The following is a 144,179-nucleotide window of genomic DNA, read 5'->3' as shown; positions in this document are numbered from 1 at the left end:
ATTCTGCTGCTCTCCTTTCTTCCTTGTGTTAGGATCCTGAACTCGACCATTTCATGGTCACTGCCTCCCAGGTTCCCATCCACTTTTGCTTCCCCTACTAATTCTTCCCGGTTTGTGAGCAGCAGGTCAAGAAGAGCTCTGTCCCTAGTTGGTTCCTCCAGCACTTGCACCAGGAAATTGTCCCCTACATTTTCCAAAAACTTCCTGGATTGCCTGTGCACTGCTGTATTGCTTTCCCAGCAGATATCAGGGTGACTGAAGTCTCCCATGAGAACCAGGGCCTGCGATCTAGTAACTTCTGCGAGTTGCTGGAAGAAAGCCTCGTCCACTTCATCCCCCTGGTCCGGTGGTCCATAGTAGACTCCCACCACGACATCACCCTTGTTGCTCACACTTCTAAACTTAATCCAGAGACTCTCAGGTTTTTCTGCAGTTTCATACTTGAGCTCTGAGCAGTCATACTGCTCCCTTACATACAGTGCAACTCCCCCACCTTTTCTTCCCTTCCTGTCCTTCCTGAACAGCTTATATCCATCCATGACAGTACTCCAGTCATGTGAGTTATCCCACCAAGTCTCTGTTATTCCAATCACATCATAATTCCTTGACTGTGCCAGGACTTCCAGTTCTCCCTGCTTGTTTCCCAGGCTTCGTGTATTTGTATATAGGCACTTGAGGTAACCTGCTGATCGCACCTCTTTCTCAGTATGAGGCAGGAGCCCTCCCCTCTCAATCATCATTAATTGGTTTAAACCTTTTTATTAAAAATATAGAAAAAAAGAAGTTAAAAAATGGAACTTAAAAGAATCAAATATGGCTTTTATTTTCATAATTTCCCTTACTCTCTGTAGCTGTACAGAGTCTCTTATAAGGGGAAAATATGTGTTTGACAGTCACTTTAGATGGCATTTAAAGATGGCAATAACTGTTCTCTTTGCAGGGAGAGAGAAAGTTAGATTATATGGTCTTAAGCTGCTGCTGGTGGTGAACTCCGATCTTGTTTCCTTTAAGACATATACACAAAAAGGAGAAAGGAAGGACTGTGAAAGATAGAGTATATGGCTTCTGTCTCTGATGATCCCTCTTGCTTGCAACCAAGCTGCTAGCATATTAAGGTATGTGGTTTTATCAGCCACTCCAAGACCTGGCAAACTTTTACTGGCACTGGATTATTTCAGACATTGTTTTTGGTTTGCCTTTCTGATCACAGACTCACAGCAGCATGGCAAAAGATAGAATTGTCTTGACCAGTTAAGCCAGGCTCTCATTTGATAGAAGGCAAAAAGAGAAAGATAGGAAAAAGAACAAAGTTAGGCAGGAAAGGAAAATGACACAAGAGGGAGGATGACAGCAGAAACCTCAGGTTCACATTTTAAATGAAGTTCAGGATCTAGTCAACACCAGTGCGGGTGATGATGGCAGCTGGTTCCCTTTCTTTAGCTAGTTTTGTGTGGCACTTTGTACCTCAAAGTCACTTCATGGTGACTTGCCTGTGGGGTGCGAAGGTTGTGGATCTCTCGAAACATCTAGATAGACTTATGTGTAGTGCTGGGGAGGAGCCAGTGGTCATGGTACATGTAGGTACCAATGACACAGGGAAGGATAAGAGAGAGGTCCTGGAGGCCAAATTTAAGTTGCTAGGTAAGAGACTGAAGTCCAGAACCTCCATGGTAGCATTCTCTGAAATGTTTCCAGTTCCACGCGCAGGGCCAGTTAGACAGGCAGAACTGCAGAGTCTCAATGAGTGGATAGCACGATGGGGTAGGGAGGAGGCATTTAGATATATTAGGAACCGGGGAAACTTTTGGGAAAGGGGGAGCCTATACAGGAAGGATGGGTTCCAAAATGGAACCAGATGGCTGGCACTTAAAATTAAAAAGGTTGTAGAGCGGTTTTTAAACGAAGGGCTGGGGGAAAGCCGACAGGCATGGAAGAGCATGTGGTTTGGACAGAGACATCCCTTAGGGGAAGATCTATTAACGGAGATTCTCTATGTCCTAGTAAGGAGGAGAGGATGGAAGATGATAAAATACAGGTAGGATCTGATGAGAAACAATCAAATGAATTCAATTATATCATGTAATGGCAGATAGCTAAAAATGGATATGTTTTTAAAGTGCTAATATACCAAGGCTAGAAGTCTAAATAATAAGATGGGTGAACTAGAGTGCCTCGTATTCAATGAGGATATTGATATAACAGGCATCACAGAAACTTGGTAGAAGGAGGATAATCAATGGGACACAGTAATACCAGGGTACAAAATATATCGCAAGGACAGAACAGATTGTGCTGGTGGGGCAGTGGCACTATATGTGAAAAAGCATAGAATTAAATGAAGTCAAAATCTGAAATGAACCAAACTGTACCACAGAATCTCTATGGATAATAATTCCATGCTCTAATAATAAGAATATAGCGGTAGGGATATATTACTGACCACCTGACCCAGATGGTGATAGTGACTATGAAATGCTCAGGGAGATTAGAGATGCTATTAAAATAAAAAAACCTCAATAATAATGGGGGATTTCAACTATCCCCATATTGACTGGGTACATGTCACCTCAGGAAGGGATGTAGAGATAAAGTTTCTTGACACCATAAAAATATACTGCTTCTTGGAGCAGCTAGTCCTGGAACCCACAAGAGGAGAGACAATTCTTGATTTAGTCCTAAGTGGAGCACAGGATTCAGTCCAAGAGGTGAATATAGCTGGACCGCTTGGTAATAGTGACCATAATATAATTACATTTAACATCCCTGTGGCAGGGAAAACACCACAGCAGCCTAACATTGTAGCATTTAATTTCAGAAAGGGAGACTATACAAAAATGAGGAAGTTAGTTAAACAGAAATTAAAAGATACGGTGCCAAAAGTGAAATCCCTGCAAGCTGAACGGAAACTTTTTTAAGACACCATAGTAGAGGCTCAATTTAAACGTATACCCCAAGTTAAAAAACATAGTAAGAGAACAAAAAAAGTGCCACCATCGCTAAGCAACAAAACAAAAGAAGCAGTGAGAGACAAAAAAGCATCTTTTAAAAAGTGGAAGTTAAATCCTAGTGAGGAAAATAGAAAGGAGCATAAATTCTGGCAAATAAAGTATAAAAATATACTTTATATAAAATATAAATATGTATTAAAAAATATAATTAGGAAAGCCAAAAAAGAATTTGAAGAACAGCCAGCCAAAGACTCAAAAAGTAATAGCAAAAAAACCTGTAAGTACATCAGAAGCAGGAAGCCTGCTAAACAACCAGTGGGGCCACTAGACTATCAAGATGCTAGAGGAGCACTCAACGACTATAAGGCCATTGCAGAGAAACTGAATGAATTCTTTGCATCGGTCTTCACGGCTGAGGATGTGAGGGAGATTCCAAAACCTGAGACATTCTTTTTAGGTGACAGTTCTAAGGAATTGTCCCAGATTGAGGCATCATTAGAGGAGGTTTTGGAACAAATTGATAAACTAAACTGTAATAAGTCACCAGGACCAGATGGTATTCACCCAAGAGTTCTGAAGGAACCCAAATGTGAAACTGAAGAACTACTAACTGTAGTTTGTAACCTATCATTTAAATCAGCTGCTGTACCAAATGACTGGAAGATAGCTAATGTGACACCAATTTTTAAAAAGGGCTCCAGCAGTGATCCCAGCAATTACAGGCTGGTAAGCCTGACTTCAGTACCGAGCAAACTGGTTGAAACTATAGTAAAGAACAAAATTGTCAGACACATAGATGAACATAATTTGTTGGGGAAGAGTCAACATGGTTTTTTAAAGGGATATCATGCCTCGCCAATCTACTAAAATTCTTTGAGGGAGTCAAAAAGCAGGTGGACAATTGTGATCCAGTGGATATAGTGTACTTGGATTTTCAGAAAGCCTTTGACAGAGAGCCTCACCAAAGGCTCTTAAGCAAAGTAAGGTGCCATGGGATAAGAGGGAAGGTCCTCTCATGGACTGGTAACTGGTTAAAAGATAGGAAACTAAGGGTAGGAATTAACAGTCAGTTTTCAGAATGGAGAGAGACAAATAGTGGTGTCCCGCAGGGGTCTGTACTGGTCACAGTCCTATTCAACATATTCATAAATGATCTGGAAAAAGGGGTAAACAAAAAGGTGGCAAAATTTGCAGAGGAGACAAAACTACTCAAGATAGTTAAGTCCCAGACAGATTGCAAAAAGCTACAAAAGGATCTCACAAAACTGGGTGACTGGGCAACAAAATGGCAGATGAAATTCAATTTGATAAATGGCAAAGTAATGCATATTGGAAAACATAATCCCAACTATACATATAAAATGATGGTGTCTAAATTAGCTGTTACTTCTCAAGAAAGAGATCTTGGAGTCATTGTGGATAGTTCTCTGAAAACATCCACTCAATGTGCAGCGGCAGTCAAAAAAGCAAACAGAATGTTGGGAATCATTAAGAAAGGGATAGATAAGATGACAGAAAATATCATACTATATAAATCCATGGTTGCCCACATCTTGAATACTGCATGCAGATGTGGTTGTCCCATCTCAAAAAAGATATATTGGAATTGGAAAAGGTTTAGAAAAGGGCAACAAAATTATTAGGGGTATGTAACGGCTGCCATATTAGGAGAGAATAATAAGACTGGGCCTTTTCAGCTTGGAAAAGAGATGACTAAGGAAGGATATGAAAGAGGTCTATAAAATCATGACTGGTGTGGAGAAAGTAAATAAGGAAGTGTTATTTACTGCTTCTCATAACACAAGAACTAGAGGTCATCAAATGAAATTAATAGGCAGCAGGTTTAAAACAAAAGGAAGTATTTCTTCACACAACACACAGACAGTCTGTGGAACTCTGCCAGAGGATGTTGTGAAGGCCAAGACTATAACAGGATTCAAAAAAGAACTAGATAAGTTCATGGAGGATAGGTCCATCAATGGCTATTAGCCAGGAGATGCAGGGATGGTGTCCCTAGCCTCTGTTTGCCAGAAGCTAAGAATGGGCAAGAGGGGATGGATCACTTGATGATTACCTCTTCTGTTCATTCCCTCTGGGGCACCTGGCATTGGCCACTGTTGGAAGACAGGATACTAGGCTAGATGGACCTTTGGTCTGACCCAGTGTGGTCGTTGTTATGTTCTTAAAGTAGCACCCTGTAACCCCATATTCATCATTCATATATGGTTGTGATATTTCATACCAAGCATGCCATGTAAGAGATCATATGAAAGGTCATGTTCTGCTGAAACCCATTGTTCTGTCAAAATATGTATATCATTGGTGTGCATGAAGTTATGAGATTTTGCTGTATGGTTGTTATTGAAATATGTTGGAAGTTTGGGAGTTGGCCCTTGCTAGTTCTCCAGTGACAACAAAGGAGGTGACCCACACCCAGGTGGGTGTTAAATGACCAGTAATCAGTAGGAGAGTTGTAAACAACGGATTCACAATTCTGTAAGAGAAGCACCACATAACGGGGATTGCTCAACCCTGTGACCACCAGGAATGCCTGGGCTAGTTTCTTTCCAGGGACATGGACCGCGAGACTTTAACTTCCCAGATATAGTCTGGAGAACCAGTGCTAGTAATAATAATAGGGCTCAGATTTTCCTAGATGTGATAACTGATGAATTCCTTTATCAATTAGTTGCTGAACCGACTAGAGGGGATGCCATTTTAGATTTGGTTTTGGTGAGTAGAGACAACCTCACAGAAGAAATGGTTGTAGGAACAACCTTGGTTCAAGTGATCATGAGCTAATTCAGTTCAAACTGAATGGAAGGATAAACAAAAATAAATCTGCGACTAGGGTTTTTGATTTCAAAAAGGCTAACTTTCAAAAATTAAAGAAATTAGTTAAGAAAGTGGATCGGACTGAAGAACTTACGGATCTAAAGGCAGAGGAGGCCTGGGATTACTTTAAGTCAAAGCTGCAGAAGCTATCGGAAGCCTGCATCCCAAGAAAGGGGGAAAAATTCATAGGCAGGAGTTGTAGACCAAGCTGAATGAGCAAGCACCTCAGAGAGGTGATTAAGAAAAAGCAGAAAGCATACAGGGAGTGGAAGATGGGAGGGATCAGCAAGGAAAGCTACCTTATTGAGGTCAGAACACGTAGGGATAAAGTGAGAGAGGCTAAAAGTCAAGTAGAGTTGGACCCTGCAAAGGGAATTAAAACCAATAGTAAAAGGCTCTATAGCCACATAAATAAGAAAAAAAACAAAGAAAGAAGTGGGACCACTAAACACTGAAGATGGAGTGGAGGTTAAGGATAATCTAGGCATGGCCCAATATCTAAACAAATACTTTGCCTCAGTCTTTAATAAGGCTAATGAGGATCTTAGGGATAATGGTAGCATGACAAATGGGAATGAGGATCTGGAGGTAGATATTACCATATCTGAGGTAGAAGCGAAACTCGAACAGCTTAATGGGACTAAATCGGGGGGTCCAGATAATCTTCATCCAAGAATATTAAAGGAATTGGCACATGAAATTGCAAGTCCATTTGCAAGAATTTTTAATGAATCTATAAACTCAGGGCTTGTACTGTATGACTGGAGAATTGCTAACATAGTTCCTATTTTTAAGAAAGGAAAAAAAAGTAATCCAGGTAACTACAGGCCTGTTAGTTTGACATCTGTAGCATGCAAGGTCTTGGAAAAAATTTTGAAGAAGAAAGTAGTTAAGGACATTGAGGTCAATGGTAAATGGGACAAAATATAACATGGTTTTACAAAAGGTAGATTGTGCCAAACCAACCTGATCTCCTTCTTTGAGAAAGTAACAGATTTTTTAGACAAAGGAAACGCAGTGGATCTAATTTACCTAGATTTCAGTAAGACATTTGATACGGTGCCACATGGGGAATTATTAGTTAAACTGGAAAAGATGCGGATCAATATGAAAATTGAAAGTTGGATAAGGAACTGGTTAAAAGGGAGACTACAGCAGGTCCTACTGAAAGGTGAACTGTCAGGCTGGAGGGAGGTTACTAGTGGAGTTCCTCAGGGATCAGTTTTGGGACCAATCTTATTTAATCTTTTTATTACTGACCTCGGCACAAAAAGTGGGAGTGTGCTAATAAAGTTTGCAGATGATACAAAGCTGGGAGGTATTGCCAATTTAGAGAAGGACCGGGATATCATACAGGAGGATCTGGATGACCTTGTAAACTGGAGTAATAGTAATAGGATGAAATTTAATAGTGAGAAGTGTAAGGTCATGCAATTAGGGATTAATAACAAGAATTTTAGTTATAAGATGGGGATGCATCAATTAGAAGTAATGGAGGAGGAGAAGGACCTTGGAGTATTGGTTGACCACAGGATGACTAGGAGCCGCCAATGTGATATAGCCTTGAAAAAAGCTAATGCGGTCTTGGGATGCATCAGGCGAGGTATTTCCAGTAGGGATAAGGAGGTGTTAGTACCGTTATACAAGGCACTGGTGAGACCTCACCTGGAATACTGTGTGCAGTTCTGGTCTCCCATGTTTAAGAAGGATGAATTCAAACTGGAACAGGTACAGAGAAGGGCTACTAGGATGATCCGAGAAATGGAAAACCTGTCTTATGAAAGGAGACTCAAGGAGCTTGGCTTGTTTAGCCTAACCAAAAGAAGGTTGAGGGGAGATATGATTGCTCTCTATAAATCTATCAGAGGGATAAATATCAGAGAGGGAGAGGAATTATTTAAGCTCAGTACCAATGTGGACACAAGAACAAATGAATATAAACTGGCTATCGGGAAGTTTAGACTTGAAATTAGACTAAGGTTTCTAACCATCAGATGAGTGAAGTTCTGGAATAGCCTTCCAAGGGAAGCAGTGGGGTCAAAAGACCTATCTGGCTTTAAGATTAAACTCAGTAAGTTTATGGAGGAGATGGTATGATGGGATAACATGATTTTTGCAATTAATTGATCTTTAACAATTTATAGTAAATAGGCCCAATGGCCTGTGATGGGATGTTAGATGGGGTGGGATTTGAGTTACTACAGAGACTTCTTTCCTGGGTATCTGGCTGATGAATCTTGCCCACATGCTCAGGGTTCAGCTGATCACCATATTTGGGGTTGGGAAAGAATTTTCCTCCAGGGCAGACTGGAAGAGGCCCTGGGGATTTTTCACCTCCCTCTGTAGCATGGGGCACGGGTCACTTGCTGGAGGATTCTCTGCACTTGTAGTCTTTAAACCATGATTTGAGGACTTCAATAGCTCAGACATAGGTGAGAGGTCTATTGCAGGAGTGGGTGGGTGAGATTCTGTGGCCTGCATTGTGCAGGAGGTCAGACTAGATGATCATAATGGTCCCTTCTGACCTTAATATCTATGAGTCTAAGAGTATAAAATAAGGGACAGTGACATCATGCTTTTACCATTCTCCTCCCCCACTTATGCTGGAAGCAAAAGAACACTGGGAAGACAAAGACTTGGACTGAGGAGACTGGTCCCAGGCTTTAAGGGCAAGTCTGTGTTTTAAGGACAGTAACCTACCTGCAACATCCAGTGGGGTGAGAAAAACTTTGAAGAAGAAGCTTGATCCAAATCCTGCTTTGTCTAATAAGGTTCAGGATTTAGACTGCATGCTTACTTTTTATTTTTGTTGGTAGCTATCTCTGACCTTTTGTGCCTATCACTTTCTGTAGTTAATAAATCTATTTTATATTTTACCTAAAACACTGTGTTTTGGTTGAGGCAGGATCTCCTCTTCTCTGTGAGAGTCCAAGGAGGGGGACACATGTCTGGGGGACCAGGACAGTGCCAAAGCCTCCTGTCTACCCCAATCCCATTGGCTCTGGCCTTGAAGCTCTGCTGAGGATCTGTACGAGGGCGATGGCTCTCGGTGCCGCGATGTCAGCAACCAGCAGCGGCATTCAGCAGATCAGCAGTGATGGTACCCCGGTTATCGACACCTTCCACTTAGCGAGTGACGCCATTCTGTTGAGTGGGAGCAGGAACGTGAGAGTGTAGACTGATGTGTCAGGGACTGTTGACACTCTCACGGTGAACTATACCGGTGACCGGGCTCTAGGGACCGGCGTCTCAACCCTCTGGAGGGGTGCCATGCGCTTGGAGAGCGGCTTGGGTGCTCCCAGCAGCATGGCTCTGGAGACTGCTGTCGTGGCCCTGCAAATTTGCACCAGCGCACTGTTTATCGCTGCTTCAAATCCAAGGAATGCTGCCTGGAGTCCGGGGACTGATGCCAGGAACTCTGGCAGGCAAGCCAACCCGCATCCATGGGCTGGTGGTGCTGCTCAGGTGAGCACTGATGGGACACCCCCTCTGGTGAAGAGTGGTGCCGCACTGATGGAGACCATTGGAAGGGTCCCAAAGCAGGTTTACCCCTCGAATGGGGCACCTCTATAACTAGCATGGGTAGCACCGGCAGGAACAGACGGCCTCCAGCGTGGATGGCACTGCCAGGTGCCGAGTGCCTCTGCCACTGCCCAGCGTGGTGGGCAGGTCTTGGAGTGGGCTCAACCACTCAGCGAGAGTTGGAACCTGACCTCCGTCCGGAGGGGAAGAGCTGCCCCTCATAGGTCTTTGCTTTCCTCCGGCCCTCTCCTTCTCTTTATGGGACATACGTCCCCTCCCAGCCTTTCTTTGCTCTTTAGCCAGTTCCGGGGATGGGGATCAGCGCTGGTCTTAGGCTGGTGCCAGCAGCATACTCTGCACTGAGGCCGTGGTGCTAGGAACAGAGTCCGATCTGGTCGGCTCTGGGGCCGGTGTAAGTACAGACTCCATAAGAAGAGCTTGGAGATGAATGTCCCACTCCTTTTTGGTCCACGGTTTGAAGCTCTGACAAATGTGACACTTGTCGCTAACATGGGTTTCCCCTAAGCACTTCAAACAGCTTCTAAGGGGATCACTGACTGGCCTGGGTTTCTTGCAACAGTCACAAGGTTTGAAGCCCGGGGACCAGGGCATGCCCAGTCCCTAAGCTAAGTCCCATTCGGGACTAACAAACACTAACAAACAAGGGAACTACAAAACTAAGAATTTCTAACAACTATATACAGAAAGTTCACAACTAGGCACAGTTGAGAGGAGTAAGCTTCCCGAGGCAAGGAGATGTTTCAGGACCGTCACTGGCGGTAAGAAGGAACTGAGGGTGAGAGGGAGTCAATGGCGCCCCTTATGTCAGTGTATATGCACACCACTTTAGGAGGCGCCAGAGCTGGTCCCCGATGGATACCACTGAGGGAAAACTTCTGGCTGTGGAGCAGTGGAACACACCTACAGTGGAATCGACATGAGCAAGCACTCAATGATGATTTCGTTTTGGTTTTTTTTTTTTTGGTGGTGAAGTGGGATTCTCAATGCTGTTTGCATTGAATAACTTCTCATTGCAATCATGGTTTCCAATAAAATGGAGGTTTACTAAGTTTCCAAATGATTAGAAAAGAAAACAAAGAAGCGATCTTGCAGGATGAATTAAAAAAGAAATTCACATGTTAGAAAGTGTGCTGGCAAAATATACAAGTTGCTATTTGATACTGTCAGACAGATCTCACTTCATCCATTTTAAAAAGACAAGCTTGTCTCCAAAAATACTATCAATGTCACTCTTAATAGATATTAATGGCTTTTCAAAGGAGAGTTCTAATAGATCTAAATTTTCAGAAGTGCCTAGTGATTTTGCATGCTTCAATTTTTGGGTGCTTATCTTCAGAAACTTGAAAGAAGCTGGGTTTTTCAGAGGGTGACTACTCAGCACTTGTGAAACCTAGAGTGCTTCAAGTTGTACATAAAAAAAACCAGGCACCCAAACTCATTAATCACTTTTGGAAATTCAGGGCTTCAGAATTTTTGAACTGGAGAAGTTCAAATTAAAATGATGCAAGGCAAAGAAAGCTTGCATTCTGAAATAACATACAGGGTTGGTAAAGTTATAAAACAAAGAAATGGAAGAGCTAGAAAACCTCTTATGAAGACATCTCATTGAGGAAAGACTGCACAGACAAAACATAAGTAGCAGCTTCCTTTCTGAAACAGTCAGAGTGAGTCCTCTAAACACAGTTGTCAAGACAAGCAAAGGATAGAAATAAATTCTGAAGCAATAGTAAGATGTGTAAAGGGTTGGACCCCCCTTCTGGGATGCCATTGGGATTTCACTTAGCCCACCTGCTCCATTAGCCTGGTCCCTCTTTCCCTCTGTCTTGCTCAATCAGGCTCTCTGGCCTCTTGCAGCACACACACAGAGGCAGGGAGCTCCAGCTATAGAATCACACAGAGTCTGCAAACAGCTCTGTATGGGAAATTGCCCAGCACTCAAGTGCAGCTTCCCTCTGGAAAGTACACCCAAGATAATATTGTCTTGCACTGAATAGAAAGATCTGCACAGTGCAAGCTCATAAAAATTCGCCCTCTCCCTCAGTGTGAAGAGAGAGATGCACAGCTTCTTTCCCCTCCCCCCCCCCCCCGATATGGATTGCACAAACTGGGTTATGTAGGAAACAAGAAATAAGTTTATTAACTACAAAAGAAAGATTTTAAGTCATTATAAGGAACAGCAAACAGAACAAAGCAGATTACTAAGCAAATAAAACAAAACATGCAAACTAAGCTTGATTCACAAAAGAAACAGGTTACAAAATGAAAAGGAGGACTAGTGGTACCTTAGAGACTAACCAATTTATTTGAGCATAAGCATCCGATGAAGTGAGCTGTAGCTCACGAAAGCTCATGCTCAAATAAATTGGTTAGTCTCTAAGGTGCCACAAGTCCTCCTTTTCTTTTTCCGAATACAGACTAACACGGCTGCTACTCTGACACCTCAGGTTACAAAATGTAATTTCTCACCCTAAATGTTGAATTAGCAGGATGTAGTTTCAGTAGCTCAGAGTTCCTGTTATTTCTCTTTACAGACTAGACTCCTCTATCTCAGTCTGGACTCAGCCCTGGCCTTTCCCACTGCTCGGTTCCTTTTTCTCTTCAGGTACTTTCAGCAATCTTTCTTCTTGGGCAGGAAGGCAATGGAGAAGAGTCCTCTTTGCCTTACTCCCCAACCTTAAATAAGAATTACATAAGGCAATAATTGTTTGTTTCCCAGTCTTAACCTCCCCCTCCTTTTAGTGGGAAAATTACTAGAAGTCCAAGATAGTATTTAGTACCAGGTGACGTAGTGTCACAGCCATGTCCCAGAACCCTTCTCAGGAAGGACAGATTGGTATCCTAAGTCTTATTGTTTCCTCCTAATGGCCCATCAAAGCGGATGGCCTGTTGTCTGGTGGGTGTCTCCCAAATACACACCCAGCTGTATTTGTTACATAGTCAATATTCCTAACTTTGGATACAAAAATAATACATGCATACAAATTGGATAATCACATTCGGTAAATCATAACCTTTCCAATGATACCTTACAAGACCCATCTTGAATATATCTTAGTTAGGCCATATTCATATCATAATTATATTTCTATGAAGAATATGGGGTGTAATATCAAAAGATGACATACAGTACATTTCTTTCTGCCATTCTGTAAAGATTTATTGCAATGACAAAAGTTTGGAAAAGCCTTAATGGTATATTTTGACACATCGGGTATCCAAAGCACCCCATATGTCAGGAGTTCTCAAACTGGGGGTTGGGGTCGCGAGGTTATTACATGGGGGGTCACGAGCTGTCAGCCTCCACCCCAAACTCCGCTTTGCCTCTAACATTTATAATGGTGTTAAATATATTTAAAGTGTTTTTAATTTATAAGGGAGGGTCGCACTCAGGTGTTTGCTATGTGAAAGGGGTCACCATTACAAAAGTTTGAGAACCACTGCCATAGGTTAAGTTGTGACAAGTGAAAAAAAAGCTTAAGAGTTTAAAAAAGTAATTTCTTAGCTCTAGTCTATGCTACAAATATGGGTATAACTGTATCATTCAGGGGTGTGGATTTTCCCTCTCACAGTGTAAAGAGTGCTATGTCAGCCAAAAAATATGGGTCACTGGGTTAGTAGGCCTACAGTAAGGGATAGTTCAGTTTGGGGCGTGTGCTGCCGCTCTCAAAAGCGGTTGCCTCGGCCTGTTTGGAAGGATGGAGTCTTTCCATAATCCCACAGGAAATCTAACAGCTATTGGAAGAAAACAGCAGAAGTAAAGAAGGTAAGGATGGGGGCCTGCGGACTAACAGCTCATCTACATTGTAATTCAGACAGTGTTGGGTAAGCTAGTTACAACCTTGTTACCCTGCCCTAAGGCAGATAAAGCACAGTTGTGCCTTGCAGTGTATCTTACACCAAATTATACTTTAATCATGTCCCTGAACTATGCAACAGCCTTGGATTCTTACAGGTTACAGCAGAGTTCTTGAACACCATTAAAACATAGTGCAGCCTTGTCAGCACTGGAACTCTGACCTTTGTGGTAAGAAAACAAACTGTTACCATGTTGTAATTGTGTTCATTTCATAGAGTAACTGGATCACACAACACTGCAAGAATTACAGAGTAGATGGGACAAGAGTACATTTGAGCAACATGAAGATACAAAGTAGTTCTCCGATAGCATTGAAGTATGGGTTTTAATTGTCATGCCTGCTTAAGAGATACAGGATGAATTTTTAAATACCTTTTGTTTAATTATAAGATTCAGATTGTAGACGTAGAAAGGAGGGAAAACAAGTTACACGACAGTAACAGAAAAAGTTTTTGTTTCATGAAATAAAAGATAAGGATTATTAATTTTTGAATCAACATGGAAAGCAATGCCTCTCAGGGTGAAAACAACAATAAGCTCACCAGTGTTTAACTGAGGCACACACACACATTCACACAATAATATTAGTTCTTATATAGTCCTTTTCATTCATATCTATTCTTTTCAATCTAGGTATTTGTACAGCTCTGGTCACTGTAGTATATGAAGACCTCACCATTATTAATGGATTTCATCCTCACAACTCTGAGATAAGGAAGTATTGTCCCCATTTTAAAGATGGAAAACTGAGGCATAGGTCAGATTAAGGCCCTGATCTCTAAAGCCGTGGATGGCAACCTGAAGCCCATCAGTTTGTTTACATTGACAGTTTGTTTACATTGGCCGCCGCTTCCCGCAGCTCCCATTGGCTGGAAATGGCAAACCACAGCCACTGGGAGCTGTGGGCAGCCGTGCCTGCGGACCGTCAATGTAAACAAACTGTCTCACAGCCCGCCAGCAGATTACCCCGATGGGCCACATGCAACCCGCGGGTCGCAGGTTGCCCACCACTGTTCTAAGGTATTTAGTTGCTTAATTCCCACTGGAGGATCTAGGCCTAAGTGATTTGTCCAAGGTCATGCAGAAAGTCTGTGGCAAAGCTAAAGAATGAACCTAAGTCTCCTAAGTTTAGTTCTAGACACTAAACCAGTGCTTCTCAACTGGTGGGTTGTGACCTCCCCACCCCCCAGGGCAACAACAATTTTATGACACTCTAAAGCAAAGAAAATCTCTCTTCCCCCACTTCCTGTTATTTGAACCTTATCCCTCACGGTCATGTATTCTCCACCACTCTCTTGAAACATGACATACAAATAAATTACACAGGCTTATTGCGGATTATGATTCCTATGGATAGAATTATGATTCTCAAAGCACTTCACTAAGGAAGGCATATTCATTATCCTAATTTTGCAGCTGGGGAAACTCAGGTGTGGTTAACTGAAGTGAGTTACCCAAAATCACAGAGCATGTAGTGACACAAAGGGTAAGGATGCTGCTTGGCAACCCTATGGGCCTGGATTTGACACACATTGCACCTGATTTAGATAAGCTCATAGAGGATAGGTCCATCAGTGACTATTAGCCAAGATGGTCAGGAATGCAACCCCATCCTCTGGGTGTCCCTAAGCCTCTGACTGCCAGATGCTGAAACTGGATAACAGGGGATGGATTACTTGATGACTGTCCTATTCATTCTCCTTAAAGCATCTGGCACTGGCCACTGTTGGAAGACATGATACTGGGCTAGATGGACCTTTGGTCTGACCTAGTATGGCTGTTCTTATGCGAGTGAGTGGCACTACCAAAAACAGAACCTGGATCTCCTGACTCCCAGTCAAATGCCCTAACCACTAGGGCCACTCTATCTTCTTGACTAAAAGGACAGTAGTAGCCACAGATGTGATAAATTGGTGAGATGTTGGTCAGAGTCTCCGATATACAAAAGTAAAGTCTGAATTTGTGCTGTCTAACTAAGGGGTAGATCTGAAATTGTAGAGAAGGCTTTTGCAGACAAGGGGTACATAAATTCAGCCGCAACAGGATCAGCTAATCATAAAATATGGCCTCAGCTGCACTATACTCTGCCTCAAGAACAAAGACAGAGCAGATGACAGGAAAGTTTTGTTGCTAGATATATATAGATAGTAGTTGATATATATAGATAGATAGATATATATATATATATCTACTTGGCCAAAGTGACAGATTCTTTTAACATTAACTCCTGTTAAACATTAATTTCTGGCAGGAAATATTGAAGGCAGTAATCAATCCTGATTTATGTTGGCTGAAGGTCTGACCCACTGTCTTCACTTTTGGTTACTCCATCTCAAAAGGAAATAGAAGAAATACAAAAGATCCAGAGAAGGGTATTGAAAATGATTAGAGGCATAGAAAGATTTCACTGTGGGAAAGATTAAAAAGACTAGAACTATTTAGTTTAGTTGGGGGATGAATAAGAGGTAACAAGGTAAAGGAATATAAAATAACAAATGGTACAGAGAAGGTAAATTGGCTGTTCCTATATACCCTCCCATAGAATACAAGTACAAGAGGAAGCGCAGTGTGATTAGGAGGCAATATAGTATAATCTGATTAAAGTAATTAACCTCTAGAACTCACCATTACTATTAATGAGTCAAAGAGCTTAGCATGATTTTTAAAAATTGTTATTTATATGACTAACAAAAATATCACATGCTTACACTAGCTAGGTTAAACATTTAAAAGAGCTATTAACCCTCTTGCTTCAAGACCTCAGTCAATTATTCAATGTTCTGGCTTGGAAAGAAACTTCACCCACAGGCATGGTGTTACGTAATTGCTCACACTGATGGTTTTACACCTTTCTCTCAAGATTTTCATGCTGGCCACTGTGGTAAAGAGGATACTGATTTAGATGAACTGAAGTGCAAACGCCGTTCCCGGTTCAGGAGCTTTAAGAAACAAACCAAGGAGATTTAAGTTCTGTAATAAACTTAATTTAAGAAACAAAATATCACTTCCCTCCTTTTGTCTGTCACATTCAGTTGCTGTAGCTTTTTTTAAATTAGGATTGTAGATTCAGAGCAGGGATTGCTTCTTCCTATGTGTTTGCACAATGCCCTAGCACAATGGGACCCAACACTGACTGAGGCCTTTAGATACTACCGAAATACAAATGATAAATAAATGAAAATATTAGACTTCATTCTGAGTGGAAGTTAAGGAGGTGGGGCAGTGCAAGCTATTGGAGAAGGCTTCCCAGCATACTGGCGGTCTCCATCTCTTATAATGGACCCATTAGCAGCCATCATAATTTAGAACAGCCTTCAAGCTTCTATGATGCATGCAGGGGAAGTGGCTCAGTACACAGACAGCCCCGAATTGCAGAGTACGTAATCGCCTCATATCCAAGTTACATGAAGAGCTCACTCCCTGCAGCCAAGGAACAAGGGCAATGTTCTCTGACTGATACATTAACTTAAATAAACTCTTTGGATAAACTTCCAGTTAGAATTCATTGTGGGTGATTCTTATACCAAACGTGGTTCACAAACACATGCTCTCATTTCACATGAGCTGTCCCCTATCTAAGTGTAACCAATACTGTGATACAAGCTGGAAGGACTGACATATCCCACAAATGTTAAATTTATGCTTTGTTTAAAAAAAAAATGGGAGGGATATTGCTTTTGAAGGAGTTTGAGTAATGTAATAATGAATATCAACAGAGGGGAAATTACTTTTTGTAGTGCTAACGAGGCCAATTCAATCATGGTGGATGTGGCCCATTCACAACAGTTGACAAGAAGGTGAGAGTATCAACATTATCACTACAAAAAATAATTTTCCCTCTGTTGATACTCACTGCTGAAATGGATTTCACGGAAAATATCTAGGGAGAGGTTAATGCAAATCCACCTCTGATTATGCAACAACCCAGCCTTTTGAAGCTACGCTCTGAGAAGTGGGCCTTTGTCTGCTGATCACTCCAAAATCAAAGGCCCAAGCTGTATAAAGGTAAAATTGAACAATTTATGGTGGTTCTGGTTCTAAATCTCAGACAGTCATGAACTTGTAATCATGGGGAAAACTCAGTTGAGGATTTTGAAGGACTGACATCTACCAAAGACCAGGGTTGCAGTTTGGGTGACTTCTGATAAGCTTTTTAGCATGCGTGTAGGTTCTTTTATTTTTTTTAAATAGATTTTCTCTATAATACTTTCACATTAAGAATAAATGCACTTGCTTATAAAAAAAAGTTTGTGGCATAACTAAAAACTTCATGCCATCGTGCTGTCCATGGCCTTCGAAGAGAAAGCAAAGCACAGATGCTGGCCTGGTTAGGCAGTCTGGCTTGCCGGGAATATCATAGTGTTGGCAGGGAACTTGTGCAGCCTGGAGAAGCCGGTCAGGAGGGAAAGAGATGTGGGTTTCTATCTAAGAGAGAAGACGGCTGAGCAACCAGGATCCTAGAGTGGGTGTCCTCAATGGATAAAGAGGGCGGGGGGGAATACAGGTACAGTTGCCCTGGCACTAGCCACTGTCGGAAGACAGGATGCTGGGCTAGATGGATCCTTGGCTTGACCTAGTAGGACCATTCTTAAGTTCTTATGAACTGTGACACTTTTGATTTTGTCACACATCACATTATGATAACAAAATTAGCAGTATACAAAATCATTGTGGCCCATGCTAACTGGATGAAAGACTGTTTACCTGATAGACTGAAAAAAGTAATTGTAAATGGAGAATCATCATTCTACGGAGATGTTTCTAGAGGGTCTCACAGGGAGCTGCTCTTGGGCCAATGTTATTCAATAGCTTTGTCAATGATCTGGAGAAAAATCATTGATGGTAAAATTTGCAGATGACACAAAAATTGCAGAAGTGGTAAATAATGATGGTGACAGGTCAGTTAGACACTGACCTGGATCACTTGCTAAAGTAGGCTCATTTGAAAACATGCTTTTTAATTCAGCCATATGCAAGGTCATAGGTTTAGGAACAAAGAATTGGGTCACACTTACAAGATGGGAGACAGTATCCCGGAATGCAGTGACAATGAAAATGACTTGGGGATAATGGCAGACAATCAATTCTATAGTTGAGGGCTAATGTGACCCTTGGTTACATAAGCAGGAGAATATCAGGTAGGAATAGGCAGGTGTTGTTACCTCCGTATACCGCCTTAATGAGACAATTACTGGAATACTGTGTGCAGTTTGGTGTCCACATTTCAAAAAGAATGTTGAAATACTAGAAAGGATTCAGAAAAGAGTTACAAGAATGGTTCAAGGTCTGGAAAATGCATTACACTGAAAGACTAAAGAAGTTCAGTCTATTTAGGTTATCCAAACGAAAGCTAAGAGCTGATTTGATCACAATCTACACGTACCTCAGGGGGAAGAGATTTCTTTTTCTGTGATTCATTTTCATAAAGAAACAGACTATGAAAAGCACAAAAAGGAAAATGACTTACAGCTCATATGGTTCCAAATACACGTGCTGCACAGGAGTGCCAACAGAATTATGCAATTTTACAACCTATCAAAACTGCAAGACCACATGGTACTATTACATAGACAATGTTAGGATGGGGGTAACAGTAACAGAAGACATATCTGGGTAGGGAGAGGAGGAAAAAAAGAGGAGGGGTTAAGAGAAATGGAGGTCTAGCATCTTTTCAGCCATCTCAACTTTTTTAATCCAAAAATATCTCAAAATGGATCCACATTTCTTCAAATTCATTTAATTGTTCTCTACGGTTAAAAGCTATTATTTCCCTGGCTTCTCCCCCAGTCAAGTCCAAGTACCACTGCACTACTCAAGGCATAAGCCTACTCTTCCATTTTTTGCAAAATCATGTGTTGATAGTGGATGGCTATTTAATCTACAGGAGACGACTTAACAAGAGGTCATGTTTGGAAGCTGGAACTAGAGAAATTCAATCTAGAAATAAGGTGCAAATTTTTAACAGTGAGAGTAATTAACCATTGGAACAACTTACCTAGGGATGGGGTGGATTCTCTGTCACTTGACAGTCTCGATTTCTGTCTAAAACATGTGCAATAGCTCAAACAGGGCTTGCTGCAAAAATCAGTGGGTAAGGTTCTGTGGCTTGCAAATAAAGGGCTACAGCCCTGCAAACCTGCGAGCTATTCCTGAGGGTCACCCTGAGCCCTTCAGTCTTCTCTGCCTCAGGACATGTGCCCTATTGGAGAGGGGTCCTTTCCCTGAGCCCCCTCCTTAGGACATATCTGGTTGCACCCTGGTGGGGTAGGGTGTTATAACTATTTAGATGGGGGTGGGGTTCTCTGGTTGTTACAGAGATGGGAGGGTGAGTGGGGTAGGATTCTTTGGTTAATACAGGGGGTGTGTGGGTGTGATGGTTGCGGGGAGGGGTGAAGTGTTCTGGTTGTAACAGAGGAGGCGGTGGGTAGGCTGGTTCGGGGGAAGGTGCTGTGGTTGTAACAGGAGTTGTGGGGATACAGTGCTCTGGCTGTTATGGAGGAGTGGGGTGGGTTGGTGGGGAGCAGGGTGTTCTGGCTGTTACATGGGGTGGGGTGGTTGGCTGCTCTGGCTGTTACAGAGGGGATGAATTGGTTGGGGTACAGGGTGCTCTGGCTGTTATGGGGCAGTGAGTTGGTTGAGGGAGGGGTGTGTGGCTGTAACAGAGGAGGGGACAGTGGGAGAGTTGGAGGAGGGGGGAGTGCCCTGGCTGTTACAGAGGAGGGGGTCTGAGGGTAGGGTGCTCTAGCTGTTATAGGAGAGAGGTGGGTTGGTTGGTTGTGGTAGGGGGCTCTGGCTGTTAGAGGGATGGGGGTGCTCTGGCTGTTAGAGGAATGGGTTGATTGGTTGTTGGGGGGTGCTCTGGCTGTTACAGAAGAGGAGTGGCAGGATGCTCTGGCTGTTACAGGAGAGGGGTGGGTTGGTTGTGGTAGGGTGCTCAGGCTGTTAGAGGGATGGGTTGATTGGTTGTTGGGGGGTGCTCTGGCTGTTACAGAAGAGGAGTGGCAGGATGCTCTGGCTGTTACAGGAGAGGGGTGGGTTGGTTGTGGTAGGGTGCTCAGGCTGTTAGAGGGATGGGTTGATTGGTTGTTGGGGGGTGCTCTGGCTGTTACAGAAGAGGAGTGGCAGGATGCTCTGGCTGTTACAGGAGAGGGGTGGGTTGGTTGTGGTAGGGTGCTCAGGCTGTTAGAGGGATGGGTTGATTGGTTGTTGGGGGGTGCTCTGGCTGTTACAGAAGAGGAGTGGCAGGATGCTCTGGCTGTTACAGGAGAGGGGTGGGTTGGTTGTGGTAGGGGGCTCTGGCTGTTAGAGGGGTGGGGGTGCTCTGGCTGTTAGAGGGATGGGTTGATTGGTTGTTGGGGGGTGCTCTGGCTGTTACAGAAGAGGAGTGGCAGGATGCTCTGGCTGTTACAGGAGAGTGGTGGGTTGGTTGTGGTAGGAGGCTCTGGCTGTTAGAGGAGAGGGGTGGGGTGGGCTGGTAGGGTGCTCTGGCTGTTACGGGGCGGGGGGATCATTGCTGAGAGCCCTGGGTTTGGCGCTCGTTGTGTCTGGCGGTCACCTGCCTGCGGGGAGAGGGCGCACGGCAGGACAAGGGGTGGCAAAGGCTTTTCTCCAGCCCCGCCGGCGGCCGCTTGCAAGCCGCAGACGCGCTGCCTGCTCCGCCCAGCGCCCCAAGCCCCCCAGCAGGCGGACCCGAGCGAGCCTCTCTTTCCCTTCGCCCTTTCCTGCAGCGGGAGCCCGTGCCACGGAAAGGGGGGCGAGCGGGGAGCCGGCACAGCGTCCCCCCCGCCCCAGCCAGGGAGGCAGACGGGAGCACATGGCAACGGCAGGGAGCAGCGGCTGAAGGGAGGCAGCCGTAGCGAGGCTCTTGCCTAGACTCACTTCGCTTCCCGGCGCCCGGGCGGGACTCGGCCGCGGGGCATTTGGCGGGGGGGGGGAGCGAGGGGCAGGCCGCGGAGAAGACCCCGGGAGCGCGTCTCGCCGGCGGTTCGCACCCCGCGCAGGCGGTCCCCTGGGCGCGCCAAGGGAGCGCGCAACCCGCCCAGCCCCGAGCTGCTCCTTGGCCACCGGAGCCTCCAGACTCCCGGGCCAGCCAGCCATGGACCTCAACGCGTCCTCCGCCCCGGCGGGGGGCAACTCCACCTCGGAGCTGGGGGGCGGCGCCTGGAGGAGCCGGGAGCCCTTCTCCATCTTCGGCATCCTGGTCCTCACCCTGCTGGTCCTCCTGACCGTCGCCACCTTCCTCTGGAACGTGCTGGTGACCATCCTGCGGGGCAAGACCTTCCACCGGGTGCCCCACAACCTGGTGGCCTCCACCGCCCTGGCCGACGTGCTGGTGGCGGCGCTGGCCATGCCGCTGAGCCTGGTGAGGGAGCTGGCGGCCGGGCGGCGCTGGCGGCTGGGCCGGGCGCTGTGCCACGCCTGGGTCGCCTTCGACGTGCCGCGCTGCACGGCCAGCATCTGGCACGTGACGGCCACCGCCCTGGACCGCGACTGGTCCGTCACCCGCCACCTGCGTTGCACCCTGCGCGCCCGCCGCCGCGCCTCCAGCGCCGTGATCGGCCTCGCCCGGGCGCTCTCCGCCCTCATCGCCCTGGCGCCCCGCGCCGGCTGGGGCGAGGCCTACAGCCCCGCGCTGCAGCGCTGCCAGGGCAGCCAGGAGCCCTCCTACGCCGTCTTCTCCACCTGCGGCGCCTTCTACCTGCCGCTCGGCGTCGTGCTCTTCGTCTCCTGGAAGGTCTACAAGGCGGCCCGGTTCCGGATCGGCGGGCGCCGGGGGAACGCGGTCCTGCCGCAGTCGGAGAGGGGCCCGGTAAAGAGCCGCGGCGGGCGCCGCTGGGCGGCACGGGGAGGGGTGGGAGGAAGGGGCCGGGCGGGCACAGCTGGGCGGCACGGGGAGGGGTGGGAGGAAGGGGCCAGGTGGGCGGCACGGGGAGGGGCGGGAGGAAGGGGCCCGGCGGGCACAGCTGGGCGGCACGGGGAGGGGTGGGAGGAAGGGGCCAGGTAGGCACAGCTGGGCGGCACGGGGAGGGGTGGGAGGAAGGGGCCAGCTGGGCGGCACGGGGAGGGGTGGGAGGAAGGGGCCAGCTGGGCGGCACGGGGAGGGGTGGGAGGAAGGGGCCAGGTAGGCACAGCTGGGCGGCACGGGGAGGGGTGGGAGGAAGGGGCCAGGTAGGCACAGCTGGGCGGCACGGGGAGGGGCGGGAGGAAGGGGCCGGGCGGGCACAGCTGGGCGGCACGGGGAGGGGCGGGAGGAAGGGGCCGGGCGGGCACAGCTGGGCGGCACGGGGAGGGGTGGGAGGAAGGGGCCGGGCGGGCACAGCTGGGCGGCACGGGGAGGGGTGGGAGGAAGGGGCCGGGCGGGCACAGCTGGGCGGCACGGGGAGGGGTGGGAGGAAGGGGCCGGGCGGGCACAGCTGGGCGGCACGGGGAGGGGTGGGAGGAAGGGGCCAGGTAGGCACAGGTGGGCGGCACGGGGAGGGGTGGGAGGAAGGGGCCGGGCGGGCACAGCTGGGCGGCACGGGGAGGGGTGGGAGGAAGGGGCCAGGTAGGCACAGGTGGGCGGCACGGGGAGGGGTGGGAGGAAGGGGCCAGGTAGGCACAGCTGGGCGGCACGGGGAGGGGTGGGAGGAAGGGGCCAGGTAGGCACAGCTGGGCGGCACGGGGAGGGGTGGGAGGAAGGGGCCGGGCGGGCACAGCTGGGCGGCACGGGGAGGGGCGGGAGGAAGGGGCCGGGCGGGCACAGCTGGGCGGCACGGGGACGGGCGGGAGGACAGGGGGCCAGGTGGGCGGCACGGGGAGGGGTGGGAGGAAGGGGGCCCGGCGGGCACAGCTGGGCGGCACGGGGAGGGGCGGGAGGAAGGGGGCCCGGCGGGCACAGCTGGGCGGCACGGGGAGGGGCGGGAGGACGGGGCCCGGCGGGCACAGCGGGGCGGCACGGGGACGGGCGGGAGGACAGGGGGCCAGGCGGGCGCCGCTGGGCGGCACGGGGAGGGGCGGGAGGAAGGGGCCCGGCGGGCACAGCTGGGCTGCAGGGGGAGGGCGGGAGGAAGGGGCCAGGTAGGCACATCTGGGCTGCACGGGGAGGGGTGCGAGGACAGGGGGCTGGGCGGGCACAGCTGGGCGGCACGGGGAGGGCGGGAGGAAGGGGGCCCGGCGGGCACAGCTGGGCGGCACGGGGAGAGGCGGGAGGAAGGGGCCCGGCGGGCACAGCTGGGTGGCACGGGGAGGGGCAGGAGGAAGGGGCCCGGCGGGCACAGCTGGGCTGCACGGGGAGGGTGGGAGGAAGGGGCCCGGCGGGCACAGCTGGGAAGTGAAGATGGTAACCTTTTAAACAGTTGCTAATAATTGACTATCAGTGGACCATTTACCACTATTATGGGATAAAAGTTATTCCCATTTTCTCATATTCTTTTGTTTCAATATTCTTAAATGTGTGTGTATATTTATATGTATAAATGGAAAGTGATATGGATGTAGATTAGATAATAATTGCAATATCATAGTCCATTAAAAAAAATCCTAAATTTGAATCCAGTGTGCCTGGGTTTCTCTTTTGGAAAATTGTTAGGATAAAGAAAGAAAGAGAGCTGTATAGTGTGTGCTGGTTAGGGTATGTGTTTAATCTGTACACACTAAGTTGTATGTCTCTCACCCTCTACATACATCATTTGTTCACTCCTTCCATTTTATTTTGTTTTAAAAAGTATATACTTAAAATTATGGAATCAAGCAGAACACAAAAGAGAAAAATGGGACAATAATACTTATTCCACAATACTAGTAAATGATCTATTTATCATGTAATTACTGCCAGCTGTTTAAAAAGTTCATATTCTCTCCTTTAAGTTATCTGAAACGTTGATCGTGGTCCTGAAAACACCTACTTGGGTGAATAGTCTCATTAATTTCAATACTACTCATGTAAGTAAGAACTATTCTCCTGGGGAAGAGTTTGCAGGATTAGGAGCCTTGAGGTCCATTAAAACATGGGCCTCTAAGAGCCCAGTTCTGTCCCCTTACTCACAGTAGTATCATACTTCACCAATAAGCCAAAATAATTTCAGTGGGGCTGCCTGTGCAGTGAGGTACTACTCACCATGAGAGAGAGAAAGGGTAGTGGACTGAGTTCTAAATTAATTCATCTACGTTCGTGTCTACTTTCCTGTCTTTCTACAATCACTGTTTCCTGATACATACCTGTCCTCCTCCCTACTCTGTTCTGAAACTACAGAATAATTCGTGATTGTTTGTTTTCCCCACTTCCTGACCAAGTATTTTCACACTGTATTTTTTTTTAAAGTTGATCTAACCAAACGTGGACTGACTGAATGTTACAAAATAAGTGTGGTGAGGTACTCAGCCCCATATCCTCCACTGGGCCTGGCTCTGCCAAACCTCACTCATATACAAGCAGTAGAGCCAGCTGAAAAACTTGCTCTCCCACAGACACTCATGCAGTAGAAAACTTTATGGGCTATTATTTTGGAAAACTAATTTAACTGAGACAATACTACTAAGATTCTGCAACTCTCATCTTTTTCAGTAATTTAAACAAAATTAATTCCTGGGGGTTTTTTTTGTTTGTTTTTAAATATAGGTTGAATCCATGATTGTGATAGTATATTAGATAGTGAGGACTTTACACTGTGGCTGAAAAAAATTAAGCTTCATTTGCAGGTTTAAAAAGCACCATCCTAATCCCCAGGGAAAATCTTTACCACCTGCTGGAAGAGCTAAATGCCTGAGGCAGTGCTCTGAGCACTTATTGCTCTAGAGACTTGGTAGGCAAAGAAGACTGCTCAGAAATTAACCTGTAGAGAAGGAAGAAAAATCATGGTGTGGTTTTTGTTTCTTTGTTTTTTTTTGTTTTGTTTTTTTTTGCATAGTTTATTCCTGATGTAAGAGATCGAGATGCACGTGTAAAAAGCTTTGTCCTGGTCACACTGAAGTCAGTGGGAGTTTTGCCATTGGCTTCAATGGGAGCAGGATCAAGTCCAAAATACCCCTGGAAAAATACCAGATTGTGGAAGGTTTAGGGAAAAACAAAGGGGATGTAGAGCTGAGCCTTATTCCCAAAACATCACTGTCATTCCACAGGAAGAGCTGAAATGCTTAGATTTTTTTTTTTAAGTTTGCATAAAATCGGGGTATAGCAGAGAATCTGTCAAAAAAAAAATAGGGTCCAGCATTTCTGGAGTAAGGGGCATCTCTCTTCCCCCCCCCCCCCTTAAGTCAGGTGAGCTATTCCTTCTTTCTCCTTCCATGTCCAGGTCCAATTGATGGTACTTTTGTGGTTGGAGCCTGTCTTGACTCTGTCTCTCTTTTCTTGTATCTACTAACTCTCCTGTTTTCTGTCTTTTCTCTATTTGTCTCTCTTCACTTCTATCCCTCATTTCACTTTTTTCTTCCCTTCCCCTTCCCGGTCTCCTCTTACCCCACCCTGTCACATTCTGCGTCACTGTTATTCTCCACCAGCCTCGCTCCTTAACTCCTTCTGTACACCCCGTCGACTCTGTCCCCCAGCACTTCTAGAATTCAGCGCTGTAACGCAGCAGGTCTAATGACTAACAATAGAAATGCTATCAGCAATAGACATCAAAGGCTGGTAGTGCTTCTCAAACTGAAGGTGAGTAGTGATAGTGATGCCTATGGGAAGAGGGTGCCATGCTGTACTAGGAGGATTGCATATTGTGACACTGCATTAGAACTGCATGCCACAGTTGCAAACCTGAAACCATGGTAGCCTATTTGGCATTTTTCTAGCAACTGAGATGAAGGAGGAACAGATTTGAAGCCACAGTAGTTAAATGCCATCAAAATTGCCTGAAGAAACTGATGCTCCAGATGGAAGAATTATTATAATTATATCTTCCTTCTGTATAATGCCTTTCAGCCACCAGACCCAGACTCCAAGGTGCTTTATAGACTGTCAGTGTGCATATAATTATTTATAGAGTAAGAATAATTGTCTCCAGGCTGAGACTTGGCATACCAAGGCCAATTCCTACGCTTAGTTACAAGGGTGTAAATCCGGAATAACTCAGCTGACCTGAGTGTAGTTAATCCAGTGTAATTGTGAGCAGAATTTTGACTAAAATCTGAACCAAGGAGTTTTAAAAAACACTATTAAATGGTTTTCTGGTTTTTTAAGAGGAAGGAAAACGAAATGTCTGAGATCCTTCTATTATGTAATGAAGAATATGCAAAAATTCAGGGTTTTCTTTTTTTCAAAACACACAGACACTTATTTCCCACTGAAACCAATGGGAGTTTTGCCTGTGCAAGGACTGCAGAATCAGACCCTGAAATTAGGCTGGTCCTTTTAGATATAATTTCTTTTATAACAACCAAAGACTTGATTCTCTAACCATTACTCATATGACTAGTCCTTTACTTACATGATTAGTTTCAAGGTTCTTGTCACACAGAGCCACAGTCTGTGACATGCTTTTTCACAGTGAGCAATACCTTATCTCTGGTAAGAGGCCTGTTGAAATAAATGAGTTTAGTTTCAGAGCCAGATACTATTAAGAGTGCCATTAAAATCAGTGGGACTCCTTGTGGAATAAGGTATTGCTCAGGGTGAGCAAGAATGGCAGAATCTGGCCGATAAGGATTAGTTACTTGCATGAGACAGTGCTGCAGGATCAGGCCCCAGGTTAAGCATGAAGAGCTAGACAAAAGGGCCCAGATCTTCAAAGGCATTTAGGAGTCTAACTTTGTTGATTTTAATGGGAGTTGGGTGACTGTCTTTCAGGATCTCGGCCAGCTTCTGTTAATACTATTTTTTATAACGTACATATAAAGCATACACCTTTGTACACTGAAGGCCTGATCCAAAGCTCAAAAGGTTAATGAGTGTCTTTCCATTGACATCAATAGGCTTTGGATCAGGCCTTCTATTCTTACATTCAGAGCTCTCAACTCTACTGAGTTATGCTGCATATTCCACTTTGTAGCTGGTTGAACCTCCCTGTACGACATAATCAGGCAGGGCGGTGTGGGTTTTCCTCTTGGAGCTGCTCTGGGTTCTCTGCCCCTCTCTTCTCCTCCCCTTTCTAAGAGCTTGAGTAATCCTTTTGCAAGTAGTTCCATTGACTGCAATCATTTTGGGCTCCACTAATTTTACTTTGTACCAATGTCCCCAGCAATTTAAACCTGGCAGAGGATTCCTCTAGTGTAAAGTAGCTCTGAAGCTGCTCTGAATTACTCTGGGACCTGGGATGGCACAGAATCCACTACAGAATTGGAGGTTGGGTTGCAAACAGGATGTAGGGTTTGATCCACTTTCCATTGATATCACTTCAATGGGAGTTGGATCAGACCCTTAAGAAGAAATATAACAATTGTTAGGGCTGAAAGGAGCGAAAACATTATCTTGGCCTGCACCCCCACGCAGGCATTGCAGAAACTGTGGGAGATATAACATCTCCCTGATCGGTTTGCAGAAGCGATGCTCCATGTCTGGATCTTCTCCCTCCAGCCATCTGTGCCATCCAGGATCTCCTTACATTGCAATAATCACCTTTGGCTTTAAAGCCTCTGTGTTCATGAGGTAGCATAGAGGAGCCTCAACACAGCCAAGGCTCAGGGCCAACATTTTGTTGTATCAAGTGTAAGAATGCAGCTGCCCAGGAAAACACCCCTGGTCAGCTAGAAATCAGCTGTAAGGTATCAAGTATGTAGGGTGATAAGAGTTAGAATGATGGAAATCATTCTGGAAAGTTATCTTCCACTTTTCATACAACTCCGTTAGGCCCCAGTTAAGAAAAGCACGTGCTTAACTTCCATGTTCAAGCACTTTGCTGAATCAGGGCCTTAATTTTCTTTTTGAGATAATGTTAAATATTCACAGAAGGCCTGTAAGTCCAAATTGTATGTGAGAGATCTCTGATTCTTAAAGAACCTTTTGGTGATTTGATGACAGTATGGAGCAATCTGTTCCTCTCTCTGCTCACCTCAGGCTCATTTGAGGATGAATCTGTTCCAAAGCTATTGCGCTAAACTGGGGCAAATCACATTTAAATACCTCCAGTCTGCTGGAGTTCATGCAACAGTACAGAACATTCCTCAGAAATGTGGACCTTTCAGACACATCACAGCCATTGAATAAGACACAATGCCATTGTTTGCAGAAGCAATAGACTGCAATTTGTACTTTTATTATTTAATATTCATATTGGAAGAACAGTGCTCAGAGACCCCAAAGCAGCATTAGGGCCCAAAAAATTCATTGGTGAACCACAAACAGTATCCATGGGAAGTATAAATTATTGAAATCCAGAGAAATATTAGAATTCAGCCTAAATCAATAGGAGAATTTCTGTTGATTTCAGTGGGATCTGGATCAGACTCCACATGCATACTGCATTAGCAGCAAAGCATCTGAAGTATGTTGTGCTGTAGGCAAAATTTAAACAGTGGGTGACATCTTTCTCCCACCAAAGAATCCTGGGGAAGGGGGAAATAATCAATTTTGGATGTGTTTCACCAGCCGTGTGCTTCCCAGAGAAAGAGATGATGCATGCAAAGTGTGAAGAGTACATTTATTCCTATATAGACACACATTTTAAACCTCGACAAGTGGAATGAAATTGATTGCTGCAGACTGTTCTAAAAGGTGCCCCAGCCTGTGTCTGTGCATCTGCCTTGGCAGATGTTCGAGCAGATAATCAAAAATGATGAGAACAAATAACTCTGCTTAAAACCAAGCAAGGCAACCTGGAAAGAGACACTGATCTGCTAGCCTTAATGTGACTTGTGACACCAACCAAAACGGCCAGGGAATTCAGTGTGAACACTTGGTTCTAACTTAGTACTCAAGCCTCTTTTATTTGTGCTGACAAATATTTCTGATGCTCTCAATGCTTTATCTCAGCTGCATTATTGCAGCAGGTTATACCACCCTCCTCCCCAGTCATGTAACACTGAACTGGCTTCTGCCTCTGGCATACACACAAGGGTCTGATTCTTATTTGCCCTGCGTCTTGTATAATGAAGTACACTTGTGCAAAGTGGGTGTAAAAGGCCACCTGTCATGCAGTGGCTGGCCTTTTAAGAGGAGTTGGGCATAGCCCCACCTGTGACTAATCAGCTGTCTCCCAGCTGATGCCCTGAGGCCAGGGATCAGGTGATAGCTTGAAGATTGCCTGAGGCAAGATCCACAAAGGTGATATAGGCATTGCAGTGTCTTATTTTTAGGCATGCTGCTATCCAGCAAAATCCATAGCCCTGAGTTAGGTGCCTAAGAAAGGGATTCACAGAAACCAACAAACTGAGCAGGGGGAAGTGCCAAGGACTGCTCCTTAAAGGTAGTAAGGACCCCAACTCTACTCAGGATTCATTGCTGTGACCCCTCTTCTGGATTTAGGCACCTAAACTAGGTGGGTCATTTCTCAAGGGGTGTCAGGGTCCATCCCACCTAATTATATCGAACAGCAGTTAGGCCAGTCTCCTGAAACGTGGGAGACCTGTTTGCAAATCCCTATTCTGACTGATCTGGAGCAGGGCCATGCACCCAGATCTCCCATAGCCCAGGTGAGTGCCCTCACTGTCAGGGTACTGGGTATTCTGTGGTGGGGGGTCTCTCCATCTCTGCTGTTGCAGTGTGTATAAATAACTTTTTCATTGGGCTAGAGAGAGAGAACATGAGCAACTCGCTGTAGCCCAGTTGTTAGAGCACACCCCTGGCATGCGGGAGCATGAGGTTCAAATCCCTGCTCGAAGCAATGTAAATGACCACACAAGGCAGTGGAGTATCCGTGCCAGAATTTCTGCATGCCTCATCCTATACACAGTTTCTACACTCCACATACAAAGCTTCCAGGAACCTTAACTGTAGTATGGGAAAGAAAATGCCGTGAACTGATAGACAGCGGACCTCTGGCTGTACCTCATAAGGAAAGGTTTCAGAGTAGCAGCCATGTTAGTCTGTATCTGCAAAAAGAACAGGAGTACGTGTGGCACCTTAGAGACTAACAAATTTATTAGAGCATAAGCTTTCGTGGGCTGTAGCAGAGGGAAATGGGCTGTAGCCCATGAAAGCTTATGCTCTGATAAATTTGTTAGTCTCTCAGGTGCCACAGCAGTGTTATTAAATGTCTGTAGAGGAGGTTCTGACAATGAAAAAAATGATGCAGAATATGTGATCAGCCATAACTTGTTTTACTTTTCTTTAAACAAAGCTCATTGCAGTGTACCTGAAAAGGTTTCATAGTGCTGAGGGGAAGACAAAATGACCTCTCCCTTCTCATCGAAGGCTTAACTTTCATAGAATTAAAACTGGAATGGGGTGCTCCTGCTTTTCAGAGAATATACAGAACTAGAGATCTGTTCTTTCTTTTGTACACCACTCTTTGGGAAGGTCAGAGGAATCATTACCAAGCTCACAGCTCCACACTGGGTGAGTTCAACCGGAGTGGTTATATGGGTATTGTGGTCATCTCACCCCCATGCAGCCCATGGGCAGCTAGGATACCACTGTGCTGCACTAGGGTGCAGAACAGAACTTCAGAGGGACTTATATATGCCCCTCTTGAACTTGACAGAAGTACACACTCCTAATTGGAAGACTGGTGTTTCATGAAGTTCTGGGATAGTGGCTCTGGCTTGCAACACCAAACTCAGAGTGTACTAGGCAGGTCCAGGGAGACCCCTCAGGATACTAACCAGAATCCAGGTATAAAGAAACCTCCAGCAGAATGCTTTTCCTTGTTCTCTGTAGTACTTTTAAAATCTCTTTACTGCCATAAGCACTTAGGAATGAACTTCGAGTATTGGAAGAGAAAAGAAGAGAAGTCTCTTGTGGCCTTTCTACTCTAGTTGATATTTAGATCTAAAATAGATGGGAAGAGAAGCAGAAGAATTATACACAAGGACCATGGATGGGATTTGAAGAGCATAAATCCACCAACAAGCTTCCCTTTCCTCCTGTGATGCCTTGGGTAGTTATGGTCTGCTGACCCATTAATTTAAATGCGAGGGGCTGTTAATAGGACATTTTCAGGCCACACTGCTGCTCCAAGTCTGCTGACTTTCAAGGTACACAGGAAAGTTTCTCTTGTTACAGATTTTTCCCCCCAAAGAATTTGGGTTTTTTTGGTAAGAAATTAAGATTCTCCCCCACTCCTGGCAGAAAGTGGAAAGGAGAGCTGAGGCTAGATCCTCAGCTGGTGTAAATCAATGTTGCATCACTGAAATGAGTAGAGTTATGCCCATGTACACCAGCTGAGGCCCACAGTTCTTCAGTTGGTGGTGTGCCAATACACAGAGCCAGCTAACTGATGTATTTTTTTAATTGTACATGCACTGATAGTTTTCTGATCAACACATTTTATAAATAAAAAAAATGAAACTCTCTCTTTGTGATCATTTGCACTCTGACAGCTCCTACTAAAGGGAATTACTAGATTCGCTAATTAAAAGTCAAATATTTACACAAGGCATGTTGTTTAAAGAAAGACCCTAGCAAGTGAGAGTTCACATGAGTATTTCCTTCCTTCCTTCCTTCCTTCATTTAAAGGAATGACCATCTTTATCTACTAACAAGTAACTTTTCCTCATGAGCTGTAGTTGGTATCTACAAGGAAGAAAGGATTGGAGACAGAGTTCTTAAGTGTTAGCGCAAAGGGCCAGGAACCAGTCACTAGCTTCTATGCCTTGCTCTGAAAGCAACTTTCTTTTTGACCGGAGGTAGTCACCTAACTTTTCTGTGCCTCAGTTTACCAGCTTATTTTGAACTGATATAATTATATCAGGAGTATTGGGAGGCTTGAAAGGGCTGAACTGTACTATACAAATCCACAGTTGTTTTTATGTAATGGTAGTGGCCTAGGGACCTCATCTGAGAGTGAGACCCCATTTTGCTGGGTGCTGTACATATACATAAGACAGTCCCTGCCCAGAAGATCTTGCAATCTACATAGATAAGATTGATAAAGGGTGGGAGAAATGACCTATTAATCCCATTTTACAGATGGCAATTGAGGGACAGAGGGACTAAGGGCCAGATTTTAAAAAGCACCCAAGGATGCAGATAGGTGCCTAATAGGATTTTCAAAAGCACCTATCTCCATCTTTAGATGCTAAAATAACTTGAAAAAAATCTAGCCCTAAGCAACTTACCCAGACTCACACAGGAAGTCTGTGGTGGTGCTGGGACTTGATGCTTCTGCTCTCACTTGCACCATATTCACAATGGTGTATAACTCAGTGTAGTTCTTTTTGCTTTGTACTGGTGCAAGTGAGATCAGAATCATGTACTATAGATAGAGGAATCGTCTTAGTACCATGCTGCCATTTTAAAAAAAAGCTCTTACTATTATAAAAAAAAGTCCAGTACCAGCTTTACATACCTGTGTTTAGAAGGACAACTGCACAGATCCAGACTTGGAGAACAGACGTTTAAGACTTTTTAATTCATTTATTAAATCAGCCATCCAATAGAATCTAAGCTCAGAGCAAAGGGGATGTGTCATATGGAGCTTATGTTAACATGTATGTTGTTATATGACGTAGCCCTGCTTCTCATCGTTGTCGGTTTTATAGATTTTTGAAGTGCTCATCATCAGTTAACTTCCTGCATAATACGGGCCACAGAGTTTCACCCAGTAATTCAGGCACTGAGCCCATAACATGGTGGAACTAGAGTATCATTTAGAGAGCCATCTAGTCTTGATTTAAAGATTCCAGCTGGTGGATAATTTACCCCATCTCTTGGTGATCTGTTCCAGCTATTAGTTACCCACATTTCCATCTTTATTTCAATTGAAAGAAAAGGGAGAATAAGATGAAGCATAAAATTGTTTTCCCTCTCTTCCACTGCAAGCGTTGCATAGGATTCACCTCTTAAAAATTGCTACTGTGTTGTTACCTTTAGCTCCAGGACAGATTAAAGAACGTTTAGAAGCACAGCTCCCACATGACCGGTATAAGCATGTATAGCTAAATAGCTTAAAACAGCTACTCTAAAGAAACATCTTTGGCAGTATGTTTAGACATTTGGAGATGGGAAAATAAATGACCACATGGCTAACATGGAGAAGGCTGGTTGTTTCTGCTTGTACTCAGTGAAATATTAGTTTCAATTTTATTTGTAGGCACTGAATTTACTCTTGTTATATTTACTCTACTAAGTATCGCTGGAGCAAAGTAGAATGTCATTGCCAGATTCTGTGGCAAAGACTTGAGAAGTCTGCGGTTAGATGAAGGCTTTTATACTCTGTGCTAATGTAACCCACACACACCTTCTGGGTGTGGTATTCTGTCCCATCTAGTGGCATCAAGTCCACTTAGAGTTAAGTGAGTCTGCTCTACAGCCTTAGCTAACAGCCAGTTGGCTTTTAGCTCATGCAGCAAAGGCTCATGCACTAAGCTCCAGAAGCCCTACGTTCGATCCCGCCCGCCAATAACCAGGGTCTGTCAGTGTTACACAAACAGAATACATTGTGTGCTGCAGAGACCCAAAGAATCCAGGGCAGGGGGATGGAAATGCTACTATCAGCTTCTGTATATGTTCTCTCAAACCCACAGCCAACTACTGTAGAAGTAAGGTTTATTTTCTGTTTGTGCCATCCCATCCATGCTGCCTCTGGCCTCCACAAACAGGACCGCCCACAAGAAAGCTAACAGTAAGTTACACATGTTTCAGAGTAGCAGCTATGTTAGTCTGTATTCACAAAAAGAAAAGGAGGACTTTTGGCACCTTAGAGACTAACCAATATATTTGAGCCGATGAAGTGAGCTGTAGCTCACGAAAGCTTATGCTCAGATAAATTGGTTAGTCTCTAAGGTGCCACAAGTACTCTTTCTTTTTTAGTAAGTTACACAGCAATTCATGATCAAGCCTGGGGATGAAACCCAGAATTTCTTGGCTTCTTGCCTGATCTTTCAATCACACCTCACTCTCTCAGGATCGTAAATTTCGTATTGTATTATATTAGTACCACCAAACATTTTCTGTATCAAGATTGATCTAGAGACATAAAAGTCAAAACAACAACCGAGAGCCTGATCCTGCAAATACTTGGAAGAAACTTTACTCATGTGAACAGCCCTTTGATGAAGTGGGTTTGAACACATGTCCTAGAGATGAAAGGCTATCCCAATACCAGTCCCCGGAGTCATTCATTACCACCCCACAGGAAAAAGATTCTCCACTGCTTTGTACCTTGTGTCAGTACTTACACCTGTGCAAGTCAGAATTCTCCATTTACCCATTGTGTACAGGTGTAAGTGACTGCACATGGTGTGAGGCTGTAGAGAAACAGGCCCCATCTCTCTGGCAACTCTTTACAGGTTTGTAACCAAGAGTTTCTTTCATAGGAACATCTTGTTTCTTGCATGACTATGTATAACAGCACATCCTTACTGACTATATCTTTTGGACCAGGAGGACAAAGGCACAGTCATATTGCTACTTTGTCACCCAAGTAATCTCACATATTCCTGGATAGCAAGAAGTAGAGAAGAGCTTTTACACATTCAAAACCACCCATTCCCCCTTCTCCCCCCAACACATGTGGCTTAATCCATGGCTACGCGCATGATTAAAGTGACTAACATTTGCAGAAGTCAGCTAAATGGGAGGAGGCAAAATAATGTAATTACATTTTAACCCTTCCCCCATCATTTCCTCTTTTCAGATTAAATGAACATGTTTTAGCAGTGCACAGTTTGTGAGGTGCAAAAATAAATCTCCAGACTTTATCATGCTCTGAGTTGCTTTTCTCCAGACTAAATATTTCAAATATTTCCATTCACAAAAAGTAAATAAAATCAACTCATGTGACAGCATTTACTGTCATGGTCTAAAAGATACGTGTCTTACTTTAAGGTCAATCTGAGTGTGTCTCAGTTTCTGACACATCAGGCAAACTGTTATCCTACAGCAATGCATATATTAGTGGGCCACACTAATTAGGTTTACTGAATTGTGAATTAAACCCCTAGAGGAATTTACTAGTATACAATAGATTTGCTGGAAATCTTTTAAATCTTATTTCACAATCCAGAGGAAGGCTTTTATTTTTTAAACTGTTGAATTAATCTTCAGCATGAATCATGGGGCAAAATGTTAAGAAATTGGCTCCAAAATCCCCAGCAGCTAGTTTCAGTTAAGATTTCTCTCTCTCTCTCTCTCACCCCCCTCCGCAGACTTGTACTTCTGAGAGTGGAATTTTTAATTGACTTTCAGTGGACAAAATGCAATTTTTTTCCTGATGACAAAATGTGGATCCAAAGTTTAGATTGTAAAATATTTCCTAAATAGAAATGGATTCTCTCATTCAGTGTGTTCCTCACAATTCTCATTTGTATTTCTATATAAATTTACCTTACCATCTTCCTTAATCATTTTGGATGTACAAAAATCAAACACAGGGGAATTAGCATACTGGTCCAAGGTCCATTTAGTCCAGTATCCTGCCTCTGACAGTGGTCAGAGGAAGGTCTAGGTGCTCAGCAGAAGTGGGATAATCTACCCCCACTCAGGGGCAGATTTTACTCATCCTGGTTAACCACTTGGAAGAGCTAATTCAGACTTGCATTTTGCAGAACTGCTTCTTGTAGCTTGCAACAGTCTTATCTAATCTGATTTTGAGTTTTGAAGTAATGGTTTCATTTCCCTTGGGACTCTGCTTGACTGTTCAATTGATCTTTCTGTTCAGATCTTTTCTTTAATGTCTAATCAAACTTTGCCTTCCTTAGCTTCAAACCATTGCTCCTTTTCCTACGGTTTCCAGAGACACAAAATAAATGAATGAAATATTTTTAAACTTCTGATGTATTTATAGACTGATCACATCTCCCCAGATCTTCTCTTTGCCATGACACTCCAAAGAGGATCTCCCTTACATGAATAAAGGACACACACTATGGTATATGAATAATAAAACAGTAACTTCTGAGATTAGATTGGGACAAAAATGTCTTTAATCCACCTAGGCAAACAGGGGAATGTACATCTGATACCTTACCACTGCAATTCCACCACTGGACAGTAGGTGGAGTATGTAAACCTGCACCTGGCCTCCCCACTACACTGGTGAAATTTAGTCACAGGTGTATGCACTTACTGAACTGGTTAGTCCCACCTGATGTAATAATTATGGGCCTGATCCTGCAGCCACTGAAGTCAGAGTTTTTCAATTTCTGTTACATCAGTGGCAGCAAAGGGCATTGAGCCCTTTGCAGGATATCGCTCTATGGCCAAGCTCACCCTGGCATGCACTGAAGCAGTTCATTCTTCTCATTGCACGTTTGCATTTTCTACTCAATGTGAGCCTCTGCAATTACAGATTGCTGTCATGGGAATTTAGGCCGGGGGTAACAACATTTCAAGTACTCCCCAAATCATTGCGCACACACAAAACTGACGAGTTCTCTATGCCAGCACTTCATTAGCTTAAGCAGGTCCCAATACTCAGCCTACTGCCAGTGCTTTCTTGATTTACTTTTCCTTCTTCCATCAATGAAATAGTAATACATCATTGTGTAAAGTGATTTTAACATTTTAATTTCTAGCACAGGCAAGGTCTAAATTGAAATTCATTGTTTCAAAGGAAACTGTCACCCATTTATTTATGACCCTTCCTTGTTTGTAGAACCCACTTAGAAGACTATTTCTTTACTGACTTTGCCCTTCAGTTTGGCAAATGAGCTCATAATACCAAAGCATCTTCAGTCACAATCGTGCAAATCTTTACGCACCTGAGTAGTTCCACGGTGTAAGAGTTGGCAGGATCAAGGCCTTAGGTTACATCCTCATTATGGCAGCACAACATTTAGAAGTTTGTGTTCCTTCAGAACCAGCAGAGTGAGTACACAGTGGCCTTGACCCTTATTAGTTTGTCCTATGCTGAGTGCAAGAAGAAACCAACGCTGGCAACCAAAAATGCTTTCAAGTGCTCTTTGTGTTCTGGTCCCTTTATGGGTCCTCATGTCCCCCAGCATCAGAGAAGCCTCAGGATTTCTCTAACAAATGCTCTGCTTTGCCCATTGGCTATGGGAGGCAAAGAATAGTTGGAACCACACCTTCCTATTCTTCCCCACCCTCCAACATCAGGGGCTGAGAGCAGGGCTAGTGTATGGAGGCTCTGGCATCTCTACTTTAGAGAAAGCTGCTCAACATAGGGGTTATTCCCAAGGGTCTGTCTCGGGTCTGTCTCTGCTCTCTTGAAGGGCTCTATTTTTGCAAATGGACTGTTTGGTTCAACAAAAACACTTTACTCACACGGTGCTGAGCTTTCTGATTTATCAGATTTTTAATGGGTCAGTATAGAGCTTAATGTTCATCTGTTAAGATTCTTATGCCATTAAGAATAATGTAGAAGAAATTTACTGTGTATACATTTTCAAGATGGACCCCGATGGACCCATTCAGGAGCCTGCTGATGGACCAATATGTGGTACTGAACATAGTATCCTACGGTTTTGAAAAAGTTTAAAACAATTTACCAGACAGAATTTCCATGACCTTGCTACACATAAGCTTCCACTTCTCACCCACGTTTACAAAGATTTCTCACTTTAAATGCAGTTCAGTTTCCATAAGTTTTAAGGTCAAATCCTGCTACTGACTTCAATGGGAGTTGGATCAGGCCTTCTATGGTAATTGTTTTACAAGTATTCCTTTCAGTGACACAGATACACAATTCTGCATTCCCACTGATGATTATGAAAGGCAATCTATCCTGATATGGGCCTCTTTTACATATACTGTGGAGTTTTATTGTTTTTATAAATTTCACAGAGGGAAAAAACTCAATACACAAAGGTGGCAACTCAGGTGATTAATGTGCAGAAGTGGCACACTGCAATAATAGATACCCATCAGTGTGTGAGATATTAAGAATAAACATTTATACAAGTCAGTGAATGCTGTTATGCATTCTTTGTCAAAAATCTATTAAGGCTTCTAAAGAAGAGACATTTAAATACAACAGCTGCAGATCAATGTTCCAAACATTTTTATTTCACATTCACCTGCCATAGACAGTAATTTAATAGCACTGTTGTCCATGTTACTGAACACAATGAAGAACTTGGGTTTTGGTTTTGGTTTTTTTTTTTAGCAAAAGAGGATGTGTTATACATTAGCAAGTCTAGTCCAAACAACTTGCTGTTTTGTACAAGTTGTCTGAACTATAAAATACTGTATACAGATGTTCTATAAAAATTCACAAGGGGGTTCAACAAGTTTTTTTAAATTTTCAGGGTCAAATCCTTCTGATGTAAATTGGCAGAGCTTCCTTATCTGTAAAGGAGCTACACCAGTTTTCAGCAGCAGAATATCGGGGCTTAATCTTTCCAAATTGCAGTTGACAGAGAATTTGTGTTGACAGACGTATTTTTCAATCCAACCAGTGATACTTTAAGATCTTAGTGATTAAAATCTAATTTGTCTGGAACTAGTTAATAGCAATCCCCCTCTACATAATGCTGAAGTTTCAAAGAAAGTGGTATACAACAGCTACACTTGCTGTAATAAAAATATAGAAGTCTATAATTTTACATTAGAGAATTATGCAAGTTAAGATTCCATTTGGTTAAGTCTTAACCACCAGCTTCACATTTCTTATTGTCTGAAATCTTATCTATGGCTAAAATGTAAAACTGAAGTAAAATCTGGCTTCTTAGCAGTTGAAAAAAAGTGAAAACCAATTTTCTGTTTCACCTTTGGCTGAATTTATCAAATCACTGCTTTTTTTTTTTCACTATACTCTCTCTTCATGGTGTCTGGATTTATTTTTTTCAAGTATGTTACAAACTTACAATACATATATATTTTTTCCTGAAGTTAGAACTAGTGCAGTATTAAATCCAAAGTACAAAATAATCCTATCTTCCTCATTGTGGAAAACAAATAAATAAAATTACACAACATTCCTAATTTACTGTACTGCATAATGGAGGTGATCAGGAATAAACAGCCACTGGAACAAGTAATGTAGAACAGAATACATATTGAAAAATAAAGACTTATATAGCAATATACATGTATCTAGGCATTGCAGGTATCACTGTTATCACAGAAAGTATTCAATTTATGGACCGATCAATTATAAAATTCACTGGCTAGAGGAATTCTTCAGGAAGAACTGGCTTTCAGCTTGGATAGCAGCATTTCATTCTTACGGCACTCCTGTTGATAAAAGTAAATAGATTTTTAAATGTTAACTATAATAGTTATGGTACCCATATTCACATCAAGACTAAGCTACCTACATTGTGAGAGCTGACAAGGAGAAATGCAAAAGGAATCTCCATTTGTCTCTTTAGGGCAACTTTATGGCTCTTTTGTGCTCCTTTGGTGACACAAAAAGGTGATAACATGGGTCAGAGTGGAGCCCAAAGTATGGTTATGAAGTGACTAAGTGACAGTGACAGTGATATCATCTAACTAGTGATTTAAGCCTTCTGACTTTAATGACAAAAATGATTTTACTAGTTTTTGTGCCTTCCTGCTCTGCAATCCAAGGCAACCCAGAGTGAGTTTGAGTTTTTTTGATCCATGAAATCAATAGAATTGTTAACTTGGTTCCAATGGCAGGATCATTATTACAGGCGATGATGCACAAGGCAGAAGGAATCTAGCTTTATGGTCAGTCCCAAATTGAGTTTATGGTGCTGGTAGTTATGAAATCCATCGTTTTCCTTATAAACCAAACTAATTTGAAATGAAGGTCATTGATACCTGATCTGGAATCCTGCAATGCCTTTTTGCACAGAGTCTATTCTCAGAGAACTACTACAGCAAGGTCAAGAATTATGAACATGTTTTCTGTTCCCAGTAACATTACCATTATCCTCCAAGAGACAAAACAGGACATGCCAGGGTGTGGAAATTCCTTCAGAAGATAACTGATAAGGAGGGATTTTTTCCACTCTCCACAGAAACTTAATTGCTAGAGAGGATGGAAACTCCTACCATAGTCATAAAAATTGCTACGCAGCTTGTCAGTCTCCCAGAGATATGTGATGCAAGGCAAGGAAAATAACCCAGCACACCAGGACAGATTAGAGGAAGCAGCCTTTTCTAACATGCAAACCCCAAAGCTCTTTTGCACAGCAGTGCTATTTTGGCATTTGCTCTTAAAGAGACAATAATTAACAGAAGCTCTGGGAAGGCTAAATCAATGAAATATTGATAGTACGTCTGCAATGTTTAGATGACAAGACGGTGCATTTCCTCTTTTTACTAGAGAAAAAATACACACAGTGCAGACAGTGTCACACAATTTAAGAACTTCTACATAAATTGCAGTATCAGAATCTCTACAAAAACCTACTACACTCTTCCCCTCTTTTCTTCAAAAGACAGATTTTCATGCCACAAAAGGCTATATGTTAACAATATTCCTATTTATTACTGTAACAACTGCCACCAGGAAACACGGACAAGACTAGTGCCCTTCATACAGAGACAGCTCCTTGCACACATCTTTATCACCTCCATACTGCACTAATTAGAGTCCCTTTTATGGGTTTCCAAAAAAGATTCCATTAGACAACTGCAGTCTATTCAAAAGCTTTGATATCAGTCCATAATTAAAATTTCTTGTACTGTTACCTGAATGATTAAAGAATCGCTGAGTATTTGAAATACACTCCATCCTATCCTCTGTATTATATATAATCCTTATCAACTATGAAAGAAATACCCAAGTCCAAGAACATTTAGGAAGTCAGGATGCCCTATCTTTGTCAATATGAAACACAGAACATATCTGGTACAGATCATCATGGCATGTCCCACTGCCAAAATGTTATGTAAACTGAGAACTCATAAATTATGACATGCAAGAGAATGCAAATTTAAATTTTGAATTGCCTCATCTTCCGTTTTCATAAATTACAATTTCCATGTTAATTCCATTATAGAGAAATCACATTCACTGGTCTACAGTAGCTTCCATACAAGGATCTCAAAGCACAACAGCTCAGTGGACTAGCTAAATAGTATACCCATTTTAAAAAAGGGTTACGTGCTGGAGCAAACCTATACCTTAGTCCACTGTCAGTGCTACATGGAAGACTCACTAATCCACTTCCTAAAATGTGCCATGCCTCCCAGCATCCATTCCTGTGTATCTGACAAGTCTTTCAAGCATATCATCCAGGATCAGTACCCAAAGAATTTACAATCAATACATAGGATGAGACAACAATCTACACATAGAATGATACAATAATAGATGGATAAAAGAAATCTCTTTTTCTATGGATTAAGACACGATAATGGTGAAGCAATCCTCATTACCTAAAGGAACAGATTTTGTTACTGTTCGTTAAAAACAAATCCTTAACTGAGCCACTATGACATGCACGTCTAAAAAAAAAAGTAGACCATTAAAACTTAACTCTTCATGATGGGATTTTCAAAAAGTGTTGTCCTAATTCTACATCTATTGAAGGCAATGGTAAAAACACCCCTGACTTCAGTGGGAGCAGAGCAGGTCAACAATTGCTTCTGAAAATCTCACTACCTCCAAGCAGCGAGGAAGACTGCCTTCAACTTACAAGCAAATCAGGCCTGTTCTAATAATTAATTAAAATATTTGTAATTGGAAACCAATTTGCATACCTGTACCAGGGTTTTCTCAATGAGATTTTAATGAGCTGAATGATGAACTTTTCAAAAATTACAGTTTATAGGCCAAAGAAAGATCTTTTGCTCCACCCCTACTACAAGAGTTCCAGTAATAAAGACCAGTTCTCTCCAATAATAGGAAGTGAATTGGAAAGATGACTGGGGGTTTCCTGAAAGATTAACCCTCTCCTTTGGTTTGACTCAGAGGTAGATAACCCAAAGGACGCTTGTGAAAGTTATCTGACGTGAAAGTGTTTCTTGGCAAGCCAACACATCTAGACATTTGCCTGTTAACGATTGGAAGATTTGTGATCCATCTCAAAGTGACCACTTTTGAGCAGGATGGCTTTTAAGATTATTCTTAAACACACCAGTTGTTTTACTGGCTCAAATTCTCTCTACCCAATACAAACAAAAATGCTCTTACCTCTTTAAATTCTTTCACCGTTTTAAAGTAAAGCCTCTGTTTCTCTAGCAGTTCCAGGTATTCATCATTTAACTGGTCTCTTCGCATTTTGTTTTCTTGTTTCTTCTTTTCTATCTGTTTTTAATGTGCACAAAGAATGAAAGACCATGTACTATATAAGTACCAGAAACACCAAATACATTTCCAAGTAGACATTAGAGAAAGATACTTCACAAAAGACACATAATGGACTTGGCTGATTCCTTCAATGCAATAAATATTTAGACCTACATCTTGCAAAGACTTATTTTGAGTCAATGGAATTACAGTGCACATGTTGAGCATGCATAAGTCTTCGTGAGATCAGGACCTTATTTACAGAATAGCATTCAAATATGGCAGACAATTTATTGAAATTAAAATTACAGGTGAGAAGAGCACCCAAAATATTTGTACAACAAAAAGTTATTGATGCAGTAGTGAAGGTTTGATTTGGCATCTAAGATGGTTGCCTCCATCATCTATTAACTTTGGAAAATCATACACTAATCTGGCAAATTTAATAGAAAAATTCAACTACTCTCAATCTAAGGGTCAGGAACAAAAAGTTTTAGATAAGTACTCTGACATTTTTAATGCAAGTATTCTATTACTTGATGCTTTCTGTCTCCAGCCAATGACTCCAGATGGTGTGTTGTAAGTAAAAAATGAACCCGCATTTAAAAATATAACATTCTTCATGTTCCAAATATAGCCTGTATATAGTATTTCCATCTTGTCTGTTCCTGTGGGAGACACTGGGGCTGATTCTCCACTGCCTTATGTGGTCATATACTCCTGTTCAAAGGGGGTGGGCAATGCTGTCATTCTGATTTGATAGCAGTTTGCACAGAGGAAAGGGATCACACAAGGTTCCAGGCAGTGGAGAACTGGGCCTATAAATGGAGAATATCCATTTGGAGAAATTCATCAGAGGTATTTTCTACTGCTATAAAGCATTAACGTGAGCTGTTTGGGAAGCACCTGCAATTTGTTATTCCAAAACAAAGAACCAGGATGCTCCCTGAAGAGAGACCCTATCAAAACACACTGTAAAGCAAACACACTGGTAGTTCATATTGAAAAGCTGCATTCTGAGTTCCCAGCACCTAAGGCAGAGTGAAGAAGATCAGTGCTTGTGGCTTCGCACTTGGTGTACATAAACAAAAGCAGATAGGCTCTGCTGGGAGTACTACTGGAGGGAGACAAAAAGCTCCTCCTGCCTTTAGCACAATGGAGCAGTCTGCTGCTTGTCTTCTGAAGTACATCTCTTAGCAAAGAGAAGGGCAAAGAATATTCAGTCAAGTGAAAAACCCTGCTGCACTGACTATGTCTATCCCTCTCCTGCTCAAATCCCTCATAACCGGTTTCCTTCCTCAATCTCGCCAGCAAGGACTTGCACTCCCCTCATCAAACCTTGAACATTTAATGTAAAATAATTTTAAAAATATTTCATTTATTAATGAAAACAAGGAGAAACTAATATGATATGAACAAACTTAAACTTCCATCATCCCTCCTTTGCCCAATACCTCTCCTTGTGGCTGGTCATGTCAAATCTAAACTTGACTCTTCAGGGCAGGGACTGTACCTGTAGGGTCTCATGACGATAACGCTAAGGCATTACATACAAATGCTCATTAACAAATATGTACTAATACACGGTCAGTATAACAAGCACATTTTTGGTGATCAACAAAGAAATAACCGGTGAGATTTTTATTTACATTAAGGCCCCTTTAAAACTGCTCTGGCAGTGTAGAGACTCCTTAAAATAAGAATAAGATTATATTTATACCCATTTTAAGGCACCTGTATCTGACACTAGAGTGACTTTAGCATCAGCAAGAATCAGGCCCAACACATTTAAAGTTAAGAACTTTTCATTTCAAAGCTGGAGAAAATCTAAATTCAGACTCTTGGGAAAGGCTGACTATGGATCAAGTGGTGAAAAAGTTCAGGGAGCAGGAAAATCTGCTGAAAGTGGTTTGAGAGAGAGAGAGCGCGCACACACCCTTCCCTGCGAAGAGAGAGAGGGTGAACACCCTTCCATGTGCAGCTAATTTACCTGTCCAAAGAAGTGAGGCAAGAAGCTTCTGCTAAGTGAGGGATCAATATAAAAGCCAAGAGGTGAAGAATGAGTATTTTATACAGGTGTTTTGCCATCTCAGAACCTATTTAGTCTGAAAGAATTCTTGTTCAAAGAGATGTTTGTTATCGACCTACTCATGGAGTCATGAGCCTAAGACCCACTGCTGCTCTTGAGAGCACACACTAACATCCTAAAGCAAAACACCGTTCTAAAGATATAATCCCCTTTGCAGAGGATGGATGAGAAGCACCTGTTGCTGCTAATTCTTTCACGTTTTTTAAAATAGGCAGAATAAGAAGTACCTGGTGAAAATGGTTTCTAGATTGCTAGCCCTACATGAATCCTTCTGATGAATGGGAGAAAGTGTGCACAGGCATTTCTGATGGCTCTTAATTCCAGAAGGTTGATATGCCATACAGCTTCCATGGGGGATCATTTACCCTGAACTCTATGACTGTTTAGATGGGCTTCTCAGCTTATCAGAGAGGCATCTGTTATCATCAGTGCTGGGGGGTGGTGGAGGGGGTGGATTCCTGCACAGACACTGGATGGATCTTTCCACCATTCCAGGGAATGTTTGACCTGGAGGGTATCCACAATGGCGTGCTTAGCCTGTCCTTGTTTGGCATGTAAACAGATCTGAGCCATATCTGTAGACACCTCCTGTGTCATCAGGCGTGAGATGTCACAAATGTGCATGCTGCCATGTGCCCGAGAAGCTAAAGGCAATTTCTGGCTGATGTTTGTGGGCTGTCCTGAACTGTCTCTATGATACTGGTCAGGATGTTGAATCTGTACATCAGGAGGAACGCTCTTACTTGCACTGCATCGCGTTCAACTCGAAACATTGTACGGGAGTTAAGGTCGATTTCTGGATATTGAGTTGTAGACCCAGTTGCACAAATATGCGAATAGTCCTTTGGGTGGCGTGTCAGGCGTCTTTGAAGGAACGAACCTTGAGAAGGTGTTCTACAGATATGGGTAAATAACGATACTTAATGTTCATAGATGTGCTGCTACTCCGGAGAGAACTTTAGAAAATACTGTGGGTGCAGATGAGAAGCGGAATGGAAGTACTCTATACTGGTAGTGGTCCTGCCCAAAGGTATATTGGAGAAATCTTCTGTGGAACGGTAGGACTGAGATGCGGATGAATCCAGCAGGTGGTTGGACTAGATGACCTCCTGAGGTCCCTTCCAACCCTGATATTCTATGATGATTCTATGAAGGCATCCTGTAGGTCAAGGGCCAAGAACCATTCTCCCTGATCTAGGAATGGAATAATTGCTGCTAGTGTTATCCTGAATCTTTGCGCCTGTTTAGTGCTCTTTGATCTCTATAGGGGATGATAGGGGTCTCCAACCTCCTTGTCTTTTGCGGATCAGGAAATATTTGGAAAAAAAGCCTCTGCCTCTGAGGTGAGCAAGGACTGGTTCTATCGCCCCTAGGCATAGCAGGTGATTTATTTCCTGACGTAACAGTCTCTTGTGAGAAAGGTCCCTGAAAAGTAACGGGGAGGGAGGGAGCTGAAGTGCATAAAGTAACCCTTGGAAATTATCTCCAAGACTCATTTGTCAGAAGTGATGTTTTCCCAATTCCAGAGAAAGAGAGCGAGGCGACACCCGAAGGAATGTGGAAGGTCTGTGTTTTGCAGCCGTTGTCGTAAGGAGTGGCTGACTGGGGCCTTGACCAAGGCAACACAACTGGTGTTTTGAGGTCAAGGGCTGAAATGTTGAAAACTGGGAGGCTGACGGTTTCTGCTTTTGCATCTTAAGTCTCTTTCATTGTGGCTCGTAGTATCACTGTGGTGGGAGGAACTGGCGTGGTTGGGATCTGTGAGATGGTTGGGAACTAAATTTTTTTTTCTGCCCCAGTGTGTAGATTCCTAGAGAGCACAGCGTGGCTCTGGAAACTTTTAAAGTGTGAAGTGATGCATCCGTCTTCGGAGCCCCGGTACTGAATAGCGGGGACATTGCTGTCTCCACAATCATAAGGTCCCTAGAAAAGCGAAATTCCTGTGGTACCATCAGAGACTGTCAATACTGACAATCTTTTATGGGATGCATGGTCTGAAGAGAGTTGTTTTGAGGTGGCTGGTGCTGAGGACTTCTCCGTCAGTACTACTAAGGTCTCTGCTCTCGTCTTTGGCAGCAGTGCTGCTGCTTCAGAGCCTGTGCCCTTCAGGTCTTCAGGCACTGCAGTGGAACTTGTTTACCGAGGATCCCTGTGTCTTCTTAATACAGCATTTTGCAGCTGCTGGTGCCAAGGTGACCAATCATGCCAGGGATCTCCTCTGGCTGGTCAGGAGGTCAGTTTGAGGGCTTGCAGCCCTCTTTTTGGAGGCTTGTGAGGGGAGTCAGAAGGTTTTCTCTCAGCTCTCCCTCCCTAGAAGTTGAAGGCTCTGGGGATGATCTCTGCCATGGAAAGGATTCAGGACCAGAGTCGGACGCTGGTTTAAAAGCACCCTCTATGAGGAGGAGTTTCAACTTTAACTCCTGGTTCCTTCGGGATCTAGCCTTCAATTGCTGGCAGAAGGTGCACTTTGGTGGGATGTGAGCCTCTCCGAGGCACCAGACGCAATGGGAGTGTCTGTCCATAACTGGTATTGCCCCCGCCCCCCACAGGAGAGGCATAGTTTAAACCAGAAGAGCTGGGCAAAAAAAAAAGTGGGGGGAGAACAGGGAGAAAGAACCATTTTGGGGGCGGGGGGAAACTTAAAAGAGAAGCTCTAGAAATTCTACAAAAATAAATGGAAACTCTATAACAAGCTACAAAACAAAACACTATCAATTATAATGAAAATGAGGTAAGCAAACTGGACTGCTACTCACTGCAACTCAGGCCAAGGGCGGTTGAGAAGGAACTAAGTGTGGTTCGCCCATGCAACGCTAGTTAGCCGCGAGGCAGAGAGAGTGCACGTGCATGACAAATGGACATTGCTACCTAAAATCTTCAATCAGAGGTGCAGGGGCACAGATATACCTACAGTGGAGCACCCATAGGGACACTACTTGAAGGACCTGCAAATTCCCACACTGGCTCGGCAGGAGGGCATGGAGGAGTTGAAGGTGGGGAGACAGGCCTGCCAAGCCATCTCCAGGGGCAACGACCCTTTACCATGCCCAATATTTATCCCAATATGCCTACAGTGGCAGTGAGAAGATTGGCCACTGTTCTGTACCCACTAAACTACTCTTTGAACAATAAGCCATTTTTGTCTCTTTCCTCAGATAATTTCAGTTCTCACAGACTCAAAGGCCAGAAGGGACTATTGTGATCCTCTAGTCTTCCCTTCTGCACATCATTCCTTAATAGGCCCATAACCTCTGGCTGAGTTACTAAAGTCCTCAAATCATGATTTAAAGACTTCAAGTTACAGAGAATCCATCATTTACTCCAGTTTAAATCACACTCTCACAGAACCCTTCAAGTTTGCTTTTTTCCATTAGACATCTGACAGGTAGAAGGCAGCTATCATGGGGACCTAAAGAGAAAGAATGAGCTCTCTCAGGGCCTTATCCTACTCACAATGGCTTCAATGGCAACACTACTTCTGCCTTCAATGCAGCAGGACTGAGATCTCAGAGTCTTCTCTCACATAGTGGTTGCAGATGCTGTACTGTCACCAACCAATGATAGTCATCGGACTCTATATCTTTTTTTCTAGATAACTAAATGGCTGAACTTTTGTTTTTTTAAGTGGAATCAAACAGGAGAGCAGTGGGGGTTTGCCTGGTCTTAAGAGGCTGGGGTCAATTCATAATAGAGGAAGGAAGGAAGGAGTACGTACAAGAGATATCAATAAGGCTCCTCTTCCCTCACTCTCCCATAAAAATCTTTTATTTTCTCAGCTGTCACCAATTAAACAATTTATGGAGTAGCAGAGGTGGAGGAAGAACAACTTTGAACAATTGTTGTCATTTTTGGAGTTGTTGCTGCAGCAATTAAGTGTCATTAAAGAGTTTGTCAGCCTTCCAGAACAAACAGGCATAATTACTGCCAACTTCATGAGTAAAAAATATGCTGCTCTGAAATATTTCCATAATGTCCATAAACGCCTCAAAATCAAATGATCTCAATGGGCTTGCTAATGGAAAATCAAACAAAGCAAATAACCAACTTCACTACTGTCTGTGCCACGCAGAATTTGTCCATTCTATTAAAAAACAACTGCTCAAACAATTCGAGGCAATTCACTGCAAATTTTGAAGTACTGAAACACCTATCTCCTCCAGGACAGTGGCTAATAATAAATTCTCCATTTTTACAGAAGAGCTTCATGCTAAACTGAACTCCACTGTATCCATGTTCTCTATACATAGGTTTCATCATATTAATATCTGGAAGTCCTTGTGTGGACATTTATCCCAATAACAAAGAAACAGTATGGAGAATCTGTAACTCTCAATATGTGACATCTGGTCTAGCCTCCTCCCTGATACTCGGTCATGCTTGAGATTTCAAATTAAATAAAGAACAATTATAAAAATCCTAACATCACACATGATTCTTAGTTCTTAAGAATAGAGAATCTCAGTGGGTTCACCCACTAGGACCGGTTGACATGGTGTCATTAACTAGGCTAAAACTCACAAGTGTTATAACATTATTTGGGGGGGAAATCAAGGATACTTTTTTAGGTGAAAGGAATAAAGCAAAGATAGAAGTAAAATAAAAAAACCTAAGATATCCAAACGGCAATAATTACATTATATTTACAAAGGAACAAGCAACTTCAAAATGTATTCGGGACCAGTGCATAGGTTCTTCAGTTTCAGCTTTGCTGCTGCTGCCACTGAAGAACAGCCTTAAAGGGACTGGAGAAATGTGCATGAGAGCAGACCATTGAGGGCCAGACCCCACTGCCATGGACACCTAAGGCCTAACTCCCAACTTCAGTGGCGTTGAATCAGGCTATGAGTCCCTATGACTGATCCATATTGTAACACCAAAATCTAATTTAAGTACTGCAACTTGTCTGGAGTGAGATAAGTGCTGGCATAAAGATGCAGTTCTGATCTACTCACTAAAATTTTAGTTACAGGCTCTTATTTAAGGAAGAGTACAAAATAGAAATGATGAGACTTGTCAGGTGTTTAATTAGTTTGCCTCTCATCACACCAATTTTTTTTTAACCATTCAGCCTTGTCTGAAATAATTCCAAGCTTCTGCCAAAGAAAACAAGAAGGAACAGTTTAACCTTCATTCGATTCTGTTTAATTCCTTCTACAATCTGCTCCATCTGCCGCAGAAACTGCTCACGAGCACCAGAAGAGGCCATTGCTCTGGAAGAAAAATGGATACTGACTAAGAGGGGAGGGAGTTTGACAAAACAAGAATTTCCTCTACAATTTTTATCTATCCTGCATGTAGAACTTTCAAAATAGACTTAAGCAATATGAATATGTGGGCTTAAAACTACAGCTTTCTGCAAAGTGTAAAGGGATAAAAAGTAGATTCAGACAATCCAAGATAAAAGATAACGGGCCAGATCATCAGCCAATGTAAACTGTCATCGGTCCACTGGCATATATCACCAACTCTATTAGATCACCCAGTTCATCTCCCTGTCTTGTGCATGACTGTTCCCTTTGCTAGTGTTTTGTGCAGTGATAATAGCTATTGATGGACCAAAAGCATGGTTTCAAAGTAAGTGTTTAGAAAGGAGTAGCTCATGTGAAAAGCAGGAATGGATTAGAGGACTGGCATGTCAGTAAGATCTGTAAGCACAGTTTTGTTTTAGTGGTTATAATTTACATTTCTGATTTCATAATTATTTTGGTGTAAAGTACAACAATTGTTATTCTATTCCATGCTTAATTTAAAACTGTGGTAATTTTAGATAACCACTTTACCTTTAAAAATAAACTGCCCAAGTGAACAGTCAAGAGTATAACTTCCCATTGACTAGAGAGTAGTATAATGGAGATCTCACCACTGAACAAAGCAGATCTCTGTACTCTACTTTAGTGGAATGTATCCAATATATTTAGTTAGTTTGTTACAATTAACAAGTTCAAAATGTTTCTGTTATAGTTAGAGGTGGTTGCTTGTCGTGGCAAGAAAATGGTCAGAGTCAAAACAAGGCTTTATCAGGATAACAAAAGCAAAGGGTTCAAATTCATAGGAAAATTTAAAAAGTTATGATTGCATTATGATGAGCAAAATATGTCATGCACTAAAATATCAAGCTATTATCAATCTATTGAATAACAGAATAATAGTTCAGAACTATTTAACACCTTAGTTTCTCTCCCATTCTTCACTTTACTGGACAAAGATAGAAGTACATTTGTAAAAATTCACATTGGAGTATTGCTCAACAGGCTGAAGGGTGAAACCCTGGCCACACTGAAGTCAATGGCCAAGATTTCACTACGAGACTTCTGTTATCCAACCATCACTTTTTAAACAGAGGTTTGTCATAGAAACTCTGGGCTATGACAAACATATGCTTAAGTTATAGTTAAGAAACGTGTGGAGTCTGTAGTTATTTTCATATGACAAGCCCAACTTGACAAATATGTCAAACAAGGTTTTTAAAAGTGCCAGTAAGTTAGAAGTATGAAAAAAGTGTTACAATTTAAGTGAGCAATTTAAGCATAATTTAACACAATACAATCCCAAGAGCAAAGTATTAAGATATACATTCCACGTGTTCTTAAGTAATTATATTACTTCATTTGTGCCAAGGTATAGCATGTGGCTATCAAAAATTACAAAACGTACTGGATCTTACTCAGAACTGGCCATTAAAATTTCAAATGTATAAAGTTTAAAGAAGAATCAGAAAGTTTTGCAAGCATTTTTGAACAATTTCCACCCAGATTTTGCCAACCAACTATAGATGTATGAGTAGATACCAAGAGCTAATGACTCAAGTTACTTACTGCTGGAAATTATCATGAATTGAGTTCAGCAAGTTAACCTGGTGAAGACAAAAACACATAGTTGAAAATGTACATCTTCCTCTCCAACAGCAACATAGATTTTCAGTTACTTTAAAATGTGATTTAGCTCAGAAAAAAGTCAGCTGTATAAAAATGCCATCTTCTTGTTTTGCAGAGCATTACATGAGGCTATCTGCATGTACTGAGAGAGTTACAATCAGCTTACATTAGTGACAAAAACAGTTTTACTGCTTTTCACTCCTGTTAACTAGTGCAGGGTTAAAGGCCTGTTTATTTAGAGAAATCTGCACTGGTGGAAAAGCTGCACCAATGTAAAGCAGGGCTTACATCATAAATGCAGCACATCTGTTATAGCTTAACTATATCAATACAACTACACCAGCGAAAAGTCTGCTATATAGGCAGACTTCCTAAACCAAACCACTTGAGGGTTGTACAAAATGTCAAGGAGGGCTGAATGTATAACACAATTAAGGTGAACAGGTGTAGTAAGGGGCACCATGTGGCCTGCAGAACTGATATCACTGAAAATAATAGGATACATGAAAGGACCCTGTTTAACTCATGGAGGCCAAACTGTGTTTGCAAGCCTTGAAGTGGAACAAACATCTTTAGTAGTAAAGTAGGCACATTAGACAGGTAAACCATTATATATATATGGGATTCCACAATGCAGTTTTCAGAGCAGATCCACACTTTTTCAAAGAGCCTGAATGAAAAAACTGCATTCAAAAGATCTGTTAAAGAATGTGTTTCCTTGGGAAAAAAAACTTCACTTAGACATGCAAACCAGGCAACTGGTTGGCACAAATGACACTTTAGACACATGAACTTTCAATCAGAGTTAGGCACCCGTGAACTGTGCTTTTGAAAACTTCCTCCATAGTTACTTGTTTTATTAACACACATTTAAAGGCCCTTTGCAAGCTTGTACCTAACAGCATATGGAACGACTCTTCCATACAAAATGCTAATTGAGACTTGCTTGGGAATCTTATTATTCTCTCCAACACATTTAGAGAAAAAGAAAATCAGAGGAATGGTTGATGGGATTCTTTATCATAGCTTTGAATAGTTCCTATTAGTCTCCAGTGGACAAGTAGTGAGGTTTTCCAAAGTACGATTTTGCCTTTTGATGACGAATGTTTGAAAATGTGCCATCTGTACTGTAAGAATCCAATTCTGCAAATACTGTACTTAGTGCTTACTAATGCGCATATTCCCAATGGCACAGCAATAAGCACACTGCATGTTAGAGTTTGCTGAATCAGGCCCCAACCCTAATGGATTTAAATCAGTGATTTCAAAGAGTATTATTAGCGTGTAGAAATCCTGTTCTTACTACTTAGAGGTTAAGAATACTACTTAGAGGTCAATTTTTTTTTTTTTTTTTTTTTTTACAAAACTTTTGTTTTGACGAATGAATGTTTTCTGACCAAAAAACCCAACAAAAACCCACAACAACTTTCTGCAAGAATATGTCAGTTTCAACAAAACTTTTGGGAAAAGGTTTCTCAGGTCCAGGATAGAATTTCTGGTCAAAACCCAGACCAAGAGACCACCCTAAAATAGCAAATAGCCTGGTGGTCAGGGCACTCACCTGGGATGCGGGAGATGCCGGTTCAAATCACTGGTCTAAATCAAGCAGAGCAAGGACTTGAACCTGAATCTCCCACATGAATGCCTTAATAACCAGGCGAGAGAGAGAGAGAGAGAGAGAGAGAGAGAGAGAGAGAGATACTGTGTGTCATTTTTTTTGGTTAAAAACTTCAAAATGTCTCATTTTTGTCCCAATGTAGAACAGGAGGAAAAAAAGCCATTTCCCACCCCATTCTACTTCATTTTCATGGTGTAAATTTCCTCTCTCTTTGATACAATAACTAAAATAGTATATTCTATCCAACTCTGGAAAAAAGGTAAAAAGTCCATCTCTGCTTACTTCTGTCAATACTAACAAACCAAGCCATCCTTAAGGATGGGCCATGTTGTTACATAACATACATTAATGTATCCTGCAAAATATCTAGCAAATGAAAAGCAGTATTTCATGACCATGACAGAGAACTATAGGGTTACATTTCATATCTACGAAGTCAGTGGGAAAAATAAGACAATTTGAAAGTGGGTTCCCAACAGTCATAGCATTTTAAAAATTAATACTATGCCAATTTTGTAAAAATCAACTGTATGAGCATAGATACCTTTGATGTCACAATTCCACCCCTAGGAGTGAGTGATTCCATTACTATTTTGAAATCACTCCATACACAGAATACTTCAAGGTTTTTTGTTTTATTTTTTGTAAGAAGAAATACGTTCCAAAGAATCTTAAGAAAACCAAGACCCAAAAGGGTAAAGGGACATTTGGTTTATAGGATATTAATACAAAATATTTGTTCACTGAAGCCTTTTTTATAGAACAAAAAAACTGAAACCATATTGTACATTTTTGACATCAAAAACCACTCAGACATCTCTTGAGATTAGCATAATCCATTGGAAACCCTTGATGTATGTTATGGCTGCCTTTTAAAATTGCATTCATAAGTATACAGTTAGGGTAGAAGTAAAACTCTTCTCACAGTTTGTACTTAAATAAGTATTGAGTTACTTTGGGCAAAACTACTCCAGGTTTCATTTCAATATTTTTACAAAAGAAAAGAGACTATTAGCCTTGATATACATTATTTAACAATCAAGCACTTCTGGTCTAAAATCTGTCATCTCTGTCTTTAGTAGGTTCATTTCTATTTCAGAAGCAATCAGTGAAAAGAGATTAGTTTGTACGCCTGTACCCTCAGTAAATGTTACAAAAATCTGCAGTAAAGTCTAATCCACAGACGACATTAAAGCAATATCATGAGTTTCATAGCTGCTACTTAATGTGCCATGCTAAATAAAGAATATGTGATCCGCAAATTGTCTGTTCATTTAGAATAGTGTACAACACAATCATTCAGGCAAATAAAATGGATATAATGCAAACAGATAAAGCAAGGCATTTGGTAATAACTTTTTAGAATGTATTAGATAAATATTTATAGCCCAGCATTAATGGTGTAATATTATTCCCCCCCCCCCCCCAACACAGATTAAATCTTTAACAGTTGGCACTAGTCTCATAATTCTCATATCATGGGATCTATGTTCAGATGTTTTGCCGATATAGTCCACATGTAACATATAAACAGAGATTTAAATTATAAACATGAATATATACAGCTGACTCAATTCTTTGTCTAGTAAAATTCAGCATCAGATCTCACCAGGAGATAATTTTTAAAAGCTTTTGAGGAAGACAAAACCATAATGACAATTTTATCAGACCAAGAGATAAACTACATCTACAGTGCTGTGATAATTTTGTCTTACTGATCTTATATAAATGACATGTTGACTACATTTAGAAAAACAGAAATATTCAATGATAAATACACTGTAGATATCCTAGGAATGTCATTTTATGGAGATCATGTCAATCATCAATACAGGTAAGTTAGAAAACAGTAGGATGTCCTACTTTGATGATCATTGGCCTAATTTAAAAAAAAATACATTCTCAGCTGTATTGCTTGATTCAGCACAGTATTTAGGCATACTTCCTTATGTGCTTTGCTGAACTGGAACTTCACAGAAGTTATCCGAATGTCAGAATCTAAGCTACAATATTTGCATTACAATAGAACACTCTCCATAGTGCCATGGGCAAAGGCTGCAGCCACCTCTTAAACAAAGGTACACGTGTAGAGTCTTAATTCATCTAATTCATTACAGCAAAATCAGAAGGTTGTTTTGGTGGCTTTTCCCACACTGACAGAAACAAAGAACTTCAGTAAATCTGTATAAAGCCCAGTCTTGCAGGGTTGTCAGTTCAAGGAAGTGTTGATAATGCTGAATAAACTTTGCATATAGCAAAATCCTGGCCCTACTGAAGTCAATGAGTTTTGCTATTGACTTTAACAGATGATTTCACTTCTGAACTTTGGATGCCTATCAGAAACCAAAATTTCCAAACCTTTAGACCCTTGTCCATCACTAACTGATAACTCATTCTTTCCTACTGAGTAACTTTCCAGGGCTGTTATGGGCAGATCTTAGGTCACCATAGACTAACTAAGGGAACTGTGAAAGGACAAAACAGGTCTTGCATTTTGGAACATGTTACCGGCACAGTATACACATACACATATATCGGAGTTCTTGACTTTTTAATCTGTTTTTTCAGATGATTTTCATGGCAAGGACTGTCAGAATCAACTGTTTCCTCAAAGGGAAATTGAATTCCTGATTCTCTCAGCTGATTCAAATACTCATATCTAGTTTATATTTGTCAGAATCTACTATTCAGGAAAAAGATGATGGATTTTTAGATTGCAGCTCTCTATGCTACCCCTCCTCTTAGAGAACAGAGATGCTTACTTAATGGTACCGTAAAGGTACCATCTGTTACACAAAGCAAGTAGTGGCTGCCTTCGTAAAGGTATTTAAACAATGTTCTGTTCTTGTTTCATTAAAATGCAATGAGAAGCATGCAATGTCAGACTTTTACCAGCTAATGCGAATCTTGTTGTGCTATCATTTATTTTACTGAAGAAAGCAATGTATATTTTCATCTCACCATAACATCATTAGAACTGTTTACAAAAACCCATGTGAACAACTGTTAAAACAATCTTTACGGATTAAGATGTTGTTTTATTTACTGATGTAGGATTCATGACATTTAAGTAACCGAAGATGCTTCAAAGTAACCAGTAAAGCATTGCTGATGTTTTACAAACTTTGAAATGCCAGTAAATCCTTTATTATGGAAAAACAGTCATGTGGAGCCAGGATCTTTATCAGAAATGTATTTGCTGCTCCTACTTATTCCTCCAGTCCTCACTGAAGTCTAGTTTACCTGTAACATCACAGAAGGGTTAAATTCATTGTTGGCGTAAGTCCACTGTGTGTTACCCCAGAGAGGAATTTGGCTCTAATTTCTGGATGGGGGAAGGAGGAGGAATAGGGAGTAGAAGCAGAAGAACTCTTTAATGAAGAGTGTGTTTTCATGATAAATAAGGGCTTGGTCGTGCCCCCTTGAAGTCAAGAAAGGTTCTGTCGCTGAATTCAAGGGGAACAGAATCAGACCCTAAGATCTTGCTGTCATTGATGTCAATTTACTTTGATAACTGAAATCACTGGCTGTAGCATTGGTCCCTAAACTAATGCAGACACTGGATCACTAACCCCCAGGTTAATCTGATTTTGTGAAGCCAAAATTTAAATGATGTGTGTCAGTATCCTAATTTTATTTACCTTTTGAGCCTAAATTGAGTAATTCTGGTATCTATTTCTGGTATTGGCCCTTCTGTTAAAAAAAACAAAACACATATATACACACAAAATACACAAGCAGAAATTTTCCTAAACAGAATTAAACCAAACAAACCAAAGATTTCCACAAACATTCTGTAAACAGTTTTAGACCCAAGTCAATTTCTTCTCAGTGCTGACCTTTTGAGATAATTATCTGTACCCTGCATAGACAAGGCTTAATCCAGTGCCTTGTACACAAACTCAGCAGCATCCTATTCTCCTATCATGGGCTAAACATTTAAAAACATGTTCTTACCTCTTTTTCTAAATATACCTTCTTATCATCCAATGTATTATAGAGGGTAAAGAACTGCTTGGTTTCTTTGTGAGTTGCTGACACTGAAAACAAAAGAAAAACAGAGCAATGAAAGACCATATGGGGCCTCTGTACCCATTTGTAAAATGGGGATAATACCTTCTCATTTCACAGAGGTATTGTGAAAATAAATTCATGAATATTTGTCAAGCTTTCAGATACCACAAGGATGAGCACTATAGAAAATCCCATAAGGAAATTAACAGCCTCTGTCTATACAGCAGGATTTAAATAGTGTGCAGCAAATAGGTCCTGGGGCCATACATTGAACAATGACGAGAAAACAAAATATTGAATAGTTGTTAACTAAATAAGTATCGTCCATTCTGTGCACTGAAGGAGGCTGGGTTGCTGTGCAAAAAAAAAAAGTATGCACTCATGTAATTAAAGACTATTACAATGCATATGCAAAAGGGAAACCATTAAAATTGCACTAGCAACCTTAATTCTGGCATTTCCTAACTTTTGAGTTCTTGACAAAGCAACCTTAATGTTCTTTTAAAAAACAGTTTGTGTGTATATGTAACATTATATACTCTAAATGAAAATAAGTACTTGTGGCACCTTAGAGACTAACCAATTTGAGCATAAGCTTTTGTGAGCTACAGCTCACTTCATCGGATGGTATTTTCCACTGAATGCATCCGATGAAGTGAGCTGTAGCTCACGAAAGCTTATGCTCAAATAAATTGGTTAGTCTCTAAGGTGCCATAAGTACTTCTTTTCTTTTTGCGAATACAGACTAACACGGCTGCTACTCTGAAACCTGTCATTATATACTGTTTGTGTATATGTCTGATTATGCACTGTTCACATCTGTACACACACACACACACAACATATAGTATATACATACCAACAGATGCATAGTATGCATTCCTCCTTTCCTGACACCATGATTACAGGACCAAATTTAGAAGCATATATGCAGAATGGTTAATTTGCATGCACAATTTCATTATCTGGGTGCATACACACTTCTAAAATTTGGGCCATGATACCTGAATTAAAGATTAAACATTTAGAGACAAGGCTCACATTCTTCTTCTGCCTAGATATCACAGCACATTTGTAAAACCTGACAATTTTCTGTTTTAACTCCTCTAACCCGTAGCAATAAAAGGGGACATGAGGTGTTTAAGAGAGCCAGCCTTATCTTGATATCTTGACATTGTTTGGGTCAGAACCACATACTTATAAAGAAAACACACACGCACGTACGTCATACAAAAAATGGTAAACCAACGTTAACTGTGATTAATAAAACATGAGTCAGATGTAGAGACTTTCCCTGTAAACAGTGGATTAAGGGCTTTCTAAACACTAATCATTGATCCAAGAGACTGAACCTACTGCAAACAAAAGAAAATTACTCCAGAGATCTTGTGCATCAAGTTTCAGCCTCCAGGGAATTTTTATAGCCAGTTTATAAAATCTTGAAAAGAGGGGTATACAATGTGAATGTCCAATGACCGTTAAATAGAGCAGAATTAGCAGGTGCTGTTGTCATGCACCATAAGCCTATAATGTGATTACGCTCCTTCCACTGGTTAGACTCCAGGAGTACATTTCTGTTTGATATACGTACCCTGACCATAAAGTTCGATAAATCTCTTCTGATACTGAGTTAACTCCGCTCTGCTGGGTACCTCATCAATCTTGCGTTGTAAAATAGCTATCTCTCTATTTCTTCGGGCCTGAGAGAAAGGAAGGGAGAAAAAAGGGCCCAGCTCTCATTTTAAATGGATAAAAGGTAGCAAGATTTAGAAATAACCTGCTAAATAAGCTAATTAAAAAATACCTGCACAAACGAGAGTTAATATATCTGGTAAGTTTGATTAAGCCTCAAGATATATTTCACTATTAATTATAAAGGTACTTGCTTACACTTACAAATGTTGAAGAAAGTTACAGAAATACATTTAAGTGCTTAGCTAAGAAAACTTCAAAAATTCTGCCCTAGTAAGTTTGCCAAAAAACACAAACAAAAAATCACTTTGTACTCACCAGTAATAGTCTGATCTTTTGTAGCTTATCTTTCTCAGTTTTGTATTGCTGGTCTATTATCTTATTAGGTTCCTAAAATTTGAGATACCAAAGATAATTTCTGATTAACAGCAAATCAACAGAATTTAACCACAGTCTTAAAAAAGAGAGAGGCTTTTGGTCAGCAATTATTAAAAAAACAGATTGGAATCTTTATTTTGTTCACCTTTAAGGACATCCAAAATATTGTCAACATTTTTATATTATTTTAAGGAGAATGGGTTAACGAAACTGTATGAAAAACAAAATTTAAGTTCTGAATGTCATTTACACTACATAAATAATTGCATATTTTACTAGCTTTTAGGCCATATATATTTTTTAGATTGCTTTTAAGTAGCCTTTTCACTGGAGAACACCACCTCCAAAGGGACAATCGTAAAGTCCGGTAACATGCAGTTAAAACATAAAAATTATGAGTCAGATTATGGTCTCAGTTACCACAAGTGCGAAACTGGAGTAAATCCATTGACATCAATACATTTGTGATCAACGACTTCTATGAGACTACTCATCTGTGTTAAGTTAAGCATATGCATAATTCTATACAGGATGGGGTCCCCAAGTTATCACCATCTTCTTTTGATTCTCCCACTGTGTTGTCCTTAGGTTTCTGTTAGCCTTTCAGCTTTGTTGGCCAGGGACCATCTAGGTGCCTGGACAGTGCCAAGTGCACAAGTAGGCACTTAACCAGTGATCACCACCAACACCACAATAATAGTGATCATGACACCAATAATCGCAACAATAATAATAGCTACATCAATCATATCTAGGTGCAATTCACCCTCTGGGACAGGGCCTGTACAAGATTTCCCCATGTCATGTTAGCCCTATATTATCCATGCACAAGATCCCCTTTATTCTCCCTCCCTCTTGTCTCACTCCGCCCTAGTGCTCACACAGCACCAGTAGCTGAAAACCACACACTGGGGTTTGTTCAGGCTTTGGGTGGGGGCAGACAGGTAGAAGTTTTGTTCTTAAACTGTTTCAAATCCTAAAGAGGCTAGTTAAAAAGCATTTCTGTTGTGTTCATTTTTAATATCTTCTGCAATATTGAGGTATAGCACAGGCACCAGGCATTTAAGATCGTTCTGTTCTCATCTCCTTAAACCATTTACTTTAACTTCCTTGAATAAGTTACAGAGATAAATTTGGTGCAGGGCTGGTATTTGCTCTGCATTTCCCAGCTTTTGTGGCTTTCCAAATCATATCTTTCATGTGAAGCTTTAACCAAGAAGTCTGAAGTTTCAATTCCTCTCCATGCATGTTGTGTTCAGGAGGTGGGGGATCAAGTTACACGAGCTGCCACCCACTCGATTCTGGAAGAAGTGTATCAAGGCTGTTCTAGTCATCTCAAGGTATACAAAATAACTAAACTTGAGCCTCCACTTTTCTCTACTATAACTCTCCTGCCCTCCTATTAGCATAGATGCATGGTAGCAAAGTTTCACAGTGACTGCTACTTGTTACGCTAATAAGCGTTTCACTGTAACCTCGTGCTCCACTGTCTGTTGCATACACCTGTTCCTTATATTTTTTACTTAGATTTGCTCCTTGTGGTGGGACTACCTTTTTTCATTATGTGTGTACAGCATCTAGTTTGATTGGGGACACTAGGTACCTCAATATCTATCTATCTATAGGTTTGCTTTTAATGTTTACTAGTTAGTAGATCAAGAGTGCTGAGGCTATTCTTGAACCCTAGTAACCTGCATGATAGTCAATCTGTTATGCAAGGTTGGTGGCTGTATGTCTCAAATTCCAACAGGACTTTAGTTAATATAACACAGGTGTAAACAGGAAGAAAATTATCCAATGAATATTTTTAAATACTAATTAAAAATAAACCTTCTGACATTTGCTGTTTACCTTTTCTTCCCCATTTTCGTCTGCTTCGGTTTTCAAACTTGCAATATTTTGCTGTAGGCGTGCCATCTCTTCCTTTAAAAGCAATAGAAACATTATAGTTACCTTCTCAAGGAAAAAAAAAAGGAAAGAAAGCCCATATCTGTATTTTAATAACTTCTGCATTAGATAGTACTCCATGATGTACATAGAAAAGGAGTACCTGTGGCACCTTAGAGACTAACCAATTTATTTGAGCATAAGCTTTCGTGAGCTACAGCTCACTTCGCTCACTGACCTTAGTCTCTAAGGTGCCACAAGTCCTCCTTTTCTTTTTGCGAATACAGACTAACACGGCTGCTACTCTGAAACATGAAGTACATGTATTGGGAACTTCCCCTGCGCTACGGGAAGAAGGAGCCCAATGTTCTTCATTATGTTAAACTGCATGCCTTGTTTTTCAAGTAGAAATAGCCACATTTCTTACTTGTGGAATATATACTTTAGATGCATCTTAAGCAACACATAATATGGAAAGCAGGACTGGAGAAATGTAGGAATGTTAAAATACCAGCACTCTGACACTGGTCTGCAGTATGTAGACACCTTCACAACAACTGCACCCAAATCAAGTTAAAGGCTGCAAAATTATTTCCATCATAACACTGTTTTCAGAACATTTCAAATTATTCATCTTTGGGGCTAAAATATTCCATGCTTAGTCTCTGCCGAGGGGTGACATTTCTTCTTCTTCCATTATGTTTAAACAAAGTCTCTTCAGCTCTTGTTGAACTGAGAACTAAAGAAGGAAAACAATTCTCTCTGATCTTTTTTATCATATTTCCAGGGTGTGCATTACCATAGCAGCAAACCGAGCAGAAAACACATTAATTATGCACTGAAATTGAAACATACTCTGAAAGTGAAAAGAAAAGGAGTACTTGTGGCACCTTAGATACTAACTAATTTATCAGAGCATAAGCTTGATCTTGGGCTTCTCTCTTCTGGTGGGTTTTCCAAACCCAGTGGCCCTTGACCAAGAAGTAGGTCCTGGGCACTGTTAGCTGCACTGTCCAAGAGGAGACTAAGCTGTCTCAGTGAATAAGATAGATGGGTATCTAATGTAGCTAAGCCCAACATTGAATAAGTGTTCTTCGTAGCATGGTTCATGGAGTAAGACGACACGTAACTGTGCATCAACATATTGATGACACTATTACCTACATTTAGAAATGATCCTTCCAATATACCTCTTCTGTACTACGCAAGCTGAATGATATGTAACACAAGACAGAACTTTGACAGATGCCACAGTTTAGATACCCTTTGCAAGGACACAAAAATCAATCACCTATTCATTTGTATCTAAAGACCAGTGGCGAGCACTTCTGGATAATCCAGAGCTAGACCTGCAGGGTTGTCCAGCCTAGTTTCAGAGATACATTAGATGACAGATCTATGTGATTCTCCACAATCCTGTCATGGACCGGGTAGGCATTATTCAAAACAGATCTGATATTACCAGTAAATGGCAACAAACAAACCTACTACAGGGCAGGTGGCGGTGGACAACAACATTTACCAATTTTTGATCAATCTTCATGTAACAAGATAGAGAGACAGAGAGAGACACACTTACCCTACAATGTGCTCTGAAATCTTGCTCTTGACTTTTGAGATTTTCATTCATAGCCACCAGTGCTCGTAGGTTCTGCAATATGCTAAATTAGAAGACACAGCGAACTACATTAATTTTTTCAGTTTCTAAATTTAAAACAAGAAAAACGAAACTATTAGAACAAGGTTAATTTTAAATAAGTTTCCCTGCCACTGAGCTAAACTAACAAAACACAAATATCTTTATGGTGCCATGCAAAATAATACTGCACAGATTTTAATGCTTTCATGATGCTTCCCTCCAGTCCTCTATTATTTATAAAAAGTTCTGGAAGTGCCGCCTGCCATCTGATATATAGTGTAGTTTTTTTTTCTTCAAGACTTGAGCTTTGAGAAGGGACGGGGGGAGAATGGATAGGGAGGCTTTATCCTCTTGTCAAATCAGTCTTGGGCCCCTCTGGTTGTAGTACATACCTAAACTTCTCCAAAAAAGGAAGAGTTTCATTTTTAATAGCTGATTATGGTCATGTTGGGTGAAATTTTAAAGGCTCAAATAGGAGTTCCTAACTTCTACTAACTTTCAATTGGAGCTGGGGTCTTAACTTCTATTTATGCCTTTGAAAAAATCTTCTCCCCTTTGTGGAACTCTAAATGGTAACTCATCCTACATCTTCTTGACTTCTGAAATTCCAGGTTGTCCCAGAGAAAGGGAGAAACATGAGACATTTATTTATTAAAAGGTAAAGAGTATTAAAGATAAAATAAACAAGCCAGCCACATTTATCACAAATCAAGCAATTGGAAATTTAATAGTTTGTGATACCCAACTCATTCTGCTGTTCACTCTTCATTTAAGATTATGAGATTTGTTTCACATTCTAAAACTGGCTATTGTCAATTAACTATGCTAACATTTTGCAGAACAAAAAAAATACAGAATTTAAGTCCACTGTAGTAATAAGCTGGGTGCTTTTCTTTTTGTCTAACTGTAAAACTGCTTGAGACATTCTATACCTTGGAGGAGCGTCTTGTAACCCCCATATTCCCCATCTGTATATAATTGTGATATTGCATATAAAGCAGGCCATGTGAGGTATCAGGGGAAAGGTTATGATCTGCTGAAAGGCATTCCTCTATCCATATATTTATATCATTAATGCACATGAAACTAGCAGGAACCACGCTACCTGAAATCACTTGGACATCAAGCACCCACTGTGACATTCTATACCTTGGGGGAGTAGACTGTAACCCCCATGGTCCTCATTTTCATATAATCGTGATCTTGCATACAAAGCATGCCTTGTAAGGTATCAGGGGAAAGGTTATGATCTGCTGAAAGTGATTTCTCTGTCCATATATGTGCATCATTAATGCATATAAGTTATGAGAATTGTGTTGTATGGTGGTCACTAAAACATTCTGTAAACTGGGGAAATCACCCAGATATTAGCTCCCCAGAGGCAACAGCAAGGAAAGTAACCAACATACAACCCATCAACAGCCATTGTCCAGCAAGGGAGCTACAATTCAATGACTCACCTGCATGAGGCAAGGCCACACCAGGGGAATTGCTCAACCTTGCCTGAAGATTCAGCAATGCCCACCAGACAGGCCTGGACTTGTGTTCCCCAAGCACATGGGACTGAGTATAAAACAGAACACAGGGCCCCATGCATGGCCTTTCTCCTACCCCCACCAAGACACTCAGAAGATGACTGAAGACTCCAACAGAGGAGGCTGGCTTAGGTTTAAGGGACAAACCTGTATATAAAGGACTGCAATATCCAGTGGGGTGAGAAAAACTGCTTAATCTAGATGTTGCCAAGTCTAATAGGGTTGACAGTTTAGACTGCATGCTTATATTTTCTTTTCTTTTGGTAACTAACTGACTTTTTGCCTATCACTTAAATCTATCTTTCCTAGTCAATAAATTTGTTTAACTGTTTATCTTTACCAGTGAGTTTGCCTGAAGCATGTGGCAAAACTGCTCAAGTTTGCAAAGGCTGGTGTAGATCCCTTCCCATTGATGAAGTGGTGAACCAATTAATAAATTTGCACTGCTCGTCTTGAGCAGTGCAAGACGGTATATTACTGAGGTACAGTGCTGGGAGGATTTGGCTCTGATGCCTTTCTCTGTGTGATTCATGAGTGGCTCTGGGAGCATTCATGCAATCCAGCTGGGTGTGGGGCTCCACATGCGGTTGTGCTGAGTGATAACAGCACCTGGAGCGTTTGCTGCTGGTCACTAGCATGGCACTGTCAGAGAGAGCCGAGGCTGGAGGGGATAAGGGGGCACAGCAGTCCCACAGTCCCAGGCTGCACCCCAGAGATCCCACCACACTGCTGTTCACTAAGCTGAAAACAGACTCCTCACAGCCATACGTTAATTATACATTTAGGCTGAATAAGAAATAAGCACTGAATACTACATTGCCAATGCCAGCAGTTTGCAATGATCATAAGTCACATAAAGGAAGAAAACATACCTAGAATCTGCTTGGGATTCCACCGTTTCTAAGGCTGCCAGCTCCTTGTCCAATTGATCACTGCAACTCTTAACCTAAGGGATGCAATTAATAAAACATGTAAATACATTTGCACACACAGAATGATTCATGTTTCTCTGCCTTCCCACACAATGAAGCCAAGGAAATAAGCTTTCTCCAAATAAAAGCTTTAGAGAATTCCCTAAAATCTTTGGCTCTATTTCTTAGCCATCATTAACAAGTAAGATTTCTTTCCAAGGTTAGCAGAATTTCCTTACCAGGTATGAATACTGCAAATATGACGAATTTACTGACCATTGCACTTGCCCTCTACCTTGCCCTCCCAAATCAACATGTACAATCCCTCTTCCACAGCAAGATGGATAAATGAATTCTAAATTGCACAAGACTGTACCAAATGCTCCTGTCTCTCTTAATTTTGGAACCTATCTACATACAAGCAAAATTGTCATATTTCATTTTTTTCAGGGATGTATGGGTCAGTCACAAAAACCTTGTCTTGGAACAAAATGTGAAAGTTCAACAGATCATGTTGTTTAAAAAAAACTTATCTAAAATTAAAATCAGATTGGGGTTGTAGAAAAGAAATATTCTAACTGACTGATTCAAGACTTCCCTCTTTCTTCTTCCAATGAACTTTTGTAGCCCGCCATCTAAGCATAAAACTGTGATTCAGACTGTATACCTACACAGGGGAATCAGAATCTGCCTTAAACACCTATATGGGCTGCCTGGACCCTAAGTGCAGGGACATAGGACTAAGCAGAGCTAGTAAAGTGCTTACTCCTTCCCTGCAGTGTGTGGAGAGGGAGGAGCAGAGGAATGTAGGGAGTCTTTGCTACACTTTCCCTTCTTACTAGTCCAAGAAGTTGAACAAGTGTGGGGGAGTTGTACTTTGCTGTTAGTGGAGGCCAGCAGTAAATTACTAGCCCCAGGTAGCAAAGAGGAAGGACGGGGATGTATGACCACTGGTACAAACTATACTGATCAGCTTAAATCTCAGAAGGGAGCCAAGGTTTTAGCTCAGCCAAGCTGCGCACATGCTGAAGTACAACAGCTTGGTCTGGACTAGAGTACTGGAAGGTATTAATTAGCATGGACTAAACAACAACGATGTAAACATCCCAGCTTTTATATCTAACCTAGAGAAGGCCTCAGAAAGGTCTCTCCAACTCACACCACCTCCTAGGGCTACTCCTAATATTTTAAATGTAAACATACTTTAAAGTCAGAATGAACGACATGTAGAAAGGTTCAGGAAAGACATTAAAAAAACTTTACAATTAACATCTAATCACATTTTTATTGTGTTTGCATGGCATCACAGACTCTTTCTTTCTTTGTTCCCTACATTTAATATGGTGTTGCAATTACATTTCTGTTCATTTCCTTGGTAACCTTATGTTGATATGTATGGATTTATGTACAAAATGAACTAAGGCTCTCTATATTACAGCAAATTTATACCAGATTATGAAACCAACGCTACAGATCCAAATGCCAACTGCTAAATACTGATCATTTCTAAAACTGCACTGCATGTCAATCTTAAAAATCGGATAGATCATTCTGTACTTTGCTGCTTTTGTTCTTCTGATTTAATGGCCTTCTACAGAGTTTTTTACAACAGTTCTCTTTCCTCCTCCTATTAGTGAATACTCAGGACCCAGGCTTTAGGACCCTGCTACTGAGGTGGGTCAGAGACTGAGTCCTACTGAGATTCAGGATCAAGCACTGTTATTTTGCAGGGTGGAAATCAGACAAGCTGCAGACCCAAATCAGAAGGTCTGTGTAGTGCAGCATGGACATGTCAGCATGGCTGAGACATCTTGGTCCACCACTTGTAAACCAAGTTCACAATGTAGTATGCTCAGGCATGGGCTTGTATTCACAGAGTCCCACAGACCTGGGCTTAGTGTGCAGTGCAGACATACTCACTGACAGTCGTGGAGGGAAGAGTCCCTATGGATGAGATTATGAGTACTTATATATGCATAGCATCTTCTGTCCTGAAAGGACACTATTTCCTATACTATCTCTCTCTCTCTCTCTATTTATATGAAAAAAGCATTGAAAAGCAGTAATCCCAAGGGTGAAGGGTGGAATCCAATTGACCCATACGTGAAGGGGAGTATGGTCAGTTACATGGGGCCAGCCATTTATCATACAAAACACACTATGGGATCTTTAATGGCCACACAGAACAGACAAGACCTTTGTTTTAGGGATCCCATCCAAAACACCTATGCCCAGTAAACTGCATGGTATTTACAGAGCTGTCCAGAGGACAATGACAATACCATTTTGTGGCAGCTTTCAAAATTTGTTTTTGTTCCACATGGGAATGAAACCGAAACTTTTTGAATATTTTCATGACATGGAATTGTGTCAAAATGTAGGTTTTCTAGAGATGAAAGCCTCAGGTTACCAGAGAGCCCCTGAATCAAGAAATCTGTCCCAACAAAAACTTCATCAAAAAGTTCTGGATTCAACAAAACAGCAAAATGAAATGTAATTGAAAATGTTCTGACGAGCTCTAGTATTTAGATTAAACAGCATTGGATTAAGTGCCTAGCTGAGCCAGCATGGTACTGTACTAGCAGTTCTATCAAATCTAAGTATTCAAATCCAATGCACTGGTTGCAGAACCACCCAGCAAAAACGCTGGTTTTCCTCTCCACATGTGTCAATGCTGGTGGGGAAGGATCATCTCTATAGGTAACAGTTAATTTCTCTACCCATTTAATTCTTAGTCTTACTGCTGAGTTAGTCATTGGGGTTGGGGACTTGGCTACCCATTTATTTGGAATGGATTTCAAATTAGATATCCAACAGCTATCAGATGGAAACAATCTTTAGCCTTGACCAAATTGGGCTAAAAGTCAAAACGATGACCAAGAGATGAAAGATTCTATATATTCTATTACTAATCCAGAGAGGCAGCCAGACCAGCAAAATAATTTAAAAAAAAAAGTGTTTATTTTTGATGGAATTGAGAGGCGCCTGAACTTGTAACCATCCACTGTTTTACTGCTTTATCTCCTCAAAACCATGCAGGGAACCAACAAACTGGCATCAGCAAACTAACTACACCCACAGTTTCAACAGAATGAGATGAGTTAGTTTCATGAGCCACAACTCCAGTAGTTTCTGTACACCAATATATGTCTATAGTCTGCCTATATCCTGATCCCACTTCACTCTCAACCAGAAGTATTCTCCTCAGTGTCCCAAAAATGATCAGAAAAAAAATCCCCTTTATGCTATTAGGACTCTGATTTGATTTTCAAAACATTACTCAGTGGGAGCTTTTCAAAATCCCACCCTTCATGTATAATTTGCCTGTGCAGCAATAAAAGAAAGTAGGGTCAATACCAGTTTCAAAGAAATACAACTTGTCTGTCTAATATTGCATGTTAACTATATAAAACAGAGGTGGGCAAACTATGGCCCGCAGGCCACATCCAGCCCGCAGGAACATCCTGCCCGGCCCCTGAACCCCTGCCCCACCCCCCACAGCCTCAGCACACCACGCTGCCAGCGCTCTGGCCCACCACTCCTGCCAGCCAGAGAAACAGGGGTGGGGTAGAATAGGGCATGGGAGTTCTGGGGGCCCTGTCAGGGGTGTGGATACGGGTCGGTGCAGTCAGGGAATGGGGAACAGGGGAGGCTGGATAGGGCATGGGAGTCCCAGGGGGCCTGTCAGGGGGCAGGGGTATGGATAGGGGTTGGGGCAGTCAGTGAGCAGGGGGGGTTGGATGGGTCGGGAGTTGGGGGGGCAGTCCGGGGACAGGGAGCAGTTGGATGGGGCGGAGGTTTTGGGGGAGTGGATAGACATGGGAGTCCCAGGGGGCCAATCAGGGGTCGGGGCAGTCAGGGGACACGGAGAAGGGGGCGTTGGATAGGGGGTGAGGTCCCAGGAGGGGGGCATTGGATAGGAGGTGGGGTCCCAGGAGGGGGCGTCAGAGGCAAGGAGCAGTGAGCATTGGATGGGTCAGGGATTCTGACGGGGGCAATCAGGGGGTGGGAAGTGGGAGGGGGCAGATAGGAGGCGGGGGGCAGGCTGTTTGGTGAGGCACAGTCTTCCCTACTTAGCCCTCCATATAGTTTTGCAACCCCCATGTGGCCCTCGGGCCAAAAAGTTTGTCTACCCCTGATATAAAAGAAAGGATGAGAAAAGTAGTGTTATAGATTTAATATTATTACCACTACTATCACACATTCACAAATTCTAAATTCGTTCTTTTCATCCTCCTATATGCATGATATGTTCCCTGAAGACGAAAGCAGAAGAAATGTTACATTTTACAAAAGAGGAAAAAAGCAAGATTACCTCAGTCAATGTCTTCTTTGCTTCACTACAGCCTGCTTGCAGGTCAGCACATTTAGCTTGCAACTATTAACAAAGAAAAAGAAGAGTTTGATTCTACAGTCACACTAATTACACCTGTAATGGAGAACGGCAATATTTGAGCTATTGAGTTATTTATTACATAGAGGTTCACAATGGCTGTCTTCTACATAATAGGAAAGCTGTCAGAGTCACAGTCTTTCCCTGTCAGATTCTTAGTCTACATTCTGTTACATGAATTTTGGCTGAAAAAATCCAATAAACATGTCAGACACTTACAGATGAACTCTCCAGACGCATTAGCCTTAAAACAAATAGCTGTCAATGGACTGGTGACTTGTGGGATGGATTCTTTGTGCTGTGGAACTCCAAAGAGGTTTTAACAATAATCTAGACCAGTTACCTTAAATTTCACAGCTACACTGGAACGAGGGTCACATTAACAAGCTATGTCTACTCTTCCAGACAATTTGGTACACTTGGGAGACATTGTGCTGTACATTATTGTTCTGATCATTGTCACTGATTTCTTCAAGTAACAGTCAGGAGGAAAAAAGATTTTAGCACCAGCAGGGCATTTTCTTAATATGCATCAACCTATTATGTCATTATTAACAGTAAACCTATGACAAAAATCTAATTTGGCAGCAGTGAGGAAAACTCCACTGACTATTTCACCTTGTCACACAGAATTTACAAGCTCCTCTGATAACATATGAAACAGAGATATATAGCGTGAGGTGGAAAATTAACCACGTGTTGTGTTTGGATCAGAACAGCCTGAGACTCCTTTATTGTAATAGAAGCATGCAGGGAGAGACAGCTAGCCAGGAGCTGCTCTGTTTTCCATACACTTCAACAAACTTATATAGGGTTTTCAGTGGCATTTTGAACAATACACTTCTGTATACATACTTTTCCAACACACCCTACCAATTATGCCTTATAAGGATAATATCATACATATTACATCAATAAACAACTTTTCTAGTTTAAGCAAGCTTTGAGGTTAAATAATAGGCCAAGTGTGGTTGACTGTAGGCCATGGGTTATATATTGCAATATTGCGGTCAGTTTTCAAGTGGAACTGGCTGGATAGTCAGAGGCTTTTAGAAACCCCCCCTGCTGTCATGGCATCCCTCATACTTATATGACCTTTTCTCATCCTTCCTTAGCACATACAGTTATTCTGCAATAGGGAGATTTAGGTTAAAGGACCTTAGTAGTTTTTTTCTTCCACAAGTGCTTTACAGGTAAATAATAATAAGTCCTTGTCTTTAGGCCCAGTTTTTTTAAAAGAAATTCAGGTGCCTAATTCCCACTGATTTCAATGGCAGTTAGGTGGTCATATACCTTTGAAAAAAATCTATCCCCTTCAATCTGTGTTTACGCATAACACTACAAACAGTGACAGCAGAAATAGAATTGAGGTCAGAAAACGGGAACACAAATGATGCAATAAAAAGATCACATAGTTGCCTTGGTCAGTTATTGATGAATCTAAAGAATTCTGCTCTCCCCTGCCCCCCCTTTTTTTCTAGTTTTTGGTTTGTTGTTGATAAACTAAAAGTTGTGGATCTAAACACTCCATTCACTCAACTGCTAGTTTTTGCAAGACTTCATATAGGATTTATAATATTAGCAAAGTCTTTCATGGTGTTCCTGAGGATTCAGAATTAAGAGTTCCAAAAACTCCAAAATTAGAATTTAACCTTTATGCCTGTTTGCCAGTTCTCACTAAGGATTAACATATAAAACAAAATTTAAATGTTTTAAACTAAGCAGTTTTTGAACTATGAACCAAGCTTATTGCAGTATTGGGACCAAAACTTCAAAACGTGAAACCTAAAATTCGGCTCTCGAAAACACTGCAATCAATTAACTTTAAAGCCTCTTCCCACTCAAACTTCCCAAGGAAAAACAAAGTTCTCCACTGGCCAGAGGTAACAAGAAATTAAAGAAAATAGCTTTACTGTAAAGTTAAAAGAGGGGCTACATTTGGGCTTATAAGGAAACTATCTTACAAACTAGAGAGTCAACAGTATTACTCCAGAATATGCAGAAGCATAACATTAGGGATACAAAGTTCTGCAAAGTGGCATTACTCGTTTCACAAGCACATTTTCATATGTTTTAAATTTGTTTTTCCTCTTCCCTGTTGTTGTTTGTGTGGGGCTTTCACACAACAAGGAGAACAAGGGGAATGGCTCAGAAACGAAAGTAAAGGGAGAAAAGTCAACACATATAATATACACCAGATGAAAGAACTATTTCTGTACTACTGGTCCTATGCTCACACAATTGTTTAGTACTGTGGAAGAAATGGACCATGTGTTCCAATAGGATTCTTCTGAATATCGTGCTCACGCTTATTGGCACAGGAGCAAGTGACAGGTACACGTTTAACACTTAAACATGTAATTAACAAAAAAAAAATTTTTTTTTTAAAAAGGGCAGGAGGGAGGAGAAAAATACAGAGCCAGACTCTCCTGCTTTCCGGTCCATGTGCCACTGGAGCAGCACAGCGGCTGAAAAGCTACCAAATCTGTCCATCTGAGAATTCCCTTAGCATAGACTGTGCTCAGCTGGCACAGATCCAGCACCTATGGGAGCTCCCCCCCTTCTCATCTGTGCCCAGTAGAGCAGGGGAGGGCAAACTACAGCTGGTCAGAGCTTTCAATCTGGCCTGCGGGGCTGAGGCAGGCTCCCTACCTGCCCTGGCCCCGCGCTGCTCCCAGAAGCAGCCACACCATGTCCCTGCGGCCCCTGGGGAAGGGGGGGCAGAGGGCTCCATGCGCTGCTCTCACCTGCAGACCCCACCCCCTGCAGCTCCCATTGGCCAGGAATGAGGAACCGCGGCCAAGGAGAGTTTCAGGGGTGGTACCCGCAGGCAAAGGCAGCGTGCAGTGGAGCCGCCTGCCCCACCCCACCCTCAGGAACCACTGCTGGATATGTTGGCTGCTTCCGGGAGCGGTGCGGGACCAGGGCAGGAAGGGAGCCTGCTTTAGCCCCGCTGTGCACCACCGCCACCCAAGCCGCTCGAGGTAACCAGCACCGGGCCAGAGGCTGCACCCCGAATCCCTCCTGCACTCCACACCCCCTGCCCTTAGCATCCTAACCTCATGTCTTGAGCCCCCTGCTGCACCCCAGACCCTTCCAGCATCCCAACTTCCTGCCCATAGCCCCCTCCTGGCACCCTTGCCCTGAGCCCCTTCCCGCAGCCCAAACTCCCTCCCGCACCCCAACCCCCTGCCCCAGCCCTACATTCATGGCCCTGCATACAATTTCCCCACCTAGATGGGGCTCTTGGGCCAAAAAGTTTGCCCACCCCTGCAGTAGACAGAGGACAGAGAAGCAGCAGGGCTAGAGCACGGTGTGCTCCAGCTGTCATATACTGTCTCCAGCCAGTGTCAGCAGAAGTAGGTTAGAGAAGTCCCAAGACCACTTCAACTTATGCTGGAGCATGTGACTCCTCCTCCCCTCTCGCTCCCCCCAAAAATCACCTTGAGATGATCCCCCAGAACACCTCTCCTAATCCACAGGCAAAGGCAAAGGGGTCTGGTGTTCTGATCTCTCTCTGCCTTTGAAACTGATATAGCACCCACATTTTGCTACTTTAAAAGCATTTCATCTGTTTGGTTTTTCTTACTTTGAGAGTGAAGTGCGGAAAAAGTTAATGGCTTTTTCAGGCTACAATATGATTACACACACAGACACAGACAAAACCCACATACACCACACACACACTTGATCCAGTAAATGTTAGAATAGCATAAGAATATCCAGGAAGTATGATGAAAATAAATTATAGGACTTTTAAAGTGTAGATACAGTGCTAGTTTTAAATAAACTGGGATACCTATTAAAGTGCAAACAGTTTATGACAGACAGGGTAGGCCAGAAGGCAATGAGGATGTGGAACTGCATTAGCTTTGACAGAAAAATAAATTAATCCAGTTGTGTGTTCCATTATGAGATCCAATCTAACATTTACTAACATTTTTAATTAGCTATCTTGTTAAAGTTTTCTAAGTAAAATAACCCAATTTTCTTTACAAAAATTTGTAAGCTAGTCAAAAAGCTTCAATCTAACTTCTTTTTTGGTTGGGAAGGGGAAAGTAAATTAACGTTTTTCCTGCTTCCTAATTTAAGATTAACTTTAATTAGTACTTCCAATTGTCAATGCATACATATATGTATGTATGAGTTTTATTCCATAACTCAGTCCTAACCTTGTGTTCATTTAATGTTAGATTCAGATAACTGAGCTATATTCAAAAAACTATGCTCCATTGAGAACTTTACCATAGATTTACCCATAAAAGGTGCTGAACCCCCTACACATAAGTCTTCAAGATGTACAGCAAACAACTGAGATTTTACCGAGCCAGACTCTGAATGACCCTTACGCTGGTGTACAGATGTGGGCTGAGAAGAGTAGACACATGAGAAGCTGAGCGTTCATCAAGCATCTCTGAATGACCACTACAACTGTTACTTGAACATACTGGTTGTCACCATTTCAATGCCACACCCCAACAGCGAAGGTGGAGAAAAAAGAACTAGGAAGTATTTCTGTTAGAGGTTTTCAGTTTACATATGAAAGGAACTTTTGCACGCAGCAGCACATTCACAAGGGTATCCTATTCTTTACTATAATAGTTGCATAACTGTCTTAGTAATAAATATGCAAACGAGACATTAAAACATACTTAACTAATGTTCAGCATGACAAGTTGCTGGTAGAGTGTAATTTTCAAATATTTTCTGAATGGCAAAAGCATTGTGGTCAAATACATTTACCAATGCTTTTTCTTTGTTACCAACACAAATCCTACCTCTTCCAAAAGTTTGGTTTTCTGCAAGATTTGCTTCTTTAGAGATGCCACTTTCCTTCGGTGCTGCTGGGCAGCTCCGAGTCTTTCTGGACGCTCCTCAGAAGAAAGCTCTGATTGCTGAAAATAAATAAAAAAACAACAAAAAACAGAGGGTTGAATTGCACATAGCCAGCATTTGCTTTACAGGGACATAGGAACACAGGAACAGACACAGTGGATACGAATTATGGTCTACCTAGTCCAATATCTGTCTCCAAGAGTAACCAACACCAGCTACTCTTAGGAAAGTGTAAGAACCCCACAGCAAGCAGATGTGGGGTAATTTACTCCCACTATGCTGGCTTCATCATTGCACGTGGCTTCCACTGAGGTCAGTAGGCAACTGTACAGGTGAATTGTATAATGGATGCAGGGATGTGCATATATTTTAAGAGTTGGAATGAAGGTGGATTAAGTCTTCTTGAAAAGCCTTTCTAAAACACTACAGTATTCTATAGTAATGAGCTAAAATAATACAGCTTAACACAAGAGATGTTAACATTTGAACTTACACTGTAAAGGGATGAGCCTGCTACAGCAGTACAACTGTTCTTAACAGCAGTTCAAGGGTGGTGTGGCCGAAACAAAAAGTTGGTAAAAGATGCATGGGAAAAAAAATGGGAAAAATTTTCAAACTCCTCTTGCTGAAAAGCCACTGTTAGGAATGGGATAGTTTCCCAGTGTAGCCTGGCTTTATGCACCCTAAAGCTTGAAGATGAACACAGTCAAGCTTTAGGGGTTTGGATCTGAAATATTGGTTCAGGCCTATCCCTATACTGAAACCACATCCTCGATCAGTTAATTTTCTTCTCAAGCCTCTCCATTCCTGTGAACCTAGAGCCTTGGTTATTTATTCAATCGAGATTGCATTTCCAATAGTCTTCTAGAGAGATAATGACTACAGCAACTTGGATCCAGATTCCTACTGCCTATAGACTAAGGGATAGATTGACTGAAAAATTCTTTACCAGCAGTAATATTTATAATGGGAGAGTATATCTACAATAGATTAAGAGGAGTTTTTCCAAAGGCAAAAAATGGCAATTAGGCACCTCACTGAGTGTTATGCATCTAATGACCATTGGTGCCTTTGAAAATCTCCCCTTATCTATTTCATCATGACAAAGATTTTTAACTGCTTCATCTACTTCAGGCTCCCTTCTCATTCCAATCAACTTTTGACATATCAGCAAAACAACCCACTTTCCACTCATTTAGGGGCTAATTTATGAAGTCTGTCAAAGGCATGAGGACGCTATCACAGACCATTCCCAATAATAACCTTATTTGGTAGCTACTGAAATATATATAGGTAAAATATTATTGGGAGAACTTCATACTCTTTTGACATGTACTTGCTTCCGAGATCTGCCCTTGACAGATTACATAGACAAGTCTTCATTAACAGCTTAATTTTAGACAAAGGAGAGATAGAAGTTTTCTTTTCCCCTCCCCTCCCTTTTTTTCTTTTCTACATAATTCACACAGAAAAGCAGTTTTGTGACTAGATATATTTATGTCTCTTTTGAAAGAGGAGATGCCTGAGTTAATCTCAGGCATCTCATTCCAACAACTCATACTTAAAGCCATATATCGTACATTTCTTCTACATGGGAAAATGCTGTGAAACAACAAAAGAAGAGTGCATCATGACACTGTTTTTTCAGTTAGTTGGGCCAATAACATTCCCTTGCCAATTGTAAATGTAATGCATTCCAAAATACTGGTTTAATTTCTACACACAATGAAAGACAAATGGACAAGTAATGCATGAGGAAAAGTTACATCAACAAATAAATAGTCAGATTAAACTTTGGAAGAGTATTATGATCAATGGAATGCAATGAATAGTTCAATCACTGCGATTAAGACCTCAACTCAGCAAAGCATTTAAGCACATTCATAAGCCCCAATGACTTCTTCTATATCAATATATTGAATTTAAACGGGTCACATGACTGAGCTGGAGCCTAAGATCTGAGGACTGCAATAAGAAGTGCAGACGTCACACAGTTAATGACTAACAGAACAATTTTTTAAAATATCACTATTAAATTGAAATGCAAACCAGAACCTGCAGAGGAACAACTGAAAAATACTAGGCATTTTCCCTAGATTCTAAAAATATCAACTATATTTAAAAACCACATGATTTTCCTGAGGTAAAGAATAGATCTATACTGCTAGGGAAAGAATTATTGTCCTAATTTATTTAATCAGATGGAATTTTGTTCAGATGTCTTTAATGTGACAAAATTCCTACAAGACTAAATATGGAAGGCAAATGTTGTTCTCTCACCCTACTTTCTGTGGGTTCTGTGAACTTAAGTTGCAAACTCTCATGGATAATAAGGATGGTAATACCTAATTTTCTGGGCACAAGCCAAAAATCTGCTATCATTTGTAAACTCATAGCCCCCAGAAGCCCCAACAGGGATTAGGGTCTCAGGGTACTAGTTACAGTGATAGCACAGAGCCCATAGAGAGCAGGATGAGAGAAAATTTGCCTCCCATATTTACTCTTCTGGGAGTTTTGTCTCATGAAAGAAATCTGAACTAAGTTCCTTCTGCTTAAGGAAATTAGGGCAATAATTCTTAACTATAAATGGGGGAGGGTCTGAATCTCACATGATAAGCAGCTGAATCAGCTGACTGAATACAATATTATTGTATTATAATAGTGTATAGAGTAAGGTCTTACGAAAGCCTGTGAGACACTGGTGATTAGGAATTCTCACTGATTATGCTTTAATGGTCTCTGACTAACCATAGGCAGAAACAGAAGCTACCCACCTGTCTCCAATGTAAATTAAGCATTATGAATCAAAATAATGGAAGCCCCATTTGCACTCAAGTCAGCAAGGGGATGGGAAGTCCACTAGAAGGGAAAAACAGCAGGAAGCCTTCCTGCCTCTTCTAAAAGAGACAATGAAATATAGGGTGACATAAGGGGGGGTGCATAAAGACTAAAGGGGATTAAAGGGGCCAGAGCTCTTTAAAAAAAATCACAGAAAGTTGGATCCTTCAACCACAGGGATTGAAGTCTCTGGGAACTAAGTTTAGAGAACCTGCTTAGGCAAAAGACTAACTTGCTGAAAATAAGTTCTAGTCTTGGAAGGATATTTTTACCTTTGTTTGCTTATAACCCTTTCTATCTTTTGCCCTTATACTTGGTATCACTTAATCCTATCTCCTTTTGTTAAATAAACTTGTTTTACTTTTACTATAAACCATTTCAGGGCTGTGACTAAAATCAGAGTAATTGTTAACCCCACTTAAATTAATAAGCTGCAGTATACTGTCTATCTAAAGGAAATTTGGGATTGGGAGGTTGTTGGGGTCACTCTGCAAAAAGTAACTGGGCAGTGGAAGTCAGGGTATGACCTACATGCTTGTATGCTGGTTGTTGGTGTCAGAGCTGCATGCCAGAGCAACATAGCATCAAAGGCACCCAGAACTGCAGGGCAGGTGGTAACACAACCCCCTACCGGTCTGGGTTGAACCCAAAGAGTCATAGTGCACCACTACCATCTTCCCAGTCTTGGTCTTGCCAGTCTGGCTACCTTTTCCCCCTGCATAGGATTTCACCAAGTGACATTGCTGCTTCTCCCACAACTTATTAGAAATCCAACTTTTCTGTCCTGACAGCACTTGCTTGAAGCCCTGGTCATCTGTAATCTTTGTGTTTTAGCTGGACATGCCCTTCTGACAAATGAGGAGTAAAATTTATTTTTTTTTTATTCAGACAGATTCATTCTACTCAATGTGTCTCACATACTGAACAGGACTGCATTTTTTTGTGTGAAAAATAAAAACAAATTTAGGTAACCATGTCTATAACAACTATTTTTAAGTGTTTTGCTGTGGTTTCATCTAACTAGACATTCAAATTAGGAAACGATGAACAGACAGACATTATTTGACTTGGTAAACAGCTTTATAACTGGTATGTTTATCACAGTTTTACATAAAACTTGTAACATACATCTGAGTTATGCACATCTTGTGATGGTGAAAGCCTAATATAAAAAACCACACCTGTAATTTGTTGCTTGTCTCTATTACCAAAAGTGAACAACAGTTCTAAATAAGATATTTACAATCAAACTATATAAGCTTTGTTCTACAGAGATTGACTTAATAAAACACTTTTCATTTAGAACTAAGGAAAAAATATGCTGTTAGCATCAGCCACATCGATTCCCAGTTTTAAGATGAAAAAAAAAGAAACTGATGTATTAAGTTCCTGAACTCGGCTGTTTCAATTTATGGCTTATTCCTGTTCAATATACATTTATAACAGGTTTTTTAGCTTTCAATTTTAGCATCTTTTTCATGTTTATCTATTCAGGCTTTTGATATCTTGCCAGCATGTGATTTGTGCAAGACTAGACTTATCAATTCTACACAACCATAATTCATTACCACTTTAGACAGAGCTCTTAATTTATTCCTCAATAGAATCTGCAATGTTCATAAAGCCAGTAACTATCAATGTTACTTTTTCATTCAGCCTTCAGTTAGGATGCATATATGAATAATTCTCAGTGAAAATCTAGACTGTAGCTTTTGTGCACCTGAATACAAATAGCTGAAGCTGAACTTCATTTTAACCAATGACTTTGCGGCAGCAACACCAGTGTTGACTATAATCCCCTTTAGTGGCTCAGCTACAGAACACAAATGACTATTTATGACAGTTACCAGAGAGAACAATCTACATTGTTCTGCTGAATATCCTCTCTCCATTAATTATCAGAATCTCTTCAGTCTTTTAAAGTAAGATAGTGTGTGCTATGGCATTTACTGATCATATACCAGCTGAAGTCTAAAGCTAAATCAAGCTATAAAAATGTATTTGATATAAGTATAAAAAACCGAGCAGTATTGTGAGTTCAATCCACAATGTATTCATTCTGTCCAGATTCTCTTTCCTTGGTGAATTTAGTGACTTTGAAGGGTTATGGGGGTTGTTAACCCCAGGTGCAAAAGACCCCTTCCCCAAAGACAACGTGCAGCACAAGAAACAGTGCAAAGTTCCCAAAACTGCATTACCAAATGGAGTCAAACCTTACCCATAAGGACCACTCCTAAGGGTTGATGAGGAGTTCAGTCATATAATCAGATAATGGAGAGATGAAAGAAACCAATTTGAGGCATCAAGTCCATCTCACCCCACCCCAATCCCTCAAATACAGACTTATTCCCTGTGTTCAACACTCAAAACTGAACAAGAGGACCAGGTGGTACAGACATAAGTTATATTACAGAACAGAATCTATTAGTGTCTTGGCTATTGCTTAAACCAAGTCCAATGGGAAAAGTACCTTATAAAGCAACTTATTGAAAACACTAGCTTTCTAATGGGTTCAAACAACATCCAAGGCACTCTAACCTACTCTATATCAGTATTAAATGTTACAGACATTTATCAAACACTAGAAAATTGTCCGCTCTCCGGAGAGGAGTGGCACATAACAGATGAAGACTTTTTGTAACTTTAACTTTCCTTTTAGATTGCCAGAGAAAAGAAACTTTGTTCTTAAAACATACAATTAAAGTGTGCTAGACTTGCTAGAACACCCATATGACATGTAACCTTCACATAATGCCGTTTAGTTTAATTATGTAGAAAGCACTGGATCAATGAATTGCTAGAAAATGGAAGCTACATTTACCACTCTACCCCTTTCTTTTTTAGCTCTCCAGCATAGTATAGCAAGAACTCTCAATAAAATATTTTTGGTGGATCATTTAAAATTCTGTTCCAAGCTGACTTTAATTTGTTTACTTTCTTTAATGAGAGCTCATACTTAGAAACAATAACTTACCAACTTAAAACACAATGAAAAACTGCAATTAAAAGAAGGGAACTAAATCCATTTGCCTAATAGGTTGTTTTACAATTATTGCCCAAAGATGTATCAATCAGTAAGGAGGTTTATATCACAGAAAAAGCAGCTAGCATGGTCTCTTGTCTCATGAAGAAACTCAAGATGGAGGGCAATATAGCAGCAACTAATTGTACTGAATTCTATCTGTATTGCACCAGTAGCAATATTGTGTTTCCCCAGGAAGCAAGGGATGTATTTGCCCTCATTAATCTAGTTTCTGCTGTTTGCAACATACCATGTTGATGACATTGTGATTAACTAAATATACAGAAGATATTTACAAATTTGATACCCCTCCACTCCCCAAAAAAGTTGATCAAGAAGGCAGTAAACCAAAAAGCCTTTATGAGATTAAGAACTTGGTATGAATGTTACGTGGGTTTTTGATTCAAGAATGTTTTGTAACAGTAGATGCAAAAGGACTAAACTGAACAAAGCTGGCAAACACCAGTGTGAAGTATGAGTCCAACGTACAACGTCAAGAAAGCAATGCCTGAGGAGTGCAGGCAGTACTATAGTTTCTGCCCTGCCCAGAGTTTCAACAAGGATGGTAGACTGACTGTGTCACAGGACTCCAAAGGAGATCTGTTTGATGACAGAAACTTTTGTAGGGAGCCCTGAATCCTTGTTAGCTCTGGCTGACTAAGCCGTGCTCCTGGGGCATCAGTACTGCCCATTTAGATGTTGTGTCAACTCTTTATGTTTGGCCCTTGGAGAGTGGAGATATATCCAGTTTACACCACAGGAATGCAACTGCCAAAGATTTTCATGACCCTGTATCTATTAAAACAGAGCTAGCATCAAAATGCGTGAAACATGCTCTAGATAGTCCCTGTATACTGACGGGCTATTGGATTATTTCAGAGTGAATTCAGAGTTACGTATCCCACATATTGTCAATCATGATTTTTTTTCCCATTTAGTTCTAGTTCTAGGATAAACTGGCAACAGTCTTTAGCCCTCAAAACACTCTTTCTTCCTCTTCATCTGAAAGCCATTAGGTACCAAATACGTGCTGGGGATATATGTAGCTAGTCTGCAAGAAAAAGGTTTCAGTTTGGGAGTTACGATGAATTCAGAAGGCCACCAACAACTGGTGCCTTCCTCCCTTCCCCCCCACCCCTGGTAGGGAAGAGTAAAAAAAAAAAAAAAAAATCATCAAGATGACTATTGCTCCCCAGTTTACTTATATCCTGAGTACACTCCTAACTGAATTTTTTTACTTAAACATTTTCAAATTCTCTGGCTCTCTTCCTTTGGAAGTTGTCACTGGGCCTCAGTGGGTCACGGCTGGGAATACCAAATTCAGAACAAACTGCAGAGAATAGGGTAGACTCACCGCAAACTGGAGGCTATTCTATCATAAGATCACACCAACCGAAAAACAAAAGTAAACTTCTCTCTCAGACAGGTTAACAGAAAGTTAACGATGCAGTCTGCTTAAGCATGCAGCCCTTGTCTCACTGCCCAGACACTGGACTCTATGATGAGTAGTTACTGAAAACCAGTTTAATCAAATATTGGGTCCATTTAATTTCAAGAGATATATTGTCCTGGTTATGTGGCTGATAACTCAGATCTTATTCAATAATCATGATCAGACCAATCTTTTAGTAATTAGAAACTAACAGTTTAATATTAAGAGAAAGAATAAAAGAATATATAATGGTTAACAGATAATTGCAAAGTTCTTATATGAGGTTTGTAGCAGTGATGGTATAAACTGCTCGCTTATAAAGTCTCTCTGGTAACTTCCAAAGGATTGGAAGGTCCTCGGTCCATAGTTCAGCATGCTCCTTTTAGTAATAAATCCATAGTCCAGAGAACTAGGGCATGAAAAAGGCAAAATGGAAATTGCAGCGGGATCTTTTATATCCTTTGCCATGTGTCTGGAAATTTACTGTCTCAAACAAATCTCACAGCCTACTTTGTGGAAAGTTACTGGCATAAGATGGAGTCCAGGGTCACATGAGCCTATCACATGTCCTTATATGGCTTGATGACCCACAGGGGGTACCCAGAGGCCGCTTGGAAGCTGAGGCATCTGCAGGAAGACTTATCTGGTGTGAATGAGTTTCTTCTATGGCTCACTGTGTGTAAGAGGTAAGTGTCTTTGGCCATTAACGCAAAGCTATCTAGCCTTGACGTAAATCTTATCTGCTGGGCATTACCAAGGAATACCACATGTATAAGATACAAGTCCATGGCCAATATTCATAACTTTAGATTCAGAGATGATACATGAATTTAACCAGGATAATCATATTTGGTAGACTAACTTTTCCATTGACACCTTACATGTACGTTGTACAAAACTGTAATAATTGTTTATGCTGGGTAGATTATTACTTTTTATATCATCGTGATGAGGATGGGAAATTAGGTTCTCTTTCAGAGTTACTAATAAAGTTTCATGGCAGTGTTTCAAGGCTGGCCAGACAAAATTAATACCTAATACTCTTAATATTTCGAAAGGAACACATTTCCCAAAATGTAGCTGTTCTATGGAACATGACTACTAGACATATGGATGACCAGGTGGTAAAGACCAAGGAAATGAGTACTAAAAGACAGAACATTTACATAAGGACATAAGAACAGCCATACTAGGTCAGACCAAAAGGTCCATCTTGCCCAGTATCCTGTCTTCCGACCATGGCCAATGCCAGGTGCCCCAGAAGGAATGAACAGAACAGGTAATCATCAAGTGATCCATGTCCTGTCACCCATTCCCAGCTTCTGGCAAACAGAGACTAGGGACACCATCCCTGCCCATTCTGGCTAATAGCCATTGATGGACCTATCCTCCATTAATTTATGTAGTCCTTTTTTGAACCCTGTTATAGTCTTGGCCTTCACAACATCCTCTGGCAATGAGTTCCACAGGTTGACCGTGCATTGTCTGAAGCAATACTTCCGTTTGTTTTAAACCTGCTGCCTATTAATTTCATTTGGTGACCACTAGTTCTTGTGTTATGAGAAGAAGTAAATACTTCCTTATTTGCTTTCTCCATATCAGTCATGATTTTATAGACCTTAATGATATCTCCCCTTAGTCGTCTCTTTTCCAAGCTTGAAAGTCCCAGACTTATTAATCTCTCCTCATACGGAAGCCATTCCGTACCACTAATAATTTTTGTTGCCCTTTTCTGAACCTTTTCCAATTCCAATACATCTTTTTTTAGATGGGACAACCACATCTGCAAGCAGAATTCAAGATCATTTCCTACAAATGTTTAAGATTTTGGAGTTAATCCTAGCTGGAAATCTAGTGTCTCAGGCTATATCTATTCAGTTGTCAAGAGTTTTTCCATAAAGGCACCACACTCTTTTCTGCCTACATCTGTCAAGACAAGCTGGTGAAGTTCTCATTCACACCTAACTTCAAGAACAGATTCTTAAAATTCTGTTTTATTGCCAGCTAAGGCAGTGTCCAAAATTTAGATATTACGTTTTAACATTAAACAGAAGACAGCATCCTAGAAGCTTATTTTTTAATATTCAGTGGGGCTGAGTACCTGCAGATGCCCACCAACTTCACCTCGGAGCTGTGGATGCTCAGCACTTATGGAAGATCAGGCCACTACAAAACTGACCCACTTACATTGTCTATTTCTACACATCTATTTAAGTTGATTCACACCCCTTGTCTGGCAGAGCGTTATACAAACTATACGCTACCTTGACAACTTTGGTCTTCAATACTTTCTCCTGAGTTATGGTTCTCTCAAAATGGACAGCATAATGGCTCACATGCATTGTCTTTTCACCCCTTATCTTTGAAAGACACTTGACTTCTCTAAGAAATTCACGGTAATCGGATCTTCCATGAAAATTTAGAAGAACCACTGTTTTTAAAACAATAAATTGTTAATTATGGTTTTGCTTGGACTACAGTGTTGGGAGTCCTAGTACAGTTCAAACACTAAGGATAGGTGCCAACAGAACAAGATATAGTAAACAATGCTTATCACCACAAGCATCAATTTACCTTTTACTTTCTTTTAGCCCAAATCTTGCTAATACTGCACAGACAGGTGCGATTTATGAAGTAATACAATCAATACAGCCTTCGTAAAACACAAAATTCTTAATCCAGACTAGCACTGTCAAAAGTTTCCTGCTGTCATTTATTCTAAGCTACATTGCATAATAAACCTTTGCCTTTTAAGACAGAATGCTTAATTTCTTCCTTATTGTCTCTCCTGTCTGATTATCTTTTGCCCTTGATTACATGATGCATCAGGAGAGAATGTTCTGTTTCTCCTGAAGTCCTATTTTTGTTCTCTGTCTAAAATATAAGTTGTTAAATAATTGGCAACTCATCACCTTGCAAGAGCTCTAGAAATCAAAGGGGCATAAGCCATACTGTTGTAATTTAAAAGTCATTGTAGAAATAATTTTCAAAATACAAATGAAGGGAGAAAAATCACTTGTAAACAAAATCATGTAACAATTTCAGCTGAGACTCTTTACTACAAGGAAGTTAGACTTTGGTAGTTTTATTATTGGATATTATTTTTTCTCTGTAACTAACATACATTTTTTAAGGATATTATTAAACAGGCATGTTTTAAGTAAATTGTTAAAATGCTTTTTAGCAAGCAGAATCAGTTCCCTTACTAAAATATTTACTCAGCACACACTAATGGGCTGTGTTTCACAAGTCACAACCTGTTGTTTTTTTGAATAGGGAAAATATTCACAAGGTTTTTTTTAAAAAAAGAATCCTTCTGAAGAATCACGTGTGTTATGCACACACAATAAAGAGCATATCAACTTCAAAAAGCTTAGAGACCATGTTTTTGTTTTGATTTGCTCCTGAGTGTCTAGTGGGAAAAAAACCAACTGCATAGCCAGCTCTCAAAGAAGAATGAAGAAAAACAATTGCTGCAACCCATTTGGCCTTCAATGCTATCTTATCTGCATTGATTTCTCCTAGTAATTAAGGGAAATTCTACTTTGTTTTATTTGCAGCTGTAACTGCCTTTATTGCGCCATGCAACAGTCTGATTCCTGAGAAAGAAACTCAGTTTTAATGCTTTCCACACTAAGGCCCTGACCCAGAACAGCACTTAAGTACGTGCTAAATCCCATTGACTTCCATGAGGAATAGGCACATGCTTGTGCTTAAGCAACCTTTCAGAACAGGGATGCTTTCCTGAATGAGGGCAGATCTTAAGCTGTACTGCTCACCATACACTTTCAGCAGGCTGTATATACAAGGACTTCAGTTGCAAATTGTCATGAAAAATACGGATGGTAATGCCTACTTTTCCAGGCACCAAAATAAAAATTTGGTATCATTTGTAATATCATAACCCCCCGAAATCCCAACTCAGATTAAGGTCTCAGTGTGTTAGGTGCAGTATAAGCACGTGGTAATAGCCTCCAGAGAGCTTGTCCTTCTACCCAACAGCTATCCAACTGAAGTAATACCCATGGCAACGTGAAAGCTATTCTGTATTTCAAATGTTCTGCACACAATTTCCTCACCCTAAGTAAATTTAATGAGTGCACAATTTTATACTTTTAGAAAATGGGATTAGATTTACTCTCTCAATCCTATTTCTTTCAAAAACAATTTAAGAAAAAGGAAGCATGTATAACCTATGCATTAACAAAAGCTGACTTGGAAAAAAATCACTTTATATATGAATGAAAAAACAACAAAACAGTAAAATATGTTTACAATATCTCATTCATTATTGAGTTTCGGTGAGTTACTAAAGTATTTACGTGAATGTAAAGTAAGCTAGGATCAAAAGGAAAGGAGTGGAGGAAGGGAGAAAAAAGGAGAGAGAGAGAGAGAGAGAGAAAGTGGATAAGTATGGATGTCTAAGAAGAGAGGTGAGGTAAAAATGATGTTCTAAAGGCAAAGTAACTTGATAACTGATTACCTCTTTGAAATGTAAATGGATATCTGTTTTTAACAGAGTGATATTTTACACACACGTTCTAGAAGATAATGCAACTCCTTACTCTACTATAGCGATACTCAGACTGTGGCTTGCAAGCCTTAAGTGGCTCTTTAATGTCTCTCCTGTGGCTCTTTGTAGCACATGATATTAAAACACTGTCATTTAATTGACAGGTTTCAGAGTAGCAGCCGTGTTAGTATGTATCCGCAAAAAGAAAAGGAGGACTTGTGGCACCTTAGAGACTAACCAATTTGAGCATAAGCTTTCGTGAGCTACAACTCACTTCATCGGATGAATCTGATTAACAAAATAAATTATGAACAAAATAAATGTGTTAGTCTCTAAGGTTCCACAAGTACTCCTTTTCTTTTTGTGATTTAATTAAATTAACAACCAACCAGGATGCTTTTACTATGTTATTAACCACTTAGGTTATCAACTTGCACTAAGTTATTAACATATTTGCTGTGAGAATAATTATATATAACATATATATAGTTAAAAAAATAAAAATTATTTCCTGTCATACTGTTAAAATATGACTAGTACTATAATAAATGAAACAATGAATTCACGCTACTGTGTCTCTTTTAGGTAATGTTGATCACTAAATTTGGCTCCTGAACCAATGAGGTCAGAGTATCACTGCTCTACTGTTTAAAAAGGAAGTTTGTGTTTGATATAACTGAATTGTGATGCCAGTTTTGAGGGTGATCAGCACCATAGAAATATTTATAAATAAACTGATATGCAAAAGTTGAGAAAGTCTACTGACAGGTGATTAATGAATTGTAAAATTTATTGTTGTGAATTGTATAAATCTTAAAGGAATTAAAAGAGCTTGCACATTCTTCCCTGATTTTATTCCCTTTTGTTTATTACACATAGGTTTCATTACCCCCCCCCCGACCTGTGCCGTCCAATCACAAAAGGTTCTCTTTATTCACAAGTATTCAGGCTCTTGCCTGACCCCTACACCTGGGTTGTCATCAGCCACTACTACTTTCCAATCCACAAACACCCCTTGTTAACTCTTGGCTCCTTCCCCATCAGACTTCACACTTCATTTGGATCATTTTTTCTAAAAAGCCATCTCTCTGTAGTTTCCCAGTGATTTCTCAATATTTGTCCCACTATCTCAAACAATACATGTAGCAACTGAGTGGCATGAAGGGGTCACATCAACTTTTTACTATCCTGTGTATATCCCACTCCATGCAGATATAGGACCAATGCATTCTCACTCCTGTATCCTCTCTCTACATCTTTTGTGACTGCACCATTGCCCCAAATGGATTCGTTATGAAAATACTGGGACTGGCCTGATTTTGCAATACAGTACTTGAAGCTTGAACAAAAAAAGTCCATACTTAAAAAACACATTATGTCGGTAAAATACAGTAAGTAAATAATGATCAAGAATCCATTGTAACTTGAAACCTAACAATCCCAGAAAAAAATTTGTTTACAGATTTTATGAACCTGTCTCCCCTTTTTCAGAGGGAAAAGGATTTTGTATGGGAAAGAGGATAGAAATGGAGGCAATGAGTTCTCTCCTTCGTAATGAGGTACTTTCTCTTTCACACAGCTATATTACTACTGTAAACCCTCCAAGGGTAGAAGAAATAGAATTAAACCGTTAGATCGAGCAGTTTCTTAGGGAGAGAAGAAGCAAATAATTCACACACTGCTTCTCTGTAGAAAATTCAGGCTTAGCAGCAGTTAGGTATCTTTGTTCCTAAACCCAACAGTTGGAGAACACTCCTGATATGCCCCATGTGGGTGGAAAATAATGGTTTGCTAAAATATGTATAATTATGAAAACAAGCTGAATGGTTTCTATCAGAAGAAAATAAAAAATTCCTGAGTGGTACAAAATATATGCACATTGGATCTTGCTCTTAAAGCGCTGGAAAATGAATGGGCTGCAGATATCAGACTTTCTGGAACATATTTCTAATAAAAGAGAGGAAACTGAGGTAGTGAATGGCATCTATCTTCCCTGTGACTGGTGCATACCTAACACCTCAATATTAGTGGCCACTATGCACACACTTTTGGAGGATGAACCTAAAGAGAATCAATGCAGCATACAGTTCTATAAACGGTGCCTTTATTTGACTTCTAGCAGGGGTCTCAAATACACAGTCCGCAGAGTTATTTCCTGTGGCCCGCCATAGGCATCGATTCCACCAGCAACCAAGCTCCCCTCACTCCCCCGTACTCCCAAGCGCACCGTGTCCCCGCTCCTCCGCCTACCTCCCAATGCTTCCCGCCACCAAACAGCTGTTTGGCGGTGCTTAAGGCTTTCCAGGAGGGGGGACGCGGCACGCTCAAGGGAGGAGGTGGAGAAGAGGCGGGGTCGGGGCAGGGATTTGGAGAAGGGGTTGGAATAGGGGCAGGGAGAGGGCGGAGTTGGGGTGGGAATTTTGGGGAAGGGGTGGGAAGAGGTGGGGCAGGGCCTCATGGAAGGGGCAGAGTGGGGACAGGGCCGGAGGCGAGGGGTGGGGGGACTTTAACCAAAGTAATTCTAAAAGTAAATGCACGTTTTGCCTTTTGAGTGAGGTGCATTACTGAGTGTTTATATTTTATTAAAACCCCTCTTCGCATTACAGTTTTTAAAAAGTTAATACATTGACTTTTAATACCACACTATATTGCTCTTCATTTTTTACTACACTTTTGTATCATTGTATGAAAAGATTTCAGTGCTCGGGCCAATGTATTAGTCCTCATGTGGCCCTCGTGCTGATTAGAGTTTGAGATCCCTGACTTACAGTTTGCCAACCTTTGTTGTGATAACCACACCTGCTGTTTTGGTACTTTGAAGCTGTTAGTAAACAGGGTAGGAAAGAGCAGCCTTCATGCTGCTCTAAATTTCAGCCAAGTATTGACTCTGCAAACAGCGGCATCAGTATCAGGAGACAGAGATCTCAACACAATGAACCTGACTGACCACTGTGCAACTCTAGTTTTACACCAATATAACTACACTGAAAAAAAAAAATCAATGAGGATACACTGGTGAATCAGCCGTCAATGAGTCAATTTGCAAACTGTGCCCCGGGTACTAAGAATTCTGCAGTTCTCCTTATATTTCAGTCTAGTACTCATACGTATCTATTCTTAGAAAAGATTTTGATCTATCTTTCTGTAAAGTTCCTGATGTCCAAGCTTCAGTATCTTTTTTTGAGGCAACTGTGGAAATACTGGGTGTGCATGATAAAACAATCAGTTTCAACTGGTGCTACCTGTACCCAGAATACTATAGGCCGGATGGCTTATTTTGGTTTCACATAGACTGTTGTAACGGATTTAAAGGAAGCTGTTCCCAATGTGCAATGTTGATGTATAAAACAAAGATATAGAAAGAACATGAAAGAAGAGTGTACTGAGGTCAAAGCCCTAAGGTCCTGAAAGAAAATAATTGGGGAAATTGTGACCTGTGACTGCCTATGATACATTCAGCTTAATTGGATCACACCTAATACTATGAGTTGAAGTCCTTAAAGATTAAAACAACCAAGAGAAAAAATTATTTTGTATAAAAGTCCTATCAACTTAAAGGAAAAGCATATTGGGTATGATTGTGTAACTCAGGCTACCATAGTGTCACTGTCTTCCCTAGTGGAGAGGCCACACAGAGATATGAGTCAGCTACTGACTCCCAACTATGGCAGCTAGGGTGAAATCCTGCACCCTCTGAAGTCAATGGTACGACTCTCAGACTTTCGTGATGGTACTTCATCTTAAGTAGTAGAGGCTGTTGTTTTCATATCCAGAGCTTCCCACATTCAGTCCTTGCAGATGACATCTTTAAATCAGATATAGCAACTCTAAGCTATATAAGGGGGGGGGGGGAAATTATATTAAACACAAAACAACAGCATGATTACCCACCACAAAAGCATATCCCACTACCAGCATTAATGATCATTTTGTCTTTGTTGACAACTACTTGTAAGCCTCAGAGCTGCTCTAATTTAAGCTGGCTGCAACAGCCCTCAAGAGTTTGTTATCCCAGATAAGGCTTACCAAGAGCATGAGCACTCTAGCCATGATGCCTCCCCTATGCTAAAAAGCACATACTCAGGTACCATTACATGACCTTCAGGGTAACAAGTCCCTTGCAGGAGAAACCCAGCTCTTAGCTTCTCTCTCAATTTTACAGTTGCTAATATGAATTGATGCAATCTCAGTTTGCCAGAGAACACGCAGCTTAGGTTACTGTTTCTCTTAGTATGAGAAGAAAGTCTTCAGAAAAGCACGAGTTTTGCATCATGCGCTAAAGATGGCTGTAACTCAGTCTGATCTCCAGTAGCAGCATGTCCTATAACTGAAGGAGCAGGGATCTGAAAAGCGAGGATTAAATCCCCTTAGGAGGACTCTTCTCTCCTGCAAAATCCTTTAAGTGGGTCAGTCAGCACCATTTCATAAATAAGTGTGTCCAAAGGACATTTGAAACAAACTACCAAGAAAAGTGGTAGATTCTCCACTTATTGAAATCTTCATATCACGACTGGTTGCCTTTCTGGAAAATATGCTTTAATCAAGCACAGGTTACTGGGTTCAATACAGGAAAAATAACTAGATGAAAGATGATGTAATGATCCCTTCCATCCTTAATCAATGAATATATGAATCTTTGTCCCTAGCCCATAGGAAATCAGGCATAAGGAGGAGGAACACCATCCCCGTGTCTTATCCAGGTTGGAGCCCCACACTGTAAGGAGAACACCACATATTACGGTAGTAAGTACACTACCATTGGCTGACGACTACACTATCACTTTTATAGCAACTGTAGTTTAGGAAGGAGCAACTGACCATTCCATGCTCAGGAAGCTATGTGCGCTTTAGGGTAGATGGTAGACAGGCTTGGAAGGATTAAATTTTTATTGGTAAATGTCATTAAACACTGATTTGATACACACCATCCCCAGCTCACAAATATTTCCATCAATGATAACTGAAATTTACAGACAGAGTAAGAAAAATGCTGCTTGAAAACTTATTTGATTTATGGATATTTACTTTTTTGGCATGTGTTGACAATTGGTGTTTTAAAGGTGATGACGCTAAGTTATTGAATCTCAATATCTACTGTCAACTATTGTCTGTCACACCCCGCAATTTCTCCCAACTGAGAAAATTCAAATAAATAAAAATCTATTAAAATGCTTAAAAATAAACACTGATATTAAATCTAATTCTGCCAAGCCTATAGACAGACCTTCTTACAGGCAGTATAGACTCTCTCTTAAAGGAGTGGCCTAATTATTCCCAACTGTTTTTCACTAATCAGAGGTGCAACGGTTTCAGTTGTAAATGGTTAGAGATTGCCACCACAGCTTTCAGAGCCTGCATGTGACAGACTGACCCATCCAGCTCAGCTCTGGCTGATGGCAGTACTATTATCTCCTCCTCTCTGGTATTGTGTCCATTGAGCTGGAAAAAATAGTTTAACTCATGCTTTCATGAGGCGGGGAATTTGAGTCTGAAATCATGCTAGTAAGTGCTGCTCTGTGAGCTGCCACTGCAGTTTGTCAAGTAGGGTGATCAAGCAAGGTCCAAAGCTCTTTAAATTTCCTCCCCCGCATGGGTCCCTGAGAGCTTGAATTCAGTGACTTTTAGAGCCAGGTTTATCTCATTTCTACGCTTTCACAAGTGACTGTGCTGTTTTTAGTTTGTCTCAGAGCTTATCCAGACAAAGGCAGTTGGGTTTGATTAGCTGGCCCATTACCGTGAAAGTTCTGCAAGACTGTGGAAGCTCTGGTGAACGAGGGCTACAATGACTTCTTAGAATCTCGAACTACCTCAGCACAAGGACATGCAAATTCCTTCTGCTGATGACTGGATTCAGATATGGACTTTTGCCATGATTGCCACAATCTTCTGTCCCATTTTAATTCATTGAACATTATTTATCATGCAGAGTGACCTAAGATGGTGAAACGCAATGAGAGCGCAGCTAATGGCTTTGGATAGCAGACAGTGGTCATGTCCAACTAGCTGCTATCTGGTATTTAATCACTGACCTGAGGGGAAGGAGTTCTAGAAGCCTGTCATACATTTGCACTCGTACTGGACAGCATCAGAGCCAAGACAGTTTTATTTTAAATCTTATAATTGGCTCCAACTTGACAAGGACCATAGTTTATTTTCTCCCAAGACAAGGAACAACCAAAGGTACAATCTGATGGAGTACCCATAGTAAGTGGATCCTCATTAGAGCATCTCATGAAGGTTAAGAGCTGAAAAGTTCCCTTACCCCTTAAGAGCTTTTTTGTTGTACACAAGTAGCAGCTGTGGTTAAGAAGTTAGCATAATTCCATTTTTTGTCCCTACAACTGGTACTGAGTCTGAGAGCTGCTGAGCACTTACAAATCCTATCTAATGTTCTTGAAAACAAGGTACTGGGAATTAGAGAATAATTTTGACAAATGTAAACCTGGTCTGCACAGAAAATTTTAAAGATGGAGATGTTACTAGGTTAATGGGCTGCAGGGGCAGAACTTTGGCATAAATAAAACCCATCCTTTGGAACTAAATGTCCATATATATATGCATTTTCAGTCGAGAGGCCTCTTAGATTCCATTTTCTCATAACATCATCATCTCTTCAGGAATATAAAGGGCACAGGGTTTGACACAAGACTTTTTTTGTACTTGCTATTTGAACACGAGTGCAAGAAGCTGGGAGGGTTTAAAAATGTGATTTTGTGGGTTCTGCTGGGGCTCTGCATGAATTTAATGTTAATAAAATGTGCCAGATTGACAGTTCTGTAGATAGAAATAGTCTATTTGTCCACAATTAGTTGCAGCATAGCTAGCGGCAATGAAAGATTCTTCCCAACATGACTGCCTCACTCCTCCTCACACATTTCATGTTTCCACCCTGACTCAAAGGGACAAAATCACACGCTGAGATGTATGTTTGTGCCCAATTTCCGTTTGGAGTTAGCTTGAGACCAACAACTCATTACATGCAGACTGTTGAATGACCAGTGATGGTGATGTTTAAATTTTAACCTCTTCACAACAGGAAGGTCATCTTCAAATCAGCAATTAACACACTCTTCGGGCCATACAAATAATCAACAACAAATCAATTTTTGTTCACAATCAAAGCCAATGCACTACAGGTGGAAAACTTTGTATTCTGTTTAGGGCTGTAGATTAATCATAGTTAACTCACATGATTAACTTAAAAAATTAACTGATTAATCACAGTTTTAATTGCACTGTTAAACAGAATAATTGAAATATTTTGGACATTTTTCTACATTTTCAAATATATTGATTCCAGTTACAACACAGAATACAACATGTACACTGCTCACTTTATATTTTATTACAAATATTTGCACTGTAAAAATGATAAAGAAATATTTTTCAATTCACCTCCTACAAGTACTGCAGTGCAATCTCTTTATCATGAAAGTGCAACTTACAAAATGTAGATTTTTTTTGTTACATAACTGCACTCAAAAACAAAACAATGCAAAACTTTAGAGCCTACAAGTCCACTCAGTCCTACTTCTTGTTCAGCCAATCACTAAGACAAACACGTTTGTTTACATTTACAGGAGATAAAATGTTACCCCACTTCTTATTTACAATGTCACTAGAAAGTGAAAACAGGAGTTTGCATGGGACTTTTGTAGCCTGCATTGCAAGGTTTTTTTACATGCCAGATATGCTAAACATTCATATGCCCCTTCATGCTTTGGCCACCATTCCAGAGGACATGCTTCCATGGTGATGACACTCGTTAAAAAAAAATGTGTTAATTAAATTTGTGACTGAACTCCTTGGGGCAGAATTGTGTATCTCCAGCTCTGTTTTACTCACATTCTGCCATATATTTCATGTTATAGCAGTCTCAGATTATGACTCAGCACATGTTGTTCATTTTAAGAACACTTCCGCTGCAGATCTCGCAAAACGCAAAGAAGGTACCAATGTAAGATTTCTAAAGATAACTACAGCTCTCGACACAAGGTTTAAGAATCCGAAGTGCCTTCCAATATCTGAGAGCGATGAGGTGCAGAGCATGCTTTCAGAAGTCTTAAAACTCTGATGCAGAAACTACAGAACTCAAACCATCAAAAAAGAAAATCAACCTTCTGCGCGTGGCATCTGAACCATGATGGTGAAAATGAACATGCGTCAGTCCGCACTGCCTTGGATTGTTATTGAGCAGAACCCATCATCAGCATGGACACGTCCTCTGGAACGGTGGTTGAAGCATGAAGGAACAAATGAATCTTTAGTGCATCTGGCACGTAAATATCCTGTGACACCACCTACAACAGTGCCATGCAAACGCCTGTTCTCACCTTCAGTGAGAACTTCACTGTAATCAAGAAGTGGACAGCATTATCTCCTGCAAATGTAAACAGTCATTTGTCTGAGCTATTGGCTGAACAAGAAATGGGACTGTGTGGACTTATGAGCTCTAAAGTTTTACATTGTTTTAGGTTTTGAGTGCAGTTATTTTTTGTACATAATTCTACATTTGTAAGTTCAACTTTCAAGATAAAGAGATTGCACTACGGTACTTGTATTAGGTGAACTGAAAAAACACAATTTCTTTTGTTTCTTTATGGTGCAAATATTTGAAATAAAAAATAAATATAAAGTGAACTACTGTATAGTTTGTATTCTGTGTTGTAATGAAATCAATATATTTGAAAATGTAGAGAACATCCAAAATATTTAAATAAATGATATTCTATTATTGTTTAACAGTGTGATTAATTTTTTTTAATCACTCGAGTAATTGCGATTAATTTTTTTAATTGATTGACAGCCCCCAGCACTCCCTCGGGTCGCCCCCGTCCCCAAGATTTAGTCAGGGGTATACAGTACAAGTCATGGACAGGTCATAGGCCGTGAATTTTTGTTTACTGCCCATGAACAGTCCATGACTTTTACTAAAAATAGCTGTGACTAAAACGTAGCCTTACAAATAACACATTCGTAATAAACTAAACCAAATGAAGCATTCAAGCAGGTTCAATCAGAAGAACTCTAACATTAGTGCTGGCGTGTTGTGCACTTTCACCACAGTTCAATATAATCTGTGATAATTTTATCCTTAAGCTTTTCATTTCTCCTTGCCTTCATACATTTCAGGTTCCAGTATAAAAAAACCCAAACCAAAAACAAAACACACCTATACAGTCTTTCAGTGACACAGTCATTAATCAAACTGAGCTATTAGTATGATTATTTTTATGTTATTCCAACTGAATTTATATGGTGCACATTGGCATCTAATTTAAAGATTGTAGACATGGACACATTTTTACCCACGCAAAACTGACCAATATTCAGATTTAACAGCTCTCTCACTGTGTAATCACTTATCAGTACCAGCACTGACTGCTCTCTGCAAAGAGCAATCCTTTATGTATTTTTTTTAAAGAGGTGTTTTTGACACTACACTTATCCAATTCTTTTAGTTCTGTCACTTGTATAATTATCCTTCCTTGTTAAGAAACAGCAAAGAAGCTTTCCTAATGCAAACAATACTTCTGTGTTTGAAGTGGGCACCATCTGGTATACTCACATTAGAGGAATCTCTCACACCTTAGTAAGAACAAACCTAATTTGGTACAAACAGCCTTTAAAAAAGGTGGTGGAAAAACATATGCTTCACAGCAACATTCTGTCAAGATTTTAAAAAGGCGGCTCCCCCAACCTTGTGATAAACCCACTCTTTCACATGCTCACAGAAAGGAGAGGTGCAGGACTGTAGAATCCAGTTATTTATCATCTTAAACAAAAACACCATCTTATAGCAAAGGAAGGAGGAAACCCTGCGTGGCAAATAAACTTCATATAAGTCTAAATTTACTGGGAATGTGCAGTAAGTATATTGAGAGTACATGACCTGTACACTTTGAAACAGGGGAGGAATTCAAAGTTAAGAAGGGTGGAGGGAGGCCTTGTAGATGCAACCACCTTTAAAAAATTATTATTAAACTCCTATCTCTTGGCACAATATGGTACATGCCAAAGGCAAAAACTGTTCTCAAAATCTCTTCCTGGGCTTATGGACACGTCACACCTGGCAAGAATGATGAAGATTAACAAAGCTGGGGGAGAACAGCAACTCCATCAGGGGAAGGTCATTGCAAATCACCCTTTAATTTGGGATTTAAATAGAGGTTTCCGGAAATTGGGAAGTTGTTAATGCTTCAATGAGCTGTGTTTGATAATACCCTCAACTTCCTCTTCTAGTACACGCACATGAGGAAAGATCCTGTTCTGTAATATCTAGTACATTCGATTTTACATGTGATACATTTTGGTCTGACTTGAATCAGTTCTTATTTTCTAGATTATTAATCATCGTTCTACTGTAATAGTCAAGGTCCTGCTGCCTTCTTTCAGAACAGAAGAAATGTAACATTGAAATATGACCCTATGGCTTCTGTTCTTCCATTCCTTTATAATAGAGAAAGGCAGGGAATTTGCCATTGCCTCTGTTGAGTTATAGGGTTTATCTCATAAATGGGAAAGCTCCATACCTCACAAGTGTCAACGAAAAGGAAGAAATATGAGAAGACTATTGGACATAAGAACGACCTATAACTCATATCTGGCAGTGATGTATTATATGTATTAATTGCTCGAAGAGCCAGATTTTCTTTTCACAGTACTGTAAAACACAATCCCAGTAGGACACAATAAATTGAGCTAACAGAACTAATTGCCTTGATTAGTGAAGCAGCAAGGATTTGGTTTTGACAATGCTAGTTACTGAATCTGCACCCAGTCATATGACTGGTAATGGGGGCCCATTGAGAGCGATGTCCCACTCCCACAAACACTTACGCTTGTGCTGATCTTTACTCATATAAGCAGTCCCACTGAAGCCCAGGGGACTACTTGTGTGCTTAAAGCCAATCAGGTAAGCAGGTATCAGCAGGATCAGGGCCTTTGTTCCATGGCTGTTCTCAGTCACAGAACAGGGTGCTGATTCAGGCCCCAATTCAGTAAAACACGTAAGGACATGCTCAAGCTCATCCCTATTCAGGAAAGCTATTAAGCACATAAATCCCATTGACTTTCAAGTTCCAGTAAGACCTAAGCACGTGGTTAAATGCTTTCCTGCATAGGGATATTTTCCTGAATCGCATCTTCATTACTTAGCACTGTCATAAATGCTGCTTTATAGAAGCCACTGCAAACTAATTGCCTTATCAGGGCCTAAGATCAAATATGATTTGATAAAATGTAACCAGAAAAGAACATACCTTTTCAGCATACTCCGACACTATCTGCTTGATCTCATCAGACTGGAGTCCAACAATCTGACCTACTGTGCTAGCTGTTAACCTGCCCTGCAATTAAACCAAGAAGCATTTATTGAAGCTTTGGGACAATCAGTAGTAATAAATTGTAGGGTTGTTTGTAAAGCACCTCCCCCAAAACCATATAAATACAATACTATTTTAATGTAATCAAATCTGTTTATAAAAGAATGAAGCATGTAATGAAGTTCATTTTCCCCAGAACTCAGTAAACAAATGAAGCTTCTTACATGCCCTCCATGAAGAAATGTAACTACTGAGGCTTCCTTCATAGTGCCAATAATTCAACTAAATTTAAAATCACCGTTGCAGACCGTCAAAGTGCTTTAACAACCACCTTTTGAGCCAAATTATTGCCATGTAGGTGTGTGGAAAAGTGTTCATCCTAAATCACATGTGCAAGGAAGCCAAATCTCTCTACTAAGATGAAGAATTTTAGGAGGCATCTGACCACAAGATAAGTCTGTCATGTCCATCATTTGTCAAATGAATCTGTCCATTTGGTACATCAGAAAATGTGAAAGGTATCAGGATTTTCAAAATAGTACACAGATTGTTTACTATGTTTATTGCTATATCAGGAATCGCTATGGAATTACAGCGAAAGGTCAGTAACGCAAACAAGCAATATTTAGATGTTATATCAAAGTTACCAAATCCTAGCTATGATGAATGCAATGAAATGCTCACAATATTTTTTCCAGCAAGAGGAACACCCCGTAAGATCCCTACCTTATCTCTGTAAAGTAAAAGTGTGAAAAAGTCTAGGTTACACAAAGGCTTCATATGTTTAAATGACAGGTTTCAGAGCAGCAGCTGTGTTAGTCTGTATCCACAAAAAGAAAAGGAGTACTTGTGGCACCTTAGAGACTAACAAATTTATTAGAGCATAAGCTTTCATGGGCTACAGTCCACTTCATCGGATGCATAGAATGGAACATATAGTAAGAAGACATATATACACACATATATAAACACATACAGAGGTGGAAGTTGCCATACAAACTGTAAGAGGCTAATTAAGATGAGCTATTATCAGCAGGAGAAAAAAAACCGCTTGTAGTGATAATCAAGATGGCCCATTTAGATAGTTGACAAGAAGGTGTGAGGATACTTAACATAGGGAAATAGATTCAATATGTGTAATGACCCAGCCACTCCCAGTCTCTATTCAAACCCAAGTTAATGGTATCCAGTTTGCATATTAATTCAAGCTCAGCAGTTTCTCCCTGGAGTCTGTTTTTGAAGCTTTTCTGTTGCAAAATTGCCAACCTTAAATCTTTTACTGAGTGGCCACAGAGATGGAAGTGTTCTCCTACTGGTTTTATGTTTAAATGCCATTTCAAGGACAGTTGCATTGTAGTATGTTTGTTTATGCAATTATTTATGCAGAAATCACTTAATAAGCAGCACTAGGATTATGCAAAGGCCACAATCATTATTTTAGGGTGAAGGATTTTAAGTCAGAAGTCTTATGAAAAGTACTGTCTCATGCTCAATCATCTTTCCCTGAATCCATTTTTAATTTGGATAAAAATGGATCCATTTTTAATTCAGTACCTCATGAAGATTTGCAACAGTTAACCATATTTCAGGAACAATGACAGCTTTCAAAGTAAATGGCAGATATAGAGGGGAAATTCAGGGGCACAAATAATTTAAGTGTTGTTAAGCGTGTTGAACTGATTCATTATACAGAAAAAAAACCAGACACCTGGGATTGGAGCACTCTATTATTTTAATCTCTGTAACTACACAACAGTCCTTTTATCTGACTGGCAAAGTCTCAATGCACTTTAAGCCCAACCCAAATCCCAATAAAGTCAATGGGATTCTCTCTGCTGATAAATCTGGTTTGAATTCTGATGGCTAAGATATATCAATGTACATAAATGTTAAAGCAAGCTACAATTTCAAGTATTGCTTACCTCTTCTGTTGCCATTGCAGCCATTCCAGTCATCAGTGTTTTAATACGAAGCTAATGAAAAAAGATATTATTGCAAGATAAGAAACAACATGTGAGCAAAACAATCAGCATTAGAGGCCTTTAAATACTTAGTATACTTCTATTCTATGAGAGTTCCCATCAGCCAATCAATCCAATTTGCATTCTATTTTAATGCTCCTTACAGAAGAATAAACTATTATGAAAGTTAGTGAGGCAGTTGCTAAAATTATTCCAACCAGGAAGTTCTTTGATTACAGTAAGGACTCAGCTCATGTGGCACCTACAACACTCAGCTCCCATCATTGTCAATGAGAGATGAGGCCACTGAGCTACTCCTTTCCCAAAAAAGCACTAACAGGATCAGGTCTTAAGTATGAATGGTTCTGTGGTTGTAAAACAAAATGTTGGCCAGGTTTTTACATGGAAAATCCTAAGTGAACATTTATTTTTTGTGCATCTGTTTATTATCCCATATTTCCCTATCTGAAAGGAACTCACTGCTCAGCTAAGCTATTGAAATTTTCCTCTTTGTAGAGAGGGAACAGAACATGCTGTGCTTTTTACACTGTCCCCGAGCTATTAATATCTAAGCCCTCTCTCTGTGTCCATGTGTGTGTGTGTATACATAAACGTATAGCACACCTCTTCAGCAGCTTGAAGGTCATCTTCATCATAGGCATCAGCCTTTCCTGCTGCTGCAAGTCCTGTAGGTAGTATCATTTTCTTGTCTTCAGCCTATTTAAGGAAAATAAATATACCACATAGCTACATAAGATAATACCAGCAGTCAAAGGGTTATGAAAGTAAAACAAGGAGGAAACTGTAATTCAGGTGTTATATTTAAATAACTGAAGTATAATGTTATATACTATCTAGTGTCCAAGTTCAGGCCCTGCCCAAGCAGGTGCAACCCACTGAGATAAATGGGAGCCCAGCCTGCGTAAGACTGATGGCTATTTAGTCTCTCCATCTCTGTGTATGGTATAGCACATCCAATATAAGAAAGCAGCATTTTTACAAGTGTATTTTAATATAAATAAAGTTTAAATCTAGATCAAAGTAGTGGTTTAAAATCTGTGCACCTGAAAACTGATTTTAAATACAAAGATATAAAACTATGTGGGGGACTGTCCACTTTCAGAAGAATTAATTCTGTTATAGTAAGTAGCATTCCCCAGAGATTTATACTGTATTTCTTGACACCACATCATCACTCTGCTCAAACAGTTAAGTCCCCTCTCTTGTAGTGGCTTAACTCAGGTGACAAATGGCGACAGTCTGACATATTGGCTAACAAAGCCAATAGGACTTTGTGAAGGGACATGGTCATATTTTATGGCTGTACCTCAGTCATAGCTGCAGACTGGTTTATTTTGTACCCGCAGCCAAACAGTTAGAAATATCTTCTTTTATATTACCTGAATATTGAATTTATAAGTTAAATGTTGGTGTACTGCTGGTTCTTCATATACCCTACCGCTAACCGTATTGTGCTTTCCTACCAACCTGCAACAGGATATGCTCACAATTTGATGCATTATCTATCTCAATAATACCTTGTTATTGAAACAAAGTAATATTGTGCTACGGCATGTTCTATTTTGATGGGTGTCGTGAAATAATACAATTTTTAGGGCTGTCAAACTATTTTAAAAAGTAACTGAGATTAATTGCACTGTTAAACAATAAAATACCATATATTTTAACATTTTTGGATGTTTTCTGTATTTTCAAATATATTGATTTCAATTACAACACAGAATACAAAGTGTACAGCACTCACTTTATATTTTATTACAAATATTTTCACTGTAAAAACCAAAAGAAAGTGTTTTTTCAATTCACCTAATACAAGTACTGTAGTGCAATCTCTTTGTCGTGAAAATTGAACTTACAAATGGAGAATTATGTACAAAAAATAACTGAATTGAAAAATAAATCAACGTAAAACTTCAGAGCCTACAAGTCCACTCAGTCCTATTTCTTGTCCAGACAATCTCTCAAACAAGTTTGTTTACATTTGCAGGAGATAATGCTGACCGCTTCTTGTTTACCTCTCCTGAAAGTGAGACCAGGGGCTCGCGTGGCACTGTTGTAACCGGTGTAACAGGATATTTACGTGCCAGATGCACTAAAGATTCATTTGTTCCTTCATGCTTCAACCACCATTCCAGAGGACATGCATCCATGCTGATGATGGGTTCTGCTTGATAATGATCCGAACAGTACAGACAGACGCATGTTCATTTTCATCATCTGAGTCAGATACCACCAGCAGAAGATTGATTTTCTTTTTGGTGGTTCAGGTTTTGTAGTTTCCTCATTGGAGTGTTGCTCTTTTAAAGACTTCTGAAAGCATGCACCACGCCTTGTCCCTCTCAGATTTTGGAAGGCACTTCAGATTCTTAAACCTTGGGTGGAGTGCTGTAGCTATCTTTAGAAATCTCACATTGGTACCTTCTTTGCATTTTGCCAAATCTGCAGTGAAAGTGTTCTTAAAATGAACAACACGTGGTGGGTCATCATCCGAGACTCCTATAACATGAAATATATGGCAGAATGCAGGTAACACACAGAGCTGGAGACATACAATTCTCCCCCAAGGAGTTCAATCACAAATTTAATTAACACATTCTTTAAAAAAATTGTGTCATCAGTATGGAAGCATGTCCTTGGAATGGTGACCAAAACGTAAAGGGGCATACGAATGTTTAGCATATCTGGCATGTAAATACCTTGCAAGGCAGGCTACAAAAGTCCCATGCATGTGCCTTTTCTCACTTTCAGGTGACACTGTAAATAAGAAGCGGGCAGCATTATCTTCCATAAATGTAAACAAACTTGTTTGTCTTAGCGATTGGCTGAACAATAAGTAAGACTGAGTAGACTTGTAGGCTCTAAAGTTTTGCATTTTTTTTGTTTTTGAGTGCAGTTATGTTACAAAATATCTACATTTTGTAAATTGCACTTTCACAATAAAGATATCACACTACAGTACTTGTATGAGGTGAACTGAAAAATACTATTTCATTTATCATTTTTATAGTGCAAATATTTGTAATAAAAATACTAATAAAGTGAGCACTACACTTTGTATTCTGTGTTGTAACTGAAATCAATATATTTGAAAATGTAGAAAAAGTCCAAAAATATTAAATAAATTTCAATTGGTATTTCATTGTTTAACAATGCAATTAAATCTGTGATTAATCGCAATTAATTTTTTTAATCACGATTACTTTTTTTTTTAATTAGTCATGTCAGTGAACTGCGATTAAATCGACAGCCCTAAAAATTTATTTAATAGGATTCCTTCCCCCTTGACCACACTGTTTCTTAATTTTATATCAGTAATCAATATTACCCCTTACCTTCTCCATTTTGCCTGATTGTCTGCTCAATCCATACCTCCTAAAATACACATGAAAGAAGTCAAAGATGTGTGTTGCTAGAACAACCAACATTCTCAATTTCATAAATACATAAGAAATGCACTAAGAGGTGAATTCTGTAACACAACAAAAAAAGCCAGCTTTGGATTAGTTAATGAATGCCCCAATAACATAGACTTTACAGCATATTTTCAATTCCCCACCAATCTTTCTATACTGTAATTCCATAGAGCTGCAATCAACATTCTATAGTGCTAATGTCTGGAGAGCAACATGCTCTTACCTAAGGAAGGCTTAAGCGTTGGTGGAGGAAAGTAAAACTTAGCAGTTAATTATATATGCCTGATTCAGGAAAGCACTTACACATGTGCTTAAGTTCCGCTTAAGTTCCACTAAAGTCAATGGGACTCTTAAAGCTTAAAGGCTTCTCTGAACTGCAATTTTTTTTTACCGTATCAAGGCCTTAAATCCTCACAGCGCTAATATATACACACAAATGGGCTTTTGGTTTATTTTTTTCCTCAGAGAAAAGCTTATACCCTGCTAACCCACATTTTTAAACAGAGTATATTTTGTTATTATGCACAACTTTTCACAAGCAACCAAGCGTTATTAGGTCAGAAATGAGTAACCAAACTCAACCTCATCATTAGAAATGCCCACAAACAAAACAAAAAAATACACACACAAGCATGAAAAGACAAGCTTGACATTCCTGGAAAACTTATTTGGAGATAAAAGACTCTTTAAAGTGGTATTTGCTGTAGAAGGAGTTTCCGACATCTTATGAATAAACGTAGTAAAAGTTTAAATAAAGGCAATCAGTGACATCAGGATTGTTTCCCACTAACTGCCCACTTTCAGGGTCAAATTCAGCCTTTGATTATGTCAAGGCAACTCCCAGCCTTAAGCAGCTTATTTACACTAGAAAGTTATACCACTTTAACTATGCTGGTAGAGTTAAAGCAGTACAATCCTCCTCGTCTGGACAGAGTTATATCAGTTTAAAGGTGCTTTATACTGGCATGGCTATTCCCATATGGAAAGTGGAATTAGCTATAAAAGGCACCTACATAACTGCATCCATATCAGGGGTTATGTCAGTATAACTATTTCAGCAAAAATAAATAAATAAATAAATCGCACTTGTAACAGGTACAGTTACACTGGTATAATACTTGTGCTTATACCATGCCTTATAGTATGTACTGTACTACAAACTGATATATTAGAACCTTTGCCCCAAAATTAATTTGTGATATGTAAATAAGAGGTAGTGATATAAGCCCTGAGCCAAAGCCCACAGAACTCAAAGGAAAGATTTCATTAGACTTCGGATTAGGGTTTTGGACAACCTATGAGCTTTAAACACGAAAGACTAGCAGAAGAAAAGACAAGTGAGAATATGGCAGCAGATATTCAGTGTCTATAGCCATATTATGTCACACGCCATAACTATATATAGTAATGCCCATGTGTTTCTCCAGGCATGTGGAAGGAACAGAGTTGAAGGCTAAATGGGCTTTATAATTACTATGTCTGCAGTGATGGAGTCTTATACCTGGTCTACGGGGGGGGGAGGGGGAAAGGATAGCGATCTAAATTACGTAACTTCAGCTAAGTGAATAGCGTAGCTGAAGTCGACATACTTTGATCAACTTACCATGGTGTCTTCACCATGGTGAGTTGACTGCTGCCGCTCCCCCATCGACTCTGCCTGCACCTCTCGAGGAGCTGACGGGAAAGCGCTTGGGGGTCGATTTATCATGTCTAGACTCGACGTGATAAATCGATCCCCGCTAGATCGATCGCTGCCCGCCGATCCGGCATGTAGTGTAGACATTAGGGCTAGTCTACGATAGATGTAATCCTGTTTCAAACAGGATTATATTCACATGTACTAAGGAACTTTTAGTGTACAGCAGCAGGGTCCACACGGGCAACTTCGTGTACAACATGCTGATGTGAATTAGAATTTACACCCAAATTAAGGTATTGTGTAGAGATGCCATGATTCAATTACTATCTCTGATATGTATTTGTTGGAATGGGATCAATGGTCCGTTCCAATACTATTATGGTAGTTAAAACATTTAAGGTTGCCACTTATACGTTTGTGGAATATGCCTCATTCCTTAAGTACAGCTACTTATTTTATTTTAATTTACATCATCCTACATTATACCTACTAATGCCAGTCTAAACTTTAATGTTTGCCCCTTTGCTAGCATGTAAGCTTTTGTAGTCATCCTTATTCTATTAAACTGTGATTTCTGCTTCCCATTTTCCCCAACAACTTTTGCTATATATTTAATTTTTCTCCTCTCTCTGAGTATCACCACTTTTGGCTGCCAGGTTCAATGCAGACCTATGATCACACAAACTTTTTCTTCTCCGATCAAATCCAACACAGTTTACGCTAGAGCTTCAGATCTTCTCTGTAATCATAATTCTGTACATATCACATATGTTCACATTTTTGCTTATTGTACCATATCAGATATGGTTCTCTACATTCATGAGTCCCATAACATATTCCTGTTATAATATGCTAGGCAAAATATCCATACTTAATCCATTACAATTCTGCCATATTCCTAGTTTTCTCCAAGTTCCTTTCGCTTTTTTATAAAATCAGCCTAAATTTCGTCAGTTCCTAACAGCATACTACACATACCATAACAACGAAGGGGGTTAATATCAGCTCAAACGATCAATCTAACAAATTTCCAGTCATACCCACTACCCTGCAAACTACATGCCTCCAGTCTCCTTTAATTTCCTACTGAAGCTCCTTGAATTTGTACATGAGCTCTTTAACAAACCTTGTATTTTAAGCGCATGTTGTTTCATGAGTGGTCATGAATTCATGACTGAATCCAACAAAAACCTCATTTCCACTACAAGACCTTTTTATCCTTCAATGTCTGTCCATCCCTATTTTTATTTGCTCTCTCTGTACTTGCCCTTTCCTCTAAAGTCCTAGTTTAAACCTCCCTGTGCTGCAGCTTTATCTGTTCTTTCCACCAGTTAGGTTCCTCTTTCCTCGGGTGTATCCTGATTGTGCCTCCAAATGTTCTGCAACATTTAGGCCAAAATCATTCCTGATGATCCACAAGATGAAAACTTCCTTGGTTTACTCCACCTTTCAAGCTGCCCATTCAGATTCTTAAATGTAGTGGGCCTGGAAGAGCACCAAAACCTTCCTTTAAAAAGAATCTACCAAGAATTTTATGTTCCTGAGATTTTATTCTAGCCTGCTGGGATCCAATCTTCTGATCTAAACCAGAAACTGACTCAGGATTTAAATGGGCAGTCCTAAAAACGGGGGTGGGTGCGGGGGGAGGGGGAAGGAGAGGAATCCACTAGCACACAAGTCAAAATCATTCCCAGCAGAGTGCCACCAACTGCAGCAGAATCTAGTATTTCATTAAAAAAAATTTCTAGCTTAGATCATTGCAAAGAATATTTTCCAACAATAAATTGAGTACAGCAGAGATAGATGTTTAATGGAATGCAATGGAGCCATTCCCAACTGTAAAATTAAATTTTTCTTTATAAAAATAAAAACAGAATTCATTATGAAGAGGCTACAAGTCACAAGTAATTAAAAACTAATTCTAATTAATTCCACCAAAAACTAAACAAAAAATTGCCCTTTTAAAAGACATTTGAGGACAAAGTTTTCCAAATGAACAAAAACTTCAGGGAGAAGCCAGCAATTTTATTCATTCAAGAAGGTATTTTTAAAAATGGTAGATTCATGGGAATATTTCAATTAGTAATGTGCAAAATGCTGCAGCCTTTGGACAAACTCCCATTGACTCGTTGTTTCAAAGCATATTGCAAGATTTCTCAACATGGTAGCTAAGGAACATTTACTTATTTTAGGTCAGCTAAACGTGCAGCTGTGTCACTTGAAGATTATGGCATACAGTTTTTGTAAATGTTAGATTCATTACAGAATTATTAGCTACTATATACACAACAGGCATCTTATTTCTTGAGTCGCTAGAGATTGTGATGCTAGAGTAGTGTTCTGAACAGATCCAGAGATCATTAGAACTACTTACACTTATTTTTCTGCGCCAACCTGCTAATATTTAAAGTATCTGTACTGAAATCCATTGAAAAAATAATGTTCTTTGGTTAGCTTATGTATAGAATTCAAAAGTGCAGGCACGTGTGCTGAGTGAAAGGAGAGTCTTTTCTCATTCATAGTTGCATTCCAAATATTCCTCAATAGTTCTGTTCAGAACATACTGCAGATTTTATTCCACTCTTATTGTCAACGATCAGGAAAGAAAATGTTCGTTAGTCCATGCTGCTATAGCCAAATACACAGAGAATGAGAGGAAATGTTATAAAGCATGCTCCAACTCAGGGCACCGTTGCTGCCTTAAAATAAAAGTCAAAAGGAAAATACTCACAGTAAAGGGTCAGTAAACCTAAGGTAGGGAAGGAGGGATGAAAAAGAGATACAAAAAAAGGAAGGAAAAAAGATATAGAACTCAATACTAGCTGAAGAACTTCAAAACAGATCAAATAGTGGAAAAGTCATCTATTAAGGGAGGCTTAAGTATTACTAAGCTAAGAAAAAGAAAATATTAGAAATAGAAATTGGAAACAGATAAAGTTTCTTAGTAACTCCAATTCCTTCTTCCCAAATACTGAACAGGTTTCCCCCCATTTCTCTCATAAGAAACTGTAAAGATTTCAAAAGGCAACAGATGTTAGCAAATATTTATTTTCATTTATATTTGTCTCTCTTCATCTGGAAGATCGCTTGCATAGCGCACGCGGCATCAGTGCTATAGCCACAATTCAGTATCCTGAGGTATTAACCACATCACCATTTCAAAATAAAACACTTCAATCCCCTTTCTTTCAGACTTCCAGAAATCACTTCTTGAAAGCCAACTTTGGTTAAAGTTCACGGCTGAAAGTCTCAACCCAGTTAGAAGCACCAGGAATCTACACCATTCTTTTTACGTGCAGAGATCAACCACATACAATAAACAATCATTATTTATATGGTGATGATGCTGCTAATAGTCCTCACTCAGGGACTGAATCTCCACTGTGCTAGGCACTGTGCACTGTACATGTCAACAAGATAATCCTTGCCCCAAAGTGTTTATAGTTTAAGTAAACTTAAAACGTGAAACCAAACATCTCTTTAAACCTTAGCAGTCTGCATGAAAATAAAAGGGTTTCAAACAAAACCTAGGTGGCTAGGTTTATACAATATAAAGCATTTGAACCGCATCAGGATAAGTGAACAGTTAACACTAATGGGACCCACTTACCTGCCATATTCCAAAAGTGTGGCATGAACCTTAGACTCCTCATCTAGCAGCTCTTCTGCTCCATCCTGACGTTTATATTTTCTCTGAGGTTTATAAACCTCCTGCAGGACAGTAAACAAATTCAGAGATTGTCAAGAACTTCTCCAAAATAAATGGTTTTATTTTCTAAATGGATGAGCAATCCCACATTCAACAGCCCACCTCCTCTATCCACGCCACGTGGCTTTGAATTCTGTTTCTGCAATTAGGTTTGTACACCCTGACCTAAAAGGCTTCCGAGAGCAACTCTTTTCTTTCTCCTTTTTTCTAATGTCACACATGAGTATTTCACAAAAGGCATAATTTATTCAATTTGCCATTTTAAGCACATTTGAAAAGATGGCCAAAACCAACAAAACAGATGCCGGTTTAAATGAAAAAACCTCTAATTAAACAGACAGCTTCAGAATGGGAATTATGTCTTAATTGGATAATTAAATGTAATTACTATCTACTTAATTACTGCTCCTTTAACCAGTCACACAGGAGAGGAAAACAGATTCTATTATATTTTAAGGAAAAAAGCACACAGGAAAAAAAATTCCCAGCATTCTATCAACCAAAATTAATCAATGCCATATTGTAGCTCAGTTAAAGAAAGTTCGATACAATTAAATGCTAGTTGGAGAGAACTGCTGTAAATACAGTAGAATCTCAGAGTTATAAACACCAGAGTAATGAACTGACCAGTCAACCACACACCTCATTTGGAACCTGAAGTACGCAAATCAGCAGCAGCAGCGACAAATAAAAGCAAATACAGTACTGTGCTACACAAACTACTAAACGAATAAAGGGAAAACTTAAAAAAAGATTTAATGAGGTAACCATTTCTTTGCTTGTTTCATATAAATTAATATGGTTAAAAGCAGCATTTTTCTTCTGCATGCTAGAGTTTCAAAGCTGTATTAAGTCAATGTTCAGTTGTAATATTTTGAAAGAACCATAACATTTTGTTCAGAGTTACGAACAACCTCCATTCCCAAGGTGTTCGTAACTGAGGTTCTACTGTACCATGCAGTACACTAAGGCCACATCTATAAAGTTTTGTAGCAGTGTAACTATTGGGTGGGGTGATTTTTTTAAACAATATAGTTATACCTGTACAACTCCCAGCGTGAATGTAGTTGTGCCAATACGAAGGTGCCTTATACAGGAACAGCTTATTCTCCTTCCCGTGTGGGAACAGCTATACCGGTATAAGCACAAATATACTACACTATGGGCAGGGGTGAAAGTAACTTAAAGAACTTACCAGTACTCCAGAATCCTGAGCAGAGGGCGTGGCCACAACCGGAAGGGACAGGGCCTTTAAATCTCGACTTAAAGGACCCCAGGCTTGGCTGCAGTAGTGGCAGCTGGGAGCCCCAGGCCCTTTAAATCACTGCCGGAGCTACTAGCTGCAGAGGCAGCTGGGAGCCCCAGGGCTTGGGGGCTATTTAAAGGGCCTGGGCTCTGGCCGCCGCTACCACCCTGGGTCCTTTAAATCGCTGCCTGAGCCCTGCTGCCGGAACCCTGGGGTAGCGGTGGCGGGGCTCCGGCAGTGATTTAAAAGGCCAGGGGCTCCTGGCTGCCACCACTGCAGCGGTGCCCCGAGCCCTTTAAATCGCCGTTGGAGTCCTGGGGGCCCCAGCCACCTCCGCTACCCGGGGTTCCAGCAGTGGGGCTCTGGTGGCAATTTAAATGGCCTAGGGCTCCAGCCGCTGCTGGGAGCCCCATGCCCTTTAAACTGCATCCTGGGGAAGCCGGTACAGTACGGCGCACCGGCTCTTGCCAATATGCCGTACCAGCTTACTTTCACCTCTGACTATGGGGCAGAGGGCTATACCGCTTAAACTATATTCGTATAATGAAGCAGTACAACTTTTTTGTATAACCAAGACCTAAAAGTACTTCAGGGAAGTAACAAAAGAACAAATGTTTTTTAAAAATAGTTTTTTAAAAGTGATTTATAATGGCTAAATCTCTATAAAACATTAAAAATTAAGATCCACAAGTACTACTGGCACTGAAAATACTTGAAAAAAAGATCAAGAGCTGTGTTGTCAACTCTTCTGATTTTACTGCCAGGTTTGTAATGTTTGGTGTTTTTCTTGAAGCCCCAGTACCAGAGTCAGTTGACTAAGTGAGAGTCAGCTCACTCTCTCTCTCTCTGAAAAATGCACATTTCTAGCCCTCATGGTTACAGAGAAGCTTGAAAACATGAACCTTAATTAAAGGCTCCAAGACCAGAAAGGTAATACCCTGCCCCATTTTTTAAAAAATTCACAAATTTTAAGCCTCTCATGGGGTTGGTTTTTTTTTTGGGGGGGGGGGGGGGGAAGGGGGCTTGATTCATGTTTGTGTGTATGCTTGGGGCTGGTAATGCAACAAAATGTTAAAAACACAGGGAAAAGCAAGACTAGTATTTTTCACACTTAACTAATATCAGGAAACCTAACGGACATGGTATTTTATCATGTGGGATGATAGCTTCAAAGATTTTAAAAAGCCAGAAGAGACAATAGTGATCTTCTAGTCTGACCTCCTGTGTAACACAGACCAAGATTTTCACCCAGCAACTCTTGAATCAAGCCCATAACTTCTTGATAAAGTAAAACGTATCTTTAGAAATTCTGAAATCAAGTGAACAAGAATCAACCAAGTCTCTTAGTAAGTTGCCAATTACTCTTTTATCCACACCTTATTTCTAGTCTGAATTGGTCTAGCTTCTCCTTCCAGCTGATGGATCTGATTATGCCTTTGCCTGCTAACTTTGAAAGCTGTCTACGATCAAATGTCTCTCTGTCTAGACCTATGCTAAGGAATGGAATTCATAATAGCAATTACAGCATGCACAAATACACCATAAATGTTAGTCTTAACATCAGATAATTGTGTAGATGAACATAAAACTACTTACTGAGAATCTCAATTCACAGGACATTCATCTTTCATCAGTAGCTGCTCTAGTTGCAGTCACTATTACGAATTCTTAATATTCCCTTTGCCAGCCTTCAGTCCTGGCCATAACCATAAATTTCATTTCATATTCCCCTTGAGTACAGCAGGTAGGTCTTTAGTCCACAGTTTTAATAATTAATCCAGATGACAGAATAATTTTTTCACATTTATTTGAGCCTCTTTTAGAGAGGATGATCTCTTCCTACAAATTCCAGTGCAAAGCAATGTAAGGATGACCTGCAAAGGTGACTTTTCCCCACTACTTAATTATGTAGAATGAAGTTTTGGGAGGGTTTCTTCCCTGCAAGAAAAGTTATTCTGCTCATTTTCTGCATTAGAAATTCAAGTCGTCTGGCCAGCAAGATTCCATGGCTTTGTCTCTATAAAGCAACACTGATGGCAGCAACAGTGGAGGCTGTAGTGAAGACAGAGCAGTTTTTTTTGTTTGTTTTTTTTTTTACTGCTGTGCTGTTTAATGCTACTTTGAGCAGGGGGAAAAAACAAAAAAGAGTGATAAACCTGCAACCTCTGTGAAGTTGCACAAATGAAAAATTACAGGTCCCAGTTTTCTTTAGTCTTGTCTACACTGGGAATGTACCTCCATTCCAACTACCTAAATAGATTAGCATAGACCAGGAAAGCTACAATTCGCTCTGGTGGAAATTACTACTGTAAGCTTCGCTTTTGTGGCTCTCCTTGTCTATGCCAAGAGGAGCTACATACTTGGCCACTAATGGCTGGAAGCAGGACGATTTCCAGTATAAACAAGGCAATACTGTAGACTCAGTCTATGATAACTGGAGAACCAATTAAGTATCTTAAGCAGCAGGATGATGAAAACCAACAACTGACAGAGGGAAAAGGTTTTTAAACCAGTCTGCTTAAGATGTGTGTAAGCTGCCAACAATCCTCACCAGCCTTGAAAATGATCAATCATGTCAAAATCAGTCTTTGGCACTTGCCTCCAGGCTTTGCTTACTGTCCAAAACGACCAATAAACTCACAAAAGGAAAACAAACGTCCAACATGGGGCTTTCTATCCAGCCACAACTTACAGCCTTCTCACCTGAAGTCTCCTTTCTCCAGGGACCACTGCAGGAAACTGTCCCTTCCTCTGCAACCTCCCTTCCACCGCCCCCTTGCCACCCTTTCTGCAACTCTTTACAGGGAACACTTCTCCTATTCTAGGCTGGACCCAGGCTACCCAGTAGCAATGCTGTTTGTTAACACCTATTTAATCACTAACTGACAGTTTGCAGAAAGGAAGTTTCTGTTAAAGATTTAACACACTCCTTAAAAAACGGAGGACAAGAGCGGATATTTCCAAGGTTAAAAAACTGATTTTTTTTAATTTGTTTTTTTTAAAGAGGGGAGTGGGTAAAAACCACCTTTCAAGCATCTATATATCGAAATGGAGCAAAAAAGGCAAGTCCAATTTTAAAAGAAATCATTTCATAGGCCACCTTTATAAGACATTCTACAGAAGGAGCATTGTGAAGAAGACACAGGTTGGTAATTTATGCAGTAAGGAACATGCTGATGTGTGAGGCAAGCAACTCAGGAGCTATAAAGTACATTTTTAAAGGGTTATAATTCCATAGTAGCAATACTAGTTTTAGTTGAGGAAGCAGCTTCTACTATAAAGCTCCTACTTTCAGGCACTGATAACTTGTTGAAAAACTTACCGTTGGGATTAGTTTTTCAATGACTGCTCTTAGCTGAAGAGAGTTTTTTGACCAATTTGGTAAAATTCCACTTCGACCTCTGAGTTCAGTATAATAAAATGGCATTTTTCAGATATTGAGAAGCGTACCAGGCATTGTTTCTGTGCATGGAATATTCCCAAATGGCTTATGTTAAAAGACTTCCATACTTGACATGTACTTAATACTTAAATTGTCTTCTCAGTTTCACTAGTGCAAACTCTCTAACATCCATGGAATGCCAACAGTACAACTAAAAAGAATTTGGCCCAGACGTCTGAATCAAATGCCTTTGATGTTACAAAAAAGAAGTGTAGAAAAACCAAAAAGTTGTGTGTTTGAAAAGAGATGTAGGTGATTTTTCACTACATTTTTAATCAAGTATAAAGGTGCAGAGCTCATTACATTATAAAAGATTAAAAAATGGGTCTTGCAACAATGAATTTCATATACATTGAGGTATAAAATTTAACAGTGCACACAGCACTACAAAATATTGCAAGTAACGGATCCAGTTAACACAGGAACCATAACCTCAAATTTCTACTTGTGTGTCAAATTAGCACAGGCATTTTTACTACATTTTTAAAGCTGTAACTTCATTTCTGTTTTTTCCATTATTCGTTCTACTTTTAGTCCCAGTCCTGCAAACGGCACTCATGTTCTTAAAGTTTGCAGGACTGGGGCCATAGAATCTTGAAAACCAGCCTAATTCAAGTGTTGTGTAAGTAGGTGCCACTTCACTGACTTCCACTGACAGAGCAACACTCATTTGCGTCAATCTGAATTTGACGCAACATCTCTATGCCTGCTGCTTTTCTGCCCTTCTCCCTATGCCCAATGCTAAATGTCCCTCACCTTTTTGCCTTAAGCAAAACCAACTGTTTACATCGTCTGTCATCAATGGAGGCAGCAGAGTAACGGGATTAGAGTTTGTTAACTAATTCGATCCAAGTGTCCATCTTGCCGAGGGCTTTGCCCCAGCAAAGAACAACAGTATCATATATAAACACAGCTGTTATCAGCACTTAAAGTTTCTTGGCAGAAAAATGGGTAGGTTAGAAACTAGATGCTATTACCCTCTGGAGAGAGTTTTCAACCAAGTCTAGTTTTGGGATCAAACTATTTGATAGTGTCCCTTGAAGACTGCTAGTGCTTAAAACAACTCTTTCAGGTCAGCTGAAGCATGGTAAAATGATTAATCCTGGAATGACCATACTGCCTAGGAGAGAAAGTATGTGGGAGGGAGAAACGAGGGAACCACTGTTTAGTTGTTACAGCAATACGCAAGGAATGAAGAGGATCTGGGATTCAACTACATAGGCAGACTTGGGTTGAGCCAGTAGTTCATTGTGCAGCCTCAGACAAGTCACTTGACCTCATACCACAACTACTGGGATAAGAGCAGATGCACTATGAAAACCAGACTGTGTTCTGTATGCTGAGTTCTAAAGAAACACATTGGAAAAAAAGCCCAAAGAACAAACAAGAAGAAAACAGGGAGTTCCCATTCCTCACCCAGAGTGTAAAGTGGCTTGTGGTATAAGAGAACACCGGGGGGGGGAGACGACAACAGATTCTGACTCAGTTACACCAGTGTAAATCCAGCATAACTCAAAGCCAATTGACCTACTCCAAATTTACTCCTGTACAACAGAGAAAAGTTTGTCCCAGTAAGTGAAAGACAATGACAGAAGCTGTATTTTACTGCTATCAACCCCTTTAAAGTTCTTTGATATACAGAATCATAGGGCCACATTTTGGTGGATTACTGTATAGAAGTCCCATATCCCTTGCACCAAACGGTTTACAATTTATGAACTGGAAGGACATAAGCAGTAATGTATGCATGGTATTTTAAGATGTGTTATGTAAATTAAGTAATATACATTCAGGATAATTTTGCAATTGCAAAACTGCATACTTGTGCTGTTACAACAGTTTGAAGGCACTATGACCAAAACTGGTTTAGTTTGCTAATGCCCTAACTAAGCAACATTCCCTCCTTTCTTAAATCTTCTAGAGATGCAGGAGCAGACCGTGACATTTTGAACATAAGGGAGGAAAAAAAAAATCAGCCTGCCACAAAGAGCTCAGTTTAACTGTTCTGGTTGTCTGGAAAAGTGTGTCTTTTCAGAGTTGCCTCTATGCAAGGAAATGCAGTGCACGCTGATCTCACCTAACCTTGGTTTCTGAAATGTGGAGATTTTTCACAGGAACCAACAGGAACAGCAGAGGTGCAAATGGAAGCTTGCAGAGTCTTGAGAATTTCCATTATAAAATGTTACCTCCTCCAGGAGTAGGCTGTACGCACTTCAGCTGCTACAAACTAACCTTGGTTTCAAATGCACCCAAATCTAACCTGATGTTATGAATTGCATTTAGTTTCCAAAATGGAGAAGCCTGGAGAAGCACTTTGCAAGACAAACTGGCTTAATTCCAGTCCTTTACTACAATGGTACTGTTTATAAGAAACTGACACACACACACACACACACAAATCAAACCCTCTGAAAAATATCTTTCAGAATTAGGTGAGGTAACAAAAATCCTTTTTTTAAACACAATCTAGTGCTATGATCGAGTCCTTTATCCTAATACACTAGTCACAGTCTTGCCAGCATATTTACAAGCTCTAGAAGTAATATCCATACTTTCCAAATCTGTCAGATCAAACATAAAACCAACGCCCTAGAACATTTGCAATCACTAAAGAATCCATGTTTCTTTATTAATACAGGAAAGGTATCCCAGGGCCATGGCCAAATTTCATTTCTGGCAGCTCTGCTTTGCCTTCCCTATGCAGTATCAATTGGATACAGCACTCTTCATGACATGCTTTCCTAAATGGTTGTTTTTTATCACTTGTGCTCTGTTCAAGAACTACTGCTTTTCACACCAGAGGTGGCTGCATTTCAGTAAGGAGCCCTGTGCAGAGCACATATATCCATTCTTTCAACTTGTAAAGCATTTCTGAATCTGCTAAGATCAAAAGTATGTTTTTAAATTTGGTGTGGTTTCTTCCTTTAACACCTAACAGCTTCTGCATTACATCAAATTAAGAGAACAAAACTCCAGACCTATTAAACAAAAAAACAAACAAAAATCATCTGTCAGTATAGAATGGGGGCATCTGAGCTGCTCGTTATGACATTCTACACCAGGGATGGCCAACCTGAGCCTAAGAAGGAGCCAGAATTTACCAATGTACATTGCCATAGAGCCACAGTAATATATCAGCAGCCCCCCACCAACTCCCCCTCCCCCCCGCTCCCAGCACCTCCCACCCACTGGCAACCCCGCTGATCAGCACCTCCCCACACTTCCCGATCAGCTGTTTTATGGCATGCAGGAGGCGGGGGTGGGTGGGGAGAAGAGGAGCGAGAGCACAGCAGGCTGAGGGGAGTGGGCAGGAAGGGGTGGAATGGCGGCAGGGCCTGTGACAGAGCCAGGGTTAGAGCAGCGAGCACCCCTCTGCACACTGGAAAATTGGCACCTGTTTGGCCAGCCCCAGAGTCAGTTCCTATACAAGGAGCCGCATATTAACTTCTGAAGAGCTGCATGCGGCTCCGGAGCCACAGGTTGGCCACCCCTGGTCTACACTTTTCTCCAGACACGCTGTCAAAACAGTTACGCTTTTACAGATACACTGACAAAGAACACCGGTGTTCCCAGAATCTGCTCTCTAGCTTTGCTCACTAAGTATGATGAAAATACATCAGACCCTCCTCTTTTCCCCTCTCGTTTTTAAGTGTTCTGATGAGTTTTAGCAGCTTTCCAGCAGGAAACACCTTTTTTTTATGAAAGCTACTGGGTATCAGAGCAAGTGCCATAGAAGCCCTTTAAATTCATGACAGTTGTCCAAATGCAGCAGAAGTAGAATATTGTCCTTTTAAAAGATTTTTAACTGGCTTACATATGTATACATACAAATAAATAAATGAAAGCTGAAGTAAAAATGTAAATTAGCCATCTCCCAATGCAACTGTATTCTAATTCCCCTGCCACCACCATACCACTATGTCTCCTGCTTTAACGTTAAGAGACTGCAAAAATTATTTGGGTATTAGTTAATGCAGCCAGATGTTCTTGTTTTAGTGCCAAAAGTGCTGAAACACTATCAGTATTTAGATCTCAAGATGAGAGGTTATAGCTCAGAAATCACTTTACAGCTATACCTCACAGGAAAAATATACACAATAAAAACACAGTCAGGGTCTAATCTCAAAACAACAGTATATTACATAAGGGAGAGACGTAATGGACAAATGGGTAGACAGAACCATAATAGTACTATGTGTTTTAAACTTTATCCTCTGGTTTAAACAAAGCAGATACTGAGGTTCAAAGAGCAGCCATTGTGCTTAGTCTAGAGCTACCTTCCATACTGGTAAGAATGCTAAAAATCAACGTTCTCCTATTTGATTCTCAAGAATTTACCACAGCAACCTCAGCACATTACACAAGATCAGTACAAAAAGCATCCATGGCCCATGAAACTTTTCTTTCACTACACCCACACGAAACCCTTTTTCACCTGAGTTCTCTTCACATAGTATGAGTTAGAAATACACACTATAGTCATAGCATCTACACATACAAAATAAGTACAAGTTCTACTGCAAAGGGCCCCATAGCTCTTCAAAGCCTCCCCTTCTTCCAACATCACCCACCCGCAACCACATCTCTGCTGACACTTTCCAAGCTCACAAAGACCATACGAAGATTTGTGGGTCTTCCTGATCTCTTGTGGCAAGGTGTTCTGCACTCTAGGACTTTCCACTGAGAGCGCTCTGCCCATGATACCCAAAAATTTCACACTGGAAAAAAGGGGGAAAGGGCAGATGCAGTGGCCTTGTTAAGCACAGCTGCCATGGACGGCCGTAGAAGGAAAGGCGGTCACTGAGATGGGTCCAAGCAAAGGGATTTGGGAATCAAGAGCAGTATCTCAGGCTGGGTCTGGAACTGTAGAGGTAGTCAGTGCGGACTGTGAAGTACCAGTATGATGTACTCTCTCCATCTAAGTTCATTCCATTTAAGGGGCAGAGTGACCCACTGTAGCGCCACATGGTCCATACAGTCAGCCCCAGTTAAGCATATTGCAGGGGTCTAGTCTGAGAGTGACTAAAGCATTGATCAGCCTCACTAAGTCTCAGAAATTATGGGGCTTCGAATTTTGGAAGAAGACATTTCTATACATTTTGGCTCTTTCGGTGTCCAAAAGCAGCAACTACTTCAATAGGAATATAACTGCCTTGACTGCCAGACAGATGATGCTCACAACAGAGGGTGAAGTAATAACCTCCATCAGTTACTCAAAGTGTTTTCTGCTAGCACCATCTCTGTCTAGTCTGGATTTAGCCTGAACCGGCTGCATCAAGGCTCCAATTTCACTCAGTACTGAGACAGCATGAAGACAAGAGAATCTGTGCTTGAAGTGAAGGGGACTGGTACCATGAGCATGAGAGCATGACAATGGTGGTGTTATCCATTAAATCTCTCAGGCTATGGCTACGCTACAGCTTAAGTCGACATAAGTTATGTTACTCAGTGGTGTAAATAAGCCACCACCACCCCGAGCGATATTATTTATGCTGACATACCAGTGCTTAAGTCAGGATATACATAATGTCACTCAGGGGAGTGGCTAATTTATGCCGAACAACATAACTTATGTCGACTTAAGATGTAGTGACTGTAGAAGCTCTCCCATCAACATACCTGCCGCCGCTCATTGGGAGTGAATTAATTAAGTTGATGGGAGAGCTCTCCAATTGGCTTAGCGCAGGTACACAGAGTGTGTGCAGCTCAGCTGCTGTAAGCTCTCAAGTGTAGCCATTGGTTTCACACATATGATCAATGACCATTAGGATGGGAGAGGAGGAATGGGGGACTGAGCGACAGGGTGCTATTAGTGAAGCCAGCCTAATGTGACTCCATCCATCCCAGCAAAGTCTGACAGATGGCAGAAAAGTGAATTTGTGACCAGCAATGTTGAAAGGCTGATGACAGATCAAGTGGTGTAGGGGTTAGTGAGGCTCCCATTAACTGAACATGCTGACTGGTGTGCCCAAGGAAAGGGATAGCAAACTGGATGCATATAATTATAAATTAGGATGAGATTCTAGAGGAGCTGAAGCTGATGTCAGCACTATATCAGCTGTCCTGCATCCCTCAATACATTCAGCTATTTACAAACAGATTTAAATCCAGAAAACAGAAAGGTAGGCTGGACAAGGTGACGTACCTCCCACCAACTAGTTTGAGTGCGTTACACAAAATCTAAATTCCAATGACCAAAAGAACCAAGTAATTAAAAGATTAATTCAGGACTTCACCAGACATCTTAGAGGCTGAATGGGGCTAACTGGGAGACACAATACCTTGAAAATGCACCAAGGGAACAGTTTTGGTTGTGCTTCAGAGTCAGGGCACCGCTGAAACCCCTTGCCTCACTGCAAGGAAGCTGTCTTACGACAGTCAAGAGAATCATGAGATCCTGCCCTGACTGTGGTATCAATAGCAAGGACAATCATGAGACTCAACAGGACTCAGTACAGGAGATAAACCCAAGGTTGTGAGGGGGCCATTTAGGGATCTGGGGCAAAAACTGGGGATTGGTCCTGCTTTGAGCAGGGGGTTGGACTAGATGACCTCCTGAGATTCCTTCCAACCCTGATATTCTATGATGCTCAGCTTGCAACCATCAGAAAGTAGGGCCTTGGAGTTGAAAGACTATCTTAAGAAGGTTGGTTTCTTTGCAAAATGGGGGCAGTCAATCCTTGGGAGATGGGAATTTATTTTATCACAGTATTTTGCATGGCTCCCATCACCACTGTTTCTGGGTGCATGTTCTTAAAGATAAATCACTGATTAAACGGTCTGTAGCAGCAAATTTAGATATCATTGCTGGAACTGAACCAAAAACAAGCTGGCTGATGCACAAATACACCTAAGCTAAATCATCTGGATAGCCCCAATCTGGCAGGAGCATTCCAGATGGTTCCTAATTGCAAGAAAGGCGATCTCACACAGGGAAAGACATCAAAATGGGGGACTATAATCAAATGTGATAGACAGCACAATGGGAGACAGTTTATAAATAGAGCAGATAGTTGAGGAGTTTTGGATGACCTACCTCTCTCCTAATACATATGCACCAACTACTGAGAGCAGCAAAATGTTCTCTCCTCATGTCAGTTCACAGCTAGTTCACAAAGTTGTATTCGAATCATGTATGTATTGCAACTGGCTAGCACTGATAGGGTGGCAAAACCATATTGCACGAGTCTAGTCCGAGAGTGACTAAAGCATTGATCAGCCTCACTACGTCTCAGAGATTATGGGGCTTCAAATTTTGGAAGAAGGCATTTCTATATACTGTGGCTCTTTAGGTGTCCAAAAAGCAGCAATTACTTCAATAGGACCATAACTGCCTTGACTCTCAGACAAGGACTTTCAAAAACTTTTGAGTCTAACAATGTGTTGGGAGAGTCCAAAACAGAGCAGGTGAAAAAAAGGAGAGCTCTTTGAATTATCTATGTCAGACATGGTCAGTTCTTGACAACAGAAAAACGAACAAAAAAAGACCTGTAAAGGTAAAGGGGCCTTTCAGAATCATTGTCATAGGTGGCAACAAGGAGAGGAAAAGGTATGCGTGGAAATCCTAGGAGAAAATAGCACTATATACCTAGTCCTTATAAAATATCTACATTGCACATTTTTCTGCAATGCACTTGAATACAAGACAATGATGAGAGCACCAGAAAACTAAAGATATCTAATTAGCCCCAGGGCTTCAGATCAGCGACTACTTAAATTAGTGCCTCAGGAGTGGGTAGATTTTCTAGCTCATGTTATACATGGAATTGAAATATTTCAAATAATTATGAGATGACTGATATATGCTGCATTATTTTAATATTAAACAAAAAAGTACTTACTTTAGAACAATCTGAAGTCTATTTTTTATTCTCGTTGCAGCTCAGCTTGGTCTACTCTGATTAAAAACTATGCAATTTTAAAGGTAAGAAATATGGAGCTGAGGGTCAAGTGCACAGAATAAATTCTTAATGGCTCTTACCCGATGATTTGAGGTTTTGTTAAATCAAACAAAAAACCCTTGGTGATTAAGTTCTCCCTACGCAGATATACAGCATTATAAATTCTAATGCTAAAGTAAACTGGTGGTTTCTTTCCTCAGGATTTCTGCTAGATATTCTGCATTGTGGACCCACTACTACTATAAATCAGCATGGTCTTATGTTCTACTAGTAAGAATCCATACTGCATGTTGAACATGCATGTTGTACTATGCAATCCATGGGGACAATACCAGCACCAAATTGATTTCTAGATCACAATTTCCTGCTCACTTTGAAAAGGAAAGGGCCTGTGTATTTCAGATTTGTGTTAGCTTTGAGAAGGAGGGGTGTTTGCGCAAATGCACAAACTGCATCCTACCATGGCTAACTGGAAAAGACAGTATGCTAGAAAATGTTAAGGTGGAATCAACATTAAAGGTGATACACAGGGAGCAGCCTGTGTGTGTGTGTGTATGTCCTGTGTGGGGCTGGAGCTGGTACAAAATTCATCCACCTCCAATCCAGAGGTAGGCAATCCCTAATATTCTCTTTTAATGGCTTATTCTGAGCTAGCATGGAACCTATACCACCAGGATTCAGCGGATGTGGTGGTGGTTCTCCCTACAAGGGAATACCATGGGCCTGTCCTAACTCATGTCAATAAAGTGAAGATGCACTATCATTTAACTCCAAAAATTAAAACACGGCAGTTATCTATAATCTAGTGGAGAAGAGCTCGCAGATTCTACATTATAAAAGAGTTTTTACTCCTTTGTCACCAAGAACAAACAAGTATATTTACTCACTGTATATTTAGCCCTGGGTGACCTAACATCCAGAGTGTCCAGCACTTTCCCAGAGTTAGTGCTGCATATCCTGCCTGGGGTCCAAGCAGATCAAGACTGGGGACTTCATCGATCAGTGTCCTAGAACAGGAAACCTACCAAACCTCTGGGATTTCAAAGGAACAGCCAAGGTAAAGCTCACAATGCTCTTTACCTGTGGAAACATACGGGTTTTTTCCTTAGAGAATAGTTTGAAATCCAAAGTCCACCCATGTTTGAGCCAAGACTGTAATTTCAATGTTCCCAGTAAGAGAATTAAACTTTCCATGTGCAATCTGACCACCAGTTGGGTAGCATAAACCTTGGGAAAGCTAAGAAAGTCAGCAAACGCTGATGTGCAGTCAACACAAGTGCAAGACAGGTGCCATAGGTGGTCTGATGTATTTATACTGGGTAAACAGTATTGGTGGGGGTGGGGGCTGGGAAGAGGAGAGGAAAGAACAACAAGACAAGACAAGACAAGTTTTCCTTTTGAGAAGATGCTCAAGTTGAGCTGCTTCAGCACTTCATTTGGGTCTTTTCTAAAGCAATTAACAAGATCATAAGCTTCCTTAAAATGTTTAACAGGTGTCCATGATATCTGTAGGAAAATTCATCCAGGAACAAAGATGGGGGGAAAAGGTAATACAGGCCATTCATACTAAAAAAAAACCTTTGTCCAACTATATTTTTTATAATTGTTTCAGCAATTATAAAACATGGTTGACTAAGACCCCTTCCTCCTCTATTTCTTGAATATTTTTAGATAAGAAGTTAAAAGTCTTCCAACTTATTCAAGTTAGTGTTAGAAAGTGGAGAACCAATACAAGGTCTAACAACTGAATCTTATCTACAAAAAAACGCTTGGCAGAATTTGATTTTTGTTTATTTTTTTAGAATTTTGGGGTGATCAATGTTCATTTTTATGCTTTAATATTTTTATTTAAATTTTCAGAGTTGCAGGATACAATGGGAGGTCAAACAATAATTATATAATGTTAGTACATGTTGAAAGTCAAAAAGTTAAAGCTCCACAACTGTTAGAACACAATGGTCAACATCACATGTCAAAAACCACAAAATAAATATCCTTAAATCAAACTATTAAATTCTAAAGCAGCATTTTTCTTACTCTATTTGTAAGTTTCTGTCATCATTGATGGAAATATTTTTTTAATCTGTGTGTATTAGGTGACGTCAACATTTACTGACGTTGGCCAATAAAAATCTATTCCTTCCAAACCTATATATTAGGAATACCCAGCCTCCGGATAAACGGGGGGAGGGGGGGGGGAACGGACGGACGACTTGGATTTGCCTCTTTCCACAAACCAGCATTCCCTGCAATCTACAAAAAACAGAGATGCGTGCTCCAGTACTATCCTGCTTGTGAAGTCTGCAGACCAAGAAGCAGAAGTGAGACAAAGTGTGCATCGCCACCACTAGGTTGCTGCCATCACATCAAGGTCTATGACCACTGAGGACATTCCAAGTTTCTGGAAGCAACATTCTGGAATCCCAGTTGCTGGGATTTCAGTTCAGGCAGGAATCTAGTCTTCAGTCTGAATGGGAAGGGGAAAAGGAATGGAATCTGTTGGGATGGAGGATCCTGAACTGGATGTACTATGCAGATGTATGGCAATGAAATTAAGATAGCATAAGTAGGAACCCTGTTCTGTGGATCAGCCTCATTAGGGGTGTTCTGTTGATCTTCTGTGGATAAATTAGGATGACCAGAAGGGAGAGAAGTATAAAGGGATGATGTATGGCTGCTATTTCATAGAAGGGACTATGCCAATGCAGCTGTGCTTCAATTGCTGAGGGGCATATACAAAAGTAGGAAGCTCCTCAGAGAAGGAGACTGAACAGCAGGCAATGTAGCCACTAAAACCCAACTGCTTCGTCAGCATCAATCCAGGTTGGTTTTTTTTGTTTGTTTTTTTAAAATCACCACCACTTTGTACTGGTGACCAAAATCATACATCCAGCATTATGATTTTACTGAAGAAACAAGAGCAAACTATGGCTGAGATTGGACAAACTCTTCTAATGATAAATATCTTTGTAACTTAGGACAACTTTGAAAAACAGGTGAAAGTTCAATGGATTTAGAGGGGGAAGTGATGTGTGACACATTACGAGTTTCAGAGTAGCAGCCGTGTTAATCTGTATCAGCAAAAAGAAAAGGAGGACTTGTGGCACCTTAGAGACTAACCAATTTATTTGAGCATAAGCTTTCGTGAGCTACAGCTCACTTCATCGGATGCATTCAGTGGAGTCTGCCTCCCAGCAAGGCAGCACCTCTTTAATTTAGGTGATGCGGATGATAAACGAAGAAGATTGCATCCCTTATGCAACAGAAGCAATGTTATCAGAGTATGCAAATGCAAAAGAGCAAACCTAAAATAGAAAGGTAAGTTAATTTCCAGCTTCATATGAAGTATGGACTATTGGAGTGGAGTTACTCAAAGGGTCACCATAATAACAGCTAGTAGTTCAAAGAAAGATGAGGGGTCAATTTAGACAGAATGTAATTAACATTTTTAACAGGGAGGGTAATTAACCATGGAACAGACTGTCAAGGGAAGTGATACATTGACCACCATTTCGAGATTTTTAATCTAGATTGGATCCCTTCCTAAAATATATGCTCTAGTTTAACCACTTCTTATTTGCCTCAGAAATGTTGATTTATGTAGCAGGGAAGAATAATTCCCATCAATGCAGCAGGAATTACTGTGTGAAGTGCTTTGGTCTGTTTTATTCAGGCAACCAACTAGATCATCATAGTGGCCTTAAAATTTACAGACAAGAATTTCAAAGCTGACTGTCATTTTGGGGGTCATCCATTTCTGGGTACCCAGCTCCACCTACCTTAATGGGGAATTTTTTTTATTTTTTTTTCCTCCCCAGAGGGCAGGTACTTACCATTTTCTGAAGATCAGGCCTCTCTGCAGGGTTTATTTGAATACCCCAAAAATGAGGTCACCAAAATCACTAGTCATTTTTCAAAAATTTGGCCTATGAATTTAGAGAGAGCATCAAGGACAAGTGAAGCAAATTGCTGATTTTGAAAGTAAATGGATCGTCAGATTAGAGCACAAATTGTTCAGCAAACAAGAGCACAGAGATGCCTACCTGCTATCTAGACATTTTAATTCAGGTAAGACAGAATGACAAATTAAAGTACACATGATATACTAATCCCTGGTGGCATTATCTGATTCGTAACATAATTTGCACTAACATGGTTTCTGATAACAGCAGCTTCCTTTTCAGTTTTGACATCTGAAGGGTTAGAAGCTATATGTTTAAAGAGGGAGAAAAAGAAAAGACTATTGGCTCTCAAGAGCTTGAATGCACCAAGGAAAAAATATTGCCTAGTAGGCATAACTTGCAGGTAGTGCTCATATTTTGGTTGTTAGTTATAGCAAGTAGTTACATTGTAAACAAGTTTTGAGATTTAAATTCGTTTTAATACATTTAATTTCGGGTTTGTTTCCATTTTAGTTCATGTTAAGGGTAAATTATTCCTGTTTCTGACAGTTTCAAATGAATGTTTTCGTTTCCTAGAGTTTTAATGGTGTATGTGCCATTTTGTGATTTTTGTCTGATGGCATGGAAAGAGAGACTTCCTGCAGCAGCAACTGATATGCCGGTGGTGGATTATACACCTAAAGATTTCTAATGTGAAATGTTGGCATCTATGACCCTTTCTGAGAACGAGATCTGACATGCAGCACCTAATTGGGACCTCCTCATGAGAAAACCCAATAGCAGTTGCATTAATTAGAATTAAATATCACATTTCATTATTCACAAAAAGGTCTTGAAGCTTGATCATAAAAGCTCAATATATTATACTTACAAAGATATTGGTAACTGTTTTCATAGCCTTCTCTTTCCGTTGCATAAACTCGTCATCCTGCAAGACAATTAATTGACAATTAAAAACCAAAAAAATTGAGCTTAAGCTTCAACAACACTAATGCATTTAGCAAGCAGACTTGTAAACTGGTTCCTAAATGAGCTGCTCAATTATTCAGTTAAGTACACTTAACTCTACAATTGCATCAACAGTCTGTTTGCTCTGCGTGTGTATAGCACTTGGTACAATGGGGTCCTACCCAAGACTGGGGACCCTTGGTGAAATTGCAGTGCAAATTAACATGGACTTATTGCAGAGGAAAATAAGTGTTTCAATAAATATTTAGATTTCAGTTTGGGAAGGAGGGTTGTCAGCTTTATTATTTCCATTTTAATGAGGATACTGAGGCAGAGAGAGGCTCAGTGACTTGCCTAATGTCACATCGGAAGTCTGTATCTGTAACAGAGCAGGGAATTGAAACCAGGTATCCCCAGTTGCAGCCTATCATCCTAGCCATTGGACCATCCTTCCTCTCACAATTCTGTATTCAAAACACAGCTATTTAAGGAAGTGAATCTATCATTGTAGTTTAGACATTTGAGATTTTTAATCTCTCTTTTGTTACCACTCATCCAGCATTATCAAAGAAGCTATGGGGTTCAGGAGTCCAACTCTGAATGAACATCAATGGGATTTGTGCACCTAACTCCCTTAGTGGCCTCTGAAAATTTCAGACATATGCAAGTCTGCATCAGCAGTCTCACTGGTTAACCAAACCAAACCTGATATAGCAACTGCATCTCCCCAGAATGGAAAAGGAGGTCTAACTCTAGATGTCCATAATATTCCTAGCACAAATGGTCTATGGAAAGACAACAAAACACTAACCTCAGACAACCAATTAAAATGAGCAGGTGAAAGATGTATCTTGATGTTTGTAAACTCATACTTCTTCAAAGACAATGCAATGGAATACTATAATTGCATAACAAGTTCCGCTGAAAAGTAGGGGAACATGGGCAAGAGGGTATAAAGTTTTCAGTTACATATTCAGAGATGTAGTTTCACAACCTCAGAGAAATAAAAAGGGATTGCACAGCAAATCAGCCCATCACACTAGAATTCTGCTCCACAGTTTAAGCAAAAATAGTCTGCTACACAACGGTAAACGCCTTAGTATTTCATTTCTATGAGCCTTTGTGAAGATAGCTTATGTACCTACAGAGAACTAGTCTCAATGGATTTGTTCAGAAAAGGACATATTACATATCTCAACCTCCAGGCTAATATGACCAGAATTATCAGAGATATTTTGCCCAGAGCTGTTGCAACCATAACAATTTGATATTGTCACTTTCCGGGTTGAAACAGAGATAGAGGTGGCTCTAGGCGAAGGCTGATAAAATCATACTTATGAACCATTTGGGGCCAACAAGGATTCATCTCCTCCTGATATACGCAGATGGACCTTCAATTTAGATTCTGGTGTTTACTTGCTTTTCTAACAGTAATCCTCATAGTTAGACCCATCCAGTTATAGACTAAAAATCATGGCCAGATCCTTAGCTAAGGTAAATCAGCACAGTTTTATCAACTTCAATGCAGGTACAAAGATTTACAGCAGCTGAGGAGAAAGCTCCATGTATGTACAGACATATTTTAAGAGAAAACAAAAAGCTTTAGCTAGGTCTTACCTCTGGTAAACTACGAGTTTTCTGAAACTGGGATATGGAATAGGAGCGAATATAGTCTCCCATTTCTTCTCTAGTTTCTATTGCACGTTTCACCAGCCACTAAAGAAAAAATTGATACTATTATTCAACAACTTATTTCTAAGTATTTTTGTTTGTGAAACAAATATTTCAAAACTCAGTTTTTGTGGACATGTGACAACTCAATGATTTACTCCATAAATAGCTCAATAACATTAGCCATTTTATTATCTTCATCTTCCCTATTTTTTACATATTAAAAATTCAACAGAACCAACAAGAGAGGTGATAAACTAAGCAACATACATACTGTGTCTGTAACCCAGGCCTTCCCACACCCCACAGACTTTAAGGCTAGAAGGGACCATCATGATCATCTAGTCTGACCTCCTGCATATCGCAGACCACAGAACCTGAGTCACCCACTCCTGTAATAGGCCCATAACCTCTGAGTCACTGAAGTCCTCAAATCTTGATTTAAAAGACTTAAAGCTACAGAAAATTGACCATTTACTCTAGCTCAAACCAGCAAGTGACCTGAGCCCCACACTACAGAGGAAGGCGGAACGCTCCCACCCTCCCGTCTCTGCAAACCTGATCTGGGAGAAAATTCCTTCCCAACCCCAAATATGGTGATCAGATAAACCCTGAGCATGTGGACAAGACTCACCTGGGAAAGAATTCTCTGTAGTAACACAGAGTCTTCGCCATCCAGTGTCCCATTTCTGGCTATTGGAGACATTTGCTAACAGCAGTCAAGTGGACTTCATACAGACAAGCATGACTGAACGAGTGGGGACAGAGTGACTGCCCTGATCCTACACTATGAACCACATGCGTCATTGACTTTAACAGGTCTCTGTGTAGGTGCAGCAGTCCCCCAGAGTAAATCACAATGCAGAACCAGAGCCTTAGTTTGTAAATTCCTTTAGGCAATGACCGTCTTTCTAGGTTTTCTGAGACACCTAGCACATTTTTGAGCAACACTGTTTGTATAATAATGCATTGCAGAACTAGATATAGTCACATATGGTTTGTCCCATATATTCATGTCTGCGATTTCACTAAGAACTTTTTAAATTCTCACTGTACATTTATTCTCATGGATTTTCCAAATCAGTGATAATTACTGAAAAAATGCTGAGTTCAAAATCCCATTGCCTCTCCCACCCGAGATGAAAAGCCAATTGTCAAAGTTGATTTAGAACGAGCCAAGGAAGTCAACACAATTACTAGAAATATTCATTGGAATTTTGGCTGGATTGATTTATTTTTTAATTCAAATATTTAGATTTCACTCAATCTCAGTCCAAAAAGCAAAATATAAAATAAAACCTAAGAAACCTATGTGGGACAGTTTAACCACAAAACATCAAGCTAGTGACTAGAATGTTTTAGCTTTTTATACAAAACAGTTCCTGAAACACATTCTCTATATTCTTCCCCCCAAATGCCTAGAATGCAGGGATTATAACTAGACTTTTGGGAAACTGGCAGATTACTATGTCTTTGGAATTACAGACTGACTTACCTGTACATATATTTTACCTGCTTTAACCTCTCAATAACTCATTTTTTTTTCCTACCTAATACACTTAGTTAGTTTACTATAGAATTGGCTACCAGCATTGTCTTTGGTGTGAGATCTTGGGACTGGGTGTAACCTGGAATATTTGTGATTTTTGGTTTAAGTGACCATTTATCACATAATACAGCTTGCCTGGGTGGCAAGATAGACTGCAGTGTCTAAAGGGACTGTCTGCGACTCCATTATAAGAGGATTATACTTCAGGAGTTCACATTTGTTACTGGATTGGTGAAATATAATTATAGAACACACTACCAATTTGGGGCATCTATCCTGCTTTTGACAGTCTATCCTGAGGCAGCCATGGTCGTGAGCCAGTCCAGATAGCATGACATCTACACAGTGTCTTAGATTTAGAAATGATGCCAATACTTGATGGAACATCATAAGGACATCTTTGTACACTAACCCACCTTTCATATAATATTCAATGAGATTTAAGAATCTAATACTATGAAAATAATAATGAATTACCCTGCTCGGCCTCTTTCTTGGTCATCTAAGCCATGTGTCCAAAAAAATAACATTCTCTATAGGTTCTTATACCAACCTCTTCACCTTGGTGTCCAAGTACCTTCCAGTAGCGCATTCAGTGACATGAGTAACATTGGTTATTCCTTAGTATATAAGGCTCTGATCCTACAGGAAGTTCTATGCTGTGTTGACCAAAGTCTCATAGTGCTTTATGATTAGACCAAAGATGGAATGAAACACTACTCTCTTGCTTGTGTTGATGGTGCAACAGTAATTCCATCATTAAGGAATGAAATTGTACTAAAAGACTGAACTGGCTCTCACAAACAGATGTATTACCCAAACATATGTAAATTAACTGTGGTATTAAAAAAAGGAGTACTTGTGGCACCTTAGAGACTACCCAATTTATTTGAGCATAAGCTTTCGTGAGCTACAGCTCACTTCATCGGATGCATACTGTGGAAAGTGTAGAAGAAAACCTGGATTTGTGCTGGAAATGGCCCAACTTGATTATCATACACATTGTAAGGAGAGTGATCACTTTAGATAAGCTATTGCCAGCAGGAGAGTGGGGTGGGGGGAGGTATTTTTTCATGCTGTGTGTGTATAAAAGATCCTCTACACTTTCCACAGCATGCATCCGATGAAGTGAGCTGTAGCTCACGAAAGCTTATGCTCAAATAAATTGGTTAGTCTCTAAGGTGTCACAAGTACTCCTTTTCTTTTTGTGAATACAGACTAACACGGCTGTTAACTCTGATAACTGTGGTATGTAATCTATTGCTTAAATTAGCCTCTGTACCAGATGTCTGGAGGGTAGCTAATGTAATGCTGATTTTTAAGAAGGCCCTAGAGGCATACCTGGCAATTAGAGGCTAGTAAGTGTGATTTCACTACCAGGCAAATTAATTGGAACTATAGAAAGAACAGACGTATCAGACAAGATATGTTGGGGGAAAAGTCAGAACAGCAGTAAGAAGTCACTGGATAAGAAGGAACATCCTCTCATGGATCAGAAACTGGCTAAAAGATAGGAAACAAAGGGCAGGAATAAATGGTCACTTCTCTCAATGGAGAGAGGTAAATAGCGGAGTCCTCCAAGGATCTGTACTGGGACCTGTGCTGTTCAACATATTCATAAATGATCTGGAAAAGGGGATAAACAGTGAGGTGGGAAAGTTTGCAGATGATACAAAATTCTCTAGCTAGTTAAGTCCAAAGCTGACTGCAAAGAGTTGCAAAGGAATCTGACAAAACTTGATGACTGGGCAACAAAATGGCAGATGGGTGCAAATAATGCACATTGGAAAAAATAATCCCAACTATACATACAAAACGATGAGGTCTATTTTAGCTATTACCATTCGAGAAAGAGATCTTAGGAACCATTAGAAAAGTGATAGATAAGACAGAAAATATCAGAATGCCACTGTATAAATCCACGGTACATTCATACCTTGAATACTGCGTGCAATTCTGGTCAGCCACCTTAAAAAAATATATATTAGAATTGGAAAAAGTACAGGGCAACAAAAATGATTAGGGGTATGGAACAGCTTCCATATTAGGAGAGATTAAAAAGACAGGGTCTGTTCAGTTTATAAAAGAGATAACTAAGGGAGTATACGATAGAGGCCTACAAAATCATGAACGGTGAGGAGAAAGTGAATAGGGAAGTGTTATTTACCCCTTTATATAACACACGAACACCCAATGAAATTAACAGATAGCAGGTTTATAACAGAAGGAAGTACTTCTTCATACAACGCACATTCAACCCGTGGAACTTGTTGCCAGGGGATGTTGTGAAGGCCAAAAGTATAACTGGGGTCAAAAAGAATTAGATAAATTAATTGAGGATAGATTCATTAATGGCTATTAGCCAAGACGGTCAGGGACGTAACCCCAAATCTCCAATTGCCAGAACTGATAACTACAGGCTCATCAACCACCTCTGCACCATGTGGATGCTGCCACAGTTTGGGCTTAGGTTTTCCACCATAAATCTTCCATTTTCCAGGGCTCAGCTGAAAATATGTACCCTCACCCCAACAGCTGCTCACTAAGGACAACATGCCAGTGAAACACAGAACCAACAAAATCTATTTTTGACATTTAAATACGCACACAAATCAGTGAAATAGATTTTAACATTGGGCTCAGCTGACAGCCTGAACAACAGATCAAGTTTAAGGTGACGCAATCGTGTTGTCAAACAACTGAAAGTAGAGGGTTAACAAAGGAATGCAAAACTGTATGGACAACAGTATTGGGTGTGATACTACAACCATGGGTCTATGAGTGGGGTGTTGGTACAAATTTGGCCAAGTACTGGTGGGGGAGTTGAAATATTTCAATCCTAATCACTCCTTCCAGAACAAGATCTATTTTTCCTTATCTATGCATTTCTAATGCACTCATCACAGCAACATCTAAGCACACATAGATGCGCTTATTCCAAAGAACGCATCATTTCTGCTTGTCAGGCTCTTGCTTCAATCCCTTTCAACGGGAGACTTCAAGAAAAACACTGAACCCTAAACAACGGAGAGACTCAGACTCATTCTGATCTCCATTGGTAGGACTTTAGCTACAGAATTCCCTGCCAATGAGCCCTTGAGACTGTAACATGTTATATCCCCATCTATCATAGTTGTCACAACACAGTAAGGTGGTGAAGACTCAGACTTTAAGGTCAGAAGGGACCCTTATGATCATCTAGTCCAGGGGCAGGAAAACTTTTTGGCCTGAGCCGCATCAGGTTTCTGAAACTGTATGGAGGGCCTGTTAGGGGAGGCTGTGCCTCCCCAAACAGCCAGGCATGGCCCAGCCCCCACCCCCATCCGACTCCCCCCCCCACTTCTCGCCCTCTGACAGCCCTCCCAGGACCCCTGCCCCATCCAACCCCCCTGTTCCCTGATGGCCCCCCAGGGACTCCTGCCCCATCCACCCCCCACTCTGTCCCCTGACTGCCTCCAGGCCCCCCCACCCCTAACTGCCCCCCGCCACCCCATCCAACCCCCCCTTCCTTCCTGACTGCCCCCCAGAACTCCTGCCCCCATTCAACCACCCTGTTCCCTGCCCCCTGACTTCCCCACCCCCTAACCACACCCCCGCCCCCTGACCACCACCCCGAACTCCCCTGCCCTCTATCCAACCCTCCTGCTCCCTGCCTCCTTACCGCGCTGCCTGGAGCACCGGTGGCTGGCGCCGCGGCTGCACCAGGACAAGCAACCGAGCCACGCAGCACAGAGCACCTCATCAGGCCGGGCTCTGCAGCTGCACTGCCCCAGAAGCTCACAGCCCCACCGCCCAGAGCATTGGGCCAGCAGAGCAGTGAGCGGAGGCTGTGGAGGAGGGGGAACAGCAGGGGAGGGGCCGGGGGCTAGCCTCCTGGGCCAAGAGCTCAGGGGCCGGGCAGGATGGTCCTGCGGGCCGTAGTTTTCCCATCTCTGATCTAGTCTGACCTCTTGCACAACACCGGCCACAGAATCTCACCCACCCACTCCTGTAACAAACCCCTAACCTACGTCTGAGCTATTGAAGTCCTCAAATCATGCCTCTGAAATAGCTAGGGACTGGCCCTTTCAGGGGTTCACAGATAAGAATCAGGATCTTGAATTTGATTGGGAGAATTGGGTAGGGAGTCACCATCACATGTACAGTGCCTATGTCATGTGCTCTTCACAGTTTGTCTAACCAAAGTGGAAGGCCACGCCAAAACTGTAGTTGTCATGTGACCTCATCAGTAGCCCGCTGATGATAAAGTCACAAACCAGCACAGCTAGATCCCCATGTGAGATAAAAGGGTACAGCATCCTGGCCGTGTGTGATTGACAGACATAGATGTTCAGAGCAGCAAGAAGTCCATAAAGGACCCTTCGGACAATGCACCAGCTTGAAAATCAGCAAGTGATGTTAAAAAACACAAAACAAAAATAAACCATTTTCTTATAAGAAAGCTTTCTTAAACTTGGCCAAACACTGATCAGGAACACAACCTGGTAGTCACATAATTCTGAAATATACTGTCTTCTCAAGGAAATATAAGTGGTGACTTTCCCACTGCTTAGGAATGGTTAGTTTTTCCATTGTGAACTCATTCCTTCCAGTGGTTACATCCCAGCTCAGCATTTTGGAAATGCAGGTATCAAAGTTAAAATACAGAGCTATTGTACATACATTTATAGCACTTAAAAAAAAAAGTTTGTTGCTCTGTTCACTTTAGGAGGACAGTTTTTGTTTTCTCATGGAGACAAGCTTAGCCAATTGTCTGTGCAAATATTGTTTTAAAGTGGTTGGTGGTGGAAATAAAATCTTGTGCGGTGAGACTGGAGTCTGGGAAAACCAGAGGCAAAAATCACAACAGGTCCTGAATTCCCATACTCCCCAACATCAATAACAGTTAGGACCTGACCCAATGCCCATCAAAGTCCACAGTAGCCTTTCCACGTAGTACAGTGGGCGTTGGACTAAACCCTTTGCGCTAAATTATTCCACTAAAAGCCTGTTGCATTATCTGAATTCCTCTGCTGATGAAGGGAGGCATCACTGTTGCTGATGCGAGTTTCTTATTTTCCCTTTGCTGTTCATCTTTAAAGAATTTCTGAGCAGAAGCAGGCTGACCCTTCCCGCCCCCCATTTTTAATTCTTTCCTTTCTTTTTTCTCTTTACACCCCTCTGATCCCCACCACTTTAAAAAAAACAAAAACAAAAAAAACAAAACAAAAAAACCCCGAGTGTCTTTTAATCTCATTTATACCCTCTGTTTTAAGCCACTTTCCTCATAATTTATTCCATATATTTATTACACTTTGCAAGGAATATTTGACTTCACCAGGACCCTACATGGGCTCAAAAAAAAAAAAAAAAAAAAAAAAACACACTAGCAGATCCTAAAGCAATATTTCTTCCAACTGGCAGACTCTATTGCATGCAGAATCCAGCTCAATGATGTAGGTAATCCAGACAATTTTATTCTTCATGTTGGTCAGAGAGTGCTTTACAATTCCATTTTATATAAAGACATCCAGGTCTTTTAAAATATTTACCCTTAAAAAAAAAGTTTTTAACCTTATATTTCATTCCAAAGCAGAACAAACTTGCAGAAGGTATAAAGTTCAGCAGTCACACAGGTATTAATATTCCTATGTAAGTTTTAAGGCTTTTGCTTTGTTAAATAAATAAATACATACACACATACATACATAAATGTGATGCACAGCAAAGCTATTACCTGTACAACAGGGAATATGTGAATGAAATCCAGTCCCTGGATCTGATGTGGCTCCAAACGATGGGGGCACTTCATTTTTGGCAAGACAGACACAATTTTCTCTGTTAAGGCACTATTTTAAAAGAAAAATATCAAAGTGTATACAATTAAATTGTTTAAATTTTAAAGAATGACATTTCCAAAATATGCAATGTTGTTGTAGCCATGTTGGTCCTAGGATACTAATTTCCAAATTACGTAGTAGTTTGAATGTGCCCTCTATTGGCTGAAACTGGATAACAACACTTTTTTTTTTTTTTTATGAGCACAGCTGTGAAGTTGTATTTTTTTAAATTAATAAGACAATTGCTTGTTTCTTAATTTCCATTACTCAACATCAATTTTATAATATCTTAGGCTGATCAGATTCAGTGCACGCATGATCGTGAGGGATATCTATTTTATACATATGTTTCCATTATGATGCACATACATTTAACTGCTCAAAGCTAGAGAGTAACTTTAAAACATAATTATATATTTTATCAAACAAAGTTCAACTTCAGGATGAAAAATCTGGAACTTAAAACTGTCTGAGTGGATCTCTGCTGTTGTTACTAATTAAGAGCCCTCTCCTACAAAAAAGTGAACTAGCTAGAATATTGTGAAAGTGAAAAGGAGTACTTGTGGCACCTTAGAGACTAACCAATTTATTAGAGCATAAGCTTTCGTGTAGCTCACGAAAGCTTATGCTCTAATAAATTGGTTAGTCTCTAAGGTGCCACAAGTACTCCTTTTCTTTTTGTGAATACAGACTAACACGGCTGTTACTCTGAAACCTGTGAAAGTGAAATATCTACCAAGAATGCTGCTTACATGTACAAAGTCTAATCAGCTGGAGTATATATAATCCAGTTTGCTGAGAAACTATGTCCTTCTGAAGCGCATAAAAGTGCTGTTAAAGTGAAAGGTAGTTTAACAGGGGGATAACTCTATTGGGGTTCAAACTTGCACCCACTGAATTAACAGGAGTTTTGTCACGGATTTCAGAATAAAGCGTACTTTCCTGACCTAAAAGAATTAAGGTGACATACAATGAATTGGTGCTCATGCTCAGGAAGTCAATCTTTACAGACAACAACTTAAGAGTCACTGATGTGATATATTGTCCCCCAAAGGAAAAAAAAAAATGAGTGTCCAGACACTGACATCAGTGGCAGAGACTGTCATCCTAAAGAGCTGCTGATGTTTTGAAGGAAAATTGCCCAGAGGGATAGGAGAGAGTGGGATGGAGAAGAGAAAAGATCCAGAAATTGGGGATAGTGCCTGAAGAGCCAATGTTGATTAGAAGAGAAATAGTTGAATGAGAATTTTGTAATTCCTCTTATAGATGGCTCACCATGTGATGTAATTTCCACTGTCAATGTATTAATGAGATGCAATAGTGTTCTATGTATAAGCCAAGAGTACATGCAATCCATTTAAAGTATTTTTGTCCAACAGAGTGATAAGAAATCATGTAACAAATATAACTGATATTAATTTATGCTTCCGTACTTATTTCGATAACATTTATAATAGCTGACCCAAGATTTTTATTATTAGAACATTGCCTAATAAGAGCTGGCAAAATATGCACTGGACATCATCAACAGAATACTTGCTAATTAACCCCTATTATCATCACTCTGAGAGCTGCATGGAAATGTTGAGACACACTAACAGTTTAAAAAAATGAACAATATATTTTAAAAAACAAATATCCTTATTTATACTACTAACACCTTAGATTATTAAACATCCAAATAGTACTCTGTTATAACAATTTCTGCTATTTTCTCACTGTTTACTTTTTGCATTTTCTTCAGCTAGAACAAAAACAGACTATAAAGTTTCACTTTGATTCCTGTAGACTAGCACAGTGCTTTATTTTTTGAGTTCCTAATACTCCAGGGGAATGTTTAAATTCAAACTTCTCTGAATTAATTTTTTTTTTTTTTAAAAAATCAACTAAAATGTTTTCATTACAACAGTATCAAGGATGACTTTTTCTTTTAAAGACAAATGAATTTTTTTGTCCTGCTAGAGTTAAAACGAATACCTAAGATTTTTATAAGAGACAAGAAGAAAAATATATTCATCTCTATTTTCTGTTTCTTTTGTGTATTTAAGAGTACTTTATGTATAGCTCATTTCCCCTGGTGACGTGGATGTCTCTCAAAGCAACAGGGGAGAAAAATAACATGTTTTTTAAAAGTAACATGATTGTAAACATCACTTAAAATCAACAGGGGAACACAAAGGCAGACATAGTAGCTGAAACTATATTCCACTTATCTGAAGTGGAAAAATGGGCTTTTAATGCAACTTGCCTGGCACTGTCCTTCCTTAGTTACTTCCTGCAAATTTTAATTGTGACCTACAATGTCCCAGGTTTATCAAGAAACATACTGAACTTTAAAAATGTCACATTACCCTTCTAAGGAGAGCTGCCATTGACTAATTTTACAACCTTCTACAATGCAAGGACTGGCTGGCTGGCAATCAGATGCTGTCTGATACAAGGTGGCAACAGCAGAACGAAGCCACTTTGGGCTCCATCCTCCCTTCCTCCACAGTTTGGGGTACTTGTGAGTGACTTCCCTTTCACAAGGGCTTAGACCACAATGTCATGCTGTAGATTTTATTGGTTGATGCTTGCAATTCTGAGTTTGAGACCACAAAAGAGGACCAAAGGCGATTTACAATGAAACTTGTTTTCAGCAAACACAACTAATTAGCATGCATCGTCCTCCAAGAGACAGAGAACTGAATTATACTAAATATATGGGAGTCTTTGAATAAATTGGTTAGTCTCTAAGGTGCCACAAGTCCTCCTTTTCTTTTTGCGAATACAGACTAACACGGCTGTTCCTCTGAAACCTTTGAGAAGTGGTCTCCTAAAACAGGAAATTTCTCAGTAAAACTGATCCCCTGTACAGGTTTCAAATGTATAAACAGGATGGTGATTTGTATCAATTTTTTTACAATATGAGATGCCAAACCATGGTTCACACTGTATCAACTTACATTTTCTGACCAATTGTAGAGTTTTCCTGAAACAACAGATCAACATCAATGTCAAAGCTGCAAGTAGTGATGCACCAGGTCATGCCACCAACTACCTAAACATGAACAAAAATATGGTTATTTTCACTTTATGTTCAAAAAGGGAAATTTTCAAACAAATATTATTTAAATCCAACCAATATGGCTTCACATTTTTAGTCTCCTTCCCCACCTCCAATACAGCACGATTCAAATGCCATCTAATATCTCATCAAAATATAGTGAAGAGAAATTCAGAATCACCGTTTGCGATGTTTCAGATTATTTTTTAAACTTTATTTCCTAGTTTTCTTGAGACACTGAGTTCTCTGACATGCAAGTAGATGAAAATCCAAGTACACTGTCAACCATGAAGAATGGAATAAAGATTTTTAAAAAATGATGAAGTGGCTGTTTTAGAGATCATGAGCTGTAAAAACTCAAAACAAGAATTGGAACATATGTCCTCATTTACTTAATCCAAGTTTTTCCACTGTTATTCTTTTATTATTTGCATGAGAAGTAGCACACAACCCCCCCCCATATGGTAGGCATTATATAAACAGTGACAGAAAGCACCTCACCTGAAGAAGTTTCTATCTTAGGCCCCAACTCTTCAAACATTTATGAACATGCTCAATTCAAAACACCAGAGCAGTCTCATTGATTTCAAATGACAGGTTTCAGAACAGCAGCCGTGTTAGTCTGTATCCGCAAAAAGAAAAGGAGTATTTCTGGCACCACTGAATGCATCCGATGAAGTGAATTGTAGCTCACGAAAGTTTATGCTCAAATAAATTTGTTAGTCTCTAAGGTGCCACAAATACTCCTTTTCTTTTATTGATTTCAAAGGGTCTACTCACTCGCTTAAAGTTAACCACGTATACAAATTTGCAAAACCTAAATACACAACAGACAAAGAATAGAAGAGGTAACAGGCACAGAGGTGAAGTGACTTACCCAAGCTCTCAGAGCAGGTCAGTGGCAGAATCTAACTAGAACCCAGGTTTCCTGACTTTCAGTCCAGTACCCTTTCCACTACACCACACTGCCTCTCTAATATAGTACACACTCAGCATGGTTACGAAATAATCCTTGTATATTAGTGTCTAGTTTGTTTCTCATAGTTGACTGTCTAGTGTGACAGTCGGTAGAAGGGGGAGGTATTTTATTATAACAATATTTGTTTGTTAAACAATTAACAAAAAGTCCTATAAAATATTCTATACCATAACAGCCTACAGAGTTTCACTACAAACACTTATGTATGTAAGTAATCCCACTGCAGGATCAGGATACAAGATGCCAGTCCCACAACTGGATGTGTGTGAGTACCACTGAAGTGTTCATTTCCACAGATCCAGTTACAGAATCAGGGCCTTAAATAGTCTTCCTTAGGCATACTTATATTTGTGGTTGTAAAGTGCTATGACTGCCTATGGCTCTATAAATATAATAGTTTGTAGTTTTAACAAGCAAAGGTTTATAGGACAACACCATTATCCTATGTACAAGCAAACTATTGAAAGAAATGAAAGAGCCCATTTTCAAAGGCTCTGCCATAACTACAAGGGATGCACTCTCAAAGCAAGGTTCAGGGATTTATCAAGTCAAATGTTAAACCAACAAAGGTACCTCTTTAAGCATATACTCTGTACAGCCTGACTTACTTCCTGTCTTTGAGGATGAAGGTCCCTATAACTGGCTTTCCACAGAATTACCTAACCCTTCCCAAAATATTTCCAGTGACAGTCCAAAAACAGCTTCACTAGGTAAGTTGTTCTATTTGTTCATGAAACTCCACAGCTAATAACTTCCTTTACCTTCTTTAAACTTCCCCATTACTCCTCATTTTCAGTATGACTAGAGCCTTTTACAATGATCATGCCACAATGCAAACAAGTTTTCATATTAAACAAATTTAGGTCCTTGTTTGTTTAGCCATGGAACTCTAGTTCCAGTTAGGAGTCATACATGGAGCTAAATTCCCCACACACCCACTTCAGAACTGTAGGCCCTGATTCTGCAAATAGTTATGTACGTGCTTAGCTTTAGGTATGCAAATAGTTCCATTGAAATCAGTAGGACCACTCATGAGTAACTGCAGAATTGGGTGCCTTAGTTCCCTGAGATAAGGATTAAGTTTTACTCATATCTTCACTACATTACTGGAACTATATAAATAATAAAAATAACTTTATCTGCTGCTGATCTCCCCTTCTCCTTACTACCTGGAACTATTAAGCTGAATTTGAAAACCATGTTTAGTAAATACAGTAAACTATGTCTAATCAGTAATCCTGGATTACAGTCTCACCTTGTCAAAGGGTGATAACCCTTTGATTCTTGCCCTGAAATACCCAGCTGCCACCAGCAACTCCAAAATTTCAGTCAATTTGATGTTTTGTTCTTCATCTTCTCTGGTTTCAACCTAACAAACAAACAAAAAATTAACCCTAATTTTAAAATATTGTATCCACTCACCTCCTCCAACCACCTAACTTTAGGACTCAAAACAAATTTTCCCAATTTTTTCCTTAATATAGACCATATGTATGTTAATACAGAGTTTTCTCTCACACACTTCCCTTCCATTTGCAATCTGATAACATCTTTATAATAATTACAACAATTGCACACATGGAAAAAACATTAGGCAAGTACTTAATGTGTTTCTAGGTGGCTTTAACATGAAATGTTTTGTCCTGTTCGAGAAAACCTATTTATTATTGCCCAGTCGCTCTTGCCCTTTTATTTCAATCAATCTGCATCTCTTCTCTAAATGTGGTGTTTTCTCCATTTTTTAAATAAACAATTCAGCTATTGCATTCTAATTGAATCCATGTCAGTTCCTGCTCTTCATCTGATCTCCCTGTCCCATCTGTTTTTAAAGTAAACCCAAACAATCTGGGCACCAAAGGCCACAGCACAGGTAACATACCCTTGATTCTGCAGATTTCTGTCAACTCTGTAGGGCTCATACAATACTACACCTGAAATGTAATGTTTTCACAAACTTTGTATGAAGATGGTAAGAGATAAATTGTTGTGGGATTCCACAGTTTCCTTTAACCATTTTCAACAGCCCAGAATAGGACAATGGCAGCATTAATATTGAGCGCTTATGTGAAGCTTTTTTATTATTATTTCCAAAGCACTATGCAAGCATTAACTAATTAATTCACGAAACGCTCCTGAGTAATAAGTGTTGTTACCCCCATTTTCCAGGTAAGAAATCTGGGGAAAGGAGAATCCCCACGACATTCCGAACCCTTAGAGAAGGGTCAGTTGCGGAGCCAGGAACAGAATTCACAAGTTCCTGGCTCCAGGCCTTATGCTCAGGCAGGCAGAAACATCCTGTCTCTGTCACCCCCAGAGTCAGTGCAGAGGGGAAAGGAAGCAAGCTAGGGAAGTTGCTGCCTGTGCAGTATTCATAAAGCAAGACAATCTGCCAGACCAAAGCTCTCTAGCTGTTTAAGTTTGGGAGAAACCTAAGGGTCCAACCGCTTTACAGTCTGGAAGTCTCCCCGTCTTTTACGTCGATGTGGGAGCTTTCACCCCCGGAAGGGACTCAACACTCACGCCTACAACACGGCTGAGATGAGCACAGGGCTGCAGCCAGGGCGACAACCGCGACCCTCGGGCCTTCGCTCCTCTGACCTGGACAAGCCCCGTCCCCCAGGGAGCCCGCACCGCAGACACGGCCCAGGTGCCCAGCCCCGAACGCCCCAGGGGCTGGGCCTGATGCCGGGCAGGCCACGCCGGGGTCAGACCCCAGCCGGGGAAGCCGCTAGGCCTGGCAGCCGCCGCGGTAGGGGAGAGGCAGAAGCCGCCCCAGGAGGCGGTGAGCGGCCCATAGCGGCGGGAGGGGGCCCCCAGGCCGGGAGGCCGCCGGATGGGAGCCCTGCGCCCGTCGACCCGTAAGGAGCCGGGCGCACGGCGGGGGGCTGGGCCGGGGGTCTCGTTGCACCCCGGCTGCAGGGAGGCCACGGGAGCGGCCCGGGGAGCTGGGGCCAGGAGTCCGCGCAAGGGGCAGCTCGGGGTCCCCGGACGGGCAGGCGGGGCCGTACCTCCTGCGGAGCCTGGTACCCGAGTCCCTTGGGGGCGCCCATCGCCCCCGCTGTCCAGCCCGCCTGCGCCGCGCGGCTGCCGCTGTCACCCGCGCTCCCTCCGCCCACCAACGGCCACTGGGGGGGGGGGGGCGTGGCGTGTGCGTGGGTGTGGCTCCGCGCGCGCCCGTCTCCGCTACCTCCCCGCGCGTTCGTCCCCGCCCGCGCAAGCGCGTCCGGGCCGCGCCATTCGCTGCGACAGGGGGCGGGCGCTGCAGGGTGACAGGCGGGTCATGTGACCGCTTGGAACGCGGGGTGCCGTGGACCGGGGTGGCGGGTAGCCGCCTCCAGGTCTGCCCTTGGCCGGGGGCGCTGAGGGGCGCCGCCGGCAGCAGGCCGGGGGTCCATTGTAGGGAGAGCCAGGGCAACCTCCCTGCCAGAGCATTTGTTCTCAGCCCCCTTTCGTGCATTAGCCCGCAGGCAATCCGGGATTTCCGTCCGCTCTGCGTTTCACTGGGGGGTTGCGAGGCTGTTTAAAAGCATTTGTGGGCACGTGCGTAAGCCATGCAAATGCATCTTTTGTAAACCCCACTTTTTCTCTCTATTGCAAAAGTTTCCCGAACCCCTAAGAGTGCTGTGCAATGGTATTCTTTGCCAGTGATGTAGGCTTGTTAGTTAATAAACTATCAGTAGGAGTTTAAAAGCATGCCCCCAATTTTCTCCCCACCCAAATATAAGCGCCATGCCATGCTAGCAAACCCACTGTGCCTATTAAATCAGGGGTTCTCAGGACAAATTATTTGGTGGCCTCAGAGTGCGGCCACCAACTCTTGCTAGGTTTCAGAGTAGCAGCCCTGTTAGTCTGTATCCGCAAAAAGAAAAGGAGGAGTGGATATGTAGGCAGAGTTGACATCGAGGTTTGTTGCATGGATTGGTTCCTGAGTTAGAGTTACTATGGTGCGGTGTGTAGTTGCTGATGAGACTATGCTTCAGGTTGGCGGGTTGTCTGTGGGCGAGGACTGGCCTGCCTCCCAAGGCCTGTCAAAGTGAGGGATCGTTGTCCAGGATGGGTTGTAGATCACTGATGATGTGTTAGAGAGGTTTTAGCTGAGGACTGTATGTAATGGCCAGTGGAGTTCTGTTGGTTTTTTTCTTGGGCTTGTCTCACAGCAGAAGGCTTCTGGATACATATCTGGCTCTGTTGATCTGTTTCCTTATTTCCTCAGGCGGGTATTGTAGTTTTGAGAATGCTTGGTGAAGATTTTGTAGGTGTTGGTCTCTGTCTGAGGGGTTGGAGCAAATGCAGTTGTACCTCAGTGCTTGGCTGTAGACAATGGATCGTGTGGTGTGTCCGGGATGGAAGCTGGAGGCATGAAGTTAGGCACAGCGGTCGGTGGGTTTTCAGTATAGGGTGATGTTTATGTGACCTTCACTTATTTGCACCATGGTGTCTAGGAAGCAGACCTCCCGTGTAGATTGGTCCAGGCTGAGGTTGATGGTAGGGTGGAAGCTGTTGAAATCGTGGTGGAGTTCTTCCAGGGTTTCCTTCCCATGGGTCCAGATGATGAAGATGTCATCAATGTAGCATAGGTAGAGAAGGGGCATGACAATTAACTTGTGTCTGACCCCTGAGCTTCACTCCACCTTCTATATGTATCCACATCCGCATCAGCACCCTATCTCACTGTTAGAGCCCTGTGCAGATACAAAAATTTGGATCGGTTCGCAAAGATAGTAAAGAATACAGACGGGGATCAGATGTGGATCCAAATTTTTGTATCGGCACAGATGTATATTTTCACCTTTTAAAATAACAGACCTGGATTTAGACTATACCTATACCTAGGTTCATCCTTTCATTCACTCACTCATGTTTTAATTTCTTTGCAGATAATATTAACAATTATATATTGTTTGTCTTTCCTTTGACTCCAGTCCCCTATTCTGACCCCAGTGTCACTCCTCCAGAACACCTAAAGCCTTGAAGGTCGGCTTCTCAATAAAGGAGTAGTCAGTGATGCAGAATCTGAGTGTACTCCAAGTGTAACTTGCTTTATTTACCTATATACACCAGTCACGAAATCATGCAAAATGAGACCACCGCAAATACGCAGAGCAATCCCTCCTTATGGGATTCTCAGCCCCACATCAATGCCTTGTTGCCAATGAAGTAACTCTTTCTCAACAATTGCATCTAATCAGAGCCTAAGGGAGAGAGCAAACTCCCCTGCTGCTCACACAACATCTTCTCTGGCTACCTCTACACAGAACCTTGTAGAACTCAAAACTTACAGCAGAACTCAAAACTTACAACAACACAGCATGTCTTCCCAGGAGTCAAAACTTATTTGTCCACTAAGAAAAATAACCACTGATCAGTGCTATCTGGTGACCCCAGCCATGACAATATGCTGTTGCTTTCAGGAATTACATGGATTCTGTTGTGGGTGGGACTTTCCAGGAGTCAGTTTTTATGTTAAGATATGTTTGTGATACAAGTGTGCGGCTTTACATTATGCAATGCACTGAGAGGACTGAAAGGTGTGCTTCTTAAATATACATATTAGGGCTGTCAAGCAATTAAAAAAATTAATCGTGATTAATCATGCGATTAAAAGAATTAATCGCACAATTAATCGCGTTGTTAAACAAAAATA

The 144,179-nt window shown here is 40.9% G+C and overlaps 1 protein-coding gene and 1 long non-coding RNA gene across 3 annotated transcripts; both read right to left on the bottom strand.

Moving 5' to 3' along the window:
- Positions 1-15,838: 15,838 nt before the first annotated feature.
- LOC140895487 (uncharacterized) lies at positions 15,839-21,648 on the bottom strand. The gene is made up of 2 exons (XR_012154210.1): positions 21,391-21,648; positions 15,839-16,121 (listed from the first exon to the last, which is right to left on the bottom strand). It is a non-coding gene; the product is annotated as an uncharacterized lncRNA (long non-coding RNA).
- Positions 21,649-38,132: 16,484 nt separating this feature from the next.
- On the bottom strand, positions 38,133-141,679 carry CCDC93 (CCC complex scaffolding subunit CCDC93). 2 transcript variants are annotated; one of them, XM_073305251.1, is made up of 24 exons: positions 141,544-141,679; positions 139,791-139,904; positions 137,456-137,550; positions 134,408-134,519; positions 127,089-127,187; positions 125,395-125,451; positions 107,934-108,034; positions 107,055-107,072; positions 102,604-102,643; positions 99,875-99,967; positions 99,212-99,262; positions 97,227-97,313; positions 74,103-74,219; positions 69,247-69,309; positions 64,893-64,966; positions 62,426-62,507; positions 60,811-60,882; positions 58,900-58,971; positions 58,481-58,589; positions 56,833-56,915; positions 51,198-51,235; positions 49,508-49,592; positions 42,198-42,311; positions 38,133-39,322 (listed from the first exon to the last, which is right to left on the bottom strand). In XM_073305251.1, the coding sequence occupies exons 1-24, from the start codon at positions 141,583-141,585 to the stop codon at positions 39,269-39,271; spliced, it is 1,872 nt and encodes a 623-aa protein (XP_073161352.1). In that variant the 5' UTR covers positions 141,586-141,679; the 3' UTR covers positions 38,133-39,268. The 2 variants fall into 2 exon arrangements, with proteins under 2 accessions (XP_073161352.1, XP_073161353.1); XM_073305252.1 differs by lacking the exon at positions 107,055-107,072 and having other exon boundaries at positions 141,544-141,677.
- Positions 141,680-144,179: the final 2,500 nt, after the last annotated feature.

This window comes from Lepidochelys kempii, chromosome 11 (genome assembly GCF_965140265.1).
Source record: "Lepidochelys kempii isolate rLepKem1 chromosome 11, rLepKem1.hap2, whole genome shotgun sequence".
NCBI lineage: Eukaryota > Metazoa > Chordata > Testudines > Cheloniidae > Lepidochelys > Lepidochelys kempii.
The sequence above is the reverse complement of the archived record's forward strand: the minus strand, read 5'-3'. Positions and strand labels throughout refer to the sequence as shown.

What these genes read in the sequence shown, in the direction of transcription:
- CCDC93 (XM_073305251.1), bottom strand. Translation starts at nt 141,585, where the DNA reads ATGGGCGCCCCCAAGGGACTCGGGTACCAGGCTCCGCAGGAG. An exon ending in TCTACAATTGGTCAGAAAAT is followed by an intron (nt 134,520 to 137,455) that starts GTAAGTTGATAC and finishes CTTTTAAAATAG; the next exon opens with TGCCTTAACAGAGAAAATTG. An exon ending in TATCGAACTTTATGGTCAGG is followed by an intron (nt 56,916 to 58,480) that starts GTACGTATATCA and finishes TTTTGTTTTCAG; the next exon opens with TGTCAGCAACTCACAAAGAA.